Source organism: Aphis gossypii, chromosome 1 (genome assembly GCF_020184175.1).
Source record: "Aphis gossypii isolate Hap1 chromosome 1, ASM2018417v2, whole genome shotgun sequence".
In the NCBI taxonomy this organism is placed as follows: Eukaryota; Metazoa; Arthropoda; class Insecta; order Hemiptera; family Aphididae; genus Aphis; species Aphis gossypii.
The window spans coordinates 4,068,379-4,212,557 of record NC_065530.1 but is presented as its reverse complement, the minus strand read 5'-3'; the positions used below and the strand labels follow the sequence as shown (position 1 = coordinate 4,212,557).

Here is a 144,179-nt window from a genome sequence, read left to right as displayed (position 1 = left end):
TATACCATACTGGTGGCACGTGAGTCTCATAAAACGATTCAATACAGAAAGGGTCAAGCGAAAAAAAGAGTGCTCTTGGGATGAATTGCACGGATGACATGCCGTTTAGATTTATATAATATATAATAAATAGTACGATTTTTGTAACATCACGTTCTTCGTAGTATTTATATGATCATATTGTTATTCAAACGTCAAATATACAAAACTCACCATTAAACGTAAATGTATACACACACTCTAAACTCAATAACGCTTACATAGTTACATAGCCGATAAGCGTACACATAACCACTGTGTATATTATTGTATGTGCGTTATAAACACACATTTATTTTTTACCTGTCGTTAATATTACTACGTCGAAAAATATAATATAGTATTATGTTATGATTATTCAAACACAATAATGCGTTATCTTTCAATGTTATGTTGGTACATTTTAAAATTTTTAAATGCATTTGTCGTGTAACAATAATATTGCATTACTCGATATTATATAATTATGAAAAATTTATAACTGTTATTACTATTGCTCGGATTAGTATAATATGCTTCTTTTTTTATATATGAAATAGAAATCTAATTTTTTTGCATAAATTCGTTTCACGCCATTCTGATTTCAAATAAACCAATTTATTTTTGTTTTTTTTTTCATTTGTTCCAGCTGTGAATTTTGTTTTTTATGGTATTGTAATAAAAAAAAAAGTCGGCAAGTGGGTACCGCTCTGCTGTACATTAGGGGGTGGGGTAGACCTCGGACTAGGGTAGATTAAATTTGAATGCAATGATAAGTATCATTGTATACGAAAAACGATTCTGAACGGAGATGATTTGTCAGTCTATAATATATTATAATTAAATATTGTCATATATTCTATTTTGAAACAAATATTCCGATTTCATAAAAATTTAAAACTCAAACGCTCAAAACATTTTTCCTATAATGACTCTTAAAATTTTCTCTATAGCTTTTTGAAGCAAAACTTATGGAAAATCTTGTATTAAATTTTCTATTCTTAGCTACCTATACAAACAATTTTATGAATTTTGAACTACAAAATAATTTGCAAATATTCATGATTTTGACGAATTTTTGTCAAAATTTGAACTTCAAATGCTAATAAAAAAAAATTGTGCCTATGTATTCTTATAATTTTTTAATCACTATAAGAATAACATATGAGGAACTTTGTATAAAATTTTCAAGTATTTTGATAGGGCCAAAAAAATGTTATCGACTCTTTAAAAAAAAATTTTCAGAAAAATTGAAAATTTCAATTGTCTATAAATAGCTCAAAAAAACTCAAAATATTTTGAAAATTAAATCAAGTAAATAAAACGCCAATCTTAATAACTGGTAAAATTTTCAAGTATCTACGACTTATACTTTTTGAATAATAACAAATATCAAAAATCGTTTGAGGCTAAACTGTTATTTAACGCGGTTTTTGTAAAAATTTAAATTTCAAACACTCATAAAAATTTTTTGTCTGAATCCGGTAGAGTTTTTTTTACAGATATTTGAAGAAAAATGTATGGAGAACCTTGTACCAAATTTTCAAAACTTAGTTATAAAAGCAAAAAATTTTATGATTTTTCAACTTCAAAATTACTTGCAAATTTTCGCGTTTTCGACAGATTTCGTAAAAATTTGAACTAAAAACTCTTATAAAAAAAAATTGTGACTAACGATTTTTAATTTTTTTTAGCTACATTAAAAACAACTCATAAGGAACCTTGTATTAAATTTTCAAAACTTTTTGGTCATCCAAAAATTTTTTATCGACACTTTAAAAAAAAATTTCTCAAAAAAATAGAAAATTTCAGTGGTCTATAAATAACTCAAAAAAAGTCAAAATTTTTTGAAAATTTAACTATATACGGATACTACTGACATTAACATTTGGTGAAAATTTCAAGTATTTTCAGTAATTAGTTTTTGAATTACAACCATAAAAAAAAATCGATTTGGTCGAAAACTGGTTTTGCGTAAAAATTGCCGTTTTTCCGTCATTTTTTTTTTGTTTTTCTCGATTTTTTTGAAAACTGTTGGAAAATGTTAACTTTTTACCTCTATAATGCACCAAGGATATTCACTTTTACATCGGAAACCACCCCCATTGTTTGAAATTGGAGCATTATTTCGACTAGTTATGCTGTACACAGACACAAAAAAAAAAAAAAAAAAAAAAAAAAAACACACATCATTGTAAAATCAATACATTCATCACTTCGTTCAGAATCTAAAAAAAAATTAATAAGAAATGTAAAAACCCAGAATACGGATATTAAATTATTATTGTTTTCGTTATCAGCTTGTTTATTAAATATATTAAACTTATAGATTAAGTATCGATCTACATAATATAGCCAGCAGTACATGCATATACGGTCTGTATGCCTATAACATCGATATCGATCACTTCAGAGGATGTGGAGAGTTCGTTTTCTATGTTAAATGTTAAATATTCTGTTGGAGAATAGAGTCAGTTTCACTACTACAAATCTAGGTAAATACACAGTAGTTAATTTTTTTTTAAATTTAAATTAATTATTCAAATTTTTTTATTCATTTCTATAACTAGTTCGTATTAATTTTTGACCATGCTTTTTTTGTTGATTTAAAAAAAAAAAAACAATTGTGTGTTTCTTTAGTTGCTTAGCAGTTATTATGCTTTAAAATCCGATCCCTTATTGAAACCATCATTTTATATTCCGCTTGTTTCGCTAATTTTCCTTATAAATTTTTTTTTTTTTTTTTACTATTTTTCAGTATAATTTGACAGTTTTAAAACTATAAATACCACGAACCATGTAACCTTAAGGATACAGATAGGTATTGATTTTATCGATGGTCTCTCGATAAATTTTTGAAGGAACTAACGAGTATGTGTGTGTGTGGGTACTTCAGTACTTGAATAATATAGTTATCGCTTTAACACTGAATTCTCAAAACTTGAGTAAGGGTGTTTAAGTTATAGGTAAATGGTAAATCTAAAAAATAATTTAATACATTCGTTATGATTAAAATGGTATCAAAAATAGGTATTATGTGTTTTTTTTTTTAGTAAACCAGACATTGGATGATAAATATTAACTTGATTCTATCGTGAATAAATAATACGTAAACTGCAGAACATTGTATATTTATTTATTGTATAAAAGTTGTTCTACGAAATTTGATAAATTGCAAAATAATCTTTTATGATAAATGTGTAGGTACATATAATAATAATATGTATTCGATCATACAGTAAACAATAATATTGTTTTTCAAACCCATAAATCTCCGAATAAGGGAAATCATAACAAAGAAATTCAAAGAAATACATGGATCAAAAGATCTGAGTTCCACCAGGCAATATAAAAATAACACGATTATGTTTGTTCATGAATAGCGAATAATATAGGGTTCGTTTATTAGGGCACGTGTTAAACCTTGTGATATCGCCTAATATGAAACACAGCTGATATCAAAGCACGTGAGTAAATATTTTTATACGTTTTTAGAGTTTACTTTTCAAGTTCATTAATAATATATTGATTATATAATATAATATCTATAGCAATACAAATACATTGCTTATATAATATAATTTAGATAGCAATATATAATATATTATTTATACCTAAGTGGCTGAGTATGAATTGACAGTTGTTTAGCCGTTTATGTTAATCTTAACTAAAATAAGTAATAGGTATAATTGTAGGTTTATTATAATTAAAAGTTTAGGCACTTTATTGCTGTCTTTATACCAATGTGCAAATTATTTCATATATTGTAAAATTGTAAGATTTTAATTACTTAGTTATCTAAACTTTTTTCAAGAACTAAAATATTAAAAATTTTTATTTTAAAAAAAATGTACAGTTAATTATATTTTGAAATGTTTATAAATAGGTATTATAATATGATACTTAAAACTTTATCGTGGTTTAATTAATTGTCGACTTGTCTAAATAATTTTATGGACGTTTCCAGAATTTCGAAAATCGTTACATTTTGTAAAACGTCTCAATGTTTCACAGAATAATATATTCTATCAGTTAATTTGTCGTATTATTTAATTTGGTATTATAGGTAAAAACATGACGCAATTACGCAATCAAATTTAGATATTCATATTTTTTTTTAGATTTTCAGTAATTAATATGACACATACCGTTGAATACTATACTTAAATTTTATATTGTAATTTAATCTTATATTTCGGGTTTTAGCGTATCCATGTTTAGAAGTTAGAATTATTAACCGGATATTTTATAATAATTTATCTACCTATAATTAAAATATTTCAATAAAATGTGCACATGCATCATCGTCACTCGGGAATGCATATTTGGAATAGTTTTCGGTTTACAGTATATTAAAATATGATATACAACAGGAAGTTTGAATTTGTCTTAGGTTTTTTTTTTTTTTTATTAATTTGATTTATGGGAGTATTATATAGTTTTATGAGGAATATTAATTATGTTCTCGATTTTTGTCTATTATTTTTTTTATAATATGTTACAAATGGCGGGTTGGCTAGAGTATAGTATGATATGTATCAAAAATTACAGCCATCACAGCATTCGGCACTATAGTCACTGTAGTACATGTTGTCCGTTATAATAATATTATACGCTACACATAGTATATACAGTCATTTCGCGCGCGATGAGCAATATTTTCAATTTGTCTAGCTCGATTGACGAGAGGGGAAAAACGAAACTTAAACACACGTGTTTTCGATACCGCGGTAGGAGCACTGCACGTGTCGTAGTTATCCGGAAATTACTCGTTGTACACACTACGAAAGCAGACGACGTGTGCGCTACAAACGGGGTGGAAAAAAAGCGCCGTCTCAATTCGAGGGTGGGCAAACGTATACCGTCACGGCGATGGCAGTCAAAAAAAAAAAAAAAAGAAAACCAAAACGGACTGCGTATGAAAAAACGTAATTTTCTTCATAACATTATTTATTTATTTTGTTTTTATCATAGCATACTTACTGCCACGTTCGCATTTCACGTATATATTTCACGGAAGCGTATTTTCTCGTATCAAAACCGGCACGTAAATATAGAAGCGGGAAAACGTCGTTGCATTAAATTCAAATTGGTCAAACGTCGCCTGACGAGGGAGACGACGAAAATAATGTCTCGCCTCTTAAAATAGATGACTGTCATTATTATTACGATTCTAATTAAAACGCGTGGCCAACAACCGCGATGATGTTTTTCTCTTTATTAAATTATATACATCAACATTTTCATCACACGTTGAGTCCGTCGAACCGCAAGCTTCGAAAAATAAAACATTCCATTACAATTTTCGGAATTACGTGCTCAATGCGTATCGTACATATTATTATAATATAACAGTCAACAGAGTACTGCAGACGTCTGCAGATTTAGCAGCACGCGAATTATGTGCTTTTTGCTATTCGAGAACAGATGACTTAGAAACATACTTCCTACGCGATCATTATTGAACTGCAGGCCCACAGAATAGATTTAAATATATATTCTATGATTGAACATTAAAAATCATGATAATATGTTACTTTTTACGATACCATGGTTGAAAAAAATCATTATGTTTTAATATTTGCTAAATCTAGTTGGCGTTTGAGTTATTTAATCAAGATGCCAAAAATTTAGCGAGCCAATTTTTTTATTGTTAGCCCACTTTTCCTCCATTATAGTAAATAGATGTATATTATGTATATATGACGCATGATGGGGGTTGAAAGGTTGTGTATTTAATATGTTAATGAATTATAAAAATTATAAATCTAGAAGCTGAAAATAGCTTTTGTAGTGCACACAATGTGCCAATAATACCAATAATAATAATAGTTTATAGGTTACTCTATAAATAATAATTAATAAACACACATTATCTCCATTCATATATTATATTATATGGTAAGGGTTTTCATAATATATTTTAACTTTTATATATTAGATAAATTTTAACATTTATATTATTGCGCATTAATAAGTTTAGTGGGAAGTGCATAAGAATTGAAAACAATTTAAGTGCCAAAGTAACCAAATGACGTATCTGGTTAAATTTTTAACACCGAATTTCGATGGTGGTATACTTTTACTTAAAGATAAATACAAGTTATTACATCTTAAATTTGATGTCAACTTTTTGTGTTTTTTTTTTTTTACTATTTTTGGATTACGTTTACCTCATAAAAACATTAATAATTATGAAGATCGATTAGGTTTTTTTTTCATCGAGTGCTTAGCGCTGTAAAGATGGATTTCACGTACGTTGGTTCATTGGTTGGTATATTTAAGGTTTTTGATCACAATGCATTTGATTAAAACTTTTTTATTTGTATATGGCACAAGCTGCAGCAGATCTAAGTATCACGAACGATATCTACTTATTATTATGTACATGGTTTTTTGTAGCATTAAAATATTTTGCGAATTTTATCAGTGCTGATTGGTGTTTATATTTCTACTAGCTTTTCGAAGATATAAAAAAAAACTAATATTGCTACTTTTCAAGAACTTCTCGGCTACTAGGCATAAGGCAAAAGAAAGAAAAATCTTAGGTAGGTAGTAAAAAAGAATATTTTTAGTATTAAATAAAGCCATATTCAAATTAAATGTACTACTAATAATAATAATAATAATATATTAGCCAATATATGTACTGCATTGTATAAATTATATGAACATAATTTTGAATGTAAACGTAAAAATCTAAGTTTTAAAAAAAAAGAAGTTATTGGTAGGTATGTTTATTATAATAATATTAAAATCTACATGGCTGCATATTACAAGTACGAATATACTTATATAAATTATACACAAAATATATCGAATACTAAATTATGCATCTAATAAAATAAATTATAAACAAGATTAACTGAAAAAAAATCGTAGATATTTGTATTACCTAATGAAAATATATTAAGAACTATAAAACGTGCATTGATTGTATTGAATATATTATTAATTACAACGTCATGCACTATTGTTTTTAAAATAATAAAATAATTTTATGTACCTATATGTATATCATAATATTTATTAATATTATACCTAATCAATTAAAGGGACTCAATGACGTAGCTGCATTCTTCTAACCAAAATGGAATATATACAATTATTTTTAGACTAAATGGATAACTTTTTGTATTAATTAACAATTTTGTCATGTACAGAAAGTTAAAAATATATAATACGTATTTAAAACGTTGGTTTAAAAATTATGCATTCACTTCATACTCGTATATCATTTTTATTATTCTTAGATCTCAGTGTACATTATAAAATGCATAATGATGAAAAAATCAATTAGACAAATTAAAATTTACAATGCATGCATGTTGAGCTATTAACCAACGATCTCTGTATACATACATATAGCTGTATGCTTATAGTTTTAAACTTTATTGTTTCAAATATAAAAAGAGTAGGTCATCATTAATTTCTCTTCTTCATTTAACTTCCATAAATGATCATTAAAATCTTTTTTTATGTTGTACACAAATTATTACTTTAAAATCTTTTATTTTTTACTGCTCTAACTGATTTTAACTAAACTAACTCACCACTAAAATAACTGTTTGTTTTTCCTTGCTTTCGTGTATTGGCGCATATATGATTGTTTAAAACCATAATTTATCTTTAATTGCCTTTAAACCTACAATGCTCCTAGCTACTGTAATTATCGACATATTTTTTTAAAATTTAGTTCTTTGTTTTTAATGGCTTTGCTTATTATTGTTTTAAAAAAAGAGCCGAAAAACCTATCGTTTACTATATAATTTAGGCAGTATGCAGTCAAGTTTTTACTAACCTAACATATAATACAGTCGGTATCTATCACAACAATTATTAGTTGGTTAATCAATATTTTGATTGATTATTAATTATTAAAACATGATATTATTTTGCATTATAAATATACAGACACGTGCGACTATGTAGGTACAATATAGAATTTAATTTTAATATTAATGTTAGTTTCAAATTTCAATATGCACGCGTGTGACACGAATGATAAATATATGCACCATTATTGTATTTTTCCTCAATAAAAATAGTTTCTCATTAGAGTGATATTATTACTACAATGCTACTGCATTATGTTCGGTATGAAAATAAATTATATCGTATACATCCGAGACGAATATATATATTTCGTCGTCGGCTCGATTTCTGACACTTTTGGTGAAATTCCAAGTACGCCGAAGTGACTACAAATCCTACATCCCCCCTACCTACCCCTCGACGAAAATCGTACACACACAATTCCTCCAACGGCATGTTAGTCACAATAAAACGTTAAAATAATAATAATATTATGATGCAGTGTAAGTTGGCGCTGTGAACGCAGTCGTGTTTTTTTTTTACATCAGAATAATGTTCAATATAATAGTATATGCACAAAACGTTTAAATATATGTTAAATGCAATCATCTCCAGCAGAAGCCCGTGTACACTGTGCAGCCTCGCCGCATATAATAATGTAATAGTTTGTACATGGGTAGACGTTTAATTAAGTTCAATCAGATCAGGCATCGTGTGTTAATTAAGGACAATATTTGAAATCGTCAATCAGACTGCGGCGGTCATACGCACGACCGAATCTGCGGCGGCGCATGCACGTGGGTTCTGGAGGCTGGAGGGTTACATTTCACTATATATACTACATGCTGACATGTCCACAAATCCAATGACGACTTGTGTACACTCGCGACCCAAGACAAACGTTATTATTAATACGAAAGCGACCGTACATTACGCGTGTTTACATACGTTTTTCGTTTCCATATTAATGCACATGTCGTGTCGAAATAGTTATATTCCCATATTTTGGACTTGTGTTTTCGAGATTTGAATTTTTCTCTAGTAGTTATACCTATATGATGTTTTTCATAAACTAACTATAATATAAAGAACTTTTATATGGAACGTATAATGTATCCTTAATGTTCCTTAAGAGAGATTAGAAAAATGTAGTGACTATTTTTTTTAAGGCTTCTGTAAAATACATTTCTAAGGTACTTCATGGAGAAAAGTTTGTATCTACACCACAGTTTAAATTTTAAATGCCGTAAAAATATTATTATTTTGAAATATGGTCTATGAATGTATACTTGAACATTAAAAAAAAAAAAATTATGATTCGGTTAAATGCATTGTAATTTAAGAGCGTATATGATGGGTGAGCGTGCTTGAAAATTCGTTTTACGTATAACTTATCGTGACTGACACGAAAGTAATTGATGAGTAATTCGATTCTTAAATCTAGATTATATTGTATATTTTTTACTCCTACATTGTATTATATAATAACGCACATGTGTGGTTTTTGCGGTTTTTTTTTTAAATACTGCAGGTGATTAGGTTCATCTGGATTGAGAGGCTTGGGAGCTGCGACAAGCCGACAAGTCGTGATATCGATGACATTATTCGATCTTTTTCTCCTTTTCATCATTGCAAAATAATACCTTACTAATATCCTGCAAATCGCATTAATACTTAAAGAAAAAAAACCACAAACTCGCCGATCGGGTTAAATGGGCGTAAAAAATGTGTTTGTACAATGGAAAATATCTGCGGGAGTGTTCAATCATTCGGTTTCTTTTGAGTCAAAGAAGCCGACGCGCGTCGGGCCCGTCACACGTTTTATTTGGTAGAAGAAAAGGGTAAATCTTCAACCTCGTTCCTGAAACACATTAGTCGCACACTCGCACATACGTATTATCGGTTCTGTCTTCTGTATACATTTTTAGCTCTCGTTTGTTTCCAAAAAGTTTTTTAAATATTTATTTAAAATTTCATAATCATCGGAAACCAGCAAGCGCACGCAATAGGCACGCGAGCCACGTCGTTTTAGAGATTATGAGATTGTATAGTTCAGATTCGGGGGTGTAAGTAATAAAACCTGCCTACCACCTGTTGTGTTTTTTACGACCGTCATATTAAAGGTGTTTTTATTCTTCTGTTTGAACAATTGAGATTTAGATTGTTACGTTGTTATGGCTCAGTTGGTATTATGTTGATTTTATTTAAAATGCAAAGTTAAACCACATACGTATAATAAATTTACATTTATTGCGTGTTTACTATTTTATTTTAAAATACTATTGATATGTTTGAAAAATCCTACAATATCTTTTCAATAAAACACGAAAAAGAAAATTTAAGAATCAATTTTTTATGATTTAAATTTTAAATGTTTTAATCAAAAACCGGTAGTTGTGAAGAAACTCTGAAAGAATTTAAATGGTTACGGTTATTAAAAGAATTTTACTTTGAACAGTTTACCATTTATGTATAAATTAATATTATAATATAATTCTGTACATAATATAAAAAATGTATAAACGAACATTTAACAATTGTTTTGTGTGTGTTTACTTTATAGTTTTATCTTCACTTCTATAACGATTCAAAATATACTTTATAAATCATATTTGATAAACAAAAAGTGTATCTATTGTTCTAAGCTGTGTTTATTACAATTTAAATGAAAACAGTTTCCTCGAAGTTATTTCTAATATTAGTTTTAATATTATAATTATTAATTTTTTTGATGATTTTATGTACTACTGCACTTTTTATCTTTGAGTTGAAATATTACACAACTACAAGGTATCTTATAAGATAAATAAACTAAGTCTAGATAATGCCAGAACGAAAATTAGTCGGTATAGTTCTGAAGATTATTTAAATTTATAAATTTTGTATAGTTATATTAGTTTCGTTTTATGATTCACTTTTATCTTGTACACTAGTAAACAGGCTATAACGCGAGTACGATGGTCTCAGATTTTTCGAATTGGATTTAAAACTTCAAAGATCATTTTTGATATTACTGTTCGTATTATTAGACGTAATTATATCTTACAAAGAAAGTTTGAAGAAATCAGATCAGACAGTCGACGTTTTGGTTAGGAAATTATTTTTAACGTGTCAGTTTTTTTTTGTCCATACAAATTTGTACCAATGGTTTATTCCTTTCCGGATCCATTCGTGTAGTTGGCACATTGCCTTAGTAAATCGTAGTCTCCTCCTGTAGACGAACTATATGTAGGTATATTACAGCAGTGCAACACTAGTCACTAGTTGGGTTTTAACTTTAAATTAATTACATCGAACAACTACTCATAAAATACCTTGAATTCCATTTTCTAATTACTGTAATATAGCAATAATTTTCTTTACCAAAATTTAATTGCTTTTACAGGATTATTTCAATGTTGTAAGAATATGACCAATAAAGTTTGAACTTGGTAGATGATTATAATAAATCTTTGTTGGTAAGAAATAGTAGACACTTGACAGTTAAATCTAATTATATTTAGTAATATATCCTTAAAATTTTAGTTGATTGATATCTATTAATATGTGAATGATAAATCAAATTAAATGATGTATAATCTATACAAAATTATTAAGTATATACTTAATATTATTATTATAGACTATAGTAGAGAGCCTATGATAGGCTTATAGTATCTCATTATCATTAATCTCAACATATTTCAACAAAAAACTGTGGTTACGAAAGTTACAATTATGTAAAAATATCAAATTATACTAATAATATATACAATGGTTAATTTTTCACTGTATATTGTTAAATATAATATTTTTAGATCATTAACGTAATTAGTAAATGATGGTTTTACAATCGATAGCAAACATTTTATTTACTGAGCCGTTCAAAATGTTGTATTTAAATTTCATTGAGATTTATTATTTAAAAATACTATTATAATTCTGATATGCTTAAAATCCTATTTACAATATATATTAAACAATAATTCAATAATAGAATTTCTTTTTTTAAATATTATTTACTTATACGTTAAAATGTATTATAATATTCTAATTTAAGTATGTTTGACTTTACAAATAATATTCTTTGGAATAGAATTTGTTTAATTTATTTACCTTATTAGTTATGGAGACACAATCTTAAGTTCTAAGATTTATACGATTTTAAACGTTGTTAATACTTATTATTTATAATAGATAAACAAAAAATGCTTTTAACTTTTAATTTAAATAGTTTAGTTTATTTTAATGTTAATCTGATGAAAACAAGGTTATAGTGCTGTTATATTTGTTTACGTTTCTATATTATTTTACTTTCGGACAAATCCTAAAAGACAATTTAAAACATTGTCGCAGATGTTAAAAATAAACCTTGATATGTTATATGTATACATATTACATCTGTAAATGTCGGTAAACTATTTCATACTTTAAATAATACTCAAATATTAATTTTGAAAAACTAAGAAGTATAAAAATATTTTTTGATAACTTATTTATAATCCTCTTAACTCTTATTTAAATGTTACAACTGAGAAGTATGTACTATTGTTTAATAAAATTATGCAATTTGGTGGAATTTTAATAATTTTAAATACGGAATTAGAATGTAATAATTAAACTAGTATACTTATATTTTATTATTCTCTAAAAATGATGTATAAATTAAACTATTTGAAAATGTATTAATTTTTTTTAATATGAATAATGGAAATAATGTTTATATGATATTACAGAAAAGTTTATTAGGTAAAATAATTGTTTTAAACCAGTAATAAAATTAAATATTTTCCATGTAGGTGGTACTTAAATAATAGAATATATTTTAGTATTAAGCATTAAGCGTAATAGCCTTGACACTGTTCACACGGTCCCTTCACATTTTTCAACCACCGAAAGAAATGACAAATAGCTCTGTAGTATTTTGTTCCTTTTATGTGCGGAATTCCGCGTGATGCAAATTCAAACGGACTAACAGACCCGTCACCACTAGCCGGGTCAAATGTGCCATCAATCCACACAGATGTTTGGAGGATTACATCCTGTTCTTTTATAACATTATAATTTAGTTTGTTTGGACCACTAGAATAATGTGTAGGTATTATAAATCATCGTGTGCGTATGCAATAGTATGAGAAATAACGCGCACTCAAAAAATAAATATATATTTTACTTGAACGTTTAAGTTACTAATTTTATGAGGTTAAAAATAATATATCGTACAAAAGTATATTGGTACAATAGTTTGTTAGTATACTTAATATTTAAATCATACAATTAACTGTTTTGAAATTGAATAATTTATAGTTAGGTACCTATATAGATTTTTTTTCGGGAAATTCAAAGATAATATTATTTTAATCGAATAACTGTATAAAACATTTTAAATTAGGTAATTTATAGCTTATAAAAACATGAATTTATTTAACATAATATGCATTATGCGGGAAGTGAGTACTACAACTTGTAGCTTATAAAACGAAATAATTTGCATTGATTAAATTTCAATTTGTTATATAATAAGTCATATTATATTTTTTTCTTGATTAGTGTTATGTGATTATTTTATGTTGATAAAACTTTTAATTTCAGAAAGTTAATAATTACTATTTGTATGTTAAACAGTATTTTCTCTATATATCATTATAACACAAGCCGTTTGCTTCAAACTTACTTACTTTTAATATTTTCAGGAGTTATAGTTGTTATACATACCTATTCCTTAGTTGTTTTGTAAAATTTGGTAAAAAATTATGAGAAAAACACACTGGTCATAGTTTACAAACCAATTGAGGAAAAAACAATTATTTATTAGTCTGTTAATTCTGTTATAAATTTTTTAGTTTTATTAATCATCAATAATATGCGTATGTGAAAGTAAATTAAATTGTATGGTGACCTGCAATCTTAAATTATTGTTTTTTTAAACAGTGAATTTATCACGCCTTTGTGTATTGGATAAATATATTTGACTAATGAAATTTACGGTTGTCAAATGAAAACCAAACAGCTGTCTCCCACTGTTCGAGTACATGCATAATAACACGTATTAACTGGACAATTATGCAGCAGCCTCAGAACATACTGGAGAATAAGACTATGAAGACTATAGAAATAAGACTCACCGTAAAAAGGTCATAATTGTCACCAGAAAAATACGTCTGCTCTTGTTGTACATTAATTATAGATTTAAACTATATATCTAGCTATTAGGTATAATATAGGACATGGCTGTGTGCAGTTGATAACACGACATAAATTGACGACGACGACGAGTGTACGGCGTATATGTTTCTATATAGGTGTTGGTTATAGCTGCTTAAAAAGCAGCGGTGGCAGTGATGGCCTGCGAGACCGAATTAGTCGTCCTCGGGGATTTGTATACGACGGACACGACTTGGCACTTAAACCGTTTGACCGTTTACAAACGAGGAACACGAGCCGGCAGCTACGACGAAGGGAGATGTCAACTGCACGACGGTATTGCGGGTTTACCAGTTACCGTGGTAATAACGACGGTTTCTCAGAAGTATATATATACTATAAGTACTATATACATCGGGGAAAAAATGGGGTTTAAGCGCAAGAATACTATAGAAACTTCTCTGCTGGATATGTTAGATCATCAACAATCGTCCCGGACGTCCGTGTCATTCGTCGTCCGTAGCCATAGGTGTATATAGGTAGACGCGGGAGTACGCATATTATGTATACATATACATATACATATATAATATATATATATATATTAAATACATCGTATTTGGCTACAGACGCGTGACGACGGCGCTAGGGAAAAAAGTTTCCGACTTCCGAAAAGTTATTTTGCTCCGCTCGTTTATTATTAACTCGGTCGCCTTTGGTTACAAATTATTGCTCGCGGTATATTATTTACACGACGCGTGAGTATACCGCACGCTATATAAATACGTATAGAATATTATATAATATAGAACATTATAACATCCGAACAGGAAACCGACGCGGGACGACGGTGACGATCTTACGGTTCACAGACAGACGAGCGGATGATGGCCGTGAAGAAATATAATCATTCGGGCCGATGCTAAAAACAACATGCACGCACTAGTTGTTATAATGTATAACACATAATATACAAATGAGTGTAGAAGACTACTTAAATGATGTACACAAGGACTGCAGTAAAGCGTGCGCAAAACTCGGCGAAAGGGGTCTCGCAGAAGGCGTGCGCGTAACACCCTTTTATACTCTTAAACGGCCACTTGTGCGTTTTGGGCACACGTGTTTCGCGTGGTAGGTGCCGAACTTCTGAATAAAATATAATATTAAATGTGTGCGCGTGGAGTTTAATTTAGTGGGTTGTGGTGGGGCGAAGAGTTAATTATTATTTTTTTAGAAGGATGGACAATTATAACCGGCCTAGTACGCAAATTTAATGTTTTTACATATACAAAAAACACTAGTTAAAACTTAATAATTGTGCGTGAGTCAGGTTATATTTTCTATATATTATATGAGTCTTAAAACACCTGTTTATATCTTCATTGTGTCCTTCCGTAGTTTACCAGTACATAGTTACGAGCTATATTAACTATAGTCTTATATTAATATAAATATTTTCATTGGTATACTATATAACGTATTACAGTCTACATGTGATTTAATAAATAATTTGATAACAATTTTAATCTATGTAAATTTATACTATTACCAATAAAATTTTTTTAAAGATTACCAAATTAGTTAAATTCTATTTAAATTGTGTATGGAATCATAATTTATTACATTATATTAAATTAAAATACGACAAGAAACCAGGAATTTAACCACGCTCGCGATAACATTTTTTAACTTGTTTTTATTTTAATTTTATCAAAAGAATTTAAATTGAAAACTATATAATATTGACTGTTTTTTTAATTATTCATACTTTTTCTATGTATTTACATGTGATAATTTTTAAGGTGTGAGAGAAGTAAAATACTAAATGCGTTCCTTCGTGTTAGGTGTTTTTATTTCGCTTAGTGTTTGATAAAGTCATACGTTTTACGATTTTCGAAGTGCTCCGTGGCATGCAATTCCATAACTAAAAAATACTATGAAATAAATGTCGTCGATTAAACATATGAAATCTATGTAATAACTAATATTATAATTTTAAACAAATTTATAAGAGAAATCGATTATTATTTTAGATTTTGAGTGAAGCGAGTAATGTATTGGTTTTACAATGATGTTCATTTCTTTTTCTTTTTCTTTTTTTTTATTCTGGAAACACTTTTCTCCTCCTAAATACTTGCTCAGAAGTATACGGTTTATCGTATATACAAATGCCTAAATCCATTATGAACAAACGCACTATAATCAATCCTCGAAATATAGATTAACTGTGTTTTAAATGAGCTATAATAACAAAACACGTTGAAGGATAAAAGAAATTTCGAGTCAATAAAAATTGTACAGAACATGAGGATAAATACATTTTCAACGGTATTCCGTTCCCAACACTACTGTCGGATATTTCCAAATTTGAAAAAAATAATCAAAACGTTTCTGTGAATGTTTATGGGCTCGATAAAAAAATACAACCACCATTAAAACATTCTGTGCATTGTGTATTTCCTCTGAAAGTAGTAGATGATAATGTAAACAAAAAAAAAAAAAAAAAAAAAAATCAATAACACAATCGTGATTGAAGACCATTTCTGCAGAACGTTAGGCCCAAATCCACCTATCACCGGGTTGCTGTTGTGGGGGGTATGCGCATTGCGCATGTTGATGTGTGTGCTCGTGTGTAAGTGCGTACTTGTGTGAATGGTTGCGTACGTGTGCGTGTATTGCTTCGAATGCGTACAAAAATCAATAAACGCATGCGTACAAGACGACGTCGACGAGAGCAGCGTTCGCAGCGTCGCAGCGACCACTGAGAAAAGTTTGAAAAGGATCACTCTGTCAAACGCAATTGGCTCGACCGGGTGTGGCGCGTGACTTATAGCACCGCCGCAGCCTCTCCACCGCCAGCTTTTGTTTGACGTTGTTTTTCTTGTGCAGTCATTATTCTCTTTCAACCGTTAGAACCCATCAGCGTCCTATTTATCCTCTACCGTTTCGTTGTCGACTTTTCGGACAATAGTTGATGAATTCTCCGTTGGTATACGATAACTTGAATGGTATCTCGTACGCTAACCCGAATGCTAATCCTAATACCGCTAATAAACTCTATGACGCAAACCAGGTTATCAATGTGTTATGGATAGTTGTTTTGATGTCATCATCGAGTTATTTAGCGATATTTGGATTAGCGTTCGGGTCAGCATAGGTACTTAAAGTTTGTTTATATACATGATTATGACCTCAGCGAGGATAAATTATCTGCCCGTACCTACGACCAGCCTTTAAGAGTACAAGTTTCAAAATCATGACCAAAACTATCCAAAACACATTAATAACCTGATTTTCGTGGTCGAGTTTAATGGTGATATTCAGATGAGCGTTCTGGTTAGTGTATGAGGAGTTACCATTCTAGTTACCGTACGCCAGCGGAGAATCCATCAACTATAGTCGAAAAGTCGACAACAAAATGGTAGAGGATAAATAGGTCACCGGTGAATCCCAAAGACTGAAAGAGAATAATGACTGAACGAATAATGAACGTTGAACATAAAATGGCGGCGGCGAGGGTGCGGGGTGCTATAAATTACGCGCAGTCGAGCCATTTTCGTTGGCAGAGTGATATTGATTTGAATCTTTTCCTAGTGGTCTCTGGGGACGCTGCTCTCGTCGACGTCTCGCGCGCATGCGCACAACTCACAACGATTATTGATTATTTTTTCAAATTTGGAAATGTCCGACAGTGGTGTTGGAGAGTTGGTAATAATAACAAAGGTTGGTATCAATTTTCGATTATCATATCTCGATTCCTTATCATTTTTCGGACAAGTGCTAATCACCACGAACTATTACATGTAGTACTTTCGTGTTTATCACTCGGTGTTGGAAACGAAATACCGTTGAAAATGTATTTATTCTCATGTTCTGTAGCGCGCGGCATTGACTCGCATGGACTAGTGAATTAGAACCGGCTAAATCATACTACTTTCATTTAAAACAGAATAGGTTGAACACCTTTACTTTGAAATCGAGTACTTAGATTTGTGTAAACTATCATTAATTTTACAAAAATATATTCTTTGATACTGGGTTTTCGTATTTTATTTTTTTAATATATTCATAGATAAATATTATATATATCTATTTAATATTTTAGATTTTAGAGTGAAGCGAGGAATGTATTGGTTTTACATTAATGTTTATTTCTTTTTCTTTTTTTTTTATTCTGGAAACACTTTTTCTCCTTCTAAACTTGCTCAAAAGTATCAAGTGTAGCATCTTTTTTGAAAGGTTATGTTCTTGAGCTGGTACTTTTAAGAGGTCATTTTTCGATATTCGAAACTGTACTCGATATAAAAGCGGTTAAAGGAGAAATAACATACGATATCACAATTTTATATTAAATAATTACGGATGACGTTTTCTACCAGAAATATTGCTTCAAATAAAAAATGACAAGTGACCTTTTTTATTGTATTTTAGATTTTGTTTTTAATGATTTGAAGTTCGAAAAATGTAAGTCATTTTTGAGCTATTTATAGACATTTTAATTTTGGGAGTTTTTTTTTTGTAATTCAGTTAAAAATATTCTTAAAAACTTGAAATTTGGGTTGTTTACTTATATTAGCTTAGTAAAATTTTCAAAACATTTGAGCGACTCTTAAGTTTTTTTTTAGAATTATATAAATATTTTGATAAGAACCTACTAATTTTGTATTTTAGATGTACCTATTTATTTATTTTACTATATGTATAACAAATTATAGATTGTTGATAATGTAATGCTAACCACCGAGCTTTACTCAGAATTTTTTTTGTTAGCAATGGTATACTGTTGCTTACAGATCAAAATTAAATAATCTTAGTTATCCCACCTTCTTGACTTCTCACTTAAACTAGTTATTGCACTCGTACCCGGTTACTGCACTTAGGCTTTTTTTTTTTGGAAATTCTATAATTTAATAAACATTATTTCACAGGATAGAATTGCACTGCACTGCACACTAACATATTTGATATCCTTTAGTAAGCTACATAAATTATAATTTTGAAATGAGAGTACTCCCTTGAATGTGTCTTTAATTCTTTATAATAAATTATTTAATAATCAATAAATATAGAATGTTATTACAATGGGTTTATTAAGTCAGAAGTCTATAATATTATAATTTTTAATACATTTTTTAAAAGAAATTCAAAATTTCACAAATCGGTTAGGTTGTTTAGGTTTGTAATGTTTTTCGATTAAAACATGATATTAATGAACATGATGTAATGTAAGTATATTATAATTAGGGAGATAGTTTATTTTTATTTTTATAGTAATGGTAAATGGTAATAGAGTATCTACATTATTAACTTTGTACTCCCACCACCTTCGTGATTGATAAATGAATTAATACTTATATCCAAATTTAAAAAGATATTATATATTGGGTACTCAATGAATTAACTCATAAAGAAATCGTGAGGTACAATTCGTAATCATATTCGTTTGTGTGACCTACGTGGCACATGCCAGTATAATATACCTATTTTATACCTATATCTTATTTATGATCAACGACCAACGGCCATAATATTTATAACAGTGTTAAGTGTTGACATTATTGTCAACAGTTGGTAAAGATTTATACGATATCATATCAGTTAATTGCAATTCGATTGCGGCAGGTTCACAAATCATAATAATTACTGTAAGAGTGAGCCAGATATTGCTCGTTCAGTCGTTTTATAGTTGGAAAAGTTGCTATACATAATACAACTATGATGTATGTTAAGTGTTCACAAATTTTCAATTTCAAATACATATATTGACGGTAAGAATTTATTTTTGAAAACATTTTTATAATATATTACAATTTTTTATTTACATTGGGTGGGCCCGTGAGACGGAATATTAGGCTGAAAACTGCCAAATGCATTTGATAATTGGCACCAATAAGACCGTCGTCAATGGTATTGTGACAGTTATTATTATTATTATTACTTCGGCTACCGTAATAATCACTATGAATAACACTTTTAATGTAAAAACAAGATAGTAAAATCTGGTATTTTCGACATACCACAGTAGCTGATTCCACGTACGCGTGTGGGCGCATTCAATATTTACTAAAAGTATATAATAATATAACAGATGTATTAAAATAAAAACAACGTTTAGCCTACAACGAACGTTTAATTCTTTCAATGTAAAGTGCTTACAGTAATAATCGATACCGTGTGTGGACTATTTAATAATAATATACGATAGAACGCGTTATAATCATTAAGTTTAATTGCGCCGAAAATAAATTTCCACCAATCCGAATTTCAATGTTATTCATCATAAATGTAGTATTACTTATTAGAGAGTATAATTTTATTATATTGGATAAAAGGGATAAATTCAAGCATACATGGCTAGAATATTATTCAAAACTAGTTCTATAAAATACAAATGTAAAATTTGATTAAAATTTTCTTTGTTTTCTTCAAAATAAAAAAAAATTTACAATATTTTCTAAGTTCTGTAAATATTTGAAACCTACCCAGACATTTATTCATATAATATTTCTTTTGTTTTTATGTTTATAATAATAAAAAAAAGGTAAATTCCAAAAATGAAATGAATATCATTTGTGGTTTTGTTAAATACTCGTATACCTATTATGTACTTTATTTTTATACATTCAATTTTATAATTTTTTATATAAATGTACTAAAAATGCTTAATTTATAATAAATATTTATCTGTGCAGTTTACAGTGATTACATATTTCTATATTAAAATTGGTTGTATGATGTACCTATATATTAAATAAGAATAAAATAAATATTTTGGTGATAAAAAATCAAAAGAAGATGTTTAAAATTTAATTGAAAAATATTTTAGAAAATATCATTAAGTTAATGTTTTGTAGTTGTAAATTGAATTACCTTGTTTTTGTTAGATTTAGTTTAATAGCATATACTTATTATACTTATGTATAATATCTTTATATTTTATAAATGATAATATTAATATCATTATAAATTATAATAGCAATCAATATTTATGTATAAATACTTCATAGTCTCATAGGTAAAAGACATTTCAAATAGATTTTCATTATACATATCAAGTTTTTTTTTGGATTTTTTAAAAAAAAATATCTCATTCTTTTAATGTGAAGAAATTAAATTTATTTTTTGTATTTTATACTTCGAACATGTCTTATCAAATTATTTTTTATTAAATTGTTTTGGTATTGCCTTATTAGTTATTTGGCAAATCCTAAGTTTTAATTTTAGGGTTGATACTTGATATGCACGAATAAATAGTTTACTCATTTTAATATCTTGACAACAATTGTGAAATTTAAACATAAATATTTGTTATTACAATATTTATAATTCAGCATTTTTCACGTACTAATTTATTGAATGGCTGTATGTAAATATTATTTATTATATTCAAATGGTTATCATTTGATATTCTTATGTCGTTTTTAGTTTTCATCAAATCACTACGGGTAAACATCGATTTATTACAGCGTGTTTATATTAGCATAAAATTCAAGGTTTTACTCCCACATAAAAATAAAAAAAATGCAATTTTTATATACCTAATCTAATAAAATTTATTTTACTTTATCGATTTAACTTTATTAGTCAATTGTATAGTGAACCTACCATGGTACCTACCATTGTTTTTTTCCAGGTTAATTTTTTTTATTATTACGTTTAATTATGAGGTTCCGGTGATGCTATGAGGGACCCTATACATATTTTGTTTTGTAACAAAAGAAAAATAAAGAATTTTATGTAGCAAAATATAACTGCATAAAATTAAGTATAAAACGTGAACCTTAACTATACAATATAGATTTGCGTCATACCTAATATTATTATTACCTTCTATTAATATAACCTTGCAACAAAAATATAATGGCTATAATAATTGATAGGTCTTTGAAATATTTTCATTATAGAGACCTATCAAAATCAATATTATGCTGCATGGATCTGAACTTTTTATAGTGTACTCGATCTTTTCAACTGTAGCTTTTTCTAAATTATTATTATTATTATTATTATTATTATTATCATAATATAATCTATTTTCAATGATCTGAGAACATATAAATCATTATAAACATCAATAATTCATAACCAATAGTTGTTTCATTTTTTTTTTAATATTTACAATAATTTACCATATAAATCGGATTAATAAACAACAACAGCAACATCAATAATTATTGAATGTGACGAGACGCAATAATTAGTCAAGAATATAATAGATAGGTTATCTTTTTAAGGGGGGGGGGACAAAAAAATTTACAAAAGTCAAAAAAGCATACCTAGTACCTACATTATATTATCTTAGAATAAGGTTTATTTATTTTGCAACCTATAATATCATAATTATGATTTGCGAGCTGTGTGAGTGCAGTCTTCGGGCTATTATAGTTTTCTCACCAGCCATCAGTAGCTATTACTAGTATATATACTTACAGCCATCAGTAAAGTTAAATTGATATCATCAGACTACAAACATAGAAATCTATCAGAAGAAATGAATTCTCTGATGATATTATACGGACAATTGATTCGACAGCTATTAATCTAGAGAACTATACGAAAGGTTCAACAATACAGGTAAAATATTTTTAGGAAAATAAATGTTAAACTGAATATTTTTAAAAATCTGTATAATAATAGGTATCTATAATATAAAAAATATTGGGAGTACAACTTATTAGATTTTTATACTCCGTGGTTAAAACCAAACTACTAAAATAAAAATCGTTTGTTTTTTTGTAAAAATGTGACAGTAACATTGTTACCTATATAGGTATCTACTTTAAAAGTTTGTATAACTGTAGTTAAAAGTTATACTTATATTGGCTATATTACATAGGGTCGTCTACGTGATACGTAAAGAAGGTTCTTGAATTGTGACAGCTGTTCGTATAATATAGTATACTGGTATGCTACATATATTATATTATCGGTACATTACTTTTCTATGCACCTACATAATATTAATGACGTGTATGCCGGATACTTATTTCATCACCTCGCTATGTTTCCAAGAATATAATATACGAACAACACAAAATGTAAAACATTTATTTTTACCGTTGTTTATTTAACTATAAATTATTCACTGTCGATTTATGTATTTTCGTTTTGGTCGTTTTTAAATGTAGGTTGATGAAATTGGCTACAGGATTTATCTATGTAATATATTATTATATAGGTATAATACCACTCAAACGCAGATATTAACCATTCGATTTTTGTAGTGCCAAATTCTATTTTATAAAAACGAACAGTTTACAACGGATACGATGGTCGATGGTAATATGCAAATATAAATATCAATAAATAATATTATGTTTTTATTGTATGTACATATCGTGTTGAATAATAACGAATAAAAATAAGCGATGTCTACTTATACAACATTAATAATCAGTTTTTACTTCAGCCATGCCAATAATAGGTGTTCTGCAGGATGCAAACTTCATTATTTATATGGACACATTATTATTGTCGTTATAACTTATAAGTGCATAAACTTACTGTTTTTAACCCACGATTCAAAATTTATTTTTTATATGGAAATTAGTAAAATACATTTCATTAAGTATAATAACATTTAAGTGGTTAGATATCACATAAAACCTACATGGTTTAACCAGATATAGTCCGTATAGACCGTATTATTATATATCTAGTAAATTCACTGCTTCTCCGAATTAAGGATTTTATATTTTCCATGTCTACAGCTACTATAGGTATATACTAACTAATAAATAATAATATATAGGGACTTTATTATATATTATAATAGCATGTTTTAATATTATTTATTTAGATATTGTGTTAATGTGCACACATTTGAATCATAAAACATACATTTAAGGTATAATATTAGTATATTACATTGATATGTATTTAATGTGAGTAAATTGTAAATTATGATTATGGATTATTTAACATTATTAATTATAGTCAAAAACTTGGGTAAATTAATAATATTTTTTTATTTATAGGTTCTTAATAGAAATTTTAGACGTTTAACATATTAAGGTAGGTATATAGTTAACACCTGGCCCTGTGGCGCAACGGATAACGCGTCTGACTACGGATCAGAAGATTCCAGGTTCGAATCCTGGCAGGGTCGTAACAATTTCAATGTTTTTTATGTTTTCATTTTGAAAAATTATCTATCACCCTGTTTTTATGCAAGCAACGAGCTCATACAAACATGAAAAGGATTCAACTCTGCCAGGTCTCACTGATTTTTTTGAAAACTTGTTTTTTGATAATATAAATATAACCACTAGGATTAGAAGATCTGTGATATCAAGTTAAAAAAAAAAACTCAAATATCCAAATAATAATTTAGTCACGATATTGTTGATAAAATCATAAACATATATCTTTTTGCGTAGCTTAGTGAAATCCACAAAATGCTAAACCAACAACTTATAATCTGATGATATAAATAAGATTAAATCTGATGGCGCCACTGTTAAAGTCATATGACTAACCATTTTACAATTTTATTGATATGCAATAATGGTATTTAGAATGAAACGTTTTTAATGTCTCCTGAAAAATTGCTATTTTTATTCTATTCAATTCTTATAACAACCATCGATTTTAACTCGAATCCTTAGTACAATATTATATTTTATGTTCGTTTTCTTTGAAAGGTAGGATTTGAATTTTAAATTTTTGAATATTTAATTTCTTACGCAGTATTGGCCAATCGTTCATAATGCTAACACTTTACATGCAGTATTTAATCTTCATATAGATACATCATAATATAATAATATAAATACTATTAAAAGTTATAAGTAACTTTGCTAGTTTTTTTAATAAACGATTTAATATTATATTATGTTCGTTGTTCTTGTATTATTTAGTTAGGTACATTAGGTACGTTACATTTATTTTAGTATATTTTATAGTTTGATGTTAAATTTTATAATGGAATGGTAGTTCATTTTTCTTCAAGTTTAATAGCTTACATGGGAGCAAAAAGCGTGAGCATTATTTCTCCACGGGTAGTATAGGTATAGTGTATCTAGTATATTTTAGTTTTTTAGGTATATTTGTATTTAGTTTTTAAATTAAATTACATTAGGACACGTTTTTATGTACCTAATATTGTTTATACACATTAAAATATTTATTTGTATTTAAATTTTAAATCGAATTAGTCAGATAATAATATATATTCAAATAATATAATAAATTATTGCATAAAATAATTAGGTCGAGTAGTGAGTACAACCAATATAAATAATAATAATAATAAAATAAATATCATAATATTGGGTTAATAGGTAAATAGTTTAAACTCAAACTCAAATCACTCATAATGTAAATGTGTCAATAATTGATAAACAATTATAATATAAGAGTTATTAATAAGAATGAAAACGAAAAAAATAACAAAAAATTTGGTCGACCTTGCCAGGATTCGAACCTGGAATCTTCTGATCCGTAGTCAGACGCGTTATCCGTTGCGCCACAAGGCCTCATGTTGAAATCGATATAAATAAGTTTATATTACATTTTCTATTATTTTTATAATTTTTATTATAAAACATTATTACCACTTACCAATATTATCAATATTTCGTATTCATTTTGTAATAATAATAATTTTATTTGTCACTAAAACTATTAAACTAATGTTATAAAATAAATATTTTTTAGATTTTTTTTTTTAAATATTTTTAACTACATTATTTTTAGAATTTATTTAACATTTTTTAATTTACTGTGTGAGTTCAAGTGATATATATGTATAATATATAGGTATATAAAAAATACTTAAATATTACAATTTGAATTTTCGGTTAAATGTTGAATACCAACTGCTTAAAAAATTAAAACGTTAAAATGAATACATACATATCATTTTAATTCGTCGAGACTTGAGATTATATGGTAGATACCAACTCCCTATATTATGAATCTATCTGCACTAGTAAATGTTTCATATAAACATAAACATTTAATTTGTGAATCAGATCATGAATCTAATACTTACCAAACACCAGATATAAGCATAATGTTAATAATGTTAATATACATTTACTGAATAATTCTCTGGTAGTTTTTAGACAAAAAATTACTCTATGTATATTTATGTCTTGATTCATGTTGTTTGTTAAATCCCTACCTATCAATCCTACTAATACCTATTAATCAGCTTGATAATTTAAAAACATACTTGAAATATTTTGATTTATCAAAAACAAAGACTATAAAAAGGCGTAGAATATTATTAAAAAAATATATACATAATACATATAATACCTTACTTATAGGTTAGGTATATTATAAGTATTAATATTTTTATAAAAATTACTATTAAGTATGTCATGGGTAAATAATATAGGCAATGCCTATTAAGCATATTGCATTTATCCAATTATCAATTTTATATTAATAATACATATAGGTAATAGGTATATCATTAAAAATATTTCAAAAACGCGTAAACAAGATTTTGACTATTTTATCTTATGATAGATAATAATATGCTGTAAGTACCCAAATACATATTATAAAAAATAACATGCATTTTTTTGGACATTCGTACTGTTTGTGAAACAGTTATCTAGGAATTATTTGCTTATCGACGTATCGTGCGTTTGATTTGATGTAAATACATTTTGGACATTTAATAAAATATTATTTCACAGTATTGTTGACGTCCATTTTGAATAAGACGTATAAACGTCAAAAACATTTGGAAACGTTATATTTTGAACTACACAACACAACAAAGTAAACTGACGCCGAGTATAAGTCATAAATGTTTAGAATATGATTTTTTTTGCTCATAGTTCGAATTTCGGAAAACTCAAATGGCTAACAATAATGACGTTTCGGGTCACATAATAATATCTTTATATACCATATGCATATATAGACTACGATGATGAGCTGCTGCGTGTACGCTACACGTGTAGGTCATCAAATGTCCGCGGGACAAGAGTCACCACACATATAATATAATATCTATACAGACGAGCACATCATTAGAACAACGTTCTGGTCCCACAGAATCCCATAAAACCGTATATACATATTATTATATTAGATGCATGCGTATAAGTACGACGACGATTCCTTTACCGTCGAATATTATTATATTGTTCCAGTTGCGACCATTTGGAGTACACGTGAATGGACGACCGTTGAATATGCGTCGACTCTCGACAGTTCATCTCTGTAGAACTTACACATGTAATCGTAATTAAAGACATATTTTTATTTTATTTTTTTTTGTTTTTACATCCCCCGAGCACCTTTACATATCGTTCAGATGGGAATCTACTGCGGCATAACACATAATATACCTATATATCCTATAGTAAAACGTGCACCTTTATATACATATGTGCCCTAAATCCGTCTCCCCTTTCCGTATATACGCGTACCATCATCATAGTATAATATTGTCTTGTTTACCGTGCGTCGGGATTGTGTGTCATCCGGCCGTATAAGCAGAAGCTCATCGCGGGGCACGTGCTAATTTGGCTTAAGGTCTCAACAGAGTTTCCGGACATCTTGATTCCGGTAGAATGGTATATCTATATGATGTCAAATAGTCGTCGTTGTCGTCGTAGTCGCGTTCAAACCGTTTCTTTGACATTTTATCTCAAACACGTGTCAGAAACGCAACACGTACCTAACTTATCTATATATTATAATGCACGTACCTTATATTATCCTATGATGCGCATCGCTAAGATGCAGAAAAATGACGAACACATAACTATAACGTATGTATAGTAATTAACGCGGCAGAAAACAACTGAAAAAATACACGCTAAATAGTGTACAGCCGTGTAGACTGTAGGTATATATGGTATATGAGGTTATTATTTTCAACCCCAGAACAATTTCTCTACCGCATAAGTATCGTTTTTCAAAAAAAAATTCTTCTTGATTTCGAAACGCGTTTACCGTTATATAATAGGAAAATATAACGAATAGCCAATACGCATATTATAGTTAGCTATAATTTTAAATGTGTGAAGTTAGCTATTATATTAAATAGGTAAATGTAGATAGGTAAATTCAATTTAAATTACCATAATGTATACTATAAATATGTGTAAGATAGCTTAATTTAATTTACATTTCGTGTCTTATTATGCCGATATTTTTAAATTAATTTGAATCAATAATGGTCGTTAGTAATAAATTTAAATATAAATCACCTTATTAGTGAAATCATAACATAAAAATAAATAATTTATAGTTGTATATAAACGAAATTAGTGGTTTGCGTTGATAATTTAAAATATCATAAAAAGTATACACTATAGATTCCAATGTCCAATAAGAAAAAAAACCTATTAAAATAAAATAAATCATGAGGTGGTTACTCAATATAGATACTTTTTTAATTTTCTACGTTATAATGACACTTTTGAGTACATAAAACTAGAACATATGTTTTATTTATAATAAACAAATGAACATAAAACAAGTTATTTACGAGTTTATGTTTATTATACCAAGTGGTGGTTGATAACAACTGCGTTCTAGGCAATTTTGAGTAATATTGTATACTTTATGTCTTTATATCACTTACATAATATTATTATAATTCATTAGAGTGCGTATCTTTTTTTTTTTATATATATATAAATTTAATACCAAATTTACAATACTCGATATTTTTTTCTGTTGAACGTCTGAATATTTATTTTCAAATAAATTAATTCCTATGTATATAATATATATCGTACACGGCGATATATGTATATTAGATATGTGGGCACCATAAAGCTTTGTTTTATGTTCATAAGTGTATATTAAATAATAAATATATTGGGAGAATATAGGAACAAATTAAAAAAAAACCCGTCTATCAATATAATATAATTTTAAATTTGAACATGTTGAATAAAAAATTAAAACTGACGTTTTATTACAAATCAATTAATTCAAACTAGATTATAATACAAATATACAATATTATACTAAATACTATTTTAATTAAACAAATATGATTTATAGGTACTTACATATTAATGAAGCCTATATGTTATACACTTATATATAATACTGGCAGTACTACATGAATAATGATTTGTCCTATAAATATTTAACACATTTTTAATTTATTTAGTAGATTAAAAGTATACATTTATTATACATAGATATTAATGCGCTGTACTTTCTCGGTTAATTAAAATATATTTATATCTTTAAGTTGAAGTATATTTAATTATCATATATATATATATATTTATGTTTTTGCGTGAACTTAAAAATAAAATTTTATCCATTGGCGTTAGCGAGTATACAGCATTCTCGTTCTATTTATACGGCCCGTTGACCGAGTGCGTCGCTAATACTCCCGAATAACGTCCCCTGATATAAACAATATATACTGTTATGACTGTTATGAGAAATGAGAATTTCATATTTTATGTTATTTAGTTGGAATTCTAATAGATTATAATTTATTCAGTATTTTTAAAATCGCTTTATTTTATATACTTATAACAAATTAAAATCTATTTACATTGTATTCATGTATCTTATCTGAAAATAGGTTTTTAAAAACTGAAATAATGTAAATGTACCATATATTCATATATTATAGTATTAAATTATTCGTTCTCTATATTATATAGGTTAAGAAAATTATTATAATAATATAAAATAAGTATTAAAAAATAAAAATAAAATTTTAGCTTAAAAAACATCAGTTCAGCTGATAACGAAATAAACATACAAATCTAATATTATTTTAGATGTAATTTAAAATAAATTGCATTATGTTCATTGCAATCTATATTCGCGTATTTATTATTATTTACTATTATAGTATACTATATTGTAGTAAGTATATTTATCATGTAATTAAATTGATTAATGTCTGTAAAATGTTAACTTAATATTATTATACTCAGTGATAAATGATAATTGAAAGTTCATATTTTCAGGTGATAATTTACAAATATAAAACTGTGAATACAATTTTAAGAAAACGAATTATTATATCTAAACTATTAGTATTTGTTTATAGAATATTTTAAAGTAATACTATCATCATCTATACAAACATTTTACAACCGACCGATTTACTTATAGGTATATGCGTAAACGGATTTATTGACTTATGACTTTTAAATAAATCAGAGTAAATCATCTTGGTCAAAGAAAATAATAATATTGCTGTAGAGTGAATGATTATGAAAAATTCGTAACATGCGTACTGTATACATCGAGATAACTACAATGTTATGATGGAGGGGCTATTTATTATATATTGTGAGCATTTTTAACCAATATATTTTGCAACGTTTTATTATATTATAATTTAAATATTAAATTATATCGTACTTTAAAAAATATCAATTACGTAGTGAGATCGGGCGCGGACCATTATATACGATAATTTGATGTGCGTTTAATATATAGATATGACTATGTGAGTATTATCTACAGCATTTATAACTAGGTAAAAAAAAACGTTCTCTTGTCGCGATATTGTTAAACTGAAAAGATATACGATGTAAATACTAAATACAATAGTATTACGTTTGACGTAAAATAATATTAATAATAATTTGTGTGATCGTGTGAAAACATTTTTCGAATTGAAAAAAAAAAAATTGCGATCAGGACGGCCGTCATCTCTTATATTGAGTCCACAGCGGTGGCAATATGTCAAAAAACATTTCAAATTCCGACATTTTCTTGGAAAATATGTTGTACAAATAAATAAACGTAAGTATTATTTTTAAGAATTATAATCTGAAAGTGAAATAAATTTTCACTTATTGTACACACAATTTAAAAATATAGATAATTCTTATAACATTGTACCTAATATGTCTTATTGTCTTTAATCGTATTATATAGTTTATAGGTAAAATAATTATGTTACATCAGACCTATAATATATAATATCTATCTTTATTTTTTATATTATATTTAGGTATCAACTTTACATTCCATACATATACAACTATAGTAGGATAGGTACGAATAAATAATATGATTAACTGCTGACCGATACTATAATAATATATTCATATACAATGAACTGTAAAGCCTATATCTTCAATAACACATTATTTATACTCGCGTATAATAATGTTAGTATTCACTGCACATATGGGCATATAGCAACACCTTTCATATTATATATTACTAAACTCCGTACGACTATACGATACAGCCACCTACTATTGTTAAATTTTATTCAACTATTTCATAAGTGTTATACTATTGTTTGTAAATATTTAATAATCAATAAAATCGAATCATATAATCTAAAATTGAGTACTATAGTTACTCAATAGTACCTTTGACTAATATGTAGGTATCTATACAGTAGGTAGATTACATCTACTTCGCGATTTTACCTGGATATCAACTTATATATTTAGCTGGTCATCACCTGATTACGTAAAAATAGTATTATTTTCGAGCACTATATAGTTATTAAAAAATCTAACATATAGGTATACTATATACGTATTGCTATAGACATTTATAGACAATTATGACGACATTGATTTTCATCTAAAATATTTAAAATATCGTTATACACTATATAGCAGATCAAATATTTTCATCAGAACTATTAGATCAATTTTAAATTTTATTAGAATAATATAAATAGGTTACTAGTTCATTCTCATTTTTTACAATTTTAAATCATTTTATTATATGCTTCGCTTATGAGTTACCTATATTTTATTTTGAAGACCTCAACAATTTAATTGTAACTACATAATGCAGCCCAACATTATTAAACATAATATGTATTTGTATACATTATTAAAAAAAAATTGATGAATGTGTGTCGTTTATAATTCAAATATATATTTTTTTATTTCATAGAATTAGAAATCTGTTCACTCCTATGACTTGCATACCACAAATTTTAACATACATATATCAATATATGGTATCCGTTTTGAAAAGGCTAAAATTCCCCAATTTATAAAATATATAAGAGCCACATTGAATTTAAAATAATGTTATTTATTTTACAAAAATCTAGCTATAAGTATTCGAACATGACTTTACGAGATTGATATTCGGGGAATGTTTTGTGTATTATAAATAATACTAATAATGATATAATTATTAATTTTATTCAAAGTAGGTAGTTGAATATAATTATTAAAAGTTGTTGTGCTGGAATTATAATACATACATTATTGAGTGTAATGAGTTAGGTAAATTTCAAAGATTAAATATTTATGAAATTAAAATGTTAATAGGTATAATGCGTAAATATGTGAAACATAACTTATATATAATTTCCCTAATCTTAAAGATATGTATAGAATGTACGTAAAAAGTATAAAATGACATAATATAGATAAACCGTATATTTATTTGGCGTGAACAAGGTATTAAGTTTTATTAAAATATTTTCGAAATTTTTATGAATTTTTTTCAGAAATTTTTTTCTAACATTTTTGTTATAAAATGTTTGTAGGTACATTTACTTAAAATGCAGCGCTCATCATTGACTTAGACGTATAATCTTAGATATAGGTATAAAATACGTATACGTATATTTTATTATTTTTATTCAGTTTGTACGCACGACCGGCGTGTGCGGTACTGACGGCTGTAGAGGAGGAGGGTGACCGTTTACCCTGGCGCGGCAGACCAATGGTAGCTGCGCGTTCCCCGACTCCGGCCAAAGGATAATATAGCACGGCGGCGCACAACACAAGAATAGTACTTATGCCACCGCCACTGCCACAGTGTGTTTATATTATTATCACCGTGTGCCACTCGGCAGACACAGTTCACTCGACAACCGTATCGCTCGTGTGTTTTGCATCAGTGTATTTGCTCGCTCGCGATTTCCGTATTAATATTTTTTTGTACTTTTTTCGTCATTTGAAAAAAAAAAATTACCGAAACCGAACAGTGCGTGTACTTTAATCGCTTTTTCTCGATACATATTAATAAATATATATATTAAAAAAAACCGCGTATATTTAACTCTCTCACATATAAGACACATTATATCACACCGGGCTAATAATATACGCGTTTCGACCATGGATTTCGTCGAGTCCCGCGAATTCGCCTGACGACCGACGTTTTATTTTGTGCCACACAAATACGCAAGTTATTATACACAAACTAAACCACATTTCATCAGCTCGCCAAGTAAGATTTTATGCTCACACATTTCGCTTCTTATTTATTTTTTTGTTATTGTGTATACAACTGCATTATATTGTTATATATAATACATAACTCGTCTAGCGGGATACCACAAAATATCCTGCATGTGTGTTACACTTGTACTACAAACATTTCAAAATTTGCTGGTATAATAATTATAATTTACTACATAATTTATTTAATCATAACTGCCACACAACAAAAATTGACTGTGAAAAATAGAGTTAAGTTAGTATCGCTGGTTTTCAGACTAACTATTTTTCAACTGAAATTTTTTAGTAAAAGCGGATTTTTTTATTGCCACCATTGGGCAGCAATATATTATGATACATATAAATAGGCTCCTGTAGACTATTGTATATATATATATATATATATATCATAGCCATATATCTATACATACATAATACTGTATAAGTGTATTTAAGCGCAAATCGTCGCGCGATGTTTTTCGATCGGAGGACACATGCGGGGTCGATCGTTGGTACCATCTGTTTTTCTCAAAACGTCCAAAATATGGACCATGTCAACCCTGCGTAAGAAAACACATTGCACGGTGTAAATAATAACATACTGCAGCAAAGATAGAATTTATATTATACACCCTTAAATGTGGTATACTCCTAGGATTGGAATTCGATTAAAATTCATAGTTGTAACAAAAAAAAAGTCTTATTCTGTGTACCTATTGTATACATTAAATATAAAGTGTACAGTTAGATATTTTTCTTATTTAAAATTTAAAATTTGAAATACAATTTTGATTTAACGGAGGTACTTGTCAGTAATATTTGATAATTTACTTATTTACAGTTAATCGTTTTACTATAAAAAGGATTTATAGATATTGTACATATTTATACATTTTTTCTTCACATATATATAATATGGTGTTACTTACTGATTCAAAATAATAAGTATAGAATTCGTTTTAAGATTAAAAATTTTTATGATACTTATACAACATTTATACATATACCTAATAATGAAGGAAATATTATAAATCTCCAGTTTAATTAGGTTCTGGAAATGATATAGACTCTACCGCGTATAAATAAAAATCAGGGCTCAAAATAATTCATTTGCCAGTCGTTTTCTCCTACTCTTTCGAACACCGCCACATACGTACATAATAATATAGTGGCCGCCGCCATAAATTGTAACACATTGAAACACCATCTCCTCGGTTTCCCCGCGTTGATCATAGCTCATATTTATCACATTAATATACTTACGTGTCCGTGTAAAAGATTCATAAATTTCTTGTCATGATCACTTGACAACCCGCAGTATATTTTCCACAAAGATATTGGAACCTAAAATATTAGTCACATATAGCTTGGACACATGAATTTCGAATCATCAAATTTTTATCCATAGGTATAATGTACACTAATCTTATTGATGTTATTAACCATTCAGTAACATAATCGTTTACTTAATAATTTAACTATACTTAAATATGTTTATTTACTTTGAAATGAAGTAGGTACTTTTATGACAATAGTATATATTTACAATTAATAATTATATTTAAAAACTAAATATCTATAGAATTTATGAGTATACTAACAAAAATTATCAAAACTAATTATTTTTTGTATGTATTTAATACGTACTATATATAATTGCATAAGACTCTCAGGCAATTTATGTCGAATAAAACCGCATTTAAATGTTTAAATCTCGGTAGACACATTTTGTTGATGCGCTCGAAATCCCATACTTTAGCGAGTATCCCACGTATGAACTCCATAAAATCGTATCGAGTTACTTGTTACGATTCGCAAACGTGCCGCGGACGTAATCTTCTCATCCTTCGGTGGTCCGTCTATACTACACTGTATTATATAGTAGGTATGTGATATGTCACAGTTAGAGCAAGACGTTTTGCGACCACAGTATTACATCTTGCATAGTATATCCGGTTCGGAGGGAAAAAACAAATCCATCTCGCCGGATGGACATCACGAAACATCTCTTTGTACCATTTGACTTTTATCGACACTATATACATATATATATATTATATGTATTTCTCGTCCCCTAAAACTACATGTCATAACGACTAACGTTTAGACGATAAATTTCGGCCGTTTATATTTTAAATCCGTCACATGATACGGTTTTTACGAGTTCAATATGATGACAGCTCACCGAATCTTAAAATTAAATTATTATACTGTGAAAATAATAATTGTGATCGGAGCTCCGTTCACATGATGATCACACACACACGCGCTGCACGCGGACTTCTCACATGGTGCTTGCGATCGTATATGTAAGACTTATAATACATTATATTATATGAACAATAATAATTAACTCAATGACCGGCAACCAAACATTATAGGACCATATAACCATTAAATCATATTCCATAATAATATACGAGTGTTGTCACTTGATTTGATAGCTTAACGGTTATGTATATTTTATATGAATATTTTTTAATTTGAAATACATATATTTAAATAATACACGGCCGAGTCCAGCGTTGACGAGTGTTTAAAATTACGATTTTATTACTAAGCCGACCTTTGAGTACCTATCCCCAAGTGTCATCAGTGGAACACCTAGAATGCATATATTTCAATCCACTCATCATAGGACATAGACTATAATTAAGTGTATCATAACAATATTGTAATAATTCAATACTTAGCGTGTAACATTCACGGTCGTAAAAAAGTTATATCGGTTCATCCAAATTGTTAATATAATATGATTTCGATAAGACGTATGAACAAAACATACTTATCATTAATAGTTGAGTTTAATTCAAAACAATTAAATATTTATTATCCAAAATATGTGTAGGTACACTTAAATTTAATTTGAATAAAATATGTTTTACAGATAAATACACATGCTTATTACATTATATCATATTGTATATATGCGATGATTCTGATAAAAAGAGTAAAAGAAATCACAAGTACAGTCGGTAAATATAATAAACTCATTTGGGGAAAAAAATAAATCTGTCTGCTAGTTTATAAGCCTATATCAATACTCACCAGGTGTACAAATATAATCTTCAAATCCAATTATACGATTAAAAAATAATTCGGCCTATGCTATGAGTTTCGAACATAATGTCTCAATAATAGCATTATTTATTACAAGTACCGGTTCTGCGTCTCGATGTTATATAGGTATATATATATATTACGAGAAATTAAATCCGTACCTACAGAAAACATATTTATGAATTATGTACTACGAACGTATTATAATATATTAATAATATTATAGGTAACAAACTTGTTGACGTACTATGTGTATATACACCTTACAGACGAGACGGATAATAGTAAATATCCATCCACGAGACATAATATATTAAATCAAACACCGTTTATCAAATATAATATTTTACTGTATAAAATGGTATTTGTTTAACCTTCTTTATCTTATATACATGCGTTTAAATTTGTTTAATCCTTATACCAATGCTGTTTTGTCACAGCGGAAGACAGCAGCAATAGTAGAGTTTATCGTGTATTATTTGTTACGATTTTATAAACAGCCAACAGGTACCTATTATACCTATACAATGTACATTCTATATGTATGCATATTACATACGTGTTTAAATCTCCCGTCCATCACACACTTGCACGTCATTCGTCGTCGTCGTGTCTCAATCATCACTGCAACATGATGTATAACTATAAATATGAAAATTTAAATATCGTTTATACCTACGTTGTTCGTATCGTGTAACAGCTAAAATAGTAAAACGTTATAACTCCGCAGGCTATTTTCGGGAAACAACTCGTCCTTCGACACACCGGTGCGGGTTGAGTTTTTTCCGAGGGTTGTCCGCCACCACCGGGTGGTTGACGCGCTCAAACAGGTGTTGTGTGTGCGCGCTAATGCAGTGCGATGGTGATAAGGAACTATCGGCGAGGCACAGTACATTAGTAATATATTATTTCGTGTTATTGTTGGAGGCGCGTGCGCGTATACCACGTAATGTACGCAATAAATATACTGTTTTATAATATAAAACTCGGGTGTGTTAGTCTTCACGTGTGTGTGTATGTGTGTACAGAGGCACAGAGTCTCATAATAATAATAATAATAATAATAACGTGTATAAACACCGGGCCGAGACGATGTGCAGACGATATTTACGTACGGGCCTCATTCCTCGTGTATACTGTGTATCATAGTCGTATTTATTAGGGTGTTGATAAAACCATTAAATCCGTGACGGCCGTGCGCAGGACGGATAATAAACAGATATCGTCGTGTATATCGATGCCGTGTAATAACGCATAAACGTACTAATATAATATACCTAATGTGTGTATAGGTACACTGTACTGTGCGCCGTGCGGATTCATGCGTAAAACGATGCTGATACATATTCGCTCGTAATCGTAATGTTATAGCACTCGAAGTCTATACACGATGATATCTGTTATCGATAATAATATATGATACGTGCGATCCGGTTGGATTACTGTATGGACGCGTTAACGTAATAATAAATAATACAATATGTGTAACAAACCCACGCCACCCTTAGATGATATACGTAAAACATGATATTATATTGTATATGATATATGATTTTATAGCTGAAGTCTACCCAAGTTTAGATATCGCACTGTATATTTTTGAGCAAGTTAGTCAATAAATAATATTTGTTTCTAATAATATAAATAAATATGACTTGAGTATCACGCGAGTTAGATAGGATTTTTAGTCTAAAGATCACATGATGGTGACCGACTATCGGACTGTAAGTATACATCATATATGTATCTTATTATTTACAGTATACACCTATACTTTTCGGTCTCTTGGCGATATTACTCGAGTCATATCATTATAATATTATGTACCTTTACCCTCGCCTCGAAACGCTGCACCTATATTATACACGTATATACCTATACGCATACGCGTTTTGACATTTTGGATAGGTAGGTATATGCACTTACAAGAACGATTGAGTAAATCAATATAACAGAGCCACGTCGGGCGGGACGTTTAAAACTATATAGGTACCTATCGGTCTTTGTATATTTCTATTTACACTCGGGAGACCAACAGTCACACCAAAATCGGACGACGTTTTTATCTAATCTCGCGATGAACTATACTGCCGAGCGGGGGACAAAGTGTACACTACAGCAAGATAAAGTTTTTATAAATTTGAGGTGCATTATATTGTGTACATATTAGGTATTTCACAAACTCAAAAGCGGTCATCGTAACACATACACACACACGCACCATATTGTTATTCCCTCGTATAGTCGTACGCACATGGCACGACATTGGTACCGCACCGATATATGGGGAAAAAATATATAAAAACGAAAAATAAATTGTTGTTATATATTATATTATATAATGGTATAATAGTAAAAGTATATATATATGTATATCATTATAATATCCCTGTGTACACGAGTTGCGCGCGTATCCATCTGCAGCGTCATTAAAACATGGCGGGCGAATATTTTATTTGAAACACGACGCGTGGTGTATATAATATAATGCCTACTCGTTGTATACATATAATGATGTCGGGTTCGATGCGATATTTCACGAAATAAAATAATTAATAACGAATGTCGAATGGTAGGTAATAATATGACCTCAGAGTCCCCAAATTTGCGCTAACGATCCGATGCACGCTGCAAATATAGTCTAATATCGAATTTCACATATATTATAATATGCTACTGCTGTAGGAGACAGGAGTTTCGTTACCGAAGTGGTACGTCCGTAGTCCACCACTGAGAACTACCTAAGCGTGCAGGGTGAACGGAAAAAAATATTCGAAAATTGTGTTTTCTCGCTTCTTCTCTTTCTCCTCACCCAATATCGATAGGTTATGTTTAGTGTTCAAACTCTATGAATTTGTTTACGTAATCTGAAAATAAATTATCGACTGTAAATCTTGTTTGCTATACCTTACTTCACGCATTCGATATTCCATGATAATATATTGAACAGTAAGTTATTTGTTCAATTATAAACCCCTCGAATCGTTGTTTAATTCAGCTATACAAACATTTTTTTTTTTTTGAACGGCTTGCAATCAGAAACAGTTATCCATTAACACATAAGTATCTACGTCCTTATCAAATGTGTTGTGATGGCATTGGTAAATCTTAAGAGGTGTGCTTTTCAAAATGATGACGTGCCTCCTGTCACGCACGCTTTGATTTCGTTTATAAGAACTCCATAAAACATTATAATTTTTATAATATATTATTTACAACGTATTAAGCTCATTATTGAGTATTCCTTGATTTATGATTGGAATAGAAATATGTATAGTATGAATAGTATAATTGAGTGTGCAGTAAAGTTGTATAATATTTATACGTATAATACTCATATTATACGGTGCTCTCGTGTTATAATTACATCAATCCACGTTATAAATTATAATATACATTGTATAATCAATAATGGATAATATCATATTATAGCCTTTCAGAAACGACTATTACTTTCCATTTACTTATCATTTTAAAAATATATTGTAATTATTTATAATTAGATTCACTACATTTTTAAACTATACCTATTCAAAAATAAAAGATATTTTTTAATTATATTAATGATTACAATAATATTATAATATGTTTCTCGATGATTATAATAATTATTAATTATTTAAAAATAAGTTAACTTGAACATTATACATATATTTACTAAAATGAATCACGAATGATCTCATACACACACGTATATATAAATTTAATAGTTCATTTCAAAAATAAAATAATTATACCAACTGAAATGTTAAACACTATACGCCTACGTCTTGTAAAGCAGAGTTAATAAAATATGATTATTATTGTCGTGTAAATTATGAAGGAGTTGTGTATACCTATTACATATTAGTATACAAAGGCTGACGAATTTCAAAAGCGAGACGACTATATTCGATTGCTAAGTACTAGCTCGGACACACACACACACACACCATCATTATTATTGCGCAATTATTGTGTAGTAGCTCACATTTTCAGTATTTCACTCATTTAAAATATAATTGGATACGACATAATATCGTATTGTAATAATAAGTAGGACGCATAATTATACGAACCGAAATCGTAGAGGTAATATAATATTTGACGTTTCCCACACGTGTTTCGTATGTTTTTCAGTTTCATATTGGAAGAACACAGCGATTCAACGGGGCGACCCAACGATCTATATATGTATAGATTATTGTATAATATACTATCAGGGTGGCTTATAATACAAGTAATATACAGAGTGATTCACTATTTTTCCTTTATAAAAGAATTTATTCAAGTTCTTAAATATACCTACTTTAATACTATATTTTTTAATTGTTGTGATGTTTTTTTGTACTATTTAAGGACACCATATACATTTCTATTTTCAAATGAAAAACACCCTTTTTATTGTTAATTATTTAGTGGTTTAATTCAGTCTAATTCAAAATTCAAACAAGTATAGTTTTTCAATTATTAAAATGTTTATATTATGAATAATAGTTCTTAATATGAGTTTAAAAAATATGAAAAATATGTAATATTGGATATAGTATTTAATTGATTAATATAAACTACTAAAATTCACCATATAACTCCATACATCTTAAAATATTAATCATGACATATTACCCTTAGTGCATATAGTTGAATTAGATACATCTATGGTTTAAAAAATATATCAGTAAAAAACTTTTATCAGTAAAAATTTTATAAACAGAAGTTTTGTATCTTCGCTTTAAGTAGTACAAAACTTCCCAAGAATTTTAAAAGGAGTTTCTAAAAATTAAAATTTGAAAAAAATTATTATTTAAGAACAAAGGGGGTGAGTATTTTTGATGAATCACTCTGTATATAAAACATATGGTGAATAATGAATATGGTGCAGAGTTTACAAACGATGAGGTATGATCATGATCGCGATTTAATAAAATATAGTTATTATTTATTATTGTTCGGCAATGGTATAAGATAATATTTTTTCTTCATATTCCCGGTGCACGTGTGCGACTATGATGCGACACGCTTTGAAAATATTATATTTACAAAAAACTAAAAAGGACTCGTTTTCATCATAAAAAAAGGCGTAAAATGCGACACACGTTATTCGAATTAAATGAATCTATGGTTTGGTCACTTTTTTTTTCAAGACTGTTAGACCGGCTAAACGGGTCGAAAAGGCGCGCATATAGAATTACTATTATCATAATTCATAACAATAATAACGATAGTAATATTATGTAATATAATATATAGCGTATATATATAGTATACATGATGCGTAATGATATTACAAAGACTGCTCATCGTTGTACAACAATGATGTATAATAAACCATGTCGTAGGTCTACGGTGGTGCGATTAAGTGAAAAGAAGAGAAGAGAAAAATCATCACGTTCTCTTAAAATCCGACTGTATGGGCTTGACACGCGTTATTGCGTTAATGTGGAGGAGAGTCTATTGTGTTATATTTGTTATGTCCGAGATTTCCGTGTCGTGTAGTCGGTGGGTCATCGAAACGTTCAAAACCACACGACAATATTATTATAATGAAATAGCGTAGTGTCATACATAATAATATACAGAGTGGTTCACCGTCGAGCGTGCTAACCCTCTTCATTTATCTGTTAATAATTTATTTTTTCGAATATGGATTTTTGTAATATTTAGATACACACTTTAAATCTTTACTTCGGTACTTCGATTTGTATGTCATTTAATGTGTATTTTAATCAAAAATCATCCTTTTATATTGTAATTTGCTAAGTATGTACGATTGTTTTGAAAAATGTTGATGCTTCTCAGTCAAAATTTGATATGTACTTTTTTAACTATACTAGGTCTAAGATTATAGTAAATTTTATCGATTTTAACTTTCATACTGACGCAAGGGCTCGAATAAACCATTAACAATTTTGTTTTTGACACTTTGATACTTAAAGAATCATCATCACTGTCCTGTCCTGTATAATGTATTTCTATTTTTAAAATAACCGTCATTTGAGTACATAGTGTTTTCACGGGAGACGCAACTACGATGACGGCCTCTACGTCTGGACAGGGGACTTGAAGCTATTTACCGGGTTTTAACTACCTACGCAGATGAGGAGTCATACGTGGCCATAAAATGACGACAGCAGCAGTGGTGTATTCCTCGGGGTCTTCGGCGAGCGCACACACACGTGAACGGCACATGTGTTGCGAGCGGGGTTGTCGATAATCTGCGAGTGTCTCCAATGCTTCAATACAAGTGTTATACTGTAAATTATAAAACTATAGTAAAATAAAATACAATCGCCAATACTATACTTCTATGTATTTTTCATACGATTCGCAATTATTAATCGTACGTTTATTGTAAAGCGCAAATTTCGGCGACAGTCGCAAATAAACATTTCATATTACCGCTTTGCGCGTGTTTGCCATTATACATATTATTGTCGCGTACTTTCCGAGGGCGTATAAGACCATACCAATAATACGGGTCTCTCTATTTTTTAACCGCCTATTTAACCCGTCGGAATTTAGCCAAACACGTGCGCTAAAAAAAAAAAATGAAAGAAAAAGGGCGTTAAGTGCTTTACCGCGGAGCGGGCGCGTTTACAACACGCACGCACTGTATATTATATACTGGGTGTATATATATCATATAAGACGCTTTTACGAATTTTTTTTTTACTGCTCGCCATCATCGTATATATTATTATAATATAATAATACGTCGCTCGCGCTCCACCACTGTTTTATTTATTTTTTATTTTCGGGAAGACGCATCGCACAAAACTTCCTCCCCCGCACACGTGTGACAGCATCGCATCGTCGCCGTCGCTAATCGTTTCCGGTCGAACGTCGCCGAATTTGTATTCCTATACATAATATTATAATAATAATATGTTTGTGTATGTTATGAAAAAAAAAATGAATCAAAAATAAACAGCGACGACAAGTCCAAAAACTTCATCGTCACGTCGATTTAAACTCATACGCGTTTTCCGGTCGTCATCGTCGTAATAATATTATAAATTTTAGTCGTTGTTATTATTAAACTGAACTACGACTTATATAGTACGCAATCGCAGTGGCATCACGGACATAATTCATAATAATATATGTTAAACATAATTTTATTTTTTTGGGTTAATATCTGCAAACAATTTTAGGTTGGTGGGTAATTTTTATAGATTGTAAAAATACTTTTCTATTTAATTATTATTATTGAATAAGTAATAATATGTTGATTTACATTTATTGTGATAAATTATAATTATACAACAGTTATATTTTACTGATTTATTCTAGAAGTTGGCGCATAGGCAAAAAATTTATGCAGTGTTGTTTTTATAATATAATTAGTTAGGGAACTTATTGGAAGACTAGGTTACATTAGTAAGAAGTTACAGGTTACATTAATATTAATTTATATTCTCAAATAAAATCAATATTTATTTTATAATTATAGAAAAACAATTATACATAGACAGTTTTTAATTGTATATGTGGGTGGCTGAGCTGATTAAATTTAATAATTCATTTTTATAGACAAAATGTTCGTGACACTACTGACTATATAGGTATTAATTAAGTTTACGAGTTAGCAAGAATGTTTTTATGTAACACTTTGGTGGCAGAAAATATTTACATTTACGCTATAGTATTTACGGGATAGTTAATATCCAATATTTTTGTACGCCACGTGCATATATGCGCAGAGAAAGCGTAGTTAAACGATTTTCGAAACGAGCACAAACTCTCATATGTTATTCTACGCGGCTAATATTAAACTATATTATACTTTATACTTCGGTGTACTGGTGATATTCAAGTAAGAGATTTTTTTTCCGTTACATAATATAAGTCTCACAAGTTGGTTATGTGTGTTTGACTTATTTGGTTTTCTAAGGGTCATTTTTTATTGTTTTTAATGAAAATCGTAAGTAGAATTTATTGATACTTCCGTACAGTATAGAGAAAAAATCTAAACACACCGTCAATAATTATGGGGTAGATAAAAAAAAAAGTAATCAAAGTTTATTTTTATAAAATAATTTACACGGTACACCGACTGGAGAGTAGTTATATATTAATATTATGTAGTGTGTACGTATCGTACTCGTTTTAAATTTAGCAGAAATATTATTTCCGCTGCGTTTATTACAAATTACAGTGCTGTATTATATGTTTACGAGGCCACCCTGGTGTCTGAAAATATATTTTTTCAGCGTCGGCAGTGGTAGTTCTGGTAGTAAAAAGGAAAAATACAAACTCGAAAACAATAATATAATATATACATACATATACCTACCTATAATAATAAAAAACTCACACGTGTCCCCGCTCGCGCGGACGCGGTCGTTTTACCTAAACAGAGAGAGACGGCAATACTTATGGTCGGCGTACGCTTTGGAATATTAACGAACCGAATAGGAAAAAAAATGGTAGTCGCGACTTAGGTACTACTGTGACGACACACACACACACAAAGTTTAATATTATCATCGTGTATCTACCGCATAAATATATAAATAAAATAAAAATACGTTAAGATTATTATTATTATGTGTAAACGACCGAAAAGACAGTGGTCTCTCACACACACACACATTATGTGTGTATGTGCCGTCTATACAATACAGGACGAAACGATGAGCCGAGGGCGGAGACGCTAATTTACGGCACGGCCGGCCGTGTCAACATGCTCGGACGTTATATCATATTATTATAATATTATCATATATATCTACCTATATATTACCAACTACCACAGGTATACGATATACGTTACATAAACGATGTGAGCTCGTCTTTTTTTTTAATCAGAAAACCATTGTCATCATCGCGTGCGCGAGATGATTTACACCTCCTCCACTCACAATGATAATAATATTTATATATCATACTGCTGTATATAGTAATAATAACACACACACACATACACTGCGAATCATAACCTATCCTTCTAGCCTGCCCTTCCACCTTATGAGGCGATTCTTATAACATATACAATTTACACAGTGATATAATTTATTGTACTATTCATATTATACTATATGTGTTGTGTTGGTATATATAAAGCTTGAATATTATAATATTATATTACATTAGCGTATGCGTTATGTGCATGCCATGTCATTATAAAACAAATACCGGAGGGTAGTGTGTAAAAACGAATATCAAATCATTGGTATAATTTGCACTTATTTATCACAAGAAATACAAGATGGACATTTGATTAAATCAATGTCTAGAGTTTATAACAAAGTTTTTTTTTCAGTAGAATGATCGACGTCCATCTTACACTTTTAACAAACTCGATAGTCGATAATGCATCAATAACTTTCTATTGATTACTTGCTATAGTTGCTATCTTAATTAAAAACTAGCGATGCTTAGGTAATAGTAAGTAGAAGAACGCTTCTAGTTACACCTCTCGATATAATGAAATAAAACTTCAGAAAGACAACTAAACGACGACTATCCCTTAACTCTCCGTTGCTTCTTTATATAAATCTCGATTTTCAAAGACGAAATATTGTTTTTGAATCAACCAGTAAAGAACAAAGTGTTTTAAATAAAATAACTTTTCAGTCAAAGAGTCATTTTTAGAAATGCGCTGTTGATAAAAGTAGTAACATTACACGAGTTTTAACTTTTAACGCGTGAGATCACGCGGACATAGATACGGAAAGCTTGTAAAGTGCAATTAAACTATTTGCGAATTTGCAATACGTCAACGATAAAATTGCAATATAATATATTCTCATTTATTATTTTATTTTCCTTGTTTCATTTATTGAGCTCTTATAACAGTTTGATCCATAAAACATATGTATTTAAAGTTACTCGTAAGTTGGTAGTTTCTAATTATTAAACATCTAACGAGTAAATCTATTAAAAAAACCCGTACCGTAATAATTTTTTCCATACGCTATTCAACCGTTCAAAAGGATTAATAGTATTATTATAGTAGTATACGTATAATATATAATATGCAACATGTAAGTATGGCATATATATTTCGATTTCAGTAAATTATAATTTATAAAGACGAATATATTATCGAATATTAATGGGGGAAAAAATCAAAATCAAATTATAGGATCGATCAATATTGTCTTTATACTACGACGAATCTATGTACGATTTTGACTAGGTCATATAATAATATTACATATAAGATGTCGATGAAATATTATAATATATTGTTTTGTGTAGGCGCAAAAATAATTATGGCAGCAATTATACATTTTTAAATGCCCGGAGAATGCACACGTAATCATTATTTCGAAATTATATTATAATTCAGCGTTCAAGATTTATTTTTTAATTAATTTTAGTCGATTTTAATTGCGTATTTGTTAGAAACGTGCAGCGATTTTCTTGCTCATTTTATATTCGTATTCATCGGTATTCGGTGTTCGATGTATATGTATTTTATTTCAAATTATTATTTTAATAACTGCAATTCTTATTTTTTTTTTAATTGTTCATACTACAGACACATTTTATACAACAAACACTGTATATAGCTCTATTTCAACACTTATTAACGCTATACATTTACACAATTTAAAAATGTCGTTTAGCAATAATAATAAATAATATGTTCTTTATTTGAACACTTAAATAAAATAAAATTTTATGTATCAAACATCACAAAGTATGTAACCTTGTACATTTGTTTTTTGCATAAATCAAATGTTCAAATAGTTATTTTCTTCAAGATTACGTTCTATTTATTTCTACCGTATATCTCGTATATCTACTTAATAATTTTAATAACTTTCTTAAACACATTATATTAATATAATTGTAAGTTATAATTACTAAAATAATGTCATACAAATCTTGAAAATGATTACACATTTGCATAAAATTTGTGTACACCCAACAATAGGCTCATCAGCTGAATATTTTTATATTTTAGTTGACTCGAATTGTGAAAAATCTCACGGTTTTTGTGATCATAATATCATGACTTGAAGAAAAATATGTATTCTATTTCAGGAAAAAATATGTATAAATTACGAGTTACGACATTATATTAAAATACATATTATTATCGATACGATTCAAAGACGAAATATTATGTATAGTGAGTCTTTAGAGAATAATGACGATATTTATTCCGTTTGAGTTGCAGCGATTCTATTCAAGTCGTATCGAACACTGACTATGTGGCTACTCGCGTACATTATATATTTTATAATTGATTAAATCGTATGATCATAGTTTCTATTCGTTTCGCATTTTAACTTATAAATTAAGTTGCGATACATATAGCTTTAGATACATATATACACACAACGCTAAGTCGCTTACTGTTGGAATTCATGTTATTTTACTGTTTGTTTGTTTGGTGAATATTGCAACAGGTATTAGTAAAAAAATAAAAATGTTCGAGCGCAACACGTATTGGACTAAACCCCGACGCACGCAAACGTCGTTAATAATTCGACCTACCACAATTATTGCGGTCTTATTAATTAGTATGCCAAATAAAAATGTATTATAATAGTAATCAAATTATGATTATGATAGTAGTAATAATATAATAATTATCATCTTTATCACAATAACAAAAGCTAAACTGAGGACTACGATTTAACAGATTTATTGCCGACCAGTATATTATGTGAGAGTGCTCGTGCGCGTATGTAGCGTTGACGGAAGAGAGGAGTGCGGAGACTGTACGATTACGAAATACGCCAATAATTATTGTGAGTGTATAGTGTAATTAAACAGATTCGTAAATTTCCGTTGCGTTAATTGATGTCCGCGGCCGGTGGAGATGAAATACTACGATGCGATTCTGCCCAGCTGCAGTACAGACTCTATTTCTCTCTTTCGTATGGCTCACTCGTTCACTCTATTTCATTTCTCTAACAAAATCAGTCTGGTGCGCGCGCAACGACCTTATACTTATATATACACATAATATGGGTTAATCAAACGCGGTTAATTTATTTACCATAATAACGTATATATATTTATATATAATGTTTATTGTACGTACAGGATTCAATTATTGCATTATTATTCAATTACGCGTGACGAGGGGCCATTGTGTGTGCATACTGCAAGTATACGCATAAGTACACTCACTCAATGTACGATACAAATTTCGGGTCAGACCAACTATTATTCGACCATCACGAGTTCATCCCTTTGGTGGAAGTTTTTATCACGAGGGTAGTTATATAAGTGCGAGAATAGTAATGTTTTATTTATTTAATTTTTTTTTTTTTTATTATAAATTACACACATATTGTTGTCGAAAAAAAGAGGAGGGTGACTGCTGCGACGTCGACCACAACTGGCGACATATGTGGCTAGGAGTGCAGTATGCATGTGAATATAATATACCGTTACGATTTTTCGGATACACGCTATACAATATATACATAAAAGCGTCGCATTATCGGATCGAACGAAACAAAATCTTTTAGTAAGCTAAAGAGCCACGAATAGAGCCCATATTGTGCAGTTAAATATACATAATATACCGTTAGAATTCACACAAATACAACGACCAATAAGGCAGTAAAAAGGAAAAAATCCTAAAAAACCAAATAATGTATTTTTGTAAACCTATATACTTAGTTTTTATACATATTTTATACAAAAATACGAATAATTGCGATTTGAACTTCGTTTTAGAACGTAAAATTCTTATACATTGTGCGATCCTCGACGATTTTGTCGGGACACAAGAGTCTACAGACTACAATGCAGTTTTAACTCTTAAATCATCTAAAAATATATTGTGTTCTCGAACCATTTTCAGCATACAATAATAGTTTTAATTTCATATAGTATTTTATTAAATATTATAATTTGCAACTGCAAACATTTTTCAAAAAAAAATTCGGTGACGATCCGCAACAGGCGAAGACCAGACGGCTGTATCGTTTACACTCCGTTTTACAGGTGATTTTCAATACGTTTTACCGAACTATATACATTGACATAATATTATGATATAGTGTATGGTGGCGCTCGAATTATGATTTCCCACCCCCGTACATATAATAATAATAAATAATACAGACAGTCATTGCATCTGTTTTAACGACGGTCCACGGAATCACACTATCTAGATCCTTGGGACACACACCGCACAAACAAGGTAATTACATTATACGTACGTAAGCCTTATACTTAAGGGTAGCGCATCATCATATTATACGATAACAACGACAATAATAATAAACATAATGTTTTACACGCTGTCGCCGTTATGGGAAAAATAATAACACTCGACAGGCGCGCTCTGCACTCGACTGTACACTACGCGTCACCATACATATAATTCCTATGATCGTATCGTACTCGTTGTGTCTTGCGTATAATAATAATAATAATAATAATATGTGTAATGCACGTGGTGTACAAGGTTCACATATATATATATATAATATATGTATATCTGATTGACGGGTTTCGGGAAGGATTTATGAGAACGGGTCGAGGACGACGAGCTAGGTGTCTGTTGTAATGGGGTTGAAGGTGGTGCTGCAGTATGCACTCTCCGGTCTTCGGGTACATGTATAATATAATGATAATAATGACATAAATCATATGCGAGTACGAGACAATATCATAATATAGTGAGCCAGTAGTGAGGTGTGGTTGTCCAGGAACGATATCGTACCACATATAGATACTATCAAGGTTGGGCTAGTGATCAAATGTGTTATGGGGAAAAAAGTTATAGTTAAGTTATATATTTTTATAACTTCGTTTAGCTAAAAAAAATGTTTATTATAAAATTAACCAAGTTATGATATTAACTTACTTAAAAGATGATATTTGTCTTTCGCTACCTACTTATAAGAAAATGGTATTCCGATGAAATGAATGTCCACAAAAGCATAATATAGCATTATCATAATTACAACTCTAACTGCTAACCAGTCGTGAGTAAGTTTTTTGTAATATGTTTTTAACAGTGAAACTTTAAAATTGGTTAAACAATTATTTTATTATGAATTCATAGGTACCCCGTGTGTTTTGAATCATCCAACTAAAATTTAAATTTAGATAGTAGGCACCAAGAATATTTAAAATAGGTAACGAAGTATTAAAATTTAGTAACAAAAAAAAAGTAACGAGTTACACTTAGTTAATATGAACTTAACGTTTTAATTTAATTTTAATTTTTAATTCGACTATGCCTAGCCTTGGAAATCATGTATAACATCACGATGTACATATTACATTATGTCTACCAATAACAATATCGCGCCGAAGGATTTTTATAACTGGCGTTTAAATTCCATTTTATCGTATAACATAACAACAATAATATTATGTAAACACGCAAGTTTCGAAAACTCTTGCCACCGATTATCTGAGTGTATAATACACAGTATCAGCTGTATATCGTTTCTAAAACAGATTAAATCGATTATTGTATATACAGTATACACATACAATTATAAGATAGATAATGATAATATATTGAATGTAATATATTTGTCATATCGTCAGAATAATAGACGTTTAGGACTTGCAGAAGAAATCGATAAAAACCATTATATTATAATATAAACGCACGACGGAACACACACATAGTGCCCGTAATCAAACCCTCGGACACACAAGATAACCTCTTTCTTATCCGGAACACACACAAGGTTTGTTTTCAAAAACTCAATAACAATATGATATTATGATGAATTGTAGCCTATTACACATTGGAATTATTAGGGCTCTGTCCCCGCAACGTGACAGTAAAAAGACAATGTATATCGTTCCTTTCAAATGGTTATCGTATATTTGATGCCCGTCTATATAATAAACTTGAATTAAAACCTATAGATATAGCGTCCATAAACAAACTCTTACGCTATCGTTTTCATTTAATACCTATTATAGATATTTTCAAACTGAAAAATTATTTTTTATTTGAATGGAAATTATTTATTATTATATAATTGTATTTATATGATATCGTCGAGTCGTATATTTTGCGTTTAATGTTACACAATCCTTATTCGATTTCCAAAAATATTTCAAAACTTTATTGACGCTTTATGGGTCTGTTAGGAACGACCAATGGAACTTGAAATCGTACTTAAATTCAAATTATTAAGTTAGCACCTAACACTAAGGATCGGGTTTCAATATAAAACTTCTAAACTATATTTATATGATTTGGTTATTAAGCCTTTAAGTACATAGTACAAATTTAAAAATTGTATTAAAAAAGGAATATTAAAGTACCTTTAATATAAAAAAAAGGATTTAAATATTTTTGGTGGAACAAACAATGCATTTAGCCTAATAAATGCTCTAAGTTGTAAAATTTATTTATTTTATACCTGTGACATTTAATTAATGCTTCTATAAGGTATGTTGACGCCCAAATAATATGAGATGCGAATAACGCAGACTAGTACGCGATAACCGGCCGTCCGACACACACACACACACACACACACACTCGCATGCCGTCCGCTATATTTGTTTTACTTTTTCTATTGTATTTATGTTATCTTCGTTTGTTAATTATTGTTATATTATTTCGTCGTTTGTGAATTATTATATAATAATATAGCAATTACGCGATCGCGGTATCGTCCGTTTAATATTATAATTAAGTTAGTCTTCTCTCCAGCGTTAACGGAATAACGCCCTCGTCGTGCGCTAATCGCCGCGTTGTTTATTATTATATCATACGTTATATGTTGTGGCGCGAATCGCCACTTATTTTATTATATTGCAGGCGCAAATCGCCACTTATTTTATTATATTGCAGGCGCAAATCGCCACTTATTTTATTATATTACAGGCGCAAATCGCCACTTGTTATTTATATTATATTACAGGCGCAAATCGCCATTCTTTATACCTAAAATTATTTGTTACCTATCTATATCGTTTATTTTTTAGTGTATTATATTTAAATTGTTTCGTGTGTGTGTGTGTGCAATTATTATATAGGTGTTTTTAGGTAGCGGCTGGCCAGCAGTGCACCGACAAGTCTGTGAGTTATTATTACTATTATTTTTTATACATATTATTTTATTATTGGTTGTGCCAAACCGGCAATCTTTATATTACATTTTTATATATATTTTTACTTGTTGGGCCAAAAGGGCCGTAAATTTTATTACTATATTATAGCCTTTACCATACCTCTAATTTGAGTTACCATTTATTTATTATTGAGTTACCTATCCGTCTAGCATATAAGTTCATACACACACACAATAATACACACTTACACACACCACTTCACACTAGCACTCTTTGGTCTTGCTCGGCGACCCCGTCCACTTCCTTAGAGTCGCTATACACACCCACACACACATACACAGGTCGGTCGGTTGTGTGAGTTGTAGCGTACGAAGCATTTGGTGACCGGGCATCACGGGCTATTATTGTCCGTACCCGGCCCGTACATTTGGTGACCTCGACGTGATATCGTATTATCTAAGAGTTATGCGTAACAATTATTTTCATTGTTATTAATATGTCATAATTATAATTTTCAATTTATACTTTTCGTAGACGAATCAAGAGTATTCGGACGAATTAATCGAATTATTTTACTATATAAAGTTCACCTAAAATAACTAGGTCAACTAAATACCGTTTTAGAACTTATCAATTACTGTTGTATATTTCTTTATTTTGTTGTATTTATTGAGATCTGCGATAATATATTGCTGTATACGTGCGTATACTCGTGTTTTAGTATTTCGTCGTAATTGTATTAGAGTAAACCAGTATCGTATATTATTTTCATGATGGCTCTCGATGAAGATAATGAAAAACAAATGATCGCATTAAGAAAAAGACGTGGAGTGGTCAAGGCCTCGTTAACACGACTTCGCAACTTTGTTAAAGAGTTTGATCATAATGAACAGTCTATTTCTCTCCTTGAATTTCGACAAGAAGAATTGCCTAATATAAATAAAAAGTTTGACGCAGTTCAATGCGAAATTGAGTTGATTACAGAAGAACCGGAAAAGGAAGAAGAAGAACGAGCGTCATTTGAAGGAAACTACTTTGAGACAAGATCTCAAATGCAAGAAATTATCAACACCCGAAGCTCATCAAGTACTGTAGGCCCTAATGCATCATTTGGATCGTCAAGTAATACAAACCGTGTCAGATTAGCACCTATTCCATTGCCCACGTTTAATGGTGATATTGAAAACTGGGAAGCATTTTATGATGTTTTTTGCGCGTTAGTTCACAATGATGAGGGACTTGCTCCGGCGCAAAAATTATATTATTTAAGATCCTGTTTGACTGGCCCGGCTGTAGATATCGTTAGTTCAATCCCAATGGTCGATGGAAATTATGAGGTGTTTACTGAACGACTCAAGCAGAGATATGACAACAGAAGCCTCGTGATACAGACACACATACGAGCGCTTCTTGATGCCCCTCGCGCAGAGACCGCTTCCATAGAAGCATTACAATTGCTGCACTCACATATTGGATGTCATGTAGCTGCGCTTAAGGCCTTAGGTCAGCCAATAGAACAGTGGGACGCATGGTTAGTTACCATTGTTTTAAGGTGTTTAGACCAGAATACAGCACATGAGTGGCAGCTTCGACAAGAGGACACACAGCTACCCAAGTATATAGACATAGAAAGGTTTTTAGCTAGAAGATGTATTGCATTTGAAAATTCAAGCTCAGAAATACAGTCACGATCTCATAGTCAATTAATGTCAACAGGCCAACACCAAGCAGGCAGTAGACAAAGAAGGTCTGAGAAAACTACTAAAATGGCATTTTTAGCCACTGGAAAAAGTCAAGCTTCAAAATGTCCTTGCTGCACAGGGCTGCATAGGATATACGCGTGTGACAAGTTTAAGGAACTGAGTATAAACGATCGTCTAAATATTATACGAGATACTCGTTTATGTTTTAATTGCTTGTCAGCATATCACACAACGAAAACATGCAAGTCTAATGGCTCATGTGGAGAGTGTGGGTTGAAGCATAATACTCTACTACACTTCTCACAAAGGGTATCCGACGATCAGAAGATTAATAATACAAGTGAAGGAGGATCATCTTCAGCTGGAGCATTATCAGCTACGTCATGGTCCTCAGGGAACCGTTATGCATTTTTAGCCACAGCACAAGTGATAGTTAAGGACAAGAATGGTATGGAATTCAAATGTCGCGCCGTGCTAGACAGCGGCGCTCAGGTGAATTTTATATCCAAAAGGCTACAAAACGTACTCAAGCTATCAGGAGAAAGGGTAGCATTGCCGGTGAGCGGAATCGGGTCAAGTAGGACACAATCGACCACAAGGGTAGATATCAAGGTTTGTTCTCGAGTATCATCATTCCAGGCTAACCTATCATGCTACGTACTACCATCAATTGTCAACACATTATCGTCAAGTATAAAACCCTCAGACGGCTGGGGAATCGCCAAAAATATTCTTTCACAGTTAGCTGACCCTCATTTCGATCAGGCAGGCACCATTGATATGTTAATGGGCGCAGGAATATTTTTTGAGTTATTAGATTCAGAAAGGATTCAACTTCAAACCGGTAATCTCTCGTTACAATCCACAAAATTAGGCTGGGTTATGACTGGAGAACTTAACATTAATTGCTTAGTAAGTATTGGAGCGTCGTTAGAAGACGAATGGCGAGCAATGAGAGCAGAGCAAGGACTTTTCGGTAGATTATCTAAAGCCAATAAGCGATACATAGAAGAACAAGAAACAGTACAACACTTTGAAGAAACTGCTATCAGGAAGGCCGATGGTCGATTTGTGCTTCGTCTACCTGTTAAGCCAGAAGTTAGCCAGCTAGGAAACAGCATATCTATGGCCACGTCACGCTTCATAAGCGTCGAAAGGAAATTATCACGAGATGAACATTTACGTACTGAGTATGTAAAATTCATGACACAATATTTAGAAACGGGACATATGGAAGAAGTAATTGAAAACAAAATTCCAACATCAAGGCAATTTTACCTACCACACCATGCAATAGTCAAAACATCCAGTCTAACTACAAGGGTACGAGTAGTGTTCGACGCATCAGCTAAGAGCTCATCAGGAATATCTCTAAACGATGTCTTAATGTGTGGTCCGAGTATCCAAGAAGAGTTGTTTTCGATCCTATGTCGGTTTAGAAGCCATCAATTCGTTATCACCGCTGACGTAGAGAAAATGTTTCGACAGGTGGAGGTTGCGGAAGAAGACCGAAACTTGCAGCGTATAGTCTGGAGGGCGACTCCTAGTGAAGTTTTACGGACTTACAGGCTGACAAGAGTTGCATACGGTACAACTTCGGCCTCATTCATGACCACAAAGTGTCTGTCGGTTCTAGCAGAAGAATTCAACAGTCAGTTTCCAGAGGCAGCTAAGGCCGTACAAACAGATTTTTATATGGACGACCTTATGTCTGGGGCACAAACCGAAGAAGAGTGTTTACGTCTCCAGAAGAATATCTTAAGGATATTAGATTCAGCAAAAATGCCATTACGAAAATGGTGTTCTAACTCAAAATCTTTACTCGAACAAATCGACAACACAAATGATGATGAGTTATTTGTGTTAGAATTGGGTGAGGACGACATAATCAAATCGTTAGGCCTAGGTTGGAAGCCAGTGGTAGATATCTTTCAATTTAATGTAGCGATTTCTGGCAAGAATAGTGAAACAACCAAACGTGGTCTCCTGTCCGCTCTAAACAGTATATTTGATCCACTGGGTTTCCTGGCTCCAGTGTTAGTAATAGGAAAAATTTTTCTGCAGCAACTATGGCTTGTGAAAACAGATTGGGATAGTCCATTGTCTGCCGAAATAGTACAAAAGTGGCACCAATACTGGTCAGATATTAACACACTTAAAACGCTGGAAATTCCAAGAAAGGCAGTTGCATGTGCAGGAGTATGGACCGAATTTCACGGTTTCTGTGATGCATCAGAAAATGCCTATGGCGCATGTATTTATGTACGGAGTAAATTGCCAAGCGGAATATGGCAATCAAGATTATTATGTGCATCTACTCGAGTCGCTCCTCTCAAGGGAGCCACGATCCCTAGACTAGAATTGGGGGGAGCACTAATATTGGCTCAATTAGCAATGAAGGTAGCCAATTCATGGAAGGTTGACGTACATAGATTTTATTTGTGGACAGATTCAACCATAGTTTTGGGATGGTTGAATAGCCAATCTATTCGTTTGAAAACCTATGTATCAAACCGCATCTCACAAATCTTAGATATTACCAATACTGAGCAATGGTACTACGTCAGGACATACGATAATCCAGCAGATTTGTTATCGAGAGGTGTGAAGGCACACGCCATAAAAGGCATGGAGATGTGGTGGAGTGGACCAAAATGGCTATCCCATGATCAGGAAGGTTGGATATCCGAACAAGTATCATTGCCAATTGGAGAAGAGTTACCAGAGCAGAAAACCGTACGCTTCGTTCTCTTAACAGGGCAGTCACCGAACAGGCTTGTTGATTCGTGCTCAAGTTGGCAACGCCTACGTCGAGCAACTGCGTGGATGCTACGATTCATTGAATTTATAAAAGCCAAACGTGCCCCACAACTAATACGCTACCTGACTGTTAAGGAGTTAATAGTCGCTGAACAAAGACTAATAATTTATGCTCAAAGGGAAATTTTCATGGAGGAATATGATGCATTATTAAAAAATAAAGGTATCTCTGGTCGAAGCAAATTAAGGTCATTGAACATCAAGTTAAGATATGGCATGATTGTAGTAGGGGGTCGTCTTGATAATGCCGATCTTTCACAAGACCAAAGACAACCAATAATTCTTCCATACAATCACAAGGTTACACAGTTGATATTTTCAGATTGTCACATGAAATTATTACATTGTGGTCCCCAGTTATTATTAGCGGAAATCAGGCAGTTGTATTGGCCACTGTCTGGTAGGCTATTAGCTCGCTCAACAGTTCGAAATTGCGTGAAATGTGTACGGAGCAAACCGACTTTCCAATTCCCAATAATGGCGCCCTTACCAAAGGAAAGAGTACAGTGTTCACGCCCTTTCACGTACACAGGCGTTGACTTTGCAGGACCGTTAATTATCCGTAGCGGTATCAGGGGACGTTCAGGAACAAAGGCTTGGATATCAATTTTCGTGTGTTTTTCTACAAGAGCGGTTCATATAGAGGTAGTCGAAAACTTAACAAGCAAGGCCTTTATAGCGGCTTTAAGGCGATTTGTTGCTAGACGAGGAAAACCCTCTGAATTGTGGAGTGACAACGGAACAAACTTCGTTGGAGCAAATAAAGAATTAACCAACTACACTCAACATCTCGACAAACAATTAGCCAATGAAGGGATTACCTGGCGCTTTAACCCACCATCATCACCTCATTTTGGAGGGTTGTGGGAAGCTGCAGTTAAGAGCGCTAAGCATCATTTGACTAGAACTACCGGGGAGACAAAGCTAACGCTAAGTGAGCTCAGTACACTGCTATGTCAAATTGAAGCCTGCCTCAATTCCCGGCCATTGACACCTATGAGCAGTGACCCCAATGATTTCATGCCACTGACCCCAGCGCACTTCCTACTCGGTGCGCCTGTAACTTCGGTTCCAGAACCCAATTTAAATGGTGAAGAGCCACATATAATGCGACGCTGGAAATTTGTACAGCATCTTCTTCAAACTTTCTGGAAACGATGGCAGATGGAATACTTACCCCAATTACAGATCCGAGGAAAGTGGACATCTGGATGTGCCCAGATAGCCATAGACGATTTAGTAATTGTCAAGGAAGACAACCTACCACCCCTCAAGTGGCACTTAGCACGCGTCATAGAGCTACATCCAGGTCGTGACGGAAACGTAAGGGTTGTATCCATACGTAATTCCAGTGGTAAAATAATGCGTCGGCCAGTTGCGAAATTATGTAGATTGCCTGTCCATGAAAGAGATGTAAACAATGAAAGCCAACTTCCATCGGGGGGGAGGATGTTGACGCCCAAATAATATGAGATGCGAATAACGCAGACTAGTACGCGATAACCGGCCGTCCGACACACACACACACACACACACACACTCGCATGCCGTCCGCTATATTTGTTTTACTTTTTCTATTGTATTTATGTTATCTTCGTTTGTTAATTATTGTTATATTATTTCGTCGTTTGTGAATTATTATATAATAATATAGCAATTACGCGATCGCGGTATCGTCCGTTTAATATTATAATTAAGTTAGTCTTCTCTCCAGCGTTAACGGAATAACGCCCTCGTCGTGCGCTAATCGCCGCGTTGTTTATTATTATATCATACGTTATATGTTGTGGCGCGAATCGCCACTTATTTTATTATATTGCAGGCGCAAATCGCCACTTATTTTATTATATTGCAGGCGCAAATCGCCACTTATTTTATTATATTACAGGCGCAAATCGCCACTTGTTATTTATATTATATTACAGGCGCAAATCGCCATTCTTTATACCTAAAATTATTTGTTACCTATCTATATCGTTTATTTTTTAGTGTATTATATTTAAATTGTTTCGTGTGTGTGTGTGTGCAATTATTATATAGGTGTTTTTAGGTAGCGGCTGGCCAGCAGTGCACCGACAAGTCTGTGAGTTATTATTACTATTATTTTTTATACATATTATTTTATTATTGGTTGTGCCAAACCGGCAATCTTTATATTACATTTTTATATATATTTTTACTTGTTGGGCCAAAAGGGCCGTAAATTTTATTACTATATTATAGCCTTTACCATACCTCTAATTTGAGTTACCATTTATTTATTATTGAGTTACCTATCCGTCTAGCATATAAGTTCATACACACACACAATAATACACACTTACACACACCACTTCACACTAGCACTCTTTGGTCTTGCTCGGCGACCCCGTCCACTTCCTTAGAGTCGCTATACACACCCACACACACATACACAGGTCGGTCGGTTGTGTGAGTTGTAGCGTACGAAGCATTTGGTGACCGGGCATCACGGGCTATTATTGTCCGTACCCGGCCCGTACAAGGTATATCGTATATTTGTTGATAAAATATATTTATACATAAAGCTAATCTTAGCTCTAATTATTACCATTAATAAGAAAAATCAAATTTTATTCTCAATTTTGTATACTTTAAATTCTGTACATTTAATATATATTTTAAATAGTGTATATGTTTTGTAGTTTTGTGTGTTGTTTTTCTAGTGTTCGATATTTAATTATGTATTCATCGTCACTATTCGGTTAGTTAAATAATTTATACATTTCAGGACATCGAAAGAACTACGCAGATGTAATGTATAAATACAAATAATAATATAGATAGTGTTCAAAATTAAAATGAATTATTTATCAAAAATATTGTTACTATATAGATATTATTACGACACAGAATAAAACATTTTTTTTTTGTGTAGCTAACTGGTATTTAGTTTTACTTTTTTCTATTCGTGAGTTCTTCGGTTCAAACACAATACATCTAAATACAATATATTATATATTGTTATTTTTATATGTGCTGTGTACGTCTATATTTAGGTAGGCACCCAAGTTGCCGACCGATTTCGAGAAATAATAAATAATATATCGATATTTTAAGTGTTTTGTACGGGCGTGTGCGTTTAATGCGTATATGTAAACGAATGAGTTTTTATGGTGTCGTTTAAAAATTTTGTTTTTGTCCAGTCGCACGTATATACGTTTAGAAGAATGTTTGCAAAATCAATTTCACGCTGCATTGTCCTGCGATGACCGAACACACAATAGTGCTAATAATGATGGTTATAATCAGTAATCACGTACTCGTATATCAGTACAAGCTTATAGTGATGCTAGTAAGAAATTTAAATTTGTAAATTTCTGATTGCATGCACTTTTTTAAGATATTAAAATATTTTATTTTAATACAGTAAGTGTATCTCGAATAAAAATCATTTAGTTTATTTCGTCTTTTTATTTTAGATATATTTTCAAATTCAAAAAATTATACATAGAATTCGCATCAAAACTGTGAATTTTAAAGCTTCTATTTTTAATTATTATATATTTAAAAAAATTCTTAAAAAATAAATCACTCAATTAGTCAAGTCTTACATCACTCGCTATTATATAGTAATATAATAAATAATATTATACAGCGTCAATGTATATTAGGAGAGTGTAGACCAACAACTTCATAATGTTATTGCAATGTGTGTGTGTGTGTGACGGGAATTACGAATCAGACATTTGGCAGCGTTTAAGTATAACAGTTCTCCCCTCACCCCAATAAATGACCTCCATAGTGTATTGTAATTTCATGTATACAATACATATATAATAATAATATTATATAGCGTCAACAGTTTTACAATATATTGATATAATATTGTATAATAGTTTATTGGTTAAAAAAAAAAATACAACTATATTATCAGCGGGCCACATACCTACCATTGAATCGTGCAGTGAAATTTCAGGAAATTTTCTCTTGCCGTTCGTAAGTAGGTATTAATATGAACCTACGAATTTATAATGTGATCATAAAGTACACGGGTGCCCGTATTATGCGCGCCTTTTTATTATATATCCTATATTATAGTCGTCGTCGTTGTTATTATTATTGTTATTCGTCCGGAGGGGAAAAACGTAAGTACACAAAACGACGTACCTACCTACTGTTAACGTAGCCTTGTAAAATGGGACCTCCCGAAAAATAAAAAATACACATAAAAAACGGTATAGGCTTAATATACTCTTGTACACTTATAAGTTCCTTTTTTACGACCAAAGATCGTATAATATATAAATAAAAAAAATTAAAAAAACTTAAGAAAGAAAACCACGGTTTACTTATTATTATTATACCCACTGTAATTTCGTGTGTACTAAAATAACAAAACAGTAGGAGTACACGTATTTCTATTTTCCTTATTATTGTAATATTACTGTGTTATAGTAGCTTTTGGTTATTATATGACCTGTGATATAGGATTATTTGACGTATAAAAAAAAATTACTCTGGAGTAGTTGCATGGTCTACACACATTTACACAAGCGTATAATATTATAATATTTAAATGAATACATGTTTAATATTATGTATATATGCAATAAAAAATTCGACGATTAATTTAATACATATAGCTATTTAATAATAATAATTAAGCGATATAATATTATATATATTAATATAACATGATGGGATATCGTTCACGAGTGGACGAGTGGTTTGTATATTATCTGGTTCGTGGGTGGAAGCAAGTCGTTATAGTATTCTATCGCTCACGATCACATAGTATTAAAATATTATTAAAACGAAAAACCAATCTTGTACGAATCACCGTTGGGCCGGACCTCGGGACAGCTTAATAATTAAAACCCGATAGATTCGTTTCGGCAAAGTAATAATATAATAATAATTATCAATAATTATTATCGTTTTAACGTCATCAGCAACAGCAGCAGCTGCCATTACTTTTGATAAAATTATTATTATTAAATTGTGTAAATTGTAAAATAACTAAAATAGTCCTTCCCTTTAGTATGTGTAACCTGTCAGCAATACTATTGTGAGTTGCTACGAGACAGGCGTTTATAATACGCAGTCAGAGATACAAAATATATAATTTTATCAGATCATTATACCTTTACGTCTTTTGTATAACTTGATGTTATAGTTCAAATATTGAATAATTTGAGTACACAAGTAAATTTTATAAATATTGAATAGGTATTATTTACTGATAAACATTGTATTTGAATCTGAAGCAAAAATAACCATTTCGCCGAGGCTGCATACTGGTTATGTAAAAAAAAAAATATGCCAGTAAAATACCACATTAATTTTTGATAATCAAATTTTATTTAACTTAACCATTAACAATACAGAACAACTAAAAATACTTCGATACGGTCATAATCAGACCGTTTGGGGTACTATTAGCCACTTGATTATGATGATGATACTTAATAAGTATATATAAGTAATAAGTATATTTTAAAAATGAAAAAACCTATCAGTCACATTTTAATACTAAAATGATTCATATTGATGTTATTATGGTTTTCTTTATTTTTTTTTTCTAATGTTACTGTAATGTAACTAATTTTTATATATAGAGTAGGAGTTATTCGTATGTATTAAAATTATTAAACCTGATGAATATAATATTATTGATTTGCAAATGACATGCAATTATAAATTATCGTATTGAGTACATCCGAAACGTGTATTTTTTTTTTTTAATTTCGAAAATTTTCGATTCGATTGAATTGTACGAACGTTTTATGTCGTCCGAAATCTTTTTCAACCGTACGAGAATTAATTTATTTGTTATTCGTGTTTCGTCAGACCGCAGGTTAACATTGCTGGTAAGTCGTAATCTGCCTCGTGACGAACTTACGTGTATAACCTTGCGTTAACAACCTCAATAATGTTAAATACGAAACCCAAACGTGCCAAGTATAATAGTTTATTGAATAAATACAATTTATAAATGCGTACAGACCGAGTATGTGCAAATCGTATTTTTTATAACAAGCAACATAAACGTGTATTACTGTATTATAATATTACTTGTACGATTGTCTTCCTATTCCTATCGCTTGTGCATTTACGTATAATAATATTATCTCATTCGATCACGTTGAACTTTGTTGTTTTGACTGGACCAACAAAGAAACAATAACAATAGGTATTTAAACTTTATCGTTAGTAGGTTTATTTGAATAATGTTTAAAATGCCGTATGAATAATATTATTAGCTACCATCTAGTTTTTAAGTTTGAACATATTGCGCCTTTTCAATATAGTGATGAACATTCTACACCGTTTTTTATTTAATATAACGTAATATATATGTAGACTGCGTGTAAGGGAGCTGTTTACATATTATATTTATTATATTGTACGTCGGTACCTACACGGTTTTTTTTATTTTTACTCAATTACCATGTCTCGTACATCATTCTGTAAGTCTTCGTTCTAGTAAAACACACGTTGAAGTGCTCAGCTAGGCCGCTCCTAATCATTTAATGGTGGTTTTATTAACGAACAGAGATAACGACGTCTCGATGCCTCTCGTCTGGCCCTGTTTCGTGCGGAGGAGACAATAATGATTGAGAGTGTATAGAACCGTATGTAAATTGAGATAAAAGCAGGGACGAACGGAAGAAACCAATCTGACCAAACGCGAGGTCCCTACTTGAACGTCACTCAAGTGGTCGCGCATCATCTTCAATCTGAAATTAACGTATAATCTTAGTAGGATTGGGAATATTATACTTGTATTTTAATGGGAATGTTATATAATATGATAGTAGCTTAAGTTATTTTTTTTTTTTTAATATTTTTAATGATTTATTTTGCTTTTCCTATTTATTTATCATATTGTTATACTAAACTAGATATATTTTTTTTTTTTTTAGAAAATTGAAAAATGATTAATCATCGGATCCCGTTGAAAATATTACCGACGGCAGTAGTGGTGATTGTCTTGCTGGTCGAAGGATTATGCCTACCAGCTCGTACAAAAAATGTTATATTAGAAGGTAAATAAATAAACGTGTTAATAAAATAATGTAACATACATATCAGATCGATTGTTATTTTTATGAATGACAAAGTTCAAATTATTTTATTTTACGTTGTTTCAAACAGATATTTAAGTTAACTTTAGTTTAATTCAAAATTGTCTGTAGTCGTGGTATAAAATGCTTTCAAGTTATTATTATACACGTAGAAATTAAATTTAAACTCGGTCTTTGAAAAAAAAAAATAAAAATCCTTACTCATAATTTGTATTAAAAACGAACTCGTATCCTATAATAATAACGGTCTGGCAGATTCAAATACGAAAAAAACGGGGTGTATTAGTCACAGTAAATTTTGAGGAAACAAACACACACACATACACATGGAAATTTAACATGTGTATGATTCATTAACATCACAGACGGAGACACGTCTCAGATGCACGAGGATATGTACTATATGTATGTATATCATATGTGTAGTGGCGTCTAGTATCCGTATATCTGTTATTAAAATAATTATTTTACTAAGATCTAAACTGGCGCCGAATCGCGTTATTCGTTGGCAACGGACGATAGATCATTATTATAAAACAGTCGTCGTTGTCCGTTTATAATAATACATTGTACAACGGTTTTGCGACAGACTGAATTTAAAAAAAAAAACGGACACCGTTCGTTTTTTATACGATTGTTGGTCAGAATTCAAAAATCAGCCGTAGAAAATAATACGAGCAAATCACCTCCTGCATTTTTCTGTATACACACACACATAGGAAATATTATAAAATATATTATATTAAAAGTGTGCCTATGTATATTGTAAACCATTGCGTGTTTACGTTCTATTACATGTTATATAAAAATATCCGAAAGCCAAAGGTTAGTAGTCCACAATGACCTTTGGAATGTGTCCAGAGACGGGTACGGAATATTGCTGCGCCACCGTTTGATTTTTTTACAGTGTTTTTATTTTTTATTTATTTACTTTTTCTCGGAACGCAATGCAAAGAAACTCGTGTGTATTTTTCAGAATTGCGGGAGGGTCGCAGTTTAAAAATACGTTTCAAAACCGTATTGGATTTCGAATACAAATAAAAAAATCTTATTTGACTCGGACGTTGCGTATTGCCATAATACGTGCGCAAACACACTAACTAATAATATTATTGTATATATTTATAGGTACATTATCCCGACCAAAGCGTAGTTATCACGATAGTAATAATATTTCGTCTGTGTGCTTATAGTAATGCATACTACGTAGTTTTGAGAGGAGGCATATGCCAGCATAGGAAATCCAACGTCTTTTTGCGTATAACCTTAAAATGGATTTGTCTAACTCTAGATTTTTTCCTAAAGGTGTAGGTTAAAAATATCGCTGCTAACATGAAAATGTCTTACGCCAACTGTATTTACGAGCATGCTTACCATAATATTTGAATTTATACGTCATTTTATTACTCGGTTTTATCGATGATATTTGGCGTTAGTTTCATTTCATCTAAATAAGGTGTATAAAAATTATTATAACGCTCGTGAAAAATAAGTATTTATTCGTCTGAATCGGTCGTTTTATTAACTATGTTTATTCAGTACGCAACTATTGCGACTGCACGCATGTATAAATATAGAATTAATGTTTGAATGTCTGAAAGTTTAAATTTTGTTTTTCAAAATAATAAATATGAATTTCTATTTTGTATAATATATCCGGATAAAAAAAAATATATTTTTACATAATAATTTAATCGTTAAAAAAATCTTTGATTTAGTTAAAGACTTAATAACATTGTTTTACAATTCCAGATTAAATTAAAAATAAAATAAATAGTAATGATTGTAATAAAGAATAATATTATATTATGAAAAATTAACAATTTATTCAGGATGAAAATAGTTACAAATAAGTATATTGTATAAGTATGAAGTTATTATAATAATTGATTGAAATTTAACGATATTAGCCTGTTATATTACTTAATATAATATAGTGGTAGGCGTAGCGTTGTAGTTTATAAAATGTGTAAATGTTTATATTATTTTCATAATTATGTATTTTATTGTTTTAGATGAAGTAAGTACTGTTCCGGCTGTAGAAGGTGATCGTTTAAACATAAAATGCGATTATTCAGAAGCTATTAAGATCTCTAAAGTGCAATGGACAAAAGAGTCAGACGACGAAACTCCGTTTGACTCACCAAACATATTGTCAAAAAAATTACAATGGTAAACAATTTTTCAATAATAATTTAAGTAAACAATTACTTATTAGTATTGTCTACGCCAATTATAGGTTACGTTTCAAGAACCTTAAACTCTCTGATCACGGACGATATTCTTGCTTGATCAGTGGTTTTACCGAGAACGGAGTGTTTTCTAAATGGCGTAATTTTACGTTGATAACGTACAAAAGTTCGGAAGCTAACGGTAATGGAAAAACACCAAAAATGACAGCACCTCAAAGCCTTTCACATCGAAAGGACGGAGTCAAGCCGAAATTTATCAACAGACTTTTTATGGATAACAACGTCGCATTATTAGTAGACGACATTTTAACATTGAGTTGTCCCTTTGAGAGTAAGAAATTCATATTTTCATTTTATTTTTAACTACAAAATATTCAACTATGGATATTCAATAAATGTTCACATCTTTTCTATAAATTGTATAGTATGTTAAAGATATTAAAGAAGATGCTTTGTCCATGTTAGAAAAAAATTATTTATTTATTTATAAAGAGAGATAGGGAGAAATATAATAGTTAATATTAAAATTGATAAATGAATATATTTTTTAATTGTAGGTACATCTGATGTAGTATTTTATTGGTATAAAAATGATGTGTTACTCATTGAAGGAGGCGCAAACGTCAATAATTACACTTTGAGTCAAGTAAAATTGTCAGATGCGGGAAACTACTCTTGCATAGTAAAAAACGATTTCGGTTCTATCCAACATAAATTCAATGTAGATGTTTATGGTAAGATGATTATAAATTAGTGTGTTAGTTTTTTTCTTCTGATTATACCTAATTGGTTCAATTAATTTACAGAGGACCAAAACAAATTGCCTCTTTTAGTCGAATATCCGCACAATTTGACTTTAAAGCCTGGGGATACAGCACGGTTTGCTTGCAAAACTTTTGATCAACTTTATACAAGAGTTGATTGGTACTTTTTGAATGGTACAAATCCACGAGATATAGAGACCGATGACCTTTTATTATATAAAAAGATGGCCAACAATCACAACGTGAGATTATTTTTAATATATTATTTAAAGTTTTATTAATCTTAATTTGTCATTTGATAGAAATAAAACGGATATACATATTTTTTATTTTTTAATAAATGAGTATTAATAATCCCAAATTTTCATTAAATAAGGTATAGCAAATATGAAAAATGTATATTTAACATAATCATAATATGCAATTAATATTTTAATTTTTTACAAATAATTCAAATTAAGTAAAAATTCATACACGGTTAAATCGTTTTAATTTGAAGACATAAAAATAAATATAATTTTTTTATAGGTTAAATTGTTTAATGGTGTATTGATACTCGAAGGTGTCACAGTTGATGACATTGGTTGGTATGTTTGTTACACAAACGGATCAAAAACGCGTGTAATGACTGGTGCTAAATTGGACGTGGACAAAAGTTTAGGTACAAATAATCATATTTATGTTTTTTTTTTGATAAAATTATCATATTATGTACGTTTATTCAACTTTTTAATTTTAATTTTAGTTAATGATCTAAATGACCAAGACTCCGGAATTGAATTAGAAGACGGAGAAATTATCGACAATTCAAGGAAAATTGGGTTTTTTAATTCAACAGAAAATTCCACTCCTCCTAAATTCACAAGATTTGATAGCATGCATAGAGTAATCGCAAAGCCCGCCGGAAATATGTTAAAGTTAAAATGTGCAGCTGAAGGTAATTTTCAAGTTAAAAAAATAATGAAAATAGTATTATTATAGTTAAAAATTGAAATTGTCCAATATCAATTATTTATAAATTCGAACTAAACATATTGTATTTAAAATGTACGATGTATATTTTTTACATTATTTTGTATTATAATATAGCGATCATTCAGTATAATAATTAATTACATGATTTACATCGTGTGTACAGGTAATCCTTTGCCGAACATAACATGGTACAAAGACGGTGTTACGCCTCCTCAACGGCAACTAGGTATAGTTAGGTATACGCAATGGGCAATCATACTGGAAGATTTAGTAACTACAGATTCCGGTAATTATACGTGCAAAGTGATCAACGAGAACGGATGTATTGATTTCACTTATAAGGTCGAAATAATAGGTAAGAATAGCGATGATTGTCGTATTATATACAGTATAATATCGTTTAGTAAATGATAATATTATGATAAAATTAAACTAATTTGAAAAAAAAATACAAAATATTGAAACTAATTTTACGAAATCAACCCCAAAATAAAAACAGAACGATTTCCGCATAAACCCTACATTAAAGAAGGGCAGCCTCATAACGTCACCACATTAGTACATACCAACGTATCGTTTGAATGTACTCCGTTAGCCGATCTTGAACCGTATATGCAATGGCTCTACCATAACGCCAGTGTCGTGAACGTCAACGGATCAAATCTTGAAAACGGCACTGTCATACAGGTACCGAAAGCCAAACTTTTGGAAATCGGTGGCATGCTATGGTGGTGTTTGCGCGTGGTTTTGGAGCTTATTTATTCTTATTTATTATAATTAATATTATATGTACATATAAATATTATATATACACATCGGAGGGTGCATATTTTGGGATGGAAGCTACACTATAATAATGATTTTGTAAAACGCACACGTGCACAAATTTGTTAAACGGGTTTACCTGTAATTTTATTTTTATTATTTTAGAGCGGTTACACCATCGTCCGGTGTTTACGGAAGCACCTCACAATCTTACTTTGGTGTTGGGTGGTTCTGGTGTTTTGGCGTGCAAGGTATTGTCGGACTTACATCCGTACATCGGATGGTATATTGGGGAAATCACGGTGGAGAATACTGAAAACTTAAACTTAACAACAATGGTGAAGGTCGAGGTATGCTTGGGAATCAACACAATTGAGCTTTTCGGTTAACTAACACGCTTTACGCTTATAACACAATATTATAGTTATTGTCATCTCACTCATTCGCAATAATGGTGTATTTTGTCGCTTTTATCGATTTGCCAGGTCTTAGAAATATAATGTTATATAATAATTTTCTAAGACACACATTATATTCGTAATAACCATGTAAGTAAATCGTGTCTGACATCTCGCGTCTATTGTAGAATGGCGCTCCCAGCGAAGGTAACCCGGAAATATTGCAACTGTCTAACGTGACGCATTTGAGCGAAGGATGGTATACATGCGTGGCCGGTAACAGTTTGGGCATGAGCTACGCTAGTGCCTATTTAAAAGTAGTTGACGGTAAGTTATCTGACGAAATAAAAATTTTAGCATTATAATATATATATGGGTTCGCTGTTTATGTAACTAAGTACGTGATGACAATATTTTAGAGTTGGAGGATCCGATTAAAATCAAAGCTTTTCAATTACAAACGTACCAATTGGCTGCTCTAGGCATTAGTTTTTTATTAGTCATTTTGGTGTGCATCATAATGCTGGTGTGCAGTCAGAGGAAGAGGGAGAAATTGAAAGAGCTGGTGGCCAGAGAATCAGCTAGAAACGCAATGATCACTCAATGGACCAAGAAAATAATCATCGAAAAACAACAAATGGCCGATGCTAGTGAACCATTGGTGAGATGAATATTATACTTACAATCTTATTCATGCAAAAATATATTTTTTTATTTCAATCATTAAATTATGATATTGAAATAAATCTTATACCATACTAATATATCGAATTAATTATATATTTTAGTTAATGCCTGTAGTGAAAATCGAAAAACAAAAAAGTAAATATACAAAATTAGACCAGGTGTGCATGTCCGAATACGAATTGCCTCTCGATCCTTGTTGGGAATTTTCGAGAGACAATTTATCATTAGGTAAAACTCTTGGTGAAGGCGCATTTGGTAAAGTTTTACGTGGCGAAGCCGATGGAATTTTGTGCGAAAATGTAATAAGTACAGTGGCGGTAAAAATGTTGAAAGGTAATTATTTTTTTTAACATCCAACTTGTTGGTATCTATTTTTTAAATCATAAAATACTTAATTAATTAATTTAATTTTTAATTAATGCAGACGGACACACTGATACCGAAATGATGGATTTAGTTTCGGAAATGGAGATGATGAAGATGATTGGCAAACACGTGAATATCATAAACTTGTTGGGATGTTGCACACAAGACGGACCTTTGTATGTGTTAGTGGAATTCGCATTACACGGTAACCTCAGGGATTTCTTGAGACAGCATAGGCCATCTTCAGGCTATGAACCTGCTATCGGATCAAATCTTAAAGATACCTTAACGCAAAAGGATTTAGTTTCGTTTGCATATCAAGTTGCCAGAGGAATGGAGTATTTGGCGTCAAGGAAGGTAAGCAGTATTTTTTTTACCGATAGTCGGTTATAAATAATATTATAGTTTTAAGTAAAAAAACCTAGAAATATTATTTATAAGAAAATTCGTTACTATTATAGGTATTATAAATATATATTCAATGTTGTAAAAAAATGTTTTAAAATTAATTTATTTTTATTTGTCATGTAGTGTATTCATAGAGATTTGGCTGCAAGAAATGTCTTGGTAAGCGAAGATTTTGTAATGAAAATTGCAGACTTTGGTTTAGCTAGAGACATTCAAAATCAAGAATATTATAGAAAAACTACTGATGGAAGACTTCCGGTAAAATGGATGGCACCAGAAGCTTTATTCCATAGAGTGTACACAAATCAGTCAGACGTGTAAGTTAAAATTACATTTGGTAAAAAATTCTCTTAAATACTTAATGAATTTTCATATTTTAAGACTGAAAACCTTTTATTGTTACTGCAATAATCAGCTAAAATTAAAAACATTAATATTGAGCTATTAAATAGTAGATACATATAACTTAGATATTTATGAAACAATAATACAATAATCAGTAAACAATAACCAAAATCGTTTTAATATAATAAATATTTTTTGACAAATTTATATTTGATTTTTCAACCAAAAAATAAATAAATATAACACTAGTATATTATAATGTTAAATAAAAAATAAATAACAAAAACGTGCTGATAGTAATTAATCGTACGAATCACTGTGATAAATATATTTTTTGTGTACTTATATGTATATTTATGAACACGTCATGAGAAAATTGAATAAGCTTAATTTTTTTTAATCTAAATTTCTAAAATATTAATAAGCATACAAGGAATAGGTACTTCTATTTTTTATAATTCTTAAATTACAATGCAGTCGTCGTATAAACGTATAAAATTATGAACTACTATAAGAATATGCTCAATGCACATTTACAAATCTATATAGATTTGATATTTTACATTTCAACGCGTTGTATATCATGATGGTTGATAAAATTTAAAAATTATAAACGATAATGTATTACAGTTACTTCACATGTAATAACTTTTTTCTTTACTGATATCAAAAAATATAGATGGTCTTACGGAGTGCTATTGTGGGAAATAATGACCTTAGGAGGTACGCCTTATCCTTCCGTACCCAACATGGAACAGTTGTTCAATCTGCTACAGAGCGGACATCGTATGGAGAAACCGTCTTGCTGTTCTCTGGAAATGTAAGTTTGCACATTGTTTTAGGTATTATAAATATTCAAACCATTCGAGTTATCTAGTTCACATTCTATTTGTTCCCAAAAGAACATTTCTTAATCGTTGAACAAAAAATTCGATTCACGAATCCTAGGATTTACGATATGATGTATAATCGATTAATTATAAAAACGATATCGATATTGAATATTTCCAGCGATATCGTTGATCAACACCGCTTTGCCTTATTAACTATACTTATTATTAATGTGTGGTTGTTACGTACGTCTTCTTCAGATACATGATAATGAGGGACTGTTGGAGTTACCATCCGAACGAAAGGCCCATGTTCGATGAGCTGGTGGAGAGTCTCGATCAGATACTGTCAGTGACGGCCAACCAAGAGTACGTGGACTTCGGGCTGCCGCAGCTGGACACACCGCCCACCAGTCAAGAGTCGTTCGATGGAAACGACCTAGTCAATTTCTCCGTGTGATTTCCTCGTCTGTTTTCCCGCACGACGACGTCGGATAATTCATTGTATCGATGGTGGTATCCGAGTGAGTGCGTGTGCGTCCTCCGCATGTCCGGAGGACTACAATAGTTTCCTTAAGCTCGAGACGAGAGCCGCATCAGTATTTCCCATAACTTCTATGTTATATTATATAATTATAATATGACATATGTTTCGTGGAGTTTCATCGTTTTATTGTAAACATAATAACGAGTACATTTTATGTAACATTATTTATTATTATTATTATTAATTTAATTTGTCGAATTGAAATGCATATTGTAAATAACTTTTGTGTAAAACGAATTATTATGTTATTGATTTTAATTATTTAATTGTTTGTAAAATACTAGTTTTTTTATCGTTAAATACGAGTAATATCGTAAATGTTTTTGTTTGTGTTTAAACTGAACGGAAATTTTGAAAAAAAGTTATGATGATATGAAATTAAAACGAATGGCGCGCGGCGCAACAAGACTGAATATCGTACGGAATTAAGACTTAATAGTAACAATTTCCGTGTGTTATAGAAGCGGGGATATAATATTATAATATTGATATTTCTAAATGTCCAATAATCAAATATCCCTATTTTTATAATAAAATGTATCAATTATTTTGTAATCATTTTAATTTATATAATATTTAATATAGTTATGTATAACCGTAATTATATTGATTAAATAAACAAAACATAATTTTAACTCGATCATAAGAGACTTCTAGTCAAGTGTAGGCATGTACCCGCCAAACTACTGTATATAGTATATGATATAGTTGCGTATGTTCTCAATCACGCGTATATGATTTATACAATTAATTTTCATTAATTTATCGCAATAATAATATTATGGTAAATATCATTTTGAAATTTTATTTTTCATTTGTTTATTTTTGTATATAAAATAATTGTCCGATATGTTTAAAATTGTTATTGTACTGTTATTAAAAATACCGGTCGATTTTTAACGTGGTAGCTCGTCTTCTACATTATTTCACAATCGTTAATAATGCATGATCGTATCGACCACCAATCTCATTTTTATTTGTATTTTTCGATTGAAGTTATAAACTAGTTTATTATTTATGCAATATAATATGTTATTATGGTAAGATAAACTATAAATGTAAATTATTTTATTTTCAATGTATTTAATTATATATTATATAAGTATTTTTTTAGTTTTAAAATAAAAGCTACAATACTACTATCGTTAAAATAGTATTTATATACTAATCACCACTTAACATTACTACTAAATAATAATACAATTTGTTAAGTAAAGAAAGATACATGAAAATTGAAAATATTATGTAACCATTAAAAATGTATTATAATCTATTATTTAGTACAAATATATATTTTGCAAACTTTTGAGTTACAGATTATAAAATGAGAATTTCTTTTTTATTCAATAATATTTTTATTGAAATGTATTTTGACGACATTTTCTGAAAATAAATATAACAACTATTTTACCAAGATTAATATTTTCATTGTAATACACTATTTTTATTTATATTTTGTCAAATTTTAATTTATTGCAGAATGCTTATAATATTTAATTTTTATAATATTTGTAATATTTTAATATTTAATTTATATTATTTAATTATCAATTTTACTAAATCATTTTTGTATTTTATATTTATTATAACTGAGGTATATCGACTTTAATATTGATTAGTGTAAAAGGTGTTCAGAAAAAAAGGTTACGGGTTTACGGACTTTCGAGTAAAATATCATCCGGAAAAAATTCATTCGGGGATTTTGAATCGGGAAAAATACCGTTAACATTATTAATTATTATGTTTAGTGTTTACATTATTTTGAATACCTCTATTCGTTCATATTATGACCAAAATGTCTGAACAAGAGGTAATGGTGTATCTAAATTGCCTATCTAATGCGCCGTGTAATAATAATTTTTAGTTGCCTAATTTATTTAATATAGTAAATAAAAAATATATATTTATATAATTACCAAACAAATACAGTGTAGAGTAGGTAAACATATATTGGTATTCTACTTTAATCTTCAATATCAAATAATTCACAAGAGGAATACAATTCTTTGGTATAAACGTGTATACATAAAAATTAAATTTGACGGCATACATACGCGTTTTGAGTACGTCCGAGTGTTTATATCTAATAATAATATAATATAGATTTTATAAATGCATCGTATGTTCGTTGAATGGGCCGATTGAGAAGTTGTAATTATAATATAATATATTCATATTGACGTATGTATGTATGTATAATTGATTACATAATCAATGGTATATATGCTGTTTATTTTTTCAAAAATAATAAATAATTTTAAACATTACAAAAATGTGTGATCTGAGAATCACTGGTTATGAAAAACTTACTATCTACTTAATTGAAAAGATTTATTTAAAAAAAAAAAATTTATTTTTGTTTAATGAGTAAAAAATCGTTTCTAATTTTTTAATTGAAGTGTCTGTGAGTGAAGAATGTTCAAACGCGGTTGACTTCCTGCTAAATCGTCTACATTGCCAAAGGCTTTCCAAGTCTCGCAATCGGCGTGGAATGTCATCCTCCCACTATGGTATATATTTGCGGCCGATGTCCACGATTCTCGTTGGTCTGGTCATTGCCGTTTTTTTTTTTATATTGCACAGTTTATAAAAAGCACACATTCAAATATTACCTATATTTAATAAATTAAATCAATATATATATATTTATTATATTATACATCATAGTTAACAATTCAAGTACAAAAACCATAAATTTTATTTATTTTTCTACAATTAGTAACAAACATAACAGTTAATTTAAAATCTCTTTTAAGAATTACTGCATCATCAGAAACTACACCAGGAGTAGCTCCAATTAATGGTACATCTGAACCCATCATCAAAAATTTTCCTGGATAAGTACCCGGATGTACAAATATTTTTGCTTCGCTATTTAAATGCTCCTCTGCATAATCTAAACTATATTGAATTGTTTCAAAATGTGGCATTTTTCTGACCGGGTCTTTAGCAGTACCATTATAACGTGGTCGTACACAATACACATATATACAACATTTTTTTAGTTGACTAAAACTTTCTTTCCATGGATTGTAGTTTTTCCTTTCATCAAATAGAATAAATTTGAAACGGCAATTTTCTATATGAATTAGTGGTGTATCATCATAGGCGTGCGCACAAGGGGGCCGGGTGGGCAGCTGCCCCTCCTGCGGGCCAAATTTTATCTCCCAAATATAGTTTTTTTAAAAAACATTATAATTTAATTTTATATGAAGAATGGTACTCTAAAGAAACGAAGAGCTAAGATTTACTTATTTATATTTTATATTAAATTTGTATACTAATATATTAAAAATAAACTTTGAAGTGTCAATTATGCTATTAAATTTGTAAATAATTAATGGTATATAAAATAAAATACTTCCATTTCTAATATTGATTGAACTACCTAACTAATAACCAAAATAATATTCAATTATATATTATATAGTATATAATAAACTGTATAATGTATAAATATAGTATAATATTTACTACTGTATAATATAATAATATATAATAATGTGTAATATATTATACATTCTGCCCCCCTGCCAGCAAGGTCTGCGCACGCCTATGTGTATTATACTCAAATAAACTTTTATACAATTTTTTCCCTAGACAGTTATCATAATTGACTATTGCTTGAAATATTTTACAATTTTGAGCTGTTTTACAAAGATCTTGTTCATTTAAGTAACTGAACATTATTAACACGACTTCATTCTGGATGGTTTCCGATGACATAGTGAATACCCTTGATGTATTATATAGAGGTCAAAAGTAAGAATTTTCTATTAGTTTTTTTAAAAAAATATTTAGTATTATATGTATATATAATTTTATTTTTATAGGTATGGTTGTAACTCAAAAACTAATCACTGTAAATACTTAAATCAAATGTTTATAATAGCATTATCTATTTATGGTTAAATTTTAAAATTGTTAGTCAAAATATTTTGATTTTTTTTTTTTTGAGCTATTTATAGACAGCTGAAATTTTTGATTTTTATGAGTATTTTTTTTTTTTTGAAGTTTTGATAAAAAATGTCCAAAAAAATTAAAACTTTAATACCTACCAGGTTTCTCAGTTTCTCATAAGTTTCTCTTATTGTTGTTAGAAAAATCAATAATCGTTAATCATAATTTTTTTTATAAGCATTTAAAGTTTAAATTTTTACGAAATATGTCACAATCGCATTAATTTACAAGTAATTTTGTAATTGAAAATTCATAAAATTTTTTGTATTTATATCGAAGGTTAAAAAATCCAACAGTAAGTTTTCCATAAGTTTTCCTTCAAATATCCATAGAAAATACTCGAAGTGTTAATATAGGAAAAAATTTAATTTTAATTTTAAATTTTTGCGAAATTGTGTAACGATAATGATTTATCCTCAAACGATTTTAAATATTTTTATTATTCAAAAAGTATAAGTCATTATTATTTGGACATTTCACCAGTCATTTAGATTGGCATTTTCTTTACATGTTTTAATTTTCAAAATATTTCGTTTATTTCAATGCTATTTATAGGCATTTGAATTATTCGTTTTTGTTTAGTTCATTTTTTTGGTTCAGTCAAAATACTTGAAAATTTAATACAAAGTTCCTCATACGTTAGTCGTTTTGTGATTTAAAAATTATAAGAATACATTATATGCACAATTTTATTTTTATTAGCTTTTATAAAGTCCAATATTGACAAGAATTCGTCAAAAATCAAAATCATGTTAAAATGTATACAAATTTACAATAAAATAAAACGTGTATATATTAATTAAATAATCAAATTGTTACACATACTTGTAATGTAGACTTTATGTAACATATTACATCAGGACTATCCATTCGAGAACCAACTGACATTTTTTTTATCTTGCCAACCTAGTTGTACACATTCAGGAGGATATAACACTACCTACTTTGGGTTTAGGTAAATGAGGTATTTTTTTTTCTATAGCAATCGTTCCTTTCATTTATTTTAATCATACCTTTCTTACTAAAATCATTTGTTATAACATGATACAATTATTTTTCATTTGAGATATCACTAATGGTTTATGGTTTATGGATTTTATGTAAAATTTTACTTGATGCTATATATAAATAGCTAGAACGATCGTCTGCCATAGAAAAATGGTGAATCCGCCGATCAGTAACTTTGTTAGAAGGAGCAACAACGCAGATCTATTATTTTAATTGCTTATGGCTGGCAGTATTATATAATTCCAACTCATCATACGGTAAATTGAATTATTTAAAAGAGAAAAAAAAATTATAGCAGTTACAAAATCACGTTATACACAATATTTTTGATGATTTGGTGTTTACTAGAAGTCAATTTATGAACAACAAAATTGAAAATTAGTTATGTGAAATTTGTCTGTACTTTACACAGTTTAAACGGTCAACTCCTGCTAGGATGTACCCACTGTAACACACACAGTCGGGCAGTTATTTTATCGTTGCCTTACGGCGGCAATAACGTCCGTTACCGCGGCATTCTTCGCCACTGCTCCGTATAAGTGGCCGTCGAGTGTTAAGCAGGTCATCCTGTTCCTGACTTAGCTGGCCGCCCGACCGACCGGCACCGTCGGCCATGTTCCGTCGACGAACTCGGTCGGCACAGTCAGGAACAGAACACGGGACCGGCACAACACTCGACGGCGACAAGACACGGAACAGCGGCGACGAATGCCTCGGTCGACCAACGTTATTGCCGCCGTGCGGCCACGCGCAATATCCAATCACAGCTCCGCAGCAACCACGCGCAATATCCAATCGCAGTGTCGCAGCGGCCACAAACCGGTTCTGACTGTTAAAAAACGTCTAACGCGTACAGTACACGGCCTCTGTGCGTGCGCCAGTCATGAGCACGTCGGTGATGCGACTCATATTTTTACCCCCAGCAAAGAGTGCTCAACGCGGCTAAAGAAGTTTTTACTTAAAAAAAAAAATTAATTATAAATAATATAAATTATAATATGGTATCGCGTGACGAGTATTATACTATTTATACTACAACGTGGACAATTTTGTGTTTAATAAAAATGTTGTTCAGAGTTTTTAATTTAATTTTTTGTAAATACAAGTTTGAAGTACACATAAAAACAAAAATTTTGATACCAAAGTTCACGTAATACGACCATTTATCCCAGAGTTGTGTCAAGTTAAAATGTGTAGTCTTTCAATGTTGTTGGTATAGAAGTTCAATTTCTTTCCATACAGGAGTGGGGGTAACGAAAAATACGTCGGCCCGTTTTTACATCATAGTCCGCGCTCCAGTATATTCTTATCTATCTTCATGGTTCGTATCTAACACCGAGTGATAAGCACTTGTCCGAAAAATGATAAGGAATCGAGATATGATAATCGAAAATTATTACCAACCTTTGTTATTATTACCAACTCTCCAACACCACTGTCGGACATTTCCAAATTTGAAAAAAATAATCAATAATCGTTGTGCGTTGTGCGCATGCGCACGAGACGTCGTCAAGACAGCGGTCCTAGCAACCACTAGGAAATTATTCAAATCAATATCACTCTGCCAACGAAAATGGCTCGACTTCGCGTAATTTTTAACACCGCGCACCCTCGCCGCCGCCATTTTATGTTCAACGTTCATTATTCGTTCAGTCATTATTCTCTTTCAGTCTTTGGGATTCACCGGCGACCTATTTATCCTCTACCATTTTGTTGTCGACTTTTCGACTATAGTTAATGGATTCTCCGTTGGCGAACGGTAACTAGAACGGTAACTCCTCATACACTAACCAAAAAGCTCGTCTGAATATCACCATTAAACTCGACCACGAAAATCAAGTTATTAATGTGTTTTGGATAGTTTTGGTCATGATTTTGAAACTTTTACTCTTAAAGGCTGGTCGTAGGTACGGGCAGATAAGTTGTCCTCGCTGAGGTCATAATCATGTATATAAACAAACTTTAAGTACCTATGCTGACCCGAACGCTAATCCAAATATCGCTAAATAACTCGATGATGACATCAAAACAACTATCCATAACACATTAATAACCTGGTTTGCGTCATAGAGTTTATTAGCGGTATTAGGATTAGCATTCGGGTTAACGTACGAGATACCATACAAGTTATCGTAAGTAACCAACGGAGAATTCATCAACTATTGTCCGAAAAGTCGACAACGAAAAGGTAGAGGATAAATAGGACGCTGATGGGTTCTAACGGTTGAAAGAGAATAATGACTGCACAAGAAAAACAACGTCAAACAAAAGCTGGCGGCGGAGAGGCTGCGGCGGTGCTATAAGTCACGCGCCACACCCGGTCGAGCCAATTGCGTTTGACAGAGTGATCCTTTTCAAACTTTTCCCAGTGGACGCTGCGAACGCTGCTCTCGTCGACGTCGTCTTGTGCGCATGCGTTTATCGATTATTGTGAGCATTCGAAGCAACACACGCACACGCACGCAATCATACACACACAAGTATATGCACAACAATAATGTCATACCCCATTAATATATATCCTATACCTATCATTACATTTTCCTGTCAATTGTAAGACACTGTCACCGAAAAAATAATTTGGTATATGTCATTGTCATATGATTTACTGAAGACCAACGTTATAACTGCTAATGTGTTACCCATGGTAATAAATTAAATGATATTTAAAAAAAAAAAGTCGGCAAGTGGGTACCGCACTGCTGTACATTAGATAGGGGGTGGGGTGAACCTCGGACTAGGGTAGGTTAAATTTGAATGCAATGATAGGTATTGTATACGAAAAACGATTCTGAACGGAGATGATTTGTCAGTCTAGAATATTTAACGTTAAATATAAATACAAACAATTTTATGAATTTTGAACTACAAAATAATTTGCAAATATTCATGATTTTGACGAATTTTTGTCAAAATTTGAACTTCAAATGCTAATAAAAAAAAATTGTGCTTATGTATTCTTATAATTTTTTAATCACTATAACAATAACATATGAGGAACTTTGTATACAATTTTAAAGTATTTTGATTGCAATACTAATTGCGTGATTTATTGCAGAGGTTAAGTATTAGAAAATAAAAATAATACAAAGTTTTCAATCGCCAAAATAAATACGAGGATTTAAAATAATTTTCTGTTATTTATTTATTTTTTTTTTACTTGTATCTTAAAATAGTAGTATATATTCTTCCCAATATTATACTGCGCAACGATTCTACAATTAAACAATTTAAATAATATTTAAAAAAAAACTGAAAGATTTTGTGCACCGCATTCGTATCTATAGCTTGGTTTCGCACGCTGCGGCGCTATGATTAGATATTGCGCGTGATCGCACGGCAGCAATAACGTTGGTTGCCCGAGGCATTATTTCGTCGCCGCTGCTGCGTGTCAGTGGCTGCGTCGAGTGTGTTGCAAGTTGCAAGGTAGTTATAATACATGGTAGTGGCACTACCCTATAATAATTGTATTAACCAGCTTGCAATAACCATAGATAATATATTATCTATAACAACGACCGTGTTCGTATCTAACACCGAGTGATAAGCACTTGTCCGAAAAATGATAAGGAATCGAGATATGATAATCGAAAATTGATACCAACCTTTGTTATTATTACCAACTCTCCAACACCACTGTCGGACATTTCCAAATTTGAAAAAAATAATCAATAATCGTTGTGCGTTGTGCGCATGCGCACGAGACGTCGTCAAGACAGCGTCCCTAGAACCACTAGGAAATTATTCAAATCAATATCACTCTGCCAACGAAAATGGCTCGACTGCGCGTAATTTTTAGCACCTCGCCCCCTCGCCGCCGCCATTTTATGTTCAACGTTCATTATTCGTTCAGTCATTATTCTCTTTTAGACTTTAGGATTCACCGGCGACCTATTAATTATCCTCTATTATTTCGTTGTCGACTTATCGGCTATAGTTGATGGATTCTCCGTTGGCGAACGGTAACTAGAACGGTAACTCCTCGTACACTAACCAGAACGCTCATCTGAATATCACCAATAAACTCGACCACGAAAATCAGGTTATTAATGTGTTTTGGATAGTTTTGGTCATGATTTTAAAACTTGTACTCTTAAAGGTTGGTCGTAGGTACGGGCAGATAAGTTATCCTCGCTGAGGTCATAATCATGTATATAAACAAACTTTAAGTACCTATGCTGACCCGAACGCTAATCCAAATATCGCTAAATAACTCGATGATGACATCAAAACAACTATCCATAACACATTGATAACCTGGTTTGCGTCATAGAGTTTATTAGCGGTATTAGGATTAGTATTCGGGCTAGCGTACGAGATACCATTCAAGTTATCGTTCGCCAACGGAGAAATCATCAACTATTGTCCGAAAATTCGACAACGAAACGGTAGAAGATAAATAGGACGCTGATGGGTTCTAACGGTTGAAAGAGAATAATGACTGCACAAGAAAAACAACGTCAAACAGAAGCTGGCGACGGAGAGGCTGCTGCAGTGCTATAAGTCACGCGCCACACCCGGTCGAGCCAATTGCGTTTGACAGAGTGATCCTTTTCAAACTTTTCCCAGTGGACGCTGCGAACGCTGCTCTCGTCGACGTCGTCTTGTACGCATGCGTTTATTGATTTTTGTACGCATTCGAAGCAATACACGCACACGTACGCAACCATTCACACAAGTACGCACTTACACACGAGCACACACATCAACATGCGCAATGCGCATACCCCCCACAACAGCAACCCGGTGATAGGTGGGTTTGCGCCTAACGTTCTACAGGAATGGTCTTCAATCACGATTGTGTTATTGATTTTTTTTTTTTTTTTAAATTATTATCTACTACTTTCAGAGGAAATACACAATGTACAGGATGTTAGTTGTAAGGATGTTTGTGCGTCAACACACGCACACGCACGCAATCATACACACACAAGTATGCACAATAATAATGTCATACCCCATTAATATATATTCTATACCTATCATTACGTTTTCCTGTCAATTGTAAGATACTGTCACCGAAAAAATAATTTGGTATATGTCATTGTCATATGATTTACCAGTGGCGGCTCGTAAATAGGGGCGATTGAGTGATCGCCCCCCTTCTAAAATTATCATTTATTACTTATTTATAAGTTTAATATCAAATTTAAAATTTATATTGTAGCATAATATTGTCAAAAACTTAAAAATAAAAGTTGTGTTTCCTATATTATTTACATTAATAAATATTATGAAAACATTATCAGAAAATAAAATAAATCATTCAACATTGTAGCGTCTGTAGCTTCTAAGAATCGATTACCAAAAACAATTTTCCGGGACTCGCGGGCAACGAATGTGATGCTTGGGCGATGTTGAAAGTCGCTTGTCATAACTATGATCGGAATACAATATTTAAGAAGGGGAATACAATAATAGTACTGCCGCCGGGGCGATGATTTTAATCGCCCGATATGTGCACGGATTCCGAACTTGCGTGTGTTTATTATTTACTTTGAGCGGTTGTAACGTAATAGCTAAATAATATATATAATAATTTATATGTAAATAGATTTAATTAATTAACTATTATTAATATTATTTGTGTTCGATACTTTTCATAAATAAACAATTTTATATCGTCCTCCCACTTTCAAAGCACACAAGCCGCCACTGTGATTTACTGAAGACCAACGTTATAACTGCTAATGTGTTGCGCATGGTAATAAATTAAATGATATTTAAAAAAAAAAAATTCGGCAAGTGGGTACCGCTCTGCTGTACATTAGGGAGTGGGGTGGACCTCGGACTAGGGTAGGTTAAATTTGAATGCAATGATAGGTATTGTATACGAAAAATGATTCTAAACGGAGATGATTTGTCAGTCTAGAATATTTAACGTTAGATATAAATACAAACAATTTTATGAATTACAAAATAATTTGCAAATATTCATGATTTTGACGAATTTTTGTCATAATTTGAACTTCAAATGCTAATAAAAAAAAAATTGTGCTTATGTATTCTTATAATTTTTTAATCACTATAACAATAACATATGAGGAACTTTGTATACAATTTTAAAGTATTTTGATTGCAATACTAATTGCGTGATTCATTGCAGAGGTTAAATATTTGAAAATAAAAATAATACAAAGTTTTCAAACGCCAAAATAAATACGAGGATTTAAAATAATTTTCTGTTATTTATTTATTTATTTTTTTTTACTTGTATCTTAAAATAGTAGTATCTATTCTACCCACTATTGTACTGCGCTATGATTCTACAATTAAACAATTCAAATAATATTAAAAAAAAACTGAAAGATTTTGTGCACCGCACTCGTATCTATACGACTATACTCTATAGCTTGGTTTCGCACGCTGCGGCGCTATGATTAGATATTGCACGTGGTCGCACGGCGGCAATAACGCGTTGGTTACCCGCGCCCCGCGGCATTCGTCGCCACTGCTTCGTGTAGCAGGTTAGGAGTGACGCGCTGGTCCCGTGTTTTGTTAATTGTTACTGACTTGGTTAGCCTCCCAACCGACCGGCGCCAGCGATCCCCGTCGGCCGTGTACTGTTAACGGTCGACTGAGTCAGGAACAAATATTATTTACAACCAATAACCACAGATAATATATTATCTATGTCTACAACCGTGTACGTTTCCAACACCGTTCACCGTCGGATATTTCCAAATTTGAAAAAAATAATCAATAATCGTTGTGCGTTGTGCGCATGCGCACAAGACGTCGTCAAGAGCAGCGTCCCTAGCAACCACTTGGAAATGATTCAAAGAATATCACTCTGCCAACGCAAATGGATCGACCGCGAGCGATTAATTGCACCGGACCGCCTTTTCGCTGAAAGATTCTGTTTACGTTATTTTCTTCGTGCAGTCATTATTCTCTTTCAGCCTTTAGGATCCACAGGCGCTCTACTTATCCCCTACCGTTTCGTTGTCGACTTTTCTTTTGTTGATAGATCCTCCGTTGGCGAACGGTAACCCGTACTAAAATCCGAACGCCAATAAACTCGATGATGACAACTACCTAACCTGCCCCCCCGTACTATTCAGAATAAATAGAATAGCTAGTTGTCATCATCGAGTTTATTGGCGTTTGGGTTAATGTTCGCCAACGGAGAATCTATCAACTAAAGTTCGAAAAGTTTACAACCTTACGGTAAGGATAAATAGGTCACCGATGGATCCTAAAAGTTGTAAGAGAATAATGACTGCAAGAAGAAAACAACGTCGAACAGAAATTTTCGGGGACGTGGCTGCACAGTGCAATTAATCACGTGCGGTCGTGCCAAGTGTGTTTGACAGAGTGATCCTGTTGAATCTTTTCCCAGCGAACGCTGCTCTCGTCGACGTCTTGTGCGCATGTGTATATTGATTATTGTGGGCATTCGAAGCAACACACGGCACATGCACACACACACAACTATACACACAAGTACGCACTTACACAAGAACATTTGAAGAACAAGAAAAATGTTGAAAATACGCTACTGAATATTATACATAATATAATAAAAATATTTAAACTTTTCGCGTGCCATGGATTTGCCAACCTTGCACTATAGGCGATTCGAACGAGTACGTCTGCGTTTTTAAAACGTCGCGATTAATCGCTCAAAATTAAACGGTGTAGTTTTTTTTTTTATTAGAAGGAAGTCTTCAAAATCACAGGTCATTAGCCTAGTATACATTATAACAATATTAGAAAATATAGTATAGGAAAACAAAGGTAAACATACAATAAGTATTTGAATTTGAAAACTATGGAAAAAGATTTGTACGTTATTAAAATTTGCTTATAAGATTAATTTTGGAGATGTTGTTTTCGTTGAGTGCTTCATCCATATTAGGCGGTATTGTTAAGTTGTTCCTTATGTCCCTATACTTGATGCAATCAATGATAATGTGTTGGACTGAATAAGATTGGTGTGACATTCGTCACAAATGGCTGGTGGAACGTGTAGTTCTATATCAGTTGTACTCACTACTCACACATATGAATGAGACGCACGTTCAGTTGCGATTTTTAGCTATAATTAAACAATATTTTTTTAATGTAATTCCAATACATTTCCGGTTTTCCAATAGGTATACATGCGAACAATTAAAAATCGCAACGTTTTTAAACCGCGGACGCGCGCGAACGAATCGCATAATTTAATATTTATAGTGTGTAAAATTATAAATAAAACTTACATAAACCTATGAAACTTCCGTTGTAGGTATACTAATATTTTATATTATTATACCAATATTGAATATACCATTAAAGATTAAACGGGCGGTGTTTAATACCACGAACGGCTGTACAGTGGTGGGTGGGGAGGCACCGAGGGGGTGTCTTGCCTTGGTAAAATAAGATATCGTAATAAGACGTAACGAAATAGGTATCACGTTCGGACCGATAAGGTACGATAGGTAATAATAAAACATTAATATCGTTCGATACGAAATACCGGTTTGGTGGTCGGATCACACAACAGATATTGTGAACTGTCCCGATGTGTTAAAATAAAACATATTTTCACCTTTTTTGCGTGAAACTTATTTTGAGTATGAACAAATTTAACCATATTACAACGGTCTCTGAAATAATTGTTTATCATACCTATCATAATATAATATTGTAATATCGTCATGAAACGCTTCGATAATGCCTGAATAACTTATATTATTATTATTTGCACTGATCGCGGGTGAAAACAAAATCGTCGTATACGCAACAGGTAATTACTGTCATTATTATTACAGAAACTTCTCTTATCTATAATACGTTACCTTGAAATTGGGTTTTACAGTATTGCTTTTTAATAAGCTTTCAGTGTTCACTCAACTGTTCAACAGTTGTCAAATCAAACTCCGTTGGCGGGACAAGGCCGCGGTTTAGACAAAAATTATTGCAGTAAGTCTTATTATTATTATTATTGTAAATAAATATTGTTTAATACGCTATTTTTATGTCGTCTGCGTCAATAATATTATAGTTAGTCATTATTACGCATTAGTTATTACTTATTACCAAAGGCAGTCCTTTATGTCATTTCACTTCTTCGTTAACACGAAATCGGTGTTTTACTCGGTAATTCATTAAATGCGACACACGTGTAATACACCGCGGCGCGTCACGCACTGAACGATGATAATAAAATTCCGATCGTCGGCGATGGCAATTTAAATATTAAATAATAATATTTAAAAATTATAATTAAAACCCAATACAATTGCTGTAAAAACAGTAGTAGGTACGAATAAATTCGGTGTTCAGACCGCAAATACAGTTCAGTGATTCGTTACTTGTTGTCTCAATAATTTTGTCAAAAACATCGTTTTAGAATCGCTCGTCGAAAAGTTATAGTTTAAAACAGATAGGTGGGGATATTATGTGTATTAAAATAACGTTTTTAATGCAATTCAACGAAAACGGCCGATGTTAATAGATAATAATATTTCGACGGTAATTATCGCCGATGCGATCGGTCCCGACCGACTGCCAGATGTTTAAATGTTCAAATTAAAATTCTTTTCCGAGGTTGATAATCCCTGTCATAATGAATTCTAACCTAACCAATGAACTGGGGTTTTTGGAACAATTAAATGACCCCTCTGATAAAAACGTTTTGAAATGCCAAACGTCGACAGTGTCCGAATTTGTCACACTCTTTTTAAGTAATTCTATACGTTTCAATTAGACAGATTTTTATTATTTTTTCCCGTCCGCACAAACGCGCGTTTCTATTATTGAATTTAATTTTAAACAAGACCGGACGTAGGTCGAAATTCAGAGCCCAACTTAGGGGAGGGGAGGGCTGCAGCACCGGGCCCCGATATTATTATAATTTAAGTTGATAATTTAGAATTTAGATAATAATTAATTTTGGGGCCCCATTAGAAAATTTGACCCGGGCCCCAAAATTCCTAAGTTGGGCTCTGGGTCGAATTGATAATTAAAACGACCGTTAAGTTTACGACAAGATCGTAATTCTTCACCATAACATACTTAAACCATACTTATACGATTCATTTTAAAACTTTTGTTTTCATGTATTTATTTTATTTCGACCGGCAATATTGAATAATATTGGTAAATAGACGGTAATGCACATTTAAAAATAATAAATATTAATCGTCAACTGCTTTCGCGGGCTTTTAAAATTTTGGCTACTGAATTTCAAACGTCCATTTCATTAAAATATCTTTTATATTGACAGAAATTCGTTATAGTTTTGGCTCATTGGCTGATATTGAAAAATACTTGTTGCATATTAATATTGAATAAAAAATCAAGTCTCCACGCATGCGCTTTGATTAATCAATTTTCCAGGATTGATTATAACGTCTTGATAATCTCACGGAATATCCGGCACCTGTCCTGAGACAGCATTGCCTGACTTCATTATATTTTTCTGCGATTACAACGTTCTATACCTACCGATTTATACCGCATCAAACTATATTATTATCACTAGGTACCATAATAATAGTGATAAATGATAAAGAGGTATCACGTCCATGTGGTTGTCTGTTTTAATAAGTAATAACACTTCTTCATAATTTTTATATGACAATTGAAACTTAAAAGTTAAATTAAATTACATATCTAGTTATTAAAATTAAGTTGATATTTTTAAGTCGTCGTATAGTTAGTGCGTTTAAATTTTCATCAACTGCTTGTTATCGCCTGAAAATGTTTTAAACTGTCATCAAATGATGTATTTCGATAATTTGGTAGGTATACACTTATCTAATTACATTCAAAAGGTACCTACTTCATATTATATTTAAATTAAAACTGTTATAGGATATGATCTGTTTTCTTCTATCAGACATAAGTTCATTGTAATGTATGATAACTTAAATTAGAATAAAGCAAAATGTTTAATTAGGTACCTACTCTAAGTCATTTTCTCTTAGACTGCAAATGTGACATAATTGTTTTTTTTTTAATTTTATTTTCCTTATTGGTATTGTTAAGTTTGATGATACATTTTTAGGTATAAATGCAGTTTAGTTCCCACGCGATTTTTTTTCCTCAAAATGTGTGTTTAAAAGCACTGAACACAATAGTCTTCCAAAATTCTCGCAAATCATTATTTTGGAAGTTATATATCTTACTAAAGGTTACGATTTTACGCATTTACGCGCATGCATGCATCCATCTTAAAAATATACAATTAAAAAAAATAAATAAAAAAGTAGTTTTTTGATGTTTTTATCGTAGATATCACGTATTTTTGAAAAAGTTAATGTTTTATAGTTGTTTTGGTATAACTTCCAAAATAATAATTTCAGTTATCACTATTTCCACAAATTTAAAAATCAAATATCAAATAGAATAGGATGTTAGGGAAAATAACCACTTATTGGTCGAATGCCATAAGTAGGCGTTCGCGCTCGTATATAATAATATTACGACAGTGATTTTCGTGTATTTCGCAGGGGACGTTTACATGTTGGAGTGCCTGCTGGCGTACGCCGAATCCGGCGTGCCGGACGATCTGCACGCCGATGGCTGGCCGAGATCGCCACTCGCGGTGGCCGCCTCGTTAGGCCACCGGCCGATGATGGATTTGAATTGGACGGTAATCCATTCGGCCTGTGAATCTGGTAAGTGGTTTGTCGGTATTTTATGCTACCCCATCTTGGGCTTTGTATTTCTTAAGGAAAGACAGTCGCCGGGGGGGATTTGCATTGGGAGGAGAAAGTACTGTAAAATTTTTTTTTTAAATTTAGTACCTAGATGGTTCTTAACAATCGAGTTGGTGGTAATTTATCTATATTATATAGCTGCATTCAGTCGTATATTATACCCACATTCAACCCGTACGCCACACGATCGCGTATTTTTACATTTTTATATTTGAGAAAACTGAACACGTTTGATCATAAAAATATTTGTTAATTAACCTAACCTTGTTGGCGCTTAATTAATAATACTTTCATTATACCTTATTAGTTATTCACCCATAGTATTATACAGTATCTATGTATTAATATCTTAACCAACAAAAAAGTTATTGTGTTGCACAAAAATTAATTATACCTGCTGTAGCTTAATATATATATTAACAGTGTTCGTTATTATTTGGTACGCATCTATAATTGTAGGCGCACATACATATAATAATTAGAGCAAGGACTTTCGTGCATTCGCATATTTTTTCTGGTTAGCTTTTTCGTATGTAGAATAAGTACACAGTACATTTCACAATGTTTCAGACCTAAAGCTCGAAGTTTTTAGTGCATATTTTGATATTTTTGGGTTTAAAGGACATATTGTTTGATTGTAAGAGAGCATATTTTTAGTTAGTATCTACACTGAAAAAAAACCCGTATCAAATAAATAATAGATAGTTTTTAAAAAATCTTCATAATACGCACTATGTACTTCAATGAATATTTTTCACGATCAAGGACACAAATTATTATATTAAACTGTTTCTATATAATTTCTCATAAAGACGATAGAGACTCGTTTTATCTTAATTGCGAATCTGTAGATCACATTACAATAAAGTGATATCAAATTTAGTAAAAAACGTATACAGATATACCTAATATACAATTATTAAAATTAAATATTTAAAGAAAAAATATAATTTTCAGATCTATAAATGTTAGTGTATAAATTTTTTTGAGGGCATATTATTTTCAATTTTTTCATTTTTGACGCATAAGTGCATATTTTTAAATGCACGCAAGTCCTTGCTCTAATAATTATAAAAAAAATAATACATTATAAATTATAATAATATTACGTCAACGATTTTCGCAGGGAACGTTTACATGTTGGAGCGCCTGCTGGCGTACGCCGAGCCCGGCGTGCTGGACGCGTTGCACGCCGGCGGCCGGCCGAGACCGCCGCTCGTGGTGGCCGCCTCGTTGGGCCGCCTGCCGGTGGTGGACGCGCTGCTGGCGCGCGGCGTGGACGTGAACACGCGCCGCGACGACGGCGAGACGGCTCTGCACGCGGCCGCCCGGGGCAACTGGCCGGCGCTGGTGGACCGGCTGTTGGACGCGGGCGCGTGCATGGACGCCCGGGACGCGGTGACCGGCCGCCGTCCGCTGGACGTGGCCGTGCACACGTGGGGCCGGGACGTGTCGGTCACCGCTCATCTGGTGCACGCCGACCGGTTGGCCAAGGCGGTGGTGCGGCACGACGTGGACACCGTCGCGTTCCTGTTGGCGTGCGGCGTGTCGCCGAACATGACCACCGAGGCGTACGGGTCGCCGCTTCACGTGGCCGTCCGGCACCGCCGGTACCGCATGATGGCCACCATACTGTCGTCGGACCGGTGTCGCACCACCGTCCGGCACCACGGCGCCACGCCGCTCGATTACGCCGTGGCCGCGGGCGACGCGCGCGCCGTCAAGATGATCACGTGGTGCGAGGACCAGCGACGCCGGAAGTCCAGACACGCGTCGCTGACGGCCGTTCCGGCGAAACGCAAGTCGCAACAGAAAAACGCGTCGCGGCGCAGACGGACGTCCGTCTGATAATTATTAACGAGACCCGTCGTCGCGCGCCAAACGACCACGAGACATAATACGAGACCTGCAGCACCGCGTTTGTGTTGTCGTTATTAGTACTATTATTATTATATTGACGTCGACGATATCGACGACACGTTGACGTTCTGTTTATTGTTTTTATTTTTTGTACTCGTTTTTCTCGCCTACCTGCTCGCTTTATATTCATTGTTTTTATATGTTTTTCACTATCTTAATATCCATAAGATAAACCAATGTTTTTCCGGTTTTTTCGACCGGTTTTTTTTTTTGTATTTGTTATAATTATTTTACCCACCCACTAGGTACCCTCAAAAAAAATCAAACCGAGACGACTTTATGATGATGTATTGTATTTTTTTTCTAAACGTACCTCTCATATTATACGATACGTGTGCATCTATACCACCTGTTAATGTATAATGCAACGCCTGTAATAATATTATTATAATTTTTAAACTCGACCAACTCAATTTCTTTTATAATAATTGTTAATAAATAACTAAGATTATATATCGTATACATTACACTTCTCAAAAAGCTTTTTATTGTAATACCTATATCAAAAATTTAGTGCGTGCTATTTCTTAGTGAAATTCATTAAAATAAAACTACAGAATGATATTATCACTTAAACAAACTATAGCTTATTAATAATGTGTACATTATAGTTACAGTTCAAAAATAAATGCAATAAAATAATAGTTATGATGTATCATTAATTTAATACTGTAGAAATATACAAATAATTAATGTTATTCATTATATAAACTTAAGAAAAAACAAACAAATAAAAAATGGCAGTAGTACAGCTGGATTACCTGTAAATACTAGGTACAAAATTAAAATTAATTACAACTTAAATAAACATAAGACTTATTAAATATTTTATAATTATATTAACTAAAAATACTTAAGTATGAAATAAAATATGTCAGTATATAATTCAAGTTTTCACTAAAATGTATAAATAAATAAGATACAAAATCATTAATTATATAGTTAAATTAGTTTGAGGGGATTTGTTAATGGGATTATTTTATTACTAAATTGCTGTACAAATCACTCTTAATTCAACTGAGATTAATTTTTAATTAAATACGAGAATATAAACTTACCTTAATTAGTTATATAACTCTACATAGGAAGTAATAGGGAGAAAACAGAATTGTTGATTATAAATACTCATATAAATCATTACTATTTATAACTAATCTTGCTTATAATAATAATAATAATACTAAACATTGTAATACTTCAATTCTAAAAAAATACCAGTCTAATTATTAAAACATGATGTATATACATTAAACTATCAGTTTCATTAACTTAGTCACAGAATTTTATTTCTAAACACAAGTCTCATCATTTTCGTCGCTATCCGATTTATTAGTTCTGGCAAGTGTATAGCCAGATGCCTTATGAGATTTTCTTAAGTCCTTTTTTCTTTTGTTAGCATCTGTCCATCTCTCTTTTTTTGGAGTAATTGTTTCATATGTGTGATTCAATGGATTCGCACTAGAACAGTCAGACACTATCACATGTGGACTGCTGCAAGTTTCTTTTTCGCTTATGTTCCGTCCACAATCGGTGACACTGTCTGATATACCTTCACAACTAGCACCACTCATTTGGCTGGTTACAAATTCTTCAGTAGAGTAATCTCTTGGTTGTATATATTTATGTTGATATTGTGTACGGCCATCTACTTCAACATACTCATGATCAGTAATGGCACTGTCTGAGAACACACCATTTTGTTTTAATTCTAACCGTAGATTATTGGTTTTACCATTTTGACAATAGTAAGCACCATTGTCTGTTAGTTCTGGCGAAGTCAGTGGCGGGCGTCGAGGTAAATTATTTTGTTTTCTCCGCTGCTTTTTGAAAAATCGTTTTGCTACAGTTATTTGATGTGGATTATAATAATCAATTTGACGTTCAGCATTTAATTGATGTCTCATCATTACAAGTTGTAACTGAGGTGATCTAAAGGATTGTAGAGATACCACTTCACTATTAGACTTTGGTCTCACCGATTGAAAACTATCAGTTCTAATAGATGGAGCACGGACTGAATCTACAACTTTTTTTCTTCCCCATCGATGTTCTTTGAGTTCTATAAATGCGTTCTGGACATCATTTCGTACAAATATGTAAAACCACATTATCAAAAAGTTTTGAAATATATTGAAACAAGCAAACCATACACCCAACCATAGTTGTATTGTTGGACTGTGCATGACTGCTACATTAAAATAAGTCATTGCAACTGTCAACAAATATCCTAATAGAGTTCCATTAAAAAATCGCAGTTGGACAACCGGAGACTGTTCAGGATCTTCTACTTTGCTTGATGGAGTTGTGAGACTGCGACAACTGTTGTGTTCTACCATGCTATTTGTCTGATCTAATAGTTCCAAGTCAGTGGCTTGTGTACCTTCTGAAAGTTGTACGTTGGAGTCGAGATCGTTGGCAACACAGGAAATAATTAAACTGAGAAAGAAGATACCGATAATAACCACTAAAGCTACACTAAGAATAAAACCAAAAGCAGGACCCGGTTTTAAGAAACAATAATCTCCTTCGTGACCTCCATAACCAGGCAAATTGACAGCACTTGACATTCCACACAATAACATTGGTATGCCCCAGCCAACCATGTAGATACCCAGTAATGGCTTTTTAACCATAACATCTTCATGTGGAATATTCATACCACCACCATCGTCAGATGGTGTGCCAGCTGGAAGGAATGGCTTATGTACACGTTTACACAAAACTCTAAAAGCAAAAAATAGTAGAAGGATAATTATTTAAAGCATATGACTACTTTTCATGAGGTGTTGTAAATCGTAGACAACATTTAATATTAATGCATATTGTTAGACGAGTTTTTGTAAAATTGAAAATAGACTGGAGGTTTTATTTTTTTTTTAATTGAATTATTAATAACATCATTTACTAAATAATATAATAAATTAAAAACTCACTTAATAGTCACTGTCATCCAAAACAATGGAGCTAAACTGAAAAATTGAATCAGCAATCCTATTATTTGGCAAGTTCTAGGATTTTCAATGCGATGAATACCATTACTAATTTCATTAAAATAAAATATATATATTAAAGGCATTTCAAACATTTACTTTTTATTAATGTTTTACTTTTACTAACCAATAGATTAAATAAAACATAGCCATTGCAAACCAAGTATTGGGAAGAGAGTGTTTCAATTTTTTAGCCATTTGTATGTTGCTATTGAGTACTATGTAGAGAGTGACTGAAAATAAAAGAAATGTACTTCCCGCAAAAGTGCCGATATAAATTGATGTATGTGCAAATAATTTAGTTTTTTTTTTAGCAGTACTGAAACAATACATTAGGTAAATTAACATATTATATCTTTAAAATTTAAAATAATGAATAATATTATCATACATATTTTTTGGAGGAGGAAGAATATTATGTACCAATGTTGGACTCATGGTCAATGCAAAATAACCAAATCTATTACATGTGTACTCCAACATGCCACCAGTAATGCGTGACAGCTGACAACTGGTGTTTGGATTTATATCCCACAAACCCGATAAAGGATTCCACCACGATGGGCTAGGTCTCATAGTTAAATAATGATCATAATTTTCAGGTTGACGTAATGTTAAGATTAGTGGTTCTGGTACAACATCCATTTCAACACCAACTAGTTTTGTTACTAATATGCAGGATTTAATTTCTGTAGGCAGTAAAGTAACATTGTCTTCAGCTGTTATCATTGGCTCAGGAAACATTTTCCCATCTTCATACACTATGAATACTAATTTTATTTCATTACTAAGCAAATCCTTTTTTGAGTCACTCATAAACAATGAATGTGGTACTTTAATTGACGCCTCAATAATCTAAGCAAATTTAAATACAACAACAATTAGTTTCTATGATCAATACTTGCATTAAATAGAATATACAAAACTAATTTATTTAAAAAATGTGTAGTATAAATTTACTTTATTTTGAAAAAGACTATCATTGTTATAAACATGGCACATCAATGAATTCATTGTAGTAGGAGAATCTTGATCTCGACCCCAAATACATATTAGACCATTGAAATTTTCCTTTGAAATAATAAATTGTTCCATTGCTATAGCTGATGTCTAAAATCAATATAAATATATATTTTAATTGAAATTTACAATTGATACAACATTTAAAAATCTTTTTCAATTTTACCCATCGAGAATTTAATGGTGAAGCAAATTCTAAAGAAGTTTCTAAAGCATTCACAAGTCTGGAGGTGGATTTATCATTTTTTTGAGCAGCTAATAATAATTCTCTGGGTAGCTCAGCCATCAAACTTATTAAATCTACTACAATTGGGGCTAACTGATAAATATAAATTCATGTTAGATTTAATGAAATACATTTGAAATATATATAAAATTTAAATACCGATTTTTCATTGCGTATTACATCCAAATAGTCATCTACAATATCTGCAATAAAACTAATATCAAGATTATCTTTAATTTCATTAAAATGATCTCTTGTGTAATTAAATAATTGCCTAGCTGTTTCTGAGCTATCTTTATGAGTAACATTTGTCTAAAAAAAAAAAAAAAATAAATAAAAAGATTAATAAAATAAATAATTTTTAATATTATTGATATTGAATGATTATCATACCTTTGATTGTGTGTAAAAAATACGAGTGGTTGGACTTGTATAAGGACAATCTAGAGTATCAGGTACTTCCCATATACCGTTTAAATTACAATGTCTACTGACTGTGCCTCTAGCCAAAGGTTCAACTTCTTCATTTGCTTGACATTGTTTAACAGTTATTACATCCGAGACAGTACGAGTCCAATAATATGTTCCTTTATTGTCTTTACTCTCTAAAATAATTAAAACAATTTTTCTATTAAATCATACTTTTATAATTAAATGTAGATAATTAAAAATTGATAGTTGGTAAATCACCTTCAACTCCACAGAATTTAGTTTTATTTGAAATAATAGTCAATGAAATTGATTGAATTCGAGTTCCACTGGATGAGTTCAATTTACACTCATATTTTCCAGTATGATTTGTATTAAGCTTAGCTATTGACAAATTACTGTGAAAGAATTTTAAATAAAATTTTACAATATACAGTTTATAAATATTTATCATTATAATGAGCTTATATAATTTGACTAGTAAAAATCAAATAATAAAATTCATTATAATTTATAAAAAGTAGTAAATATTAGTACTAAACACTAACCTTTGTATCAAACCAGTGTTTTCAAAATTTCCATCAGTAACAATTATTGATGCATTAGTATTAAGTGAATTTGTGTTCCAAGCCAAAATAATACCTTCTAGAGCATCTGTACCAATAGCACGACATAATAGCTCTATTGAATCTCCTTCGAAAAGAATCTTTATAAAAAGGGTAAATTGAAATAGTAAATAAGTACATGAAATTATATAAGCAATGTTTGAAAACACTAGTAAATGGTAAATAAATGTGGAATTACAAGATTTGAGTTAGGTATAATTTCAATTGCTGGTGGTGTATTTGATTTTGGGCGCACACAGTTCAACATATCAAGACGTAGATTTTTAATAGATGTGTCTTTCAAGGAAGTTGGTTCATGGCATTCAGATTTTGGTCCTAATTTTACTTTTTTTTTGACCCACTCAAGAAAACCAGAAATTTCACAATCGCAAACTAATGGGTTATCTGAGATATCTCTACAAGTAAACAAAGTATATGTAACAATGTTAAATAATATTAAATATAAGTAATAAATAATTAATACTTACAATCTAATGAGATGAACCAAAAATGTGAATGTATTTCCTGGTATTTGAGCAATCATATTTTTGTTTATTTTTCTGTAAAATAAATGTACTAATTAATTAGGTAATTACATATTTTCGAGCTATTAGACAGCAACGAAACAAGTGGAAAAAATGTTAAATATTGTAGGTAAATTAATCATAATTTCTTACAATTGTTCCAATGAGAAGAGCCCTTCAAACATGCCTTGAGATATATTTCTGAGTTTGTTGTCAGTCAATGTCCTATGATTTAATATGTTTAATATATCATTAGTAACATAATAACTCATGAACAGAATCAAGTTAACAACTTACAATATTTTAAGATTTGGCGTTCCGCGAAATGCTCCATCTTGAATAATTGAAATTAGATTTTTAGTCAGATCTCTGTAACACACATAGATTATATTATACAGTATACAATTATATTCAAAAGTAATCTTACAGCTTTTGTAAAGTTTGAATAGGTATGGCGTTTGTGGGCAGAGCAGCAATCACATTACTGGACAGATCCCTAAAAGTAAACAAAAACAATATTATATGTTTAAGTTAGAGGATATTGATCTAGTCTACACATTAGTTCACTTGACTTACAAGAATGTGACTCCAGTAAAGTTAGACAGCTGAACCAGTGGTATCTCACTGAGATACATGACAGGCTTGTCAAGCCCGCCACATTTAACTTTGCTGAACTTGTCGCCAACACGTCTTTTCGGACAGACGCACCGTTCCGGACATGCTGCAACATCCACAGACGTCGCCGTCACCGCATCAGCAGACTTTTGAGCTGCAACCACACCGACCAACAGCAACCACAGTGCCCACAACCATGAACTAGCATACATTACGACAATTGGCGATCAAAAATCCTCCTAATACAACCTCGGTCCACCGTCTACACAAAAAACGGTTCGCAAAAACACCTCCTCTTCGTCTTCATCGGACGCCTTCATCGCGTTAAAATTATATCAGTACAAAATCATCAACTAATAAACTAGCTCAGAATAGATCGCAAAGGTTCACTAAACACTCTTTGTCTTCGTATTTGTTACGGCAAAATACGAACAACTTCACGCATTTTCGGTTTGTTTACAATTTTTTTGTTTTCGTTCTTCGTTTAAGATGTTAACTGTTAAGTAATATTGTTATTATTTATATATTTATTTTCTTCCCTTTCCAAACAAACGAACACATAACCTCAAAATGTGCTATCCGACCATAGATAATAAAGATCTTTATTATCTATGCATCCGACCGACCCACGATTATAAAGAAAATATTCCTTCCGACCACGATTTAAGATATCTTAAATCGTGCTTCCGATGTGTAACCTGTTCTTTATAGTCGTGGACCGACCTTTATTATCTTTAAATATTTCTATAGACCGACCGGCGGGCAGCCACTGTCCGGACCGTCACTCAGTCGACTACTCGACTGTCAAGTGTCGTTGTCAACCAGACGTCTAGACAGTCTGTAGACTGTAGTCCTGTGATGACCATCACTGGACACTGACTGTCATTCGTAATTACTGTTCGCGATAGAAATATCGGCATTGTTATTCAGGATTCAAGGTTGCATCACAGAATAATAATTAATGTATTGTTATTTATTCAATAATCATACTTTTCATACTATCATGTTTTGTGGTAGTAGAAGAAGTATTTTTTTTTAAATTTCTTTATCATTGCTCCGATAACGTTATTATCACAACAAAATGAGATAATATAGCTATTATTATTTATCTACATTAATATAAATATATAATATATTATTTATATTGTGCGCAAAAACAGTATCTGTCGGAAATCTTGTATTTTTTATTTTATTTCATTGGTTTCTTAAAAATGATATAGTAAACCGTTTTTCATTCTTGGATACGCCTCTATTTCGTACACGACTGTTGTCACGACAAATGATGTTTTAAAGTCCCTTGAGTCACTACAATTCGAGATGTCCAATCCTAATGTAAACGTTAGTTTTGCTTGCCAGCGGTGTTTCACACCAATTCGGTTGGACAGTTCATTTAACACCATCAGTGAACATACCATCGCTGAATTGTCACGTAAGTATTTTGATTGATTACATGTTGATCCCATTATGATACAAGGGATGTAGTGTAATTGTTGTTGTTTGCAGTGCCGATTGTCACTTGCCCAGAAGTTGATCTTGAGTCTCAGGCCAAACACATTGATCACATTATACCTGGTTTCCACTTGAATGATTCTTCTAGTGGAAATAATGGCTTCACTTTGTTGGGTGAAGGGGAGACACCAACTCTTAGCCATCAAATGAAAGTTAGTTATGTACTGCAGTACCTATATGTAGTTAGATTTTATTTAATGATTATATTAGAGAACAAAAATATCCATTCCATGGTTCTTAGTTGATATTAATGTAAATCTCATATCAGTTTAGTATTTTGTCCTTCATGATCACACATTATTCAAGTTTTCGCTATTTACCTTATACATATAATCGAATAACTCTAAAAGTAAGAACAGTTTACTTTTTCTTATAAGTACCTACTTTGGAATTGGTTTGAGGGTTTCTACAACTTCAATTAAACCAAATATTAATTCACTCATTTCTCAAAAAACTAAGTTAAAAATTCCTATTAGTTTTTTTTTTGTTTTGTTTTTTATACAACATAATCTAATATTAATAATTTGTGTAGGTGGCAGCCAACCTTTTCGATATTGTGTCTGGAAATTCAAAGGTAAACCACCCACTGTGTGATGAGTGCACTGATGTATTGATGGATATGATGGAAGAGGAACTTCAACAGGCTGAAGCAGACTATACAGATTACAGCAACTACTTGAAAGAGTTAGTACCATTTTTATTATTATTTAGACCGATGGTTTTAAATGATAATATTATATGTATTGCTTAGACTTTCCACTGAAGAACCAGAAGATATGGATGCACTGAACAAAGAATTGGAAGATGTGAGTATCAAAAATATGTTTTTTATTATTCGGTATACGGTAAAGTATCAATTAAACATGTTGATGTAAAAGTTCTAAAAAAGATAATATAATAGATCAAAGAGTCCCAACTTTTTTTGACTCACGGCACCCTTAGTCATTTTCTAAAAATCCAGAGGCACTCTATTGACAACTTCGGTTTTATTTAACAGTGCATAAGTAAAAACAAAAGTAATATGATGTAGATATAATATACTATATATTATATTATATTTTATAAAACAAATTATTACATTGAAAATTAACTATATATTTTTATTTTTCATTATTATTGTATAAATAGGTGATATAATAAAAAATATATTTCAAATAATTTCGTGGCAACCCGGTTGGGAATCTCTGTAATAGGTACTAAACTTGTCAATATGATTTAAGATTCTTATTTTTAATTGTGTCAATAAATAATAATATTGCTGTAATTAATAACTAACTGTATAATTAATTTAAAAATATAAATATGATTACAGTTGTTAAAAGAAGAGAAAAAGTTGATGAGTGAACTAGCAAACTTGCAAGAAACTGAAAATGCATTGGACAGTGATATAAAGGAAGCAGAAAAAGAAAAAGAAAGATTAATTAAAGAAGAGGAGCGGTATTGGAAAGAATATAGTAAACACCGAAGGGATTGTATTCTCATAGAAGATAAACAAAAAAGGTCAGTTTTTGATTGTTTTCATTATAATAAAATTAATTAATAATTTGATACTTAAAAGTATTTTTTCTTTTTACAAATTGATATAAATGTACAATATTTGTTACAGTGTCGAATGTCAAATAATTTATACCACTTCTCAATTGGCTAAGCTAAGGAAAACAAATGTTTTTAACGCAACCTTTCATATATGGCATCATGGTCATTTTGGGACCATTAACAAATTACGACTGGGTAGATTGCCATCAGCTCCAGTTGATTGGGCTGAAATAAATGCTGCCTGGGGTCAAGTCACGTTGCTTTTAGTCTCATTAGCTAGATATATGAATTTAAAATTTGAAAAATATCGTCTTGTACCTTATGGAAACCATTCTTACGTTGAAGTAAGTTATTTTAAATATTCTATTAAGATTAATATATGTAATCAGAAATTGATACTAAATCAAAAATACAATAATTTCCAATGACTTAAGTCATTATGTCAGTATTTTTATTTATAATATTAAGACAAGGTATAAAATATACTAATTGTAAGTTTATTATTATGGAGTATGGGCTATTTCACACAAAATCTATATACTTAAAAAAAAAAGAAAGAAAGACATTCTGCTTAAACTTTTAATTCCTGATAGTTGATAGTATTAGCACAAATAGATTAAGTTGAAATTAACTATACCTATTCTATAATATTAATATTTAACTATTCAATTAAAATTGTTAGAGATAAATATCATATAATTAAATAATAACGTAATTTAAAATGGTTGAATGACATATTGAATTGAATATTGGTTGAACAATTTATTATTGTAGTTACATTATATTAGTACCTAATATCTTATAATTTATTTAGATATTAATTTAATTTATACTAGAAACAGATAACTTATAGTTTGGTTGCTTATAGCTTTTTAATAATTTACAAAATTTATGTCAATTAGAAGGCTAGCCAATGTGTGTTCGTCATAGATAATTGACTTACAATTATCTTTAACTTACCTAATAAGATGACCATATACAATACCTCAAAATATTAAATACCTATGAACAAAGCGATACATTTCTTAATAGATTAGTGGTATGTTTACTATATTATAAAGAAAAAAAAAAAGTGATAATCTCTTCGCCCAAACATGTAAATTATATTATTAGACAATTTCTTAACAGGTAAAAAGGATGTTTTTACTTAATAAATTACACTAATCACAATTTGGAAACTTAGGAGACTAAGAATAAAAAGCAGTCACAAATTTGTATTTTTTAACATTTAATAATATTTTTATTTTATATTTTAAGATATGTATACGTTTTTAATAAAAATAATTCAAGTAAATCATATTATATTGGGCTGGTGCTTAAAAGAAACACATATTAATTCATTTTAATGTTATAGGTTTTAGGTGAAAAAAAGACATTGCCACTGTATGGTCAAGGTGGCATACGCTTTGTCTGGAACACAAAATTTGATTTGGCTATGGTGGCATTTTTAGACTGCCTCCAACAGTTTAAAGAAGAAGTTGAGAAAGGTAATTCTGGATTCCATTTACCGTATCGAATGGAAAAAGGAAAAATAGAAGATTCAGCAACTGGCAATACATACAACATCCGGTAACTATATTAACTCACTTTTATTAATATTATCAATTATTATTGAGCATTAATATTTATAATACACATTTTCATTATAGAATACAATTGAATTCCGAAGAAGGTTGGACTAAAGCTCTCAAGTTTATGCTTACCAATTTAAAATGGGGCTTAGGGTGGGTATCTGCTAAGATAAACCACGAAATGTGAATAAAAGAAAACTGATAATGAATTTGAAAAAAAATAATATAATTTGTATTTTGAAATTTTTATATAAATTTATAACTTATTAAATATTAAATCAACAGTGTAATTTGTTTAAATTTAATTACTTATTCAAAACAATTTTATTGGTCAAAAACCACATTAAGCCAAAAAGAAAACTAGATGATCCATTTAAAACTTCTGATTGTGTAATTATATCTCTAATTTCTGGTATAGTATATTCAACCACTTCGATATCTTCTCCTTCATGTGCAAGACCACCTCCTTCAGAAATTTTCATTTGATCAGTGACTTCAGTGTAAAAAAATGTCATAATAGAACCAGCTGTACTTAGGGCAGCTCTAAAAACAAAAATCATTAATTTTTTAATTCTCGTTATTTTTACTATATAGTGCTAGTATTATATTTTAACATAAAATATTATTGATAACATAGCAAATAAGTTTTCCTAATGAAGTATTTTGAAACTCAATGTGATGTAACTAATGTTTATTAGTATTTATTTTAAGAAAAACTATTAAGTTCAAGAAAAGATTATTTTTATAAATGTCAATTTATTTTTTATTGTTTGTATGAATATCTTTATAATAAAGTATATAAAGCTTATTTTGTATAATGCATAAATATATGCATTATTATATACATTTTATACATTTGATATTAATATTGATTCATTAAAAAAAAACAGGTAAGTAGTTTAATAACTACTGAAACATTATTAAAGCTTTTCATAGAATCATTTGACAGAAATATATTTCACTTAAGATATAGAAATCACATTCACCTCCTCCAATTAACAAAAATAAAAAGTCGAAATATTTATTTACACTTAATTACTTCTATAATATTTATAAAGAAAAAAATCACAATACTTTATGTAGTTTCAATATAGAATATATAATTTTTAATGTAGAATACATTACCTACAACTGATGATTTTTTCCATATCTGACACTTTGACCTCATAACCACATTCTTCTCGGACTTCTTCAACAGCTATTTCTTCAAGACTTTTGTTTTTGTCTACTATACCAGCACAAAATTCTACAGTCAAACCCATGCTAGGTGGATATTTTACAGTGTCAATATATCCATCTTTCGGTCTATCACATTCTGGTATACTTTTATAGTAGACACCTATAAGTAACAACACACAATCAACAATACAATACAATATACCAATTAGTGCTCATTTGCTACCTGGTCTAAATTGTTTAACGCACACCAATGTATTTCTGGTCCTGTTGTAAATGATCACAAACACTCTACAGATAACACACAAAAAATATCATTATAATAGGTAATGATTTAAAGATGTTACCTAATTAATATTCTTATTCTATTCGTTTTACTTTGGGCACGAAAAGAAAACAGTATGAGACTATTGAAAAATATATCAACTATATATTTTATTAATTTTTCATTAATCTTATAAATAATAAATAATAAAATATATTTATCTATTTAAATTGAGGATTAATTGATCATGATCAATATCTTTTAATTGCATTAAAAACAAGTTTGGAAAATAATCATTTTATTAATACTACTGATTTTGTAGTAATGGGTTGAACCCTGATTTTTTAAATCGAACCGAACTTCAAATTATTTTTTCGAACTCGAATTGAACCAAACCTTCATATTTTTTACCGAACCTATTAAAATTTTAAGTCAAACTCAAACTTAATACTTTTTATCATGTACATTGTATTTACCTACAAATTAAATCAACCATAATTATTAATTACTAATGTATTTTAAGTTTTTGTATCACCTATTATACATATTTTTAACTTTTAAGTCTAAGTAATTGTATTATTTACAATACATTTAAATTTTAGATAATTTCTTCTTATTAATATTTTTTATATAAGTAGGTATCTAGTATCTACACAATAAATAATAATAATTTAATAATCAATTATTTATAAGAAAAAAAAATTTAAAATAGAAATACACAAAATGCAATTTATTATTAATTATTTATTTTTAAAATATTATCATTAATTAAAAATTATAAATTAGCATGTAGAAATACTAATTGTTCTACTGTACTAGAACTAAGTCTCTGTCTAGTAACTATTGGTCTGGCTTTAGAAAACATGCCCGCTACAGATTAGCACAGAATAGTCTAATTATTTCTTAATAATCATCAATTTAATTTTTTTCAAAATAACTTTTGAAGAATTGTACAAATATTTGGTTTTCAAACTATCATGCCATCATGGCCAGTAAGTCTGGTTTGATAAATGTTTTCGAACAGTAAAAGATGTTTGATAGTTCGGTTCGGTTTCAACCCATCACTATGATTTAGTTATTCAGGAAGTTATACTTATAGTTATAAATGATAAGTTATGTCCTAATAATTAGCTATCTCGATTTATCTCTTGAATAGCTTAATCATCCTAAATAATAACAATAGAACTCGGAGAATTTATAGTCATGTATTAGAAAGAAAAATTTATTATTAATATTTATTAAACTTAATATTGTTCATTAATCTAAATTAGACATGTCAATAAGGGATTGTTGATAAAAATAAAACAAATAAAGTATAATAATAGCTATGAAATGAATAACATTCAAATGTGATTATAAGACATATAATCATAATTTTACTAACTTTCAATCATTTGTGTTTTTTAATACTTTATACTTAAATGAGTCTTTTAACTAATAGATATATAGTTTTAAACACAAAACAAACGCATTAATAGAATAAAGAACAAAATTATTAGCCATATAATATGATGTAATATATTAGAGCTTATTATATATTATTATAAATAATTACAATAATTAAAACATATTTTCAAATAGATATTTTTAAAATTATTTATTTTTCTAACTAATTAAACAATTATATAAAAAAATAGTTATATCTATAGTTATGTTGGAAATAAAAAGTGTAATGTTCTATGCAACACAGTGCCTAAAATATCTAATATCATACTGTACAAAAATAAACAAAATAAGATTTTTATTAGGGTGTAATAAAAATTGTTTAAAAACTACTGTAATGTAATCAAATTATTTGTTATACCACTTTTGCATTTATATTATTAATGTTAATAAAACCATAAAATAATGCATTACTTATTAGTTTTAATAATATAAAACATATTTACCCATTATGACTATCAATTAAGTCCCACTTAATTTCATTTCCTCCCTAAACAGAAAAATACAAGAAAATACTTTTATACTGCAACTATAGTAAATGAAATGACTGAATACAATTATAAGATGTCTATATGTACTTGTTTAAATATCAATGAAAATGGCCTGATGAATGCTGATTCTGTGGTTTTAACAACTTTGACATCTGTTATGGGCTTCATGGTTATTACAAACAGGATTCAAAACATCTGTACATAATATGAAAAACAAAATTATAGGTAGTATTGTTAGATTTTAAAAAACCAACAGGTTAGGAATTGTGTAAGATATAAATATAACTAAGTACCCACGTAATGATAATTCAGCTGTCGGATAAACGTCGCGATTTTGAAAAAAAAAACTCAAGTACTTAACCCAGTAATCGCGCCAATCGGGATGGAAAATGAAACGTAACTAAAGAAAATCTGTATAATTCATTGATCGATCCCAAGCTGTCGCATAGCAATCGTCATTGTAGACTCGTAATATCGTATTAAACAACAAAATATATTATTGTAATAGCCAATAGGTACCGTGTATTCTGTGTCCATGACAATCGTTATCATAGTGAACACCGTTGATGATAAATAAGTACTTAAAACTTAAGTTTCAAGTATTCATTGAGTAATAATATTTGTTAACATTTATTTAACATTTTCACTGAAAAGTGCAAATGTCGCAACACACAGGTCGCAATGGGGTTATACGACTACTACTACGAACAACTACTGCTCCGACATTTAAACTATAGTCCGATATTTATTATAATTGTTATATCATAGACATGTATGTAAATATGTCTATGCTAATAACTATTATCTAATAACATTGAAGAATACAGATAAGTAATTATGTAGAATTTCGGTGTATCAATAAATCGTTGCAGACGAGATGTAGTCGTAAATCTGCTTGTAGAATTATTAATTCATCATAATACAATATTCAGAGGGGCACATTGATTAAGATAACAGGATGTTACGTCACGTCGTCATTGAGTGTCTGTCGGACCGTCACTCTTATACTTTTTTAACACTTCAGTCATTCACATTTCGCTCGCTAGTCGCTGTACTCGTTGTCGATAGCAATTAGCCAGCGCACAGCGGTGGTTTTGTCCCTCGCTTGATCGTTGTTTCCTGTACACAATAAAAACAATTAACACCCAACCACTGAACGTATGATCATATGATCATCTCCAGTGTCAATAATCTCTGGAAATCGTGTGGCAGAGTCCGACGCTTATCAACCGCAGTTCCGATTCGTATGGCAGATTTGGAAGTTGCACGTAAGTCGTCCATCTGTTGTTGATTTCGTATTTTCGTTTGTCTACCGGTCGAATCGTTGACGGTTGTCAGTACATATTTTATGTTTTATTGTTATTGTCGTTGCATGTTTATTTTAATCTTTCACTAATTTGCCCAGCCGTTTTACACAGTTGTGCGTAACCCTAACGCATAGTATTTAACCTTTTAGTAGTGTTTATAACGGTCACCATGTTTGCCAAATCAATATCGTCGTTTTTCTTTGCTAGGACATTAAATACAACCGTGCCTAAGATGACGTCCACATGCATTGAAACACTATCCGCCGAAGGCCGCCGAGACTTTTACAACTCGTTCGACACTGTACTCACCGACTGCGATGGTGTATTGTGGCTGCTGAACAACACCATACAGGGCGCCACAGAAGTTATGAATGGCTTCAAGGCGAATGACAAGAAGGTGTTTTTTGTCACTAACAACAGCACTAAATCGCACACACAGTTCTTGGAAAAGTTTCATGCTCTTGGATTCAAAGCTCAATCCAATGAAGTGGTCAGTACCAGTTTCTTGGCCGCAAAATACTTAAAAGCGAATCTTGATCCATCCAAGCAAGTTTATGTAGTTGGATCTCCAGCTATTGCGTGTGAATTAGATGCACTAAATATAAGACACTTTGGTGTTGGTGAGGATTATTTAAAAACTTCTGTACCCACGTTTGTTGAAAACATAAAGCTTGAACCTGATGTTGGTGCTGTGTTGGTCGGATTTGACGAACATATTAGTTATCCAAAACTATTTAGAGCGGCATCTTACTTGAAGGATCAAAACGTTCTGTTTGTGGCAACTAACACTGATGAGAGTTTTCCAGTAGCTGGTACAAATTTAGTTATGCCTGGCACTGGTAGTTTGGTGTGTGCTGTCAAAACTTGTGCCGGACGAGATCCATTTGTTGTTGGCAAACCGTCAAGCTATATTTGCAATGTTCTAACAGAAACTAATAAAATTGACCCTTCAAGGACATTAATGATTGGTGACCGTTGCAACACTGATATATTGTTGGGTAAACGTTGTGGGTTTAAAACACTGTTAGTATTAACTGGTGTAAATAGTTTGAAAGATGTGGAAGAATGGAGCAAATCTGATGATCCTAAATTACTAGAGTTAGTACCTGATTATTATGCTCAGAGTATTGATAGTTTGAGAGCGACATTTCCAGTGCCATTGTAATAATTAAACGACAATTATTACTATTTATTTTAATACATTCAATATTAAACCAATACATTGTAGAACAATTTTATTGTATTATGTTATCATCACTTTTAGACAATTTTTAGGGATGGATTTTTAAATGTTTTTCACATTATGTTCAACTTAGTTGTATTGTAGTTAAAAGTTATTGTTCAAAATTGATTTATTATTTCAATCATAACAAAATCTTATGGTGTGTTTATTTGCTCTTCAGAATACAATACATAATATATTTGAAAACATTTTTTTTTTCAAATAAAAGTTGTATTGTATTTTAATAGTATAATTTCTTGTGTGATCTGAGAATATGTTACCTATGCTGTTTACTTTTTTATGTCAATTAAATTTCAGATTTTTTGTGAATGAATAAAATGTTGTAATAAACAGTATTTAATATCTATCTGCCAATATTTGTTTAGTTGTCATAACATTCTTTCATTCTATTTTATTTTATCTGTTGACTGACTAACCAGTATTTCCAAAGCATATAAAAATTAATAATTACGAGTTAAACAGACTTTTGATTTTTTTTCTAAGTAGGTTTTATATAAAATTATAAATTATTTAAAACATTACAACACTATACCATAGGTATTTAGTTAAAGTATGTTACAATTATATTAATTTTTATCTTTTAATACAATAATTCTTGCTACATATTTTGAATATTTTTGATGCATAATTAAAAACTAGTGTATCTAATAGCTTTGTTAAACATTTTATAGCTAAATTATAGAAAAACATTTTTTAATTTTAAAGCATAAGTCTATAAATTGTATGTATCCACATAAATACATGTCTATGGGAGTATTAGGTAATATACTAATATAAATGTTTAATATATTGCTAACGCAATATTTCTTGTAATTTTTTAAAATAATTATTTAATCTGTTAATAGATTGATATTAGGTACTTAAAATATTAGGACTATTAGGTGTAATGGTAATTTATACCATTATTGAATCAATGTACCTAATATTATTGTTTGGTTGATGCAATATTTTCAGGTTATATTATTTTGATGTATCTACCTATCGAATGATGTGGATTAAAGATTAGAGATGATCTGTTTAAGTAAGATAACCTTTCTTACAAAGTTCATTTTAGAAATATTAAGATCGCAACTTGAAAAATAATATTTTAACACCATTATAACATTGGATAACAATGTTTTCAAATTATATAACTATTAACTAGGGTTTGAAATGTGAAAGAGTTCCATATTGTTCTATAATATGTTATCGACTTAAGTTATTCATCCAAACTAAATGATTGGTAAGTTTAAAAATCGAAAATTTATGAAATACACATTTTATAATTTCGTCAAATTTAGGAAAAAAAAGTGTATATTTCATTGATTTTCATACGCATATTAAGTATAACAGGTATTCGGAAAAAAGCCCCGATATTAAAATTCGGTAAAAAGAGCCCCGAACTAACTAAATACCTACATAACACTTTTTTAATTTTACAGTGTACCTTTATTTCAATATAATTATGTAAACATTTTGACATGGGTATCTATCACCATATATAATATAGAATTAATGATGCACAAGTGACAATTATTTTAAATTTTTTACCCTTAAAATATTTTAAATTATATACAAATGACCAATGACTGTTATCGACAATGTAAAATGCAGACTGCAGCTATACTTGTATATTTTATAAGTTATACCTGTTGATTTATATTATATTATTTTTAATTATGTTGAAAATAATAAAAACGATAAATGTATTTAGTTGGTACGAGGCTTTTTTTTAATCTATGAATTTTAAATAGTTTTTATTTTTGATTGTACCTAAATCTCAAATTTTTTATTTAGGTACCTAGGTACCTATTGTAATAGGTTTGTAAATTCCTATAAACCAAGTCAATAATTGATTAAAAGAATAATTTTACTATTTAAAAAAAATAAAAATTGTAGATTTAGTTATAGGAATCTTTCTTAGATTCTAAGCTATAAATTTATAAGTTTTACAATGTGTTTTTTTTAATTCATTAATTTGGTGTGTGTGTGTATATACCTTTCAACACATTAAAAATTCTTTGATTTTCAACTATATGACGATTTTAATCAACTGTATCAAATTGAATGTAATTGGTACTAACATCTAGTACTAATTAGGAAGCCAGGTATAAGTATTATATGAAATAATATTGTAATAAATATTAAATAAAAATTATCATACAATATGAGTAAATATGATTTATTCTTGGCAAGAATAAGTTTAAAGTTCAAACTACCATAATATCACTAACAGAAAGATTAATTGCTATAACATCAATATAATAAAATATCCTTAGGGATATTAGCTGACCTACGGTATTTGCATAAAATCGTTTTTTAGTGGAGCAACTAGGGGGGTGGACTCCGGGTCCCGATCCTCCCCTTGGCTCGTATTATTAATTATTATATTATAAATTAATAAATAAAACACCACTTTGATTTTTCTTTGAGAAATGTCTGTATTAGCACTTATTTAATATTTAAAATAATAATACTAATTAAAAAATATATTGTTAATATAAACATATCCTTTTTATAAAAATGAAGATGGTTTATTTTGTTGGACCCCTCACATGAAAAATTCCTGGTTGCGCCACTGTCGTTTTTCATATGCTAGGATTTATCATTGAATTCAAATTTAACACAATATCCATTAGTTACCTACTTAATGACGAAGTACACAAATTAATATAACATAGCGGGCACCTTCCAGGAACACAGTGACTCATAAAAATGTACCTATTTATAATTTATTGGAATTTTTATTAATTTCGAATTCAATCTTGTAAAAAAAATTATTTCGTTAGGTTACTCCTTATAATGATAACGTAAATTCCGTAAATATAAATTTAATATTTTTCATTATTTTTTTAAGTATAAAAATGTATCAATTTTAATTCGGCTTAATGTTTTATATTTAGTAAAACTATAAAAACTGATTATTAGAATTGTATTAAATATTAATGAAAATAAGTGTTGATTTTTTATGTTTATTTTTCTTGATATTAACGATAAGGCACTGTGGCTAAATTTAGTCTAAAAAAGGACACCACCGGAAAAATAGTTTGGAAACTGCTAGTATAGGAACACATTTTTTAATCATAATTAATTAGTTTTTTTTTTTTGGAAACTTGGAAGTAAAAAACTAGTCAATAATTATTTAAAATATAATCAATCACTGTATGATACATAGGTACAAAAGGTACCAAATGTCTAATTGACCTATTATTCTGTTTAAACGTCAATTGTATTTTATTTTTTTTCGTATTAAATTTGAGAATCAACATAAGTATATAAGTAAAGCTTTTACATAAATCTAGACGAGTTTATTATTGGACTCTGGGTGACACAAAACAATAAATCACTATAACATCGTTTAGGTGTAAAAATGTAAGATTTTATCTTATTATAAATCTAGCATTATTAGGTACCATGCTATATCGACATTGTTATTTATTATTATTATTATCATAATTGCAGAGTTGAGGGTCTCGTATAGAGACAAGGACGATGTCTTACTCGAAGATAGTTTGGAATCAAAAAATCCGCATGAACTGTTTTCTATATGGTTCAAAAAAGCATCGGAACGCGGCGACGTGAGACAGCCCAACGCTGCTTGTCTGGCTACAGCTACAAAGTAATAAACAGAATTATTCACTAGTTGTGTAGTTGTGTATAACTCGAATTTGCCAGGGGAAAAAATAAACTAACATAAAATACGAAAGAGCTATATCAATGTACATACTACTTATTTCGGTTCACGGTAATATTGGTGTTGGTATTGGTTCCTCGTTTTGTAATTTATATCAACCAAGATAGACATCTGTCTGTGTTAGATTAGATAAAGCACTTTTAAATTATCACTTGGTGTATTTTCGAAAGTGGTACAAACTACTCTAAACTTTCCTAGTATCTTTGAAAAAAACTTTAAAATTTTTTAAAATAAGTCAGGTAGTTTTTGAATGTATGAACTAAAAACATATTGACACTAACTATAATGGACTGCAACCTATTATATAAACTACCTATATTATTCGATTTTCGTGAGCCTAAATTAAATTTCTATGACGTAAGCTACCCTTTGTAACAATATATAAGGGTTAAAAAAATAAACTACCGTAATATTTACCGATCCTCGTGGAAAATTTGAGGAAAATTGGTTCAGTATGTTTTTAAATCTATAAATATAGATAATATAAATTTTATTTTTCATTTAATTTATTCAATCAACCAACTTTGATTTATACTCGCCAAAATTACGTTTTTATTGGATAAGTAATTTTAAAAGTATACATACTATTTACTAAGGATATTGGATATAAACAAAATATAAATAATCATGTACTTGTATTAATTATACAAAACTACTCATTGATCATTTGGTAATGTTTATATAACATAGCCTGTATTTTTATGACGTTCTGTAGGTCTGGTATTCCGTCAGCTAGATTTGTTTTACTTAAAGCTTTCGGCGAATCGGGTTACACGTTTTATACAAACTCAGAGAGCCGCAAGGGCCGAGAAATTGTGAGTACCTTATCAGTATACTATATATATTTTTATATTATAATAGCTGTCACGCGTGAGCCAAGTATTTCAATGTTTTAAATTAAAAAAATTGTATTGTACTTTAGAACTTCAAATCGAGTAGTACCGAATACTATATTTTTCTTAATAAACAGTTCCGACGTATGGAAATTCTAACTGTATGACATACCTAATTTAGCTATACATATAATAATTATACCGTTTTATCAACGATATGTAAATGTCATTAGAAGTAAATCATATTATTCATCAGAAATTTGCGTTATAAATTATAATTACAAAGATGGCGCGGATTTTACACGATCTGTATGTAATGTGTTATCATGTAACAGTCTGATTTTTTGATCATTATACAGTGTACATATAATGACATTTTAAAATTTCTAGGAAGAAAATCCGATTGCGGCCATGACGATATATTGGGATCCGATGGATCGATCGGTAAGATTAGATTTATAATTTACTGGTGTATCTTGTTGTCGAAGTTCTATTATTATTATGTTTATGGTTCAGCACTATTAAAATAACACGCTTATATGTACATCAAAAATGTAATTGTATGTGCATTAAAAACATTTAAATAAGCATAATTTTTTAAAACGAAATATTTTAACTTTTGAAAATAATAAAAGCACATTATGTCACGACTTATTATTTATATCCTATTTATTAAAGTGAAAAGTATATAAAATTATGAAATTAATATAGTAGATAGCATATGCATTATACATTTATAATTTTGAATTTTCGTTGACATATTATACTTAATGAACATATAGGTACGAATCGAAGGGGCGGTGGAGAAAATTAGCGAATCCGAGTCCACAGAATATTTCGATACAAGACCGAAAAGCAGCCAGATTGGTGCTCACGTGAGTCGGCAGAGTACAGTAATAGCCAGCAGAGAATCGCTGTCCGAACTAAATAAAAAGCTCGAAGTCGAGTATGCCGACAAACGAGTGCCCAGACCATCTTATTGGTGAGCAGATGCTTATAATATGCGTCGCTGTATATTCATATTTAAAGTATAATAGAGTTTGATAATATTCGTAATTAAGAATACCAAATTGACACTTAATTTCTGGTAGTAAAAATTTATTATTTTATCCCAAATCAAAATATTCCCTCAAAATCTCTTTTTATTTTTGATTTATGTCAGTACACTCAATTATTATTATAGTTTATTAAATGCCAAAGCAGCAATTTACATAGTATAATAAATATGATAATTCGGTGTATGTGATTATATAAGTACAACATGCTAATACATGTAATTAATTATAAGATAGAAACGGCTTAACATAGAAATAATTATAGTTCAAAAATATACATGAATAATAGTGTACTAGTATTTAAATAAAAGAAGTAGTAATAGTGGCCCAGGAATTAATTTTTATTTGTAGCTTTGAGCATGCGATGCAAAGTGTGATTAGTTTCTGGAAAAACGAGAAGGAACTCTTAAAGGAATAGTGGTAAGGAGTTCAGGAACGTCCTGCAGAAAATCATTTAGAACTTAATATAAAAAATCTAAGTGATTTATCACAGTAAGAAGCAATTTTTATATTTGAATAATCATGACGTTTGTGAAAATATTCATTTTGAAGGCAATAAATTTAAAAAATTTATTTTAGACTCGATCGAGTCGTAATTGGTCTTAAACTAAATGCAATTGCTAAACCATGAATGATGGTGATCGGTGAACGGTGATCTAATTTTATAAAATGACTTAAAATCATCTGTATTTAATAAAAAAATTACTTGGGTAAGCCTTGAGGAAATAGAGTTTAAAATAATTAAAAAAAATTATGGGCTCAAGTGGTCATCCCGAGCAATGCCAGAGGTTGTTTTTATTAACAACTAATTCAAATATCTTAGCTAGGTGTGTCAAGATTAAAATTGAACGATAATTGGTAACTAATAACGGGTCACCAGATTTGAGAATCTGAAAATAATTGAGCTAATTTTTTATTGGTGGTGGAAGGGAGCTAACGTAGTCAAAATTTTCTTAGTGAGACGGAGGAGCTAACCACCCGCCATTAAATCTTTCCTTGCAATAGCTCTACCTTAAAAAAATATATGAAACAGTAATAACTATATAAAATTAATACCACGAGATGAGTGTATTAATTTTTGATTTGGTTAGCTTATTAACGTCCGGAATTCGTATTTTTATTCAACAGGAATGGCTATAGAATAATTCCTAAGACAATGGAGTTTTGGCAAGGGCAGAGCGACAGACTGCACGATCGCATTGTCTTTGAACGGGCCGAAAACGCAGCCGAAAAGCAAATCGCCAGTCACGCCGGCGAAAATGGTTGGGTGTTTTATCGTCTCTCGCCGTAACATTGCATCGTATCTCAAAAATAGTATTAACAAACATGCTATAAAACAACAGTAAACTGTTTTTTTTGTGTTTGTATAAAAAGATGATGATGTATATTTATAACATGATAAATATTAATTAATAATAAAAATAATATTGAAAAAATCAAATTATCAAGTACAACTTACTATACATTTATGATTTATGATAATGTAGTATTTTGTTTAGCCTTAGTAATCGAGTTTAATAATTATAACCTTTATAAATATGTCGTATTGGACATCGCCTTTATTATACAGTTCAAGAAAACACTTAAGTACTTAACTCTAGTCCTTACCCCTCGCGCATCATATTTATGAATCTGACTTTTGCAATAAAAAAAAAAATCTAAAAAGATGGATTTATTTTTCAACTGTTCAAAAAGATACTTTTTAACATAGCGTCAAATAGGTGATAGTGAAGAGGTTAGGTTATAGTGGTTCGAAACAGTCTTCAATATTGTTCAAGTGTGCATGAGATGGCCATGGCTTCCTGGTGGCAGGACGGTTTATTTTTTAGCCAGGTTTCAGGAGTGTTAATTATCGGTATCTGGATTGAACGCGGGTCATCCACAGGGTTGATACCACTATAATGATGATATTATCAGCTACAACAAGATCGTTAAGTCTTGTAGAGCTAGTCATATACAATCTGTAAGCTTCGGGTGGTTCGGTATCGATGTTAGACGTGACGTGTGCGTAATGATGAGCGAGTGGCCTTTAGGTTTAGCCGTGTTTATTTTATCTAATTCTTTAATACCTAATTGATATTAATTCATCATATTTATGTTTTTTAAGTGTATTTTTCTGGAGCTCTTGGCAGTTTTGTTTGTACGCGCCACGCGGTAATAATATTTATATTTATTTTCGACTGCAGATTAATTTGCAGAACCAAGCTTTCTATATGTATAATAAGGGGCATACATTATTTTGTGTTATAAATCCGAAGCGAGCTCATAACGCGGTAAACCCGACGTGTAAAGGTAAATCCTGTAATGATTTTAATATTTAATTGATTTTCATATAATAGTTAAATCATTAAAATAATATTAGGATACTATCAAACCAAAATATTGATTTTAATTCAATAAATATTTTTAAGGGTATAGTCATAGTGTATACCTTAAGTTAAATTATATTTCCATATTATCGCTAACAAAACAAAATCAACCAACCACTTTCACAATAGTGCTTGGTTAGCTTGGATTTGATTTTTGGCCTAATGTACTTTCTGCATTGGATATCTAGACACCAATTTTACATGCAGATTAAAGAATTCGTCATTTTTAACCTAACTAACTAGTTACCTATGTTAAGTAAACAAAATAAGTCCTTGAAACTACATTGATATTGTTACCTAATAGTTATTGATTGCAATGAAAACATGACCAACCTATTTTTTTATGCAGATATTATCTCAATTGTTCAATCATTTCAACACGAATTCCACGTGCCTCTTTGAATAAGTATAATCGTATGAGGTTTAACTTAACTTATTTAAACTCCGATATGATTTTCACTTTTTCAATGCTTAACATAAAAGTAAATTAATCTATTATCATTCTTATAAGTTATAAGTACCTACCTAAGGATATTATATTTATTTGTTCGTTGATAGATTTTACAGTCTTGTAAATGATACTTTATAAAATTACCTATTTAAGCATAGATACAGATAATTATTTTAAAAAGTATTTAAAATGCATACTATTTAAATATTAAACAAAAAATATATTTAAATTTTAAATAATATGTAATATACCGTTACTTTTAAATACTTTCAAATTTTAAGCATAATGCATATAAATATTTGTAATACTTTATGTATAAATTAATTGAACCGAATTTGTTTTAGCATTTTCATGTTTGTAACTTTACACATCTGTTTTCTCTGTCGAAATATTTTTATTTTTGGTTGGTAAAATTTTTTTGCAAGACTTAATTTTTAAACTAGTATGAATATGCGTTAAGTATTATGAGTTAAAAACATTCGAATCGCTTAAAAATAAAAACATCGTAAAAATTCAACGCACAAAGAATTCAAATGTCCTTATTAATTATTACCTTTAAGAGGATGTCATATGTGTTGTCTCTGTCTTACACACGTTCGACATAGACAAAACGCGTTTTCGCAGTCTGAGTAGAACTCGTTCAATTTTGGTTCTAGAGTAAATATACCTATTAAAAAATTTAATGGTGAAAATATTTCCGAGGGCAAGACGCTGCGTTTTTTCCATTATCCCAATATAACGTTAAGAAAAAGCAAAAATGTCGACATTTTTAAATTACCTTTAACATTTATATTTAAAAAAAACTGCATGACGGAGACAACACATATGGGTATGACATCCTCTTAAGTTAAATGATAAGTAAATTAAATTTTTTATTATATCAAATAAGTAAATACACAAAATTGGTTCTATTAAATGCAAATTTATCATGTACCATTTTTTATAGGTATTTTCAATGCGGAGAATGTTTGAGTATGGAGAGTGATGACCTCTAATAGTCAATATAAGTTGACAATGATGATAATATATAATATGTATATTGTATATATATACATATATATTATCACTAGATTTACGTATTATGTCTTCAATATACTCCTATTGTACGTAATTATTAGTTAATTTATTGGTTACCTAGTGTAAATAGTAATGACAATGTTTATATGAAATAGTGAACTCGCTCACACGCGACACGCATGACTCACGTAATAATGTTGTTTAACTGATTTTCATAATAATTTTATTTATATTATATCGTACTATATTAACACCTATGGGGATTTCCCTATACGACAGAAGAGATGAATCAACGAGCTTTTAGAAGGACAAAAGGTTAAGAGATGTATTTCCCGGTTTGTAAAATAAGCAGAATAATTCGAATGAATAATAAGTACTATATTTATATAATCTACGACTGAATCAATGCGATATGTATATTATACTCGTTAGTGACGTTGGTGTATGTTATTTTTTTTATTCTTATTAAAACTGTAGCAGACGTATAATATTATAAATTATGCAAAGTAAATTATGTTTATATATTGTACACTTGACATTGTATCCAAATATGCACATTGCATATATTATAACATTAGTTAATAAAATCATATATCGACAGAGTAAATTTATTATTATTATTAAAAAAATGTGTTTTTATCACATAAGTTCCGTTGAGTTTACGGCTTAAGTAGGTACGTCAAGCACTTACCTTTTAGGTGTAAAATTTTAAAGTTCTTTTTTTCTTTACTTATACTTTATTTCGTTAATCGGCTTTTTATTATCGCAATTAAATAATTATTATAGTATATGAATGTAAAACGCTTCTGACCTGAATAAAATGTTTGTAGTATATATATAAGTACTCGTAGTTATATATACTACAACATGGTTATTATATTATATGCGGTCTGTAAGTTGTAAGTTGTACACATATTTGATATTACATAAAAGTTGTTCTCTAAATTGTATATACCTATTTTTTGTTAGAGGTAAAATGTACCGTATTGTTTGTAGTTTTAGTTTTTATATCAAAAGAGTGTTTAATGAAAACGTTATTAACTTAAAACAAACATATACTTGCTAAGTAATTACAATTTACAAATATTAAAATAGTAAAATATATCAACGATGGTCCGTAACGATATATGAGAAGGAAATAAATATAATATCATAAAAAGATCATTTACCAAGTAAATAATTGCAAGTACCGTGGGTATTTATCTATTTCAAATGTTAAAGATCGGTGTAATATAGGTGATTTTGCCTCTATGATATCAATATCGCCTATTTGAATTTTTAAGTGTTTGTAACTCGAGACTGAGCTACTCTGTTTTTATATCTATTTAAAAAGTGGCAAACAAGTAGGTAGACTAAAGTACAAGATAAGTAGGTAATTTTAATGCAAGTTATGAAAAAATTAAAATAAAATATAACAAAAAGCTTTAATAGGGATTTGGATAATATTCATGCCTATAAATTTTACTAAAGATAAATTCACTTTAATATTAAAAAAAGTAGTCAAGTACTTACCTACTGCTTTGCTATTCATTAGGTATCGAGTGGATCACTATTATCAAATTTGAATTAAATGATATATTATTGTATACGAAAAAATGTAAACTAAAATATCATAATTATATCTAATAAAATAATATTATAGATTGATTTGTAAATTTATCAGATACAAACACTAATTTGTAATAAAGCATTTTAAAACATTTTAATAATTACAATTTAAGCAACACAACATTCAATATGTAAATTATTTAAAACCACAACATATATTTATGGTTATAACCTGAAGTCCAGAATAATCCATTAAAATGTGTTCAACGTGATATTACGTGGAAGTGTGGAACTTGTGTAAGTAACCAATAAGAATTAATTATGAATGATTTTATACATTTTTAAAAATAATAAAAAAATGTATTATTTATTTCAATTGACGTGGCTCTTATTCAGTCAATTATGAATTTAGAACCATAATTTATACATCAAAATTACTTTAAGAAAATAGGCCTATCCGAATATAATGTTCAAAATAGGTGTTACTATTAAAACATTTTTTACTGCGCATGCGTAGACTAAAATTTTAAAAGATTTTGAAATGTATCTAAAAATGTGTAGGTATATATACCACCAGCTTGTAAAAAAAAAGCCTCTTCTTATGGAGGTATGCCTACAAATTTAAATTATTTTTTAGACGTATTTCAAATGAAAGATAAATATCGATATTCATTTATTTTTGTTTGATTTTTCGTTGCACCGTATAATTTAATGTATATCTTTCCCCAGCTTTAAAAATGTTTTTTGGTGTGGAGTCAGTTGGGTTGTTAAATACATTTATTGTTTCTTGAAGTTTTGGATATTAATTTAATAACTTCTCTAAATCCGGTTCTGGATATTGGTGAGAAATTTGATGTGTTTTATTTTTTCGATATTATTTAACATGAAACTGTATCACATCAACTTATAGCGTGGAAAAAAATTAGGAAAAACGGGAATTTTTAAACAAACCCAATTTTTAACACCATCGATTTTGTTTTTTTAGTGTAACTTAAAAACAAATAACTTTAAATACTTGCAATTTCCATCAAATATTTATAAAATTATTTTTTATTTGTGATGAATTTTCAATTTAATTTTTTATTTCTTTTTGAGCGTTTATGGGCATGACGTATACACAGATATACCTAAACACAAAAACACAGACATTATTGTGAAATCAATACATTCATCACTTTGTTAAGAATCAAAAAAATGAATTTAACTAAATGTAAAATTTGCTAATTTACCAAAACATAACTTTAGTAAGATGATAAGAACAATGGTTCCTCAATGTATAATGAATATTATATTATGCACTTTCTAATATATTTTTTTTTGTTTATTTACTCTGTAGGTATGTATATCAATTTTTAAATTACAAATATTAAATATTGGTGCAAATGCTTTTTTTACATACATAATATATATTGCTGGAACTTTTTAGTTATGTAATTTATTAGGTAGGTATATGTTTTTTTTTTTGGTCTATGCTTAGATCATATAGCAATTAGGCTAGGGCAGGCAGATTAAGGCTCTTAGAAAACCGGTCTTACAACTGACCTGTTTTTTGGAATGGGTTTTAACTTTTAATTAATTTTGTGGGTAGGTATGCATCGTACATTTATAAAATCTAATCGTTTATATGCATTTTGCTGCATTGACATTAAGTGGATTTCTTGTAATTATTTGGTTTTTATGATATTAGTAGTCAACGATGGGATTTTTATTTAATAAATTATTTAATTTAAATTTTATTTTACGAATTTATATTGAACACCGAAAATTAACGTTGTTAATAGACAAAGTTAATCGGCTTAAGATTAGAAGGTATATCGTATATCCTAATTAAAATAATATACGAATACACTAATATTAGGATTTTTATTTTCGAGGACAGAAAGTTATCGTCGTTGATGGTGTGGATGGGAGATGGCCAATCACAGTCATACCTTGAACGTGATAGTGCTGCCAGCTGAAATCGCGGTTTTATTGCCAGTCGAACGATAGATCGCGAAACGTGAATAGTCACGTTTAGTGTGGATCGAATATCGGATAATATTTCTTTTATAGACCATACAGACGTTACATTCCTTCACTATTCATAAAAAACTATATAATATTTACTATATTCTGATAATTGCATACTTGTCTACACTTACCAGGATACGTTTAATTATTAATTATTATAAAATATATCGGTAGGTTAGTTATTAGCACAGATTATTCTGAGAATCGATTTGGAAAGAACTGAAAATGACCGGCTCTTGGACTGTAAGTATTTGAAGTGGTTGAGTTTTTTACTCGATCGTCCTATTTAGATAGAATGTCTTGTCGTATTTAATACATAAATTCATAAATGTCATAAATTTTAATAAATTTGGCGAGTTAAAACTTGGTTTATATTAAAAAAGTAAAATGTTCATAAATAACTTAAATATTTTAATTATATTTTTATCTATATTTAAATTATTTACACATGTATTATTTTTTAATAAATAGAGTAAAAAAAACTAAACAGAAATCATAAATTTGAACAAAAAGTCTGACAAGTATTAAAGTGTACGAATTTAATGTTGTGAGGTATACTACAGAAGAGTTTGGCAAAAGTACATGGCAATATTAATGAAAGTAAAAGAACAAAGAAAAAAACAAGATCCGAGAAAAAAAATAATAACAATAGTAAAAATTTCATATAATTTTGGATTAGGTATTCGAAATCACAGATAGAAAATTCAAAAAAAAAATGTTTATATTGTTTATATTTAGAGTGTTTTGGATTAATTTTACCATAAAAAAACAAAAACAAAAAACAAAAAATGAATTGTAATATGGATAATTATTTACATTCACTCAAGTTTCTATAGTGATAATCAGACCCTCTGATCTCCACTACACATAATACATCACATCTAACCTTCAATTATACAACCAGTTCTAAGGTCTTTTCCTATGATTTCTCAACCTATAATTAATTATTGTTAGATTAAAACCTTTTTTATAATTGTGTCCTTTAATTATTATGTAGGTACATCTTATCAATATTTCCTCAATAAATAAGTAAATAGATAAATTAGACGATGTAATATTATGATAGGTTTTCATGCGTAAAGTTTGCATGATATTCGAATAACGAAATATATATATACATAGAATTTATAAATAAATTGAATCACAAACAATTTAATAGAAATTGAAATGCATATATATATTTTTTAACGTAATTTTATAAAAGATAAATAATGCTGTTTTTTTTTTTGTAAAACGTATGTACAATTAATGTACAATATAATTTTATTTTTCTCATTAGAAGGACGTTTACCAGAAACTCAGTCGGAAAAAGACCTACGTGGAAGAAATCGGAGTTGAAAAAGACAAATTTAAACGAGTGCTAAACGTCGTGGATTTGACCGCATTAGGCACTGGTTCCACGTTAGGATGTGGTGTTTATGTATTGGCCGGAACAGTAGCAAAGTCGGTTGCTGGACCGGCTGTTGTATTGTCTTTTATATTGGCTGCAACAGTATCTTCGTTTTCAGGTAAGTACTCGAATATATTATGCAATCAATGATTGTAAAAATTAACTGTAGTTTATACTTTTAATTCATGGTATTGTGGGTGATGAGAATTTCTGACTCATTTATTCTTTTAGAGTTAAACGGAAACGTTTTTAGTGTTTTTACGCCCTAGGTAAAATTGTTGTACCTCACCTCAAATCTTAAAAAAATGCATCCCTAGCAACTACTTAGATAAAACAATTTAGAGAGCTCATGCACACTTAACTAAGCTAAATGACTATGTTTTATCTTTTTGTTAGTAATTTAAAAATATTTTATTGTTTCTATAATAATAATAAAATGATCAGATTGTACTTACAAGAATTCAAATTAATAAATTCAACTGAAAATGATAAACAATATGTATACTATATTAGTCAGTACGAGTATACTTAATTTACTCATAAAAAATGTATAATTAACTAGATTCATAAAATGTAATCGATAATTTAAATTTTTGAGAAATAGCAGAACAGTTTAGAATTTTAGATAATAGCATCATAATATAAAATAATATCATTTTTTTTCGTATGGCGGATAGTCTAAAACTAATCTAACCTAATAATAGTATGATCTAAGCAAGTAGCAACCCATGGATGTAAATAACATATTTTTTTGTTGACTTTAACTGTATAATCAATATTTTACCAATCACAATAATAAAAATTAAATTATATTTTATAAATGACTGTAATAAATTAAATTAATTTAAAATCGTAATTTGATAATGTTCATGTTTTTTGATTGACGAATTACGAAGAACGATGATAGTAAGTTTATGGCAGTAATACTGCTGCTTTATAATTCCTTAAAAAATGTTCTATTCGGACAATGGTAGGTATCCTCTCACCCTCATAATACATTAAAGTGTCAAACCAATTATAATGCATTCAACTTATTGTAAAACAGCCAGGAAATTACGAACTTCAATGTACACATTTTCTATACACACTTGTATGTACGAAAATAATTATTATATCATACGTAAATATCATAAACAATATGATTAGAAAAGATATTGGATATTGAGTACTTTTTTTAACGAAACTGTGTGTATTCTACTATACTTACGTATTTAACGTGTGTAGCCACCGTGTAAGGTCAATCACGTGGATTTTATTAGTTTGATTTAATAACCTTTTAATCACTAGGTGTTTGTTATGCTGAATTCGCTAGCCGGGTGCCTAAAGCAGGATCCGCATATATTTACAGTTATGTGGCAGTAGGAGAATTTATTGCATTCGTAATTGGCTGGAATTTACTACTGGAACACACAATTGGTTGGTTACAATTTATTTTTTTAAATAATACTTATGACAGTTATTCGTGATTAGTTATTACAAACAGTTATTTATTTGAACTCGTAATATGACTACATTTTGGAGTAATCATTTTTGAATTTTTTTTAGGTACCGCTGCTGTTGCCAAAGCTATGAGTAACTATTTAGATTCTTTACTCGGAGATCCCCAGAAAATGTTTATGAAAAAACATTTTTCAATACACTTGGATTTTTTGGGAGAATATCCGGATGTTGCATCATTTTTGTTTATTATGTCTATCGCTTGTAAGTTAATTTTATCATCTCAATAAAGCAAGCCATAAGAATGTATAATTGTAAAAAATTATACTTTTAACACTTTGAAGTAAAATATAACAAAACTGAGCATTTCATCGTGTCATGCAATCATCTCTTATAAATGAGTTAGTTTTCAAAATTTTATTTAACTGTAAAAAGTCGATAGAAAACAATATTTAACAATGTTATTTTTGAACCAGTAGGTTAAGAATGATCAAATTAATATTAATTTACTTTTTATTTAATTTAATAGTTTATGGTTAATCACTGGAATTTAATTAATGCATTTTCAATTATTCATATTAAATACACTCGTGCGTATTGTAAAACAGTTATATATAATATATATAAAAATAATGATAAGAATTTAAAACATTAAAGCAGTTGCTGATGTTAACTATTTTTTACAAGTTGAATTGTTTAAAAATTTTGTTAATTTGTTAAATACGACTTGCAGGGTTAAAGTGACACGATGGATGTAAATTATATTGATTTGTTACTATTGATGAAGTTAAAAACAATATTGCTTATTGTTGATTTACATTGTTTGTTAATTTACAGTGGTCGTGGCCTGGGGTGTTCGTAAATCGTCAACTCTGAATAACCTTTTTACTACATTAAATTTATTGACTGTATGTACGGTCATTGTTAGTGGATTTTATTTTGGTACGTATTTAATATGTTTAAGTATTTTAATTATTAATAAAAGTAATATGGTTATTGTGGCATAAAAATATTTTGGTATTTTAAAAGTTTTTTGACGATTTATCTGTATTGAAGTACTAGATACTTAATTAATCTCACCGGTAAAATTTACAATACAAAAAACGTATATAAATTTAATTTCAAATATAAACAATAATTTTAGGTAGCATTAGGAGTATATTATTTGGATGTGGATTTATTATACATTTAATAAATTACAATTTTAATTAATATTTTTTTTATAACAATATAACGTACATAAGTCATCTTATATTATTTTAGCATTAATTACAGAGTGCCACAACGTTTGAATATATTTCATGAAAAAACCAAAATGTATCACCAATATTAATTCTTTTGCGAACTTATTTTATAATAATAATCATATTATGCGTCTGTAATAGTTATGTAATATATTACATCGTAAAACATGTTTTATTACAACTCTGCTGTGTATTGAATACATTTTCTTAGGTCGTCGATAAAATAATATACGTATATTTATTTCAATTATTTTTTTATTTTTTACTACACTTGGTAAAACTGAATACATCTTATAAATACTAACTCAAAATCCTTTCACATTCCCCCACTTTATTTTTATCTGTAATTTATATAATATACTATGCCTTATCAAAGATAGACCATTTTTATATATATGACCACTTAAAACTATAATTATTTTCGAGTATATGTAATTAATTGACTAACGTTACACTTTCATTAGAATCATATATATTTTTATAAGTATTGAACTATTAAGTATTATTGAAATAAATTATCTAAATATTAATGCTATACTAACTTACTATTTTTTATCATCTATAAGAAACAATATGTTTTCCGGGTTCTTGTGTGTTCTGTACATATTATTCATATAATTAGACTTAATTGTAGTTTTCAGATAACGAGCATTAATTAATTCCAATTTCATAGAATGTATAGTTTAAGCTAGTTTTTATATATTGAGCAAACAAAGTATTAACGTTAGATGTATATTATTAAATTCCAATAGTAAACTAGGTAGGTACCCACTATCACTTTTTAATCTTTAGACTTTTTAGTTTATATTAGGTATATGTTTTTTGAAAATTTAATAATTAATTTATATGATTATGTTCGTGTATAGTATTCCTCGATTCGATTTAATTCTTGCTATGTAACGTATTTTTAAAGTGATAAGCTACAATTATAAAACAAATATGATTGAATACAATAAAATAAAGGCTGTATTAAAAAAAAATAAAAAATGATTTTGATAAAAATAGATTTACGATTTTTCACAAATAATGTATTTACTTTCACAGTTTTACCATATTTAATAATAACTTATCCTACTTCATATAATAGAAGTGGAAAAAAGCCTGATAAGTTAATTTGGTTTTAGCGAATTTATCGAATTGGTTCATCGATAAAAATGATATCCCAGCCGGAGTAAACGGTGGCAATGGTGGATTCTTGCCGTTTGGCTGGACTGGTATGGTCGCTGGAGCTGCGAGATGTTTTTATGGGTTTATCGGTTTTGATTCAATTGCTTCAACTGGTAGGTATCAATTTTTGGTGGCATTTTTTTATACATATAATGATATAAACATTTCTTTATTTTATTTGTATTAATATACCTACCAATCATTATTAATTTATAATGACATAATAAATCTCTGTCATGAATAAAATATGTCCTTATAGGTGTGCGTTTGGAATAATACCTATTTAATAAAGGATTATAAGTGTGAAATACTTAACTTGAGATTTTAATTTTAAAGTATTTTTATGAAATATTTCAAAAGAAATAATACCTATGATTGAATGTTATTTTATTTTTTATACTTTCACGGTTATACGAAGTAAATTATTAGTATTTTTTTTTTTTAACTAAAAATACTCTTTTTTAAACCTATATTATATACTTTATTATGGGGTGTAGCTAATGGGCGTCTTTTCCTTCCCGTCATTCTAAATTCATAAAATTATCTTGTTGTATAACAATGTAAATACAGACTGTAAATACAATTTTGTTTCAATAAAAAAAAAATTAAAAAAATATTATATTCGAGTTCATTTATAACATGTCTTTATTTTATTATATAATTTTCACAAATATTAATTACCACTGATTTATTTAGGCGAAGAAACAAAAAACCCCAAAAAGACTATACCATTGGCAATCGTTTTGACGCTGTTCAATGTCACGGTTGCGTACTCGAGCGTAGCGTCGGTGTTGACCTTGATGTGGCCATATTACGATCAAGTATATACTTTCATAATATTATATTTTAAAAACTTAAGAACAACTGCGAACCATTTGGATTCGCAATGACATTAAGTGGTGACCACATTGTTTTAGGATCCGAATGCACCCTTACCGGTTATATACGAAAATCTGGGAATGCCTGTACTGAAATATTTGGTCACCGGTGGTGCGGTATTCGCACTTTTCACCACGTGAGCGGTTATAGTTATTAAATTTAAACGATGTCAAACACGCATCGTATAATAATATAATAAAATTTTGGGTCGTCATCGTCTTTATTTCGTTCGTTTTGAAGCTTAATAGGATGCCTGTTCCCGATACCGCGAATTCTGTACGCGATGTCCAGTGACGGGTTGCTGTTCAGTTTCTTGTCGAAGATCAACGAGAAGACCAAGACGCCGTTCATAGCCGCTATAATTTGTGGTGTCTGTGCAGGTATGGCCGATAGTCCAACGCCCAATCTGTTTATTTTGATAATAATATACTTATGTTATGATAATAATATTATTTTTACCTTATTCAATTCCGTAGTCGTTTTCTTGCAGGTCTATTGTCGACCATATTCAATCTAGAGCAGCTCGTCGACATGGCGTCCATTGGCACGCTTCAATCGTATATGATCGTTTGCGTCTGCGTTTTGATCCTAAGGTGTTTATTATTATTTATTAACTAGTGTTTCTCAACTTTTTTAGTGTCACTCGTGGGCGTAGGTAATTAGGGTGTTTTGGGTGTTCAAACACCCCCGAAATTAAAGATAAAACAATTAAAAAAAAAATTGTGGATTAAATTTAATGTATATTATCTGACCAAAACCCCCTCCGAAAATATTTCCTATATTCGCCCATGACTGTCGCTACCCCCAAAATAGGTATAAAATATGGTAAATCACTTCTCGACCCCCCTATGTATTTATTAAATACAAAATTTGAACAATTAAAATATCATATAATGAATTAATTAACCAAAGGAAATATACCATTTATAAATACCACGTGTAGTACCTAATTTAAACTTGTTACAGGTATAAGTATTTTTTTTTATTCAATAAAAAATTTTAAATAAAAACGTTCATTTTGTAAATTAGCGTTTTTTTACTTACGTGATTCCTAGTTATGTCGATCGCGATCCCCCTGTAGGGTCGCTAACTCCAGGTTGAGAAAAGCTGTATTACACTTCTCGGTTTTTTAAAAATATTTTAATATGAAATGTGTTATTTTCAGGTATAGAAATACTAATTTATACAGCCGGGATTCAGACAGTCCTGAAGTATATACGATTACCACGTGGTTAAATGTTTCGAACTCAAATATTACCAACCAGGAAACCCAATACGTGTCAAGAGTATTGATAACCATTTTCTGTACGTTGTTATTAAATAATTAAAAATCCCAACTATAATATAACATTTATGTTATACGTGTGTAGCTTGAATTGCTTGAAATTTTAGAATGATTAATTATTCCAATATGTTATTTATTTGGAAATTTGGTAGGTACAATATTATTATGTTAATAATTCCAGTTTTATGCTGCATGGTAACAAACCATATTTTATACTTTATGACAACGCGTATAATAATCATAGTCAATTGACATTTGTTACAGCAATTACTGCGTGCATATTTTGCATTTCTGTAGTAAATTGGGATTCTCATCAAGACAGTGTTCGATTGATATTGAGCTTCATAATTGGTTTGTCAGCCATTATATTATTGGTTGTTACGTTAATGTTGAACAGACTTCCACAAGCAATTGAAAGTTTACCGTTTAAGGTGAGAATATTCCTTTTTTCCTTATAGTACTGTCGTATACGCCGATCACTGCGCACGAATAAAAATGAAACACAAACAATTTAAATTATTAGCATTTTATTAAACCACGGTATTCTATACAGCACCACATAGATGCAGTCATCGCTGAAAAACCCCTTGTTGTTTTCTCTTATATTTTATATACTTATTATCATAGGTAACTTAATATATTTTTCTATGTTGTTATAAATAACTTTTATTAGTCTATTAATATTAATTAATAAAACTTATTGCTAAATTTGATAACTTATTATATAATTGCTTTAGTTTTATACGTACATAATGAGTGATACAATAGTAAAAAACTGAGGAAACCTATGATTTTTATTTTTAATGTATCAAATATGGTTTGATTGTATTATTATTGATTTACTTTGAAATATTTAAAATAATTTTATTTGATAATAATTACGCAACACAATTTCCTATACTTATTTCCTATTAAATAATTTATTTAATATAATATTATCTAGCTATGATAATTCATAATTGTTTTGTTGTTTTCAGGTGCCTTTTGTTCCTTTTGTACCGTGTTTGAGTATAATTCTTAACTTGTATCTGATGATGGAACTAAATTTCAAGACGTGGATTAGATTCAGCATTTGGCTAATAATTGGTTTGTATAAACTTTTCAGATAAGACTAATATTATGAAATAAATAATTAATTATATAGTTCTATGTTATCATATGTAACTATGAAGATAAATATGTTTAATTTTTATGTTACAGGTTTGTTAATATACGCTTTCTACGGCCTGCAACACAGCATAGAAGGTGTCAAAGACCAGACGACTAAAACTGAAGAAGGCAAAAACGAACAAAAAATCTCCAACTAATTTTTTCCACGATAAAGTGTATAACCAAGCATTTTGTGTTTATTTATATGTATTATTATTCATATAATCATGAATAGATATAAATAACGTTTAAAGTAAATGCAATTTACCGCGGTAAAATATTACGAGTACCTACCTATATTTTTTTATTGCTGTTTGAATTTTTTATTTTTTACTTTTATTTTTTTATTGCATGTAAATTAAAACTATTAAACAACAAAAGTCATGAAAACTCCAATTCTCATTTAGTTTATGGATTATATTATTTTATATCTAATATTATTATATAACATGACGTTCAGTTGTTTTTAACTCTTGAGAACTCTAAAGTTTCTATAAGAAAGATTACATACTAACTTCAAGAGATATTTCAAGAGCAAATTGTAGCAAATAAGACAGCTTTCCATAATATAAAGTTCTGTCAATAAATGGTTTCTCCAACCAAGTCGTCTATTTTTTTAGTCATTTACTAATTTTTGACTATTGTAAAAAAACTGCTTACAAATTATAATATCTACTAATAAAATTATCAATCAAAAATTTTTTTTTTCAAATATTAAATATTGTAAATATGTAACTACATCCTTATAATTCACTAAAAATATTGATTGTGCGTTAAGTACATGGATCCAAATAATTTTTATAACATCATAATTTAAGCTATTAATATATTTTTAGTTTTTAAATATACGTAGATAAGTACTCAGTACTCGTTTGTGAGTAAGAATGTGTATTATGTCAAAATTATTTAAATGATAAAAATATATTATAAAATAACAATTATTAACTCGTCATCTTTCGTGGAAAGAATCAATATACATATTCTAAAAATATTCGAAACATGTTTAAAAATATATATGCATATGCATTAATCAAAAAAATGATGTAGTGATACATGGAAACACGGTAGATGATAAGTATCAGCATATAATATTTTCACACGAATTATGAACAAAATTCACAAAATTGAATTAAGTTTATTAACGATCAACATTTTTTTATAAATTAAAAGTTCCTAAAAAATTAATTAACTATAAAAATTTAAAGTTAATACGAGGAAAAATATTAATTAACTCAAAACAAAAAATTCAATTTATGTTTTTTCTTACTACTACCTAGACCTAAGTCATACAATAATAATATTGTCTAACACACGTTCTAAATATAGTAAATAATTTTATTTTTTTTTTTTTTGATAAAAAAGTACATTACTATTCTTATTATCAGAATGACATTGACACGCTGTAGTAATTTAGGTAATTTATATGTTTATGCCTAATAAATTATTAAATAAAAAAAAGGTGGACCAGTGAGTACTGCTTTGCTGTGTAGCTTAAGTGTTGACTGGGCCAAACAGTGATCCACTCAATACAAATTAATACAATTGAATGTATATATTAAATATATTAAATACATTTGTATTCGATATATTGATATTTTAGACATTCTTAGTTGTACAGATCAGTGAATGAAGTTTGAAAAAATTTCAACACAGTTTTACGAGTATTCTAAGTGTTTATTTACCTAATTCAAAATACTCTATATCTAAATGATGTTAAAAAAAAAAAATAGTAGTTGGACAGGTTTTGCCACAAGATATGCAATAATACAGCTCCTGTCAGTTTGAGAATCACTTCTCTTAATAGAGAACGTCTATTGTTACTTTTATTTGCATAAATGACCAGATATGACTTGGGGATATCTTTCCACGTATATATCTAATATTAAATATATCGATGGCACCTGTATGTATGTTTCAGATGTCCCTTTATTGTAGTGTGAAAATAAATTATTTCAGTTAGTCTTAAATGGAATGTTTAATAGTGTTAAAAACATAATATAATATAGTTGTCATCGTGATTTTAAGTTAAAGATATCTGTCTATGTCCACGGTCCATTCCATAATATTATATATAATAATTATATTTACTAATTTCCTATAAGCTTGTTTTATATAAATAAACTTATAATTATAAGTGTATTGTATATAAAAGTTATCCGACTTATTCAAGTTTTAAATATAAATGGAAATTTATACACAATTCAATGTATAGGTGTGTATACTGTATACTTCAGTGTTTCCCAAAGGGTGTGCCGTGAAATTTGAAAGGTGTGCCGCGACAACTTGAACTTTTTTTTATATTATTACCTAATAACGATATTATTCGATAAGTAGATAATATTTATCCAAAATGTGCCGTGACTTATAAAAACTAATAATAATGTGTTGCAATGGGAAAAAGTTTGGGAACCACTGGTATACTTAATGCTTTAAGAGATAATAACAATTTAAAAAAATTAAAGTTATTTATATATTTTTATATATTTATTTATTATTATACTATTTATATATAGCATACTATTATGAAGTCTAATAATATTAGCAGTGAATAGTTATTTAGTCTATTCGCGAGATTAAGAAAAAAGTAATGTATTTTGATCATAAACTTCGAGGAAAGTTTCTAGTATGTAGAAAATTGGATTTAGTTTGTATTTCCTAAAGGGGTGAATTTCTTAGTTCATTTCAAAATAATCAGAAAAAAATAAAATGTTACGAACAATGTTATGCCAAAATTATTTAATAAATGCTTTCTTATTTTTTATAGTAATCGAAATACAAATAACCGTAATAACTTGAATTCTTAAATGCATTTATAAAGTTTAAATTTTAAGATATGATGAAATTTTCAAAATATTTTGATCTTTTCATAGAATAGATATTTGTAGTTTATGACTTTTTTAAAACTGTTTTAGAATTATTTTTAAAAAACATTTTCATTTATCAGTAAAGCAACTTAAGCATATAGAATCCGATTTTTTTTATAAAAACTTAAAAATGTTGAAAATACATAGTCCTCAATTTAATTTTAATAATTGTGAATTTAAATTTATATGTAGGTAATCTCATCTATATAATATGTTCGTATTCGGGTACCAAAATTGTAGGTAGATGTATTTTTGATGTACTGATATTTATTAACATATAATGCATAATACAGGGTATTGCACGATGAATGTGTCAAACTTCTAGAGGTGTTTCTAGTCCTCAAATACAACAAAAAAAGTCCTTATGGCCTTAATTAAATTATCAATAATAAAAGAGGATATTTCAATGACTGTGTTTTTTTGGTTAAACGTAAGTTTCATGCATAATAATATTCATGTCTGCTTAACCGTAAGTACTTCAATTAATTTGAATACATAGATAAAAAGCTCATAAAATTTGAATTAAGAAAACATATCCAACAAGGTTCACGCCTTAATTTTTGAGTAAAAAAAATAACACAAATCTTTTTTAACTTTAAATTGTCAACATTTTAAGAAATTTGAGTTCTATCTAATACCAATTATTTTTTAAGGCATAAGTTCATAAGGACTCTTTTGTAGTATTTGAAGTCTAAAGACAACTCTAGAAGTATGACACATTTATAGTGCAACATCCTGTATAATAATTGTACATGTTGATGCACATTTATATACATTTATACTAAAATGTGTAATATTATTGCGAAAGCAAATAACAATAATATAGGTACTAGTTATGTAGGTACGATGTGTATTATAATAATTTTATATGATTATGAGATTACCAAGTTAATTCCGTTAATGCCTGATTAGGCGAGTCTACAATATGATTGTATATTTAGGTGTGTTCCTTTGATAAATATCTTAATATTTTATAATTATACTTATAACTTAAGTATCCTTAACTATAGATTGATAATTGAATTAAATTAGCGTTCATTGATGAATTGGGCATAATACTAAACTAGACGTATCTCACTTATAATATAGTAACTATAGTTTGCTGTTTTGTTGGTGGTTTTTTGTATGGAAATAATCTTACTATAATATTATGTTTTTTTTTTTTTTTTTTTTGTAAAAAAGGAAATCATGATACATTGGAATATAAATATATTATTAAAAGACAATTATCTAATAAAATAATAATTTAATAACTCGGTCGGCTAGTTAATTTAAAGAAACGAGTAATTGATTTCGTATTATTTTTCATATTTTCGAGGCCAACAAATCATAATATAACTATAAGTATTTGAAGATTATTCTCTATTAAAGCTCACTAAACACAATGGTATCAGTATATTAATTCCTAAATCGTCGATCTTGAAAGTATATTATTTAACTCTATTGCTGTCAGTCAAACGATGAATCATATAAATGTGAAGTACCGCTGCATAAATTACTGATAAGTTGTTTTTTAAATTTTATCATTGACGTTAGTATTATTTAATTATGTTCAGGGGATTGTTTTCGAATGATTGCCAGATACATGCCTCATGTCTCAGAATATTCCAAATTGATGTTATAACGAGTTCACTTTGGACGGATCCAATTTGCACATAATTCAATATGAGAAACTCGTGGTCTGTAAGTTGTACCTATACCTATTTTCCATTATGAAGCTAACGATTTAGACATAATATTGTATTATACACATTTTTGTGTTATGTTTTGATAATTAAATAGAAATATACTAATTGCATATGGTAAAAATTATATTTAAGAATAACATAATATAAAAAAAATTTAATTTGTGTAGAGAGTTATTTCTTATTACTAAATAATTAGGGTATTAGATTAGTTTAAGTTACATAAGAATTTTCAAATTGTTTAAATATTGATGAATAGGTGAACAAATACGTATATAAATCTAAAATAAGTAGGTACTTTTTAATACTTGATCAACCTCTATATCATTAACAATAAGTTATTTATTAATAAAATATACATTATGTTAAAAGTAAAAATGCCGGTAAATCATAGATATCATTCTGTAAAACCTATGATACAAAAAATTGTTAAGTCAAACCTCAAATGACTATTATACTATTATTAGTTTAAACTTTTAAAAATGAGATTTTCCAAATTTTAAGATAAACAGTGTTGGAAAAGTCCAAAATATCTTACCAATTACGTGATATTTTTTCTCTTACTTTATACTCGTGTATATAAAAAAAATATATATTATATTTTTATTATTTAAGAATATTAGTTACTATACCGACTAGTATATTAGATGTGCTTATCAGGTACATATATTTATATTATTATTAGTTATTATTACCAACCATGGGTTGGTATTAGAGAAAAAGAGCCAATGTTTGTTCTTGAGCGGATGTTTAAGATGAGAGTACTCGATCATAAGGCAGTTCATGTAAATGAATTAACATTTTTTTCTTCGTTTACTGTTAAATAAAATTAAAACATTTAGCTGTGTAGAAAGTAAGGAACTTCCTTAAACATATGAAAAAAAAATGGTTACCGGTCTAATTTAAGGTTTAGCTAAAGGTCTATGCTAATTAGAAATTATTGCTTTACAGTAAGCCACTAAAAGAAAGTGGAAAAAAGTTTGGTCGCTATATAAATAGTAAAAATATTTTTGTGTATCTGGATGAATATTTATTCTTCATAAAAACTTTTTGTGATTATTAAAACGTAAAAAATCGTTTTAATATTATATGTTGACCTTTTTTTAATTGATTAATTTTGTTCATCGAGTGTTTACAATTTCATACAGAATCGCAAGTTGTATCAAACACTGTGTAGAAAGAAAACGTTCACTGATGAATTTGAACCAGGAAAAGAAAAGCTGAAACGAGTGTTGAATATTTTCGACTTGACCGCTTTGGGCATTGGTTCCACGTTAGGATGTGGCGTATATGTGTTGGCTGGGACAGTAGCCAAATCTATCGCTGGACCAGCGGTAGTATTGTCTTTCATTGTAGCGGCGATCGTCTCGTCATTTTCAGGTACCTATCGTATTCAAGTCAATATACCTGTACTTACCACAATATTTTACATAAGTCTGTGATGGTTATCTACACCCAAATAATACAATATAAAGTATGTTTAAAGTTTCAGTTTACATTTTTCCTGGCTATTTTAGCATTCTTATAGCAACAATAATGGTTTTAGTATGTTTAAAGTCCCGATATTATTCGCAGTTTGAAGGATTATCTTACAACTATATACTATAATACTGTACTTAACTGATTTATTTTAACAATTTCACAAATTGTTATTTGAGTAATTAATCAGGTTGAGTTATTTTATTCAAATATTTATTCAAAAAAAATAAAATATTTTTATGTCACAGATTGCAAAGCTAGTTATATTAGTTAAATATATTTTTGTTTTTACATAATTTTATAATAATAATTCAGTGAAAATCAATACATTTTGATTTTTAGGAGTTTGTTACGCTGAATTCGCTGGTCGTGTACCCAAAGCTGGATCTGCGTATATTTACAGTTATGTAACTGTTGGTGAATTTATTGCGTTTTTCATCGGTTGGACTTTGTACATTGAACACACTATCGGTAAGTAGTCAAATAAAAAATAATCAATTTGAGTTACACTTAAAGTTAATAATTTTAATGTATAAAATATGTTTAGTTTTCTAAGTAAATTACTACTTTAATACAATTTGTCGTTTTATAGGTACAGCTTCTGTCGCCAAAGCAATGACTAATTATTTAGATGCTTTACTTGGAGATCCTCAAAAAAGATATTTTAAAAAACATTTGCCAATGCATGTGGATTTTTTGGGCGAATATCCAGATTTTGCATCATTTTTTTTCGTCATATTTATTGCGTGTAATAATTGTATTAATATTTTCAAGTACTCGTTGTTTTTATGAAACTTAATTCTATTATTTATTATTTCGTTCATTTGTGCTGTAAGATAAATTAAATACTTAAATAACAATATACATTTGAATATTTCTTAACCAGAAATTCAAATAGATTATCATATTAAAGAATCAAAGAATTTAAACTGTTAATACAAACAAAATAATAATTATTATTATTTTAAAAACAATAAGGAAAATTAATAAACGAAATCTAATCTCACGGTAGTTTCATAGTAGGTAAGAAATTATTATGTACTGGTAGTAATAATAATGTGTATCTATGTATGTAATTTTTCAGTAATTGTCGCTTGGGGTGTCAAGAAATCTTCAACCCTCAATAAAGCGTTTACTATGTTGAATTTATTGACTTTGGCTACAGTAGTCGCTAGTGGCTTTTTTTTAGGTACGTAAACAATTAATAAAATGTTGTATTTCATTACTATTACTGCAACAGAACATATTATAACTAAAAAATTTGATTCTAAGTAATAATTACCCAATTTTATTTACTCAGATAAATAAAACAAGTGAAATATAATTGAATATGTATAATAATATGATTAGATTTATTTTTTAGTATTTATGGGTTTTGCATAAAAAATATGAAAAAATACGAGATGGTAGTTAAAATATAAATTTCGAATAACGTCTACTAATTTAATGAGTAGTTCATACTATAAATTGGGTTTATGTTGTTTTTTTCCGTTGATCGATCTGAGATGTATTAGTAGTCATGCTATACAACAGAGGCAGCAGTTAAAATTTGTAATATGGACTTAAGGAATAATGTTATATTGTTATGTCTTTGGATTAAATTTTCATACATGCAATTTTATTTCAACATGTATTACCTATAATTATTGTGATGGTAAAACAAACGAGTACTTTAATGATTTTAGGTAAACTGTCCAATTGGAATATTCCAAAAAGTGAAATACCACCGGGAGTGGATGGCGGCAACGGAGGATTTTCACCATTCGGTTGGAACGGAATTATCGCAGGCGCTGCTAGATGCTTTTACGGATTTATTGGATTCGATTCCATCGCAACTACAGGTACAACTTGTTAGATTTATTTATTTTTTAAATAATAATTTCATTTGTTATCAAAATAGAAACCTCAAAAAGTATGGATATTCAGTCGTCTATAAAGATAAATACATAAAATATGTTTACACGATTTTAATATTATATATCTTGCAGTTTTTTTTTTAAATTAATACTAACTGTTATGAATTATATATTTGTAGGTGAAGAGACCAAAGATCCGAAAAAAACCATTCCTTTAGCGATAGTATTATCGTTATTCTTCGTTACGGTGGCCTATTCTAGCGTAGCTTCGGTGTTAACTCTGATGTGGCCCTATTATGATCAAGTATAGTAATATTATAACATTGTTATTATAGTTTAAGACGTTTAAGTTAATAATTGAGGTCGGTGACCCACAGGCCACAGTCAGCAATCCGATTTTTACTGTGTATAAATGAATTTATAAGACTTATATGAAAACAAACAATACAATCCATAACGATATAATTATTAGGCTTGATGTCTTTGTGAATGTGAAACCAGTGTTTTTCAAATCATCCATTTTACTTTTACGCGCAAATGAAAAATATTGAGCAGTAATGTACTATTTAAATTCTATAGTGTAATTATTGTAAAGTTTTGAATATGTATATGTTGTATTTAAAAATAAATTACGATAATGATAAATAATTAATAATTACCACCTATTCACCTATATTAAAAATAAAAGTTATACTTTTTTGTAACCTCTGATCAAATTTGTATGTAGCCTTTATATAGAAAATGGTTTCCAAACCTCGATTCGCCATGAAGTCATTAGGATGTAATAACTAGTTATCATTACTGTTTTAGGACCCGGACGCACCTCTGCCGGTCATTTATGCGAACATGGGAATGCCAATCATCAAATATATGGTTACTTGCGGTGCAGTATTCGCTCTTATGACGACGTAATATTATTAATCATAACTTTTTTGTAACATTATGTACATATTTTTTCATGAAAAATTTTTCTAACACTTTATTTTTATAATTTTTATCGCATGCGAAGCTTGTTGGGGTGTTTATTTCCTATACCACGAATCTTATATGCCATGTCTAGCGACGGTCTTTTGTTTAAGTGTTTTTCAATGGTCAACGAAAAAACGAAGACTCCCGTTTTAGCGACAATGATTGCCGGAGTAGGCACTGGTAAGATATTAAACGTGTATTCTGCGATGTTATAATCTATGAATTAATCGACAAAAATGTTTTTTCAGGCTTATTGTCGTCTCTGTTCAATCTCGAACAACTCGTCGAGATGACGTCTATTGGCACGCTCATGTCGTATCTAATGGTTTGTGTCTGCATATTGATTCTCAGGTTTGTATAATAATGCATAGAGCTCATCTTTAATAAATTTATAGAAGTATTGAGTAGAATTAAATTATTCCTCGATGAATTGTCCCTACCGGTTTACTGGTATTTACTTAAATAAATACCAGCGTAGTCATATAGATAGTCTTTTTTGATTCATATTGTGATTTATGTATATATAAAAAAATATAATATGTTCATAGAAACGTATAATTATATTTATATAGTTTAAGGGTTTTTTATTTTTGGTTACACGTTTCATACTTTATTTGTCATCAAGGTATAAAAATAACAATATAGTCAGTCAAGACTTGGATAACTCCGAAGTTCATATAATTTACAAGTGGTGGAATGCATCGAACACGGGACTGACCAATAAAGATTCCCAATACGTGTCGAGAGTGCTGATACTTGTTTACAGTATGTAACGCAAGTGATTTTTTTTAAACATATAATAATATTCTGTTTTGTTATGTTGTATTATCATAGCGTTTGCCGCGGTTATATTTTGCATTTGTATGACGAACGTTAATGATTGCGAAGGCTTTTTGAAATTATTGCTGACTATCATAATCGGGATTTCGATTGCATTCTTAATAATTTCTATGTTAATGTTATGTAGACTACCACAAGCCGTCGAAAATTTATCATTTAGGGTAAGAAAGTGTATAACATATTTGGATATTCTTAATTTTTATGGTGATTGCTACATTTTATAATTGTATGATTTATATACGTATACACGGAGTTTCATTCAACATGAGACACTCATAGTTTTAGAAAATATCTTGCATGTTTTTATATTTCAAACCAGAATTGTATAGAATTGAATTTAGAGTATTTTATTCTATAAAACTTAAATTTTAGAAAAGTAATTTGTAAGTTAGGTATAAATTATAATTTATATAAATAATTAAAATTTGGATAAGTGGATTAATATGGCCCAAAATTTTGTGAAAGTTCCTGTATCACTCCACTCCATTCATCAAAACTTAAAATATTTATAACTTATCTACTCGTCCAAAATTTAATTTTTATGTATTAAATTAATCCAAAAAAATATGCTAGTTTGAAAATAATATTTTTGTAAAAATTAAGTTGTATTTAATAAAGTTAAATTATGAAAAAAAAAAAATCAAAAATATTAATACACAGTTTTTATAATAATGTACATCTTACGCTAAATTAATTATCGATTTGATTTTAATAAAAATGTTATTACTGAAAATGACGCTTTAACGAGGTATATTATATTGTATCCGTATAACAGCCAAAATATAAAGAAAAATATTACTAGTTCATAGATAACCGCGTGTCTTATGTCTTAATTTAAAATCAAAGTAAGTTAACTTAATCTATGATTGCATGTACTATACAATTATATATTATAAATATTTTGATTTCTATATTTTAACTACAATTTTATTATTTTGTAATAGTATATTCTGTAGTAATATTTTAGTGAAATATTAAAAACCATATTATATAGCTTTTTTTTTTTTGATTTGACAATCAGTGGTTTCTATCTTATTTTAAAGTCCACGGTTATTGTGATAGACGTTTTTTTCTAAAATCACAAATAATCAGTATATTTTGTAAATTTATTTGTTTATTAGGTACCATTTGTTCCTCTAATACCATGTTTGAGTATACTTCTTAATTTATATCTAATGATGGAGTTGAATATCAAGACATGGATGAGATTTGGCATAGGTATTATAGTTGGTATGTATTGATGTGTTTAAACATATTATATTTGTATTTTACTTAAACAATGCTGATAGAATAAATTTAACAATGACTAACAAAATGTAAAGTCATATCTTTAGTATAATTTTTGATCATTAAAAATACACAAATTATCACTATACGTTTAACGTTTAAAACTTCTATATAATATTATAATATGTTTTTGTCTAGATAAGTCATTATTTTACTATATTAAATAGTATTTTATTCAGTGATAATTTATAACTGATAAATAAGATCAATAGATCAGTTTAAAATTGCATTTTCAATCGTTATATCTGTATATTTTCACATAGGCACACAAAAATAACTGTACGTTTTTAGTACTTATTAATTTCAGAAATCACAAAAATGTTTAAGTTATATTTACATATTAGGTTCGGTTGGTGATCCCATGTGCTACTAAAAAAAAATTATATGGTATAAAATATAATATATGTTTGTATCTTTTTTTAATGAAAATAAAATAAACAATAATTTTTTTTTCATTTAATATGTGCCAGCATAAACAATTTTTACTGGGAAATTTTTCATGTTTTTATCATACAGTCACAACATTTTTTTGATAGTTTATTTATATTTTAATACTGGAACAGCCCAAAAACATGATAATGTAGAAAATTTGAATACATTTATTACATTATTCTTTACTATACCTCAAATTTATTACCTAATTATATTCAAAGGGTACTGCTCATTTATTATTAATGAAATTATAATAATTAGATTGTTATAATTCTTTTTAGTGCAATTATAAACTTATACCTAATACGTATTTATTGTTTATGAAAAAGATACAATAGTTCTATAAACTGCATAATAATAATATATGCAATATTAATTTAAAACAAAATTGTAATTATTAAAATCAGCCAATCATTTTGACACCTATGATGTCTATCGAGGCGTATTTCTAATAAAAAAAATATTTTAGTAATTTATTAAATCCATCTATCAACAATTATAATTTATAACTTAAAAAAAAATAAATATCATCACTATCGCCCCTCCATGAATATCAAATCTCATTCTTCATAATGACTTGAGGATCCTTTTTATCAAAGATGTAGCTAAATGACACTACAAAAAATTTCACTCCTGCTTAGCTCAATATAATATTATATTAAACTTCGCTTTTCATTCATTTCCATCCGGGCGATCCTATCCTCGAAAGCTAAAACAACAATGGCCAAGGGACTTTCTCTAACTTAAACTATATTCTAATTTCTAATATAAATTGCATTAATTAAATTAAACATGCCGAAAACTTCTTCAATCCCGCCTATTCCTAACTAATATTTAAATTCCTCCCATCTTCTTATTGTGACCAACATAAAAAATTGTCGATTTATCTAAAAAAAATATGATGATGTTTATTTTATAGGATTATTGATATATGCATTCTATGGAGTTCACAATAGTTTGGAAGGTGGCAAACAACGAATAATTAATGATAAAGAGCACAAACAAGAAATGAAAATCTCTAATAATTGAATATTTACATAATAAAATATTAATTACATTTATAATAGCTGATAGTTTTATATTATTATAATTATATAGTATATACGACCATTTGCAGTATTACACCTAAAAATTGTGTTGCGATCTTGTATTTTTTTGAATTAATATAATGAATATTTTATTTATAGTATAAACGTCAATATGTACTGTACCACATATAGTATTCTGTTTTGTTAATAAGGATATTTATCCTTAATGATGAACGAAACAGTATATTCAAAAATATGTAAATTATTTTGTTGTAAACATTATTACTGATAAATAAATAAATAATTATTATTGTTATTATAATTACAAAGTTGTGTTTAAATATTATGCTGTGTTATTATGACTATTATTATTTTTTGTCACAGCTGGTTTGTAATATTTTATTCTACAATTTTAAATTGTCTATTTTTATAATTATTTACCAATAATAGATTCTTATTATTGCCAAATGTGTACATTAATACAGTCCTGCACAGTGTATTCAATCTTATGATTTATCTACAACAATTTTCTAATTGTTATTTTTATAATTTCTGTAAATTATTCCATTCTATTCAATTTCCCCTAAACAGATCTACTATTCCAGTATAATAATGGAATAGTATTAATATTATAAAGTATCATATAATAATAATATGCTTGAATATAAATCTTTTTATATTAATACATTTAAACAAATATGTTTTTCACTGTATCTATCTTTGTTAAAATTTAAAATAATACTATTTTGTTTAGTCACGCTGTACTTAATCAAGAAGCCGGCCATATAAACGCACATTTTACACATCATATAGATATAAATTCAATCTTTTGTATTTTTTATCGACCAAATTCCATACATATTATGAATATTCATCGTCGTAAGCTTAGCTGCAGAGCCAACTTTCCCAAATTTTATCCCAATTGAACATCTTTTAAAAGTACATAATTAAGATACTATACACATAAAAGTATAAAACATCTTATATAGGTTTTTATATCAACAAGGATGGAGATGTATGGAATATTTGTAAAAAAACATAATCTTTCTCTATGTGTTGTATAGCGATTAATTTATGAGCAATTATAACATGTATTTTTAAGGCGGGGTTAGCAGAGGTTGGGTTGTAAGACAAAGTTTTAAATTTAAAGTTGAATAAAATTTTACGTTCCAGTTAATGTCGTATCTATTAAAACAATTTTTGCGATACAGTATAATGATGAAATGTATTAAAAAATTTTACTATTTACACAGTATTGAGTTTTTATGTTGTATATTTAGTTATACATATTTTTTTAAATCATATTTTTATTTTTATATTATTAATTCCTTTTTAACTGCATCTGAACTTCTTCATATGATATTACATTATATTTACAGAGTAATTGTTGTTAATTTTCTGTATGATTTGATAATTTTTAATGTTAATTTTGTATTTTATTAACATATGCAGTAATGCAGGAATATACCTGTATCCATTAGTTTTGATCTACGTGGAAAATAAACTTTAAAAACACAAAATATATATTTTTGAAATGACTTCCAGATTTTTACAATTTTATGACTATAATAACTGTGTTACTTATAAATAATAAAAAAAAATTTTACTAATATAATTTAACAATGCAATTGAAAATTATATTTTCCTTGATGTTTAAATTTGGCTATTATGGCATTGTTTTTCAGTATATATACTTGTGAAACACATTTTTTAATGTAAACTTATTTAATATAAATGGTAAATTATTACATACAACTTAAAAATTTGTTTTTATAGATATAATATTAACTGGAACCTATTTATTATTTAATAATGAATTTATTCAGATTCTGATTTTTGGAATTTTTCGATATAATTGAATATCATATTAAAAATTATCAAAACTTTTCGTACTTATCCTTTAGTGATAAAAATATCTGTGTTCCGAAAGATACTCTTTCTTATCTACTTATAATGAATATTTTTTTCTTAAAATGTTAACGTAAAACAAAACTCAAATGAATAATTTTTGAGTAATTTAACTTTATTTACTAAGGACAATAGACAATAGTCTTATGATAATGATTATGGATGATAATATGAGGGATATGGTGATTTAGAAATTTTTGTTATTATTATTAATCTATTAAAATTTATAATTTATAAAAATGGTCAAACTATAATAAACACTAAATCTAATATTACGTCTAATTTATAAGTTTATAAAACCATATTTGATTAAAAATTATCAGTACCTAGTTTAAACATTTTACTAACGAAAAATCTGTTCTAATTTTGAACTAGGTACATTAAAATATAGTTTTTAATATAGTTTTTAAATGTAAATATAAATCACAAAAATCAGAAACTAATAATAAATTCGTTATTATATTTAAAAAAGTTGGGTGAGCATGTTTAGTGAACCACTCTGTACATAGTTACTTGGCCACACTAGGCCACGCCATCATGTATGAGTGGTACTTCATTAGATCACTCTAAATAAAATATTTCATATCTACTTATAAATAACACCTAAACTCATCTTAGATAATAAAATACATCATCTTCCGTTCATTGTTAAATAATAAAATAATTATAAAATATAGTATTTTCACGTAATCAATAATACAATATTAAATACCTATAATAATAGATAAACTTACGGTGTTATCCAGACACACGGGATATTATCTGTCTGAATAAAAAAATACAATACCGTGGCTTAATATATTAGTACGCATTATCTATACTAAAAAATTACCATTTTTTAAGAAATTAAAGAGAAAACGAACGAGAATAATAATTAATATTTATGAACATAATA

At 29.6% G+C, this 144,179-nt stretch overlaps 9 protein-coding genes and 2 non-coding genes across 15 annotated transcripts; 8 read left to right on the top strand and 3 right to left on the bottom strand.

Moving 5' to 3' along the window:
* Positions 1–23,991: 23,991 nt before the first annotated feature.
* Trnar-acg (transfer RNA arginine (anticodon ACG)) lies at positions 23,992–24,064 on the top strand. Its single transcript has one exon. It is a non-coding gene; the product is annotated as a tRNA-Arg (tRNA).
* A 1,296-nt stretch (positions 24,065–25,360) lies between these two features.
* Trnar-acg (transfer RNA arginine (anticodon ACG)) lies at positions 25,361–25,433 on the bottom strand. The gene has a single exon. It is a non-coding gene; the product is annotated as a tRNA-Arg (tRNA).
* A 7,216-nt stretch (positions 25,434–32,649) lies between these two features.
* Positions 32,650–73,144, top strand: LOC114121370 (fibroblast growth factor receptor 4-like). 2 transcript variants are annotated; one of them, XM_050197904.1, is made up of 17 exons: positions 32,650–33,081; positions 63,496–63,618; positions 65,673–65,829; positions 65,897–66,180; positions 66,407–66,583; positions 66,656–66,855; positions 67,142–67,274; positions 67,359–67,550; positions 67,752–67,943; positions 68,088–68,275; positions 68,940–69,078; positions 69,171–69,412; positions 69,540–69,771; positions 69,863–70,161; positions 70,336–70,529; positions 71,237–71,377; positions 71,649–73,144. In XM_050197904.1, the coding sequence occupies exons 2-17, from the start codon at positions 63,507–63,509 to the stop codon at positions 71,845–71,847; spliced, it is 3,081 nt and encodes a 1,026-aa protein (XP_050053861.1). In that variant the 5' UTR covers positions 32,650–33,081; positions 63,496–63,506; the 3' UTR covers positions 71,848–73,144. The 2 variants fall into 2 exon arrangements, with proteins under 2 accessions (XP_050053861.1, XP_050053862.1); XM_050197905.1 differs by lacking the exon at positions 68,088–68,275 and adding an exon at positions 68,519–68,703 and having other exon boundaries at positions 32,651–33,081; positions 71,649–73,141.
* Positions 52,859–58,075, top strand: LOC114121329 (uncharacterized). The gene has a single exon (XM_027983603.2). It carries the CDS (start codon positions 52,859–52,861, stop codon positions 58,073–58,075), a length of 5,217 nt encoding a protein of 1,738 aa, XP_027839404.2.
* A 12,442-nt stretch (positions 73,145–85,586) lies between the features above and the next one.
* Positions 85,587–90,948, top strand: LOC126549292 (ankyrin-1-like). The gene is made up of 4 exons (XM_050198028.1): positions 85,587–85,639; positions 85,729–85,815; positions 88,350–88,517; positions 89,686–90,948. Exons 3-4 carry the CDS (start codon positions 88,361–88,363, stop codon positions 90,405–90,407), a joined length of 879 nt encoding a protein of 292 aa, XP_050053985.1. The 5' UTR covers positions 85,587–85,639; positions 85,729–85,815; positions 88,350–88,360; the 3' UTR covers positions 90,408–90,948.
* Positions 90,949–91,115: 167 nt separating this feature from the next.
* LOC114129017 (adhesion G protein-coupled receptor A3) lies at positions 91,116–97,720 on the bottom strand. Its single transcript, XM_027993633.2, has 16 exons — positions 96,850–97,720; positions 96,701–96,769; positions 96,571–96,642; positions 96,427–96,498; positions 96,238–96,309; positions 95,949–96,165; positions 95,693–95,850; positions 95,406–95,542; positions 95,109–95,320; positions 94,875–95,027; positions 94,656–94,808; positions 94,430–94,579; positions 93,861–94,324; positions 93,597–93,788; positions 93,413–93,517; positions 91,116–93,203 (listed from the first exon to the last, which is right to left on the bottom strand). Exons 1-16 carry the CDS (start codon positions 97,098–97,100, stop codon positions 91,769–91,771), a joined length of 3,912 nt encoding a protein of 1,303 aa, XP_027849434.2. The 5' UTR covers positions 97,101–97,720; the 3' UTR covers positions 91,116–91,768.
* Positions 97,721–98,003: 283 nt separating this feature from the next.
* Positions 98,004–101,794, top strand: LOC114129018 (beclin-1-like protein). The gene is made up of 8 exons (XM_027993634.2): positions 98,004–98,317; positions 98,392–98,549; positions 98,930–99,081; positions 99,149–99,203; positions 99,710–99,897; positions 100,004–100,277; positions 101,288–101,502; positions 101,583–101,794. The coding sequence occupies exons 1-8, from the start codon at positions 98,206–98,208 to the stop codon at positions 101,689–101,691; spliced, it is 1,263 nt and encodes a 420-aa protein (XP_027849435.1). The 5' UTR covers positions 98,004–98,205; the 3' UTR covers positions 101,692–101,794.
* Positions 101,504–105,512, bottom strand: LOC114129020 (uridine diphosphate glucose pyrophosphatase NUDT14-like). Of its 2 annotated transcripts, none has more exons than XM_027993638.2 (6): positions 105,173–105,512; positions 104,967–105,074; positions 104,835–104,878; positions 102,907–102,971; positions 102,630–102,843; positions 101,504–102,047 (listed from the first exon to the last, which is right to left on the bottom strand). In XM_027993638.2, exons 2-6 carry the CDS (start codon positions 105,045–105,047, stop codon positions 101,810–101,812), a joined length of 642 nt encoding a protein of 213 aa, XP_027849439.2. In that variant the 5' UTR covers positions 105,048–105,074; positions 105,173–105,512; the 3' UTR covers positions 101,504–101,809. The 2 variants fall into 2 exon arrangements, with proteins under 2 accessions (XP_027849439.2, XP_027849438.2); XM_027993637.2 differs by having other exon boundaries at positions 105,177–105,508.
* A 190-nt stretch (positions 105,513–105,702) lies between these two features.
* On the top strand, positions 105,703–114,431 carry LOC114129019 (pyridoxine/pyridoxamine 5'-phosphate oxidase). 3 transcript variants are annotated; one of them, XM_050198027.1, is made up of 7 exons: positions 105,703–106,147; positions 110,871–111,027; positions 111,818–111,917; positions 112,326–112,379; positions 112,718–112,917; positions 113,342–113,410; positions 114,119–114,264. In XM_050198027.1, exons 1-6 carry the CDS (start codon positions 106,048–106,050, stop codon positions 113,406–113,408), a joined length of 678 nt encoding a protein of 225 aa, XP_050053984.1. In that variant the 5' UTR covers positions 105,703–106,047; the 3' UTR covers positions 113,409–113,410; positions 114,119–114,264. The 3 variants fall into 3 exon arrangements, with proteins under 3 accessions (XP_050053984.1, XP_027849437.2, XP_027849436.2); XM_027993636.2 differs by lacking the exon at positions 113,342–113,410 and having other exon boundaries at positions 105,715–106,147; positions 114,119–114,431; XM_027993635.2 differs by lacking the exons at positions 110,871–111,027; positions 111,818–111,917; positions 112,326–112,379; ... (1 more) ...; positions 113,342–113,410; positions 114,119–114,264 and adding an exon at positions 106,394–107,785 and having other exon boundaries at positions 106,091–106,147.
* A 5,909-nt stretch (positions 114,432–120,340) lies between these two features.
* Positions 120,341–129,634, top strand: LOC114129023 (cationic amino acid transporter 2-like). The gene is made up of 14 exons (XM_027993640.2): positions 120,341–120,628; positions 121,665–121,893; positions 123,063–123,191; positions 123,321–123,476; positions 124,050–124,154; positions 125,581–125,736; positions 126,320–126,444; positions 126,541–126,638; positions 126,743–126,882; positions 126,993–127,095; positions 127,668–127,807; positions 128,052–128,218; positions 128,765–128,873; positions 128,988–129,634. Exons 1-14 carry the CDS (start codon positions 120,611–120,613, stop codon positions 129,092–129,094), a joined length of 1,782 nt encoding a protein of 593 aa, XP_027849441.2. The 5' UTR covers positions 120,341–120,610; the 3' UTR covers positions 129,095–129,634.
* Positions 129,635–133,325: 3,691 nt separating this feature from the next.
* Positions 133,326–141,705, top strand: LOC114129021 (cationic amino acid transporter 2-like). Its single transcript, XM_027993639.2, has 14 exons — positions 133,326–133,483; positions 134,634–134,865; positions 135,307–135,435; positions 135,557–135,712; positions 136,049–136,153; positions 136,650–136,805; positions 137,000–137,124; positions 137,631–137,728; positions 137,830–137,969; positions 138,038–138,140; positions 138,415–138,554; positions 138,624–138,790; positions 139,751–139,859; positions 141,268–141,705. The coding sequence occupies exons 1-14, from the start codon at positions 133,466–133,468 to the stop codon at positions 141,375–141,377; spliced, it is 1,788 nt and encodes a 595-aa protein (XP_027849440.1). The 5' UTR covers positions 133,326–133,465; the 3' UTR covers positions 141,378–141,705.
* The last annotated feature ends 2,474 nt before the right edge of the window (positions 141,706–144,179 follow it).

Coding starts and splice junctions, on each gene's coding strand:
- LOC114121329 (XM_027983603.2), top strand. CDS start 52,859: ATGGCTCTCGATGAAGATAATGAAAAACAAATGATCGCATTAAGAAAA.
- LOC114121370 (XM_050197904.1), top strand. CDS start 63,507: ATGATTAATCATCGGATCCCGTTGAAAATATTACCGACGGCAGTAGTG. Junction 69,079..69,170: donor CTATTTAAAAGTAGTTGACG/GTAAGTTATCTG, acceptor ACAATATTTTAG/AGTTGGAGGATCCGATTAAA. Junction 70,162..70,335: donor AGTATTTGGCGTCAAGGAAG/GTAAGCAGTATT, acceptor TTTGTCATGTAG/TGTATTCATAGAGATTTGGC.
- LOC126549292 (XM_050198028.1), top strand. CDS start 88,361: ATGTTGGAGTGCCTGCTGGCGTACGCCGAATCCGGCGTGCCGGACGAT. Junction 88,518..89,685: donor CCATTCGGCCTGTGAATCTG/GTAAGTGGTTTG, acceptor CGATTTTCGCAG/GGAACGTTTACATGTTGGAG.
- LOC114129017 (XM_027993633.2), bottom strand. CDS start 97,100: ATGTATGCTAGTTCATGGTTGTGGGCACTGTGGTTGCTGTTGGTCGGT. Junction 96,499..96,570: donor ACGCCAAATCTTAAAATATT/GTAAGTTGTTAA, acceptor ATTAAATCATAG/GACATTGACTGACAACAAAC. Junction 94,809..94,874: donor TAATACGCAATGAAAAATCG/GTATTTAAATTT, acceptor TATATTTATCAG/TTAGCCCCAATTGTAGTAGA.
- LOC114129018 (XM_027993634.2), top strand. CDS start 98,206: ATGTCCAATCCTAATGTAAACGTTAGTTTTGCTTGCCAGCGGTGTTTC. Junction 98,550..98,929: donor CTCTTAGCCATCAAATGAAA/GTTAGTTATGTA, acceptor TAATTTGTGTAG/GTGGCAGCCAACCTTTTCGA. Junction 99,898..100,003: donor ATAGAAGATAAACAAAAAAG/GTCAGTTTTTGA, acceptor TATTTGTTACAG/TGTCGAATGTCAAATAATTT.
- LOC114129020 (XM_027993638.2), bottom strand. CDS start 105,047: ATGAAGCCCATAACAGATGTCAAAGTTGTTAAAACCACAGAATCAGCA. Junction 104,879..104,966: donor TTTCATTGATATTTAAACAA/GTACATATAGAC, acceptor TTTTCTGTTTAG/GGAGGAAATGAAATTAAGTG. Junction 102,048..102,629: donor GAAAAAATCATCAGTTGTAG/GTAATGTATTCT, acceptor TTTTGTTTTTAG/AGCTGCCCTAAGTACAGCTG.
- LOC114129019 (XM_027993635.2), top strand. CDS start 106,419: ATGACGTCCACATGCATTGAAACACTATCCGCCGAAGGCCGCCGAGAC.
- LOC114129023 (XM_027993640.2), top strand. Junction 127,808..128,051: donor AGTATTGATAACCATTTTCT/GTACGTTGTTAT, acceptor CATTTGTTACAG/CAATTACTGCGTGCATATTT. Junction 128,874..128,987: donor CAGCATTTGGCTAATAATTG/GTTTGTATAAAC, acceptor TTTATGTTACAG/GTTTGTTAATATACGCTTTC.
- LOC114129021 (XM_027993639.2), top strand. Junction 137,729..137,829: donor GTATTCGCTCTTATGACGAC/GTAATATTATTA, acceptor TCGCATGCGAAG/CTTGTTGGGGTGTTTATTTC. Junction 138,555..138,623: donor AGTGCTGATACTTGTTTACA/GTATGTAACGCA, acceptor GTATTATCATAG/CGTTTGCCGCGGTTATATTT.